The sequence below is a fragment of the Bos mutus genome, chromosome 6 (assembly GCF_027580195.1).
Source record: "Bos mutus isolate GX-2022 chromosome 6, NWIPB_WYAK_1.1, whole genome shotgun sequence".
NCBI classification, from domain to species: domain Eukaryota; kingdom Metazoa; phylum Chordata; class Mammalia; order Artiodactyla; family Bovidae; genus Bos; species Bos mutus.
In genome coordinates, this window is record NC_091622.1 from 24,947,001 (window position 1) to 25,068,896 (window position 121,896).

At 40.6% G+C, this 121,896-nt stretch overlaps 2 protein-coding genes across 3 annotated transcripts; one reads left to right on the forward strand and one right to left on the reverse strand.

Moving 5' to 3' along the window:
- The first annotated feature begins 29,420 nt into the window (after positions 1-29,420).
- On the forward strand, positions 29,421-50,432 carry C6H4orf54 (chromosome 6 C4orf54 homolog). 2 transcript variants are annotated; one of them, XM_070372105.1, is made up of 3 exons: positions 29,421-29,728; positions 32,440-37,883; positions 45,751-50,432. In XM_070372105.1, exon 2 carries the CDS (start codon positions 32,471-32,473, stop codon positions 37,844-37,846), a length of 5,376 nt encoding a protein of 1,791 aa, XP_070228206.1. In that variant the 5' UTR covers positions 29,421-29,728; positions 32,440-32,470; the 3' UTR covers positions 37,847-37,883; positions 45,751-50,432. The 2 variants fall into 2 exon arrangements, with proteins under 2 accessions (XP_070228206.1, XP_070228205.1); XM_070372104.1 differs by lacking the exon at positions 29,421-29,728 and adding an exon at positions 31,413-31,619.
- A 13,107-nt stretch (positions 50,433-63,539) lies between these two features.
- On the reverse strand, positions 63,540-120,166 carry MTTP (microsomal triglyceride transfer protein). The gene is made up of 18 exons (XM_005910303.3): positions 120,106-120,166; positions 113,340-113,527; positions 111,830-111,973; positions 104,926-105,033; positions 102,453-102,569; positions 102,023-102,162; positions 99,826-99,976; positions 96,910-97,067; positions 88,927-89,095; positions 87,840-87,947; positions 84,419-84,631; positions 82,534-82,745; positions 80,748-80,845; positions 80,525-80,646; positions 78,923-79,150; positions 69,817-69,941; positions 66,568-66,738; positions 63,540-65,002 (listed from the first exon to the last, which is right to left on the reverse strand). The coding sequence occupies exons 1-18, from the start codon at positions 120,164-120,166 to the stop codon at positions 64,831-64,833; spliced, it is 2,685 nt and encodes an 894-aa protein (XP_005910365.2). The 3' UTR covers positions 63,540-64,830.
- Between the last annotated feature and the right edge of the window lie 1,730 nt (positions 120,167-121,896).

Here is a 121,896-nt window from a genome sequence, read left to right on the forward strand (position 1 = left end):
AGAAGAATCAGTAAATCTTCCTAATATTGAACTCACCAAGCAGAGCCCTCTGGCACCACAAATGCACTAACCAGTTAGAGAGGCCCCCAGGCACACCACTCACTTCACACCCTCGACTATCTTTCTTCCTCTTGTCCAGCTATTTTTTTTTCCCATGATCAGACTTCAGTCTCTGCTGAAATTTAAGAAAGACTGAAAATCAGGGACACCTGTTGTAGCTGGAAACGGCCGTGTTGTCTGTGTTGTAGTGGCCACCGAGCCTGGCAGCTGCACAAATGCAAGGCCAGTCAGGGGCCACTTCAATACAAGTGTCTTCTCTGTTTGGAGGAAAAATGCCAACAGAACTTCAGATCTGGGGCTGTTGCTCTGGGTTTTTTTTTTTTTTTTTGCGTTTGTTTGTTTTTGCAGAGAGAATATTTTCTAGTCTATCTCTAGATACACACACACACACACACACACATGTACATAAGTGGTTGGGCTAGCAGCCAATTGAAAAAGTCAAAGGGATGAATGATAAAAATAATACGCATACATATAAATATGTTGTCTTAAAACATAGATGTCTATTTATTTTCCAGTGTCTAGTGGAAGGCCAGGTCCTGTTTTGAGTGTGGACACACTGTTTGAAGTTGTGTCGTTGCCTTTTATGGGTGAAACTCACTTTCCAATGCACCATGCACAATTCCCAGGCTGAATTTCTTTAGAGTTCCAATTTTTTGGAACTCCAAGTAACTTAAACCATCTGAGAGTAGATTCCATCTAGATGTTTACAAAGAAATAACTTGTCTACATGTAATTTCATAGCAATATTATTAGTGACTTTAAAAAGACTTTCCAAATCATTCTCCTTAGTATTCACAGAAATACTTATGAAACTCATTTTACTGTATTTCACTGGCTTGTATAATATGCAATTAAAAGAATATAAAGGTGTGAAAGCTATGGTTTTCCCACATATGTATGGATGTGAGAACTGGACCATAAAGAAAGGTGAGTGCCAAAGAATTGATGCTTTTGAACTGTGGTGTTGGAGAAGACTCTTGAGTGTCCCTTGGACTGCAGGGAGATCAAACCAGTCAATCCTAAAGGAAATCAGTCCTGAATATTTATTGGAAGGACTGATGCTGGCCAATACTTTGGCCAGCTGATGCGAACAACTGACTCATTGGAAAAGACCCTGATGCTGAGAAAGATTGAAGGCAGGAGGAGAAGGCGACAGCACAGGATGAGCTAGTTGGATGGCATCACTGACTCGGACAGGAGTTTGAGCAAGCTCCGGGAGTTGGTGATGGACAGGGAAGCCTGGCATGCTGCAGTCCATAGGGTTGCAAAGAGTTGGACACGACTGAGCAACAGAACTGAACTGAACTGAAAAAAATACAATCAAAATAACAAGTATAATTGGTGCTGACTGGTTTGGGGACAAAATCCAACTGATCCCTGAACCATAAGCAGCCCAGCTGAAGCTAGTAGAGGGGTAGGTGGCTTGGGGAGTAGTCACAAGTACTGCCTGGTTCCCACTGACCGCATCAGTCAACAAGTCCCCCTTGACCCTGGGAGAAGCTCAAGCATAGTTTGGTTAGTGGAATGACAGCTGTTCATTCACCTTTTTTGGGGCTTTCCAATGCATTTTAAGCAGCATAATCCTTCTTTCAGAGGCACTCTTACACAGAAGAAGAGAATGAAAGACAAGAGGGGGGATGCTCTGGGGGTTGCCTCCTCCTCTACATCCCTTCTCTTCCCCTGAGGTGGCTCTTGAAAAGCATCTGGAACCCCTAGGGCTCTACAAAGCACAATATGAAAACATCCCACAGAGTCCAGTCCTTTCACAATAAAATGATAAGCTGAGATCTAAAGATACTGTGACCAGAACTCAGTCTTTCTGGTTCCTATGCTTGAACTTTTTCTGCTGCATTTTCTGCCTTACTTCCCAGGCAACTTGAAGCTGCCACTTATGGGGCCTTTCCGCCATCTGGTTATCTTTGTATGGTGGCCCAGAGGCCAGGAAAGAACAGAGAGCAATAGATTCAGAATGGACTTGCTTTCCTCAGGGCTCTCTGCACTTCTTGCCACCAGGATCTAACCCCTGTGAACTAGCAGGTGCGGCCATGAATTTCTTCCTGACCTTTCTTCAAGCTTCCACACTTTCGGGGCTTAAGAGGTATTTTCATTATTAAATGCACAGTCCCTGCTTTTGTCTTCATCACTGAGCTGGGTTTGGTCAGGAGGAAGGGGCGGGGGATGGAAGGGCCTTCTTGGCAGGGCAGATGTTAGACAAAGGCCTGGACTTGACTTGGGCTAGTACAGTGTTTTAGAAGCAGAAAACCAGAGCAGGAGCTAGAATCGTGAAGGGTTCTGTATCCATGCCAAGGACTCTGGGCTTTATCATGAGGGCAATAGAAAGGTATTAAAGGATTGCAAACAGGGGCATGACAAAATGAGACTTGTGATTGAGATGGGTCACCCTGTCAACACTAACAAATGGATGGTGGTGGGAGGGGGGACAGAAAGCAGTGAGACCAAAGAAGAGGTGGCTCTAGGAATTCAGGCGAGAGATGACAGAAGACCTGCACTGAGGTGGTGACAATTTGAATGGAGTGGAGGAGATAGATTCCAAGACATTAAGCATGCCTGTACTTAGACAGGACATGACTGCTGACTAGAAAGCCAGATTGAAGTGGTCAGAACAATTTGGGGGGCATGAAAGAGTGTGGCCTTCACATGTGATCAAGATTCAGATTCAATTTCAGGGACTCTTCCCAAGCTTCTGATTTTCCTATCAAGGCTACCAGACGTGGCTGGTAGGCTGTGCACTGAGCAACTCCGGGAGATGCTGCTGATAGAGACCACAGTGCGTTTAAAGCCTCTTGGAGCTGTGCCTTCCTGCTATGGCTGTGCAAACAAACATTTCTAGAGATAGTCTACACAGCTGCTTGAGAATACTCTATGAGGTTTAAAAGTCCTACTAAATAGAAGAGGTGAAGGTAAGGCAAAATTCCGGATGGTTGCTCTTAGGATCTAATGCAAGACTGAAACAGTCCTTGCTTCACACAGGAGCTGAGAAGAGGAGGGCATACAGCAGTGGGCCCTCAGGTGGTTGAAGAAGGACAAAGGGAGGTGGCACAAGGCAATTGGCATGAGAATAGACTGAGGGAGCACTTCCATCAATATACCCTGGCTCTGGAACATAAGAACCAGCCCAAACAAGGACACCTTGCCATAGTGCCCAATTCCAGGGCCCCAGATATGAGCCACGGAGAAACTTAGAAGAGTCTTCAGAATGGCCAGCCCTTCAGTAACATCTGCACCCACATACCCTGAGGTATTTCCTTTCCATTCTGTTTGGGAAAAGCTGAGGGTCCCACACCTTCCCTTATTTCACATTAGCCAATCAAGATGATAAGTCTTCTAGAAGCAGGTCTTTGGTTCATAAATTCATGGTGCATATGAAATATACAAGGAAGTAAATGAATATGTGTAATTGCCTTTCACTTTACCCAGTTGATGTAATTCTGAGAAGTTGGGGTTTTACTACATACTAATCAAGTCAGAAGTCTGTAAGAGATGAAAATTGCGAATGAAAGTGCCACACACTGCTGATCACAATATCAGTGCCTAATGGTGCCTGGCACATGGTGCCTGCTCCCTAAATGTTCACTGAACTCACAGATAAATGAGTGATGTTAACCAAGTGCTTCTACACAAATTATCTCATCTGATCCTAACCAGTCTGTGAAGTAGGTGTTGTTATCTCCGTTTACAGAAGGGAAAACAGAAGCTCAAAAAGGTTAACTGGCTTAAGTGCTCAAGGTCACACAGCTAATAAATGGTGGAGCTGGGACTCTAACTGAGGTCTCGATTCTTTCCACTGCTAACAGCTGTGTGTAAAAGCTCTGGCAGTGTAATTCTGATTTAAAGGAACCCACTGAGGAATCCTTTTGTAGAGAAGAAAACCACGATTAATGTATATATTGTCAGTTATTTTTTTAGATGTTATTTTGGATTTTCCTAGAGTTGACCTCTCATTTTGCAAATGCATAAATCCCTACTTTGCACTCTTTTTGAAGATGGAGAAACTGAAGCACATAAAGTTTACACAAATAGTTGGTAGGCACAAAAAGGAAAAAAAAGATTAAAGCAGAGTGCAAGAAAAAGAAATTAAACTTCTTAACTTTTCCTGTTTGGTCCTGTCTATCAGAATCTACCTCTCTCATATATGGTAGCATTATCTAATATTTTATTTCCTTTACTATCTGGTTCAAAACTGAAAGATTTGTTTTCTAAAACTGGGATCCTAATTTGCTGGGTTGACTTGATAGATGAATAAGGTAGAAATTGGTGTATATGAAAAACCTCCCACCCCCTAATCACAAGTATTAAAAACAGTAGATGGGAAGAGTCATGAATCACTGAGGTTTTGAACTTTCTTTTATGTAAAAACTAAAGCGATTGAGCTCAGTGGTGAGGGAAGCTGATATCAGACAGTGTCCCCTCTCAGATTTCCGTGTCTCTCCCACCTGCATGCGGGCTTCATGGGCCAAAGTCAGTTTGAACCTTCACATCCTCTGGTGGTGATCCCCAGGGATCCCTTGGAGATCATGTTCATGGTGCCTGTCCTAAACCATTGTTGAGCTCTGCACACTTGGTATGCTTTCTCTACTGATCTTTTTTTAGGTGAGAGTGAACTGAAGCCCAAGGATCAGGTGCTGGCTCCAGAACAAAGATCTGTAATTTCCATCAGGCTCAAAGGTATACCCAAACCAAAAATAAGGACAGTACCTTCACCACTGGGGGCTTCAGACAATAAAACAGAACACACTTTTATAATTATATCAGAGTCACTGCTCAGGAGAATCTGTCTACAGCAATGCAATGTCTTAATCTGATTAAACCAGTCCTCTTTTGACTGGCGGAAGTCTCATATCCTGGACACAGTAACCTGGTCTATGGTGATACTTTCAAGAATCCCAGAGACCTCAGCTTTGTCTGTGGTTAAGCTTCATTTAGTCAACCTTCCCTCATTCAGAGCCCTTTCTCTTGAGTTAGTTGATCTAAAGCGCAGGGCAGAAACTGATCAAATGTCAATTTTTAAAATAAAAAGAGAATTTACTTAGCATTTTAATTGATAAAAAAGGGCCCAACAAGATCTAGATATGTACATGCATGCATAAAATTTTGATGGAGGTAGATATATTCTCCAGCAAGCACACTGCACATTCACAGTGCTGTTTACTGAAGTCTGCTATATTTAGAAAAGGCCTGTCTGATGGAGCTGGGCTTTGAGAAAACTGCTTGATCCTCCCTTTCATCACTACGTGGTGGAGTGGACCTTGGCAAGCCCTAGGTGGGGAGAAATCACCACGAGGGCTTTCACTGCACGAACCTCCACTCTTGTGACCAAACATAGCCCTGTTGCTTCAGGAAGGTTTGCATAAAAGGGATTGATTTTCATTTGATTCTGCAAATGGATTCACTGAGTGAGCCTGGCAGAAAGGAAGAGAATAAGAAGGAAAAAAAAAAAATCTTAGGCAGTTCTGGCCAGCTTCCAAATGCTTCAAGCTGACAGCACAACTGGTTTAATCTGCTTCTTTGTAGCTGAAGACATGCTTCACCTTTCAGACCAGAAACTTGGGACTTAATGAGCGATCACCTGAAAGTCTTATCTTTTTTTCCTGGCAAAATAACAAAACCAAAACACAAACTATTATGCTTAAACTATTATACATTAAATTTTTTAAAAATTGTAGTCCCTCTCATTCGATTAAAAAATTATTTTAAAAATTGTAAAACTGCATAACTTCTTTCAGAATTATTTTGCATCTATTGCTACTACATGATTACACTAATACCATTTAAGACAAAAAGATATTAATCTTTAAAGTGAAATTAATTCAGTTGGATTGAAAATAATTGTCATTTATTTCCTGACAATTTACAATGGTCAGGTATTAATCTCAGGTTAGTTACAAAGATAAAGACCAAAAAATAAAAAAGTAATCACTTTTTCTCTAGAGCTTCACAGTCTGGCAGGAAAAGCAAACAGTCACGGCTACGTAAAGGCATGTATTCTAATTTTCATATAGTGCAGCTGGTGTTATATAAAAGGGATGGGTATGATGCTGTGAAAACAAGCGAAGCAGTAATGAATTTGGCGTGGGATGGAACAGAAGTTGATTGTGGCTTCACATAGATATTAACATTTAAGCCAGGCTTTAAAGAGATACTATCCATCAAGATTTAAGAGTAAGGCCAGGACCAAATGAGGACACAGTGTTCAGCAATCACTCCCAGTGAGGCCAGCTCTGTTCAGACAGCACAGCTGGGCCAGAAACTGGATTACTCAACTGCTGTCACCTCTCACCTGAAATGCTAGGCTCCTACTTGGTCTTCTTCACCTCTCACTCTTCTTCAGACGTCTCCCCTCCACAGTGCATCAAAACTCATCCCTTTAATATGCAAAATCATGTATTTCCTTAACACATTTACAGAGCACCTACCTCACATCAGATGCTCTGCTAAATGCTTGGGAATATGGGTAAACTAAACAGCCAGACAGCCCTGCTCTCTCTCCATCTAGCTATGGAGAGAGTAGGACAATGAAAAACACAATAAATAAGTATAAATAAGCAAATTTCATAGTGTATTAGAAAGTAGTAAGTACTATTTAACACCGTGAACAGTGAAAGGTCATCAGGGGTGAAACAGTTCAGAGCAGGTTTACATTTTGACTAGGATGGCCAGGGCAGACCTCAAGTGTCAGACCTTGAGAAACTGACACTTCAGCGAAAACTTGAAGAAACAGAGGGAACTAACCATATTGGGGAAGAGGGTGACAGGCAGAGGGAACAGCCAATGTGATCCACAAAAGTGCAAAGTACCTCACATTTTTAAAAAACAGTAAAGAGGCCATTATGGCTGGAACAGAGAATAAGGGAGAGAGAAATAAAGATAAATCAGAAAAATAAGGGAGAGGTCAGCTCATAAGGGTCTATTTGGGTATTATAAGGAATCTGGCTTTTACTCTTTTGGAAAATGGGTTTTGAGCAGAAGAATGACCTGCTCTGACTTAAAAGAAAGCATCTGGTTGCTGTGTTGGGGATAGATTGCAGGCAAAGATGGGGAGCGGGGAGACTGAAACAGGATGAATGCTTAGGAGACTGCTTCAGTCATGCAGGGAGGAGATGATGGAGGCAAGAGGAAGGGAATAAGCAAGGAAAGTGGTAAGAGAGGTAGGGTTCTAGATATACTTTGAGGGAAGAGCCATAGGATTTGCTGATGGATTTGGCCATAAGGTGCGAGAATGAGAGGATTCCAAGATGACACTAAGGATTTTGACCTGAGCATCTGGAAGGATGGAGTTTCCATCAGCTGAAACAGGAAAGGTTTCACGTAAAACAGATTTGAGGATAAGGAGCTCCATTTGGGATGTATGAAGTTTGAGATGTCTATTAGACACCTCAGCAGAGACATGAATCTGAGTTCACAAGAGAAGTTAGGATGGAGATATTAATTGGGAAATCATTGGTATATAAATCATACTGAAAGTCCTGAATGGTACTGGGTGAAATCACAAGTGAATGTGTATATATGGAAAAGAAAGGACCAAGCACTGAGAAAAAAAAAAAAACATAACGAGCACTTAGAAGGACTGATCAACAAGGTAGGCAGTATGCCAAGTAACACAGTTTCCAGGAAGCCAAATGAAGAAAGTTATCAATATAATCGAGGGAGAAAACATAGTCAACTCTTTCCAACTTGGCTGAAAAAAAGTAAAGAGCTGATCTTTGTATTTAACCATGTGAGGCTTAATGTTAAAGCCAAGGACTCAATGCTGACCCTTAAAAGAGCAGTTTTGATGGAGTGGTGACCGTAAAGTTTGATGGGAGTAAATCATTCTCAGTCTCTGTTTCAGAACCAAGTTCCCCAAACTATTCCTGTTTCTGCCTTGCATCTTATTCTTCTGCTGGTCTACCTTGCTGTTCTCTCATTTCTGTCTTCATACAAAGTTTGGGCTTTGTGCTTGGTTCCATTTCCATGGTTACAATTTTGACTCCTTTAAACAATGACTATGTATCCCTGCCGCATTGCCTCTGTGCTCAGTCGCTCAGTAGTGTCCAACTTTTTGTGACTCCATGGACTGTAGCTTGCCAGACTCCTGTCCATGGAATTTTCTAGGCAAGAATACTGGAGTGGGTTGCCATTTCCTCCTCTAGGACATTGCCTCTAGAAGCCTCAAATACAAATCTCTCCCAGCTCTCTGACCCGGACCCTTTCCACTCTGACATTATCCTCATGATTTATTACTACTGCAATTGGCCTGGTTTTGTACAAGCATGAAAGAGCTTACCATAGACTGGACTGTTGGCAAAGCTTCCCTGGTACATGAATCATATCACATTTCTTTTTTTTCTTCAACTCAGTCTGTTCCATTTTTCCTGAGACTCACCAACCCAGATGGAATAGTTGGCCCGACCTTTCCATGAAGTTGGGACGCTTCATGACTTGAGCTGGCACAAGGCCTATTTTCTTTTCATAGTTATGTGACTATGTGGAGAGTTTTATACCCTTATTAACCTATCTACCTGTGAATATCTTTGAAGCTAATTTGGAACTTACTCTTTCAAAGATTATCCCAAATAAGAACATCCACAAAGTTCTTGTCACTTGTCACAAGAAGAGCTCTATCTTGTGTCTTATTTGCATCACTATGTGGTAGAATATACTGTAATGCCAGAGACACAGAAATGAAAACAATGTCAAGAGGAGTCCTAATAGATACTTGTCATCCAAAAAAGCATCAGTTCAGTCACTCAGTCGTGTCCGACTCTTTGTGACCACATGAATTGTAGCACGCCAGGCCTCCCTGTCCATCACCATCTCCCGGAGTTCACTCAAACTCATGTCCATCGAGTCGGTGATGCCATCCAGCCATCTCATCCTCTGTCATCCCCTTCTCCTCCTGCCCTCAATCCCTCCCAGCATCAGAGTCTTTTCCAATGAGTCAACTCTTCGCATGAGGTGGACAAAGTATTGAAGTTTCAGCTTTAGCATCAGTCCTTCCAAAGAACACCCAGGACTGATCTCCTTTAGGATGGACTGGTTGGATCTCCTTGCAGTCCAACGGACTCTCAAGAGTCTTCTCCAACACCACAGTTCAAAAGCATCAATTCTTCGGTGCTCAGCTTTCTTCACAGTCCAACTCTCACATCCATACATGACCACTGGAAAAACCATAGCCTTGACTAGACAGACCTTTGTTGGCAAAGTAATGTCTCTGCTTTTCAATATGCTATCTCGGTTGGTCATAACTTTCCTTCCAAGGAGTAAGCGTCTTTTAATTTCATGGCTGCAGTCACCATCTGAAGTGATTTTGGAGCTCAATCAAATCCCTTATGATTATACAGTGGAAGTGAGAAATAGATTTAAGGGACTAGATCTAATAGATAGACTGCCTGATGAACTATGGACGGAGGTCCATGACATTGTACAGGAGACAGGGATCGAGACAATCCCCATGGAAAAGAAATGCAAAAAAGCAAAACAGCTGTCTAGGGAGGCCTTACAAAATAGCTGTGAAAAGAAGAGAAGTGAAAAGGAAAGGAGAAAAAGAAAGATATAAGCATCTGAATGCAGAGTTCCAAAGAATAGCAAGAAGAGATAAGAAAGCCTTCTTCAGTGATCAATGCAAAGAAATAGAGGAAAACAACAGAATGGGAAAGACTAGAGATCTCTTCAAGAAAATTAGAGATACCAAGGGAAGATTTCATGCAAAGATGGGCTTGATAAAGGACATAAATGGTATGGACCTAACAGAAGCAGAAGATATTAAGAAGAGGTGGCAAGAATACATAGAAGAACTATACAAAAAAGATCTTCACAACCCAGATAATCACCATGGTGTGATCACTGACCTAGAGCCAGACATCCTGGAATGTGAAGTCAAGTGGGCCTTAGGAAGCATCACTATGAACAAAGCTAGTGGAGGTGATGGAATTCCAGTTGACCTATTTCAAATCCTGAAAGATGATGCTGTGAAAGTGCTGCACTCAATATGCCAGCAAATTTGGAAAACTCAGCAGTGGCCACAGGACTGGAAAAGGTCAGTTTTCACTCCAATCCCAAAGAAAGGCAATGCCAAAGAATGCTCAAACCACTGTACAATTGCACTCATCTCACATGATGCTAGTAAAGTAATGCTCAAAATTCTCCAAGCCAGGCTTCAGCAATACATGAACCGTGAACTTTCAGATGTTCAAGCTGGTTTTAGAAAAGGCAGAGGAACCAGAGATCAAATTGCCAACATCTGCTGGATCATGGAAAAAGCAAGAGAGTTCCAGAAAAACATCTATTTCTGCTTTATTGACTATGCCAAAGCCTTCGACTGTGTGGATCACAATAAACTGTGGAAAATTCTGAAAGAGATGGGAATAGCAGACCACCTGACCTGCCTCTTGAGAAACCTGCATGCAGGTCAGGAAGCAACAGTTAGAACTGGACATGGAACAACAGACTGATTCCAAATAGGAAAAGGAGTACGTCAGGCTGTATATTGTCACCCTGCTTATTTAACTTATATGCAGAGTACATCATGAGAAACGCTGGGCTGGAGGAAGCACAAGCTGGAATCAAGATTGTCAGGAGAAATATCAACAACCTCAGATATGCGGATGACACCACCCTTATGGCAGAAAGTGAAGAGGAGCTAAAAAGCCTCTTGATGAAAGTGAAAGAGGAGAGTGAAAAAGTTGGCTTAAAGCTCAACATTCAGAAAACTAAGATCATGGTATCTGGTCCCATCACTTCATGGGAAATAGATGGGAAACAGTGGAAACAGTGTCAAAAAAGCATGGTAAGGAGTAATTCCCAGTGTCTTATGTTGGCCTTTATGTTTATTACAGTTTCATTCAATATCAAGATAGGACCATAATGATAATGATGGCAGTAGATCCCAGGATCTAAACATCCCTGAAAAATAAAGGAATAATGCATTAAGAATGGAAGGTTATTGAATAATGACTGCTAAAGAGAAGACATTCAAATGAGTTCTCTTTGTTCATGATCTTTAGTCCAAATATTTTATGAAAGCTTCCTAAAAGTAAACACGATAATACCTGAGAATGGTCATGGTCTTAAGGTTAAACATCTTAATAGAAACTGTGTGTAAAATTCACTATTTACTTAAGTTGACAGTGATGGGGAATTTTGGAAGAAGTCTGTGGCTCCAGCCATCCCTCTCTCCTAGAATTCACACTCTTGAGAAGTCCTCTCCCACATTGTAATCAATAGAATGAGGCAGAAGTGACAGTATGTGATTTCCAAAGCCAGGTCATAAAAGGCATTCTGGCTTCTGCCTTGTTCTCTCACCCTTGGATCACTTGCTCTGGGGTAGCCGTGTGTCATGTTAGGAAGATGCTCGAGCAGCCCTAAGGAGAGGTCCACGTGGTCAGATACTAAGGCTTCCACCAACACCAGTGAGAAGCTAGATTTCTTTCCCAGTGGGTGAGTAGGCCATTTGGAAGTGGATTCTCCAGCTCCAGCTCAGCCTCGTGCATCTTCAGCTCTCTCCAGAATCTTCACTGCAACCTCATGAGTGAAGGAACACAGTGTCACCTAGAACTTGAAGGTACAATTCTCCCTCAAACCCTAGAACACTAATAAGTCATCAACTTTATTTGTCCGGTCTCATGTACAGTTGAATCCCCATTTGAAAATATTCTCTGAGTTCTGAACTTTGTACTCCTTTACCTTGAGATTTACCACAGTTTAGCAATAGAGCTTAGTGATTCCGAAATTAGGCTTTGGAATGAACAGAGTTCAGTTAAACCACTGATCTGATACCACTTACTAGCAATATGACCTTAGGAAAGATGTGCATCAGTTTTTCTGTCAGCGTCACGATTATAAAGAACTTAACTGATATAAGAATTAATTAGATAACACATATCAAACACTTAGCACATTGCTGGCTCCTAAAACCTGCTCAATAAATGGCGTTGATGCTGCTGCTAATGATGTTGATGATGACAGTGGTGGTGGTGACAATGTGAGGATGAGGACAATGTAGAAGGCAAAAATGTCCTTGTTTTCAACTTGCAGGTAAACTCCTTACAAGGTAAAAGATAAAATGTTTTCATTTCTATATTATAGTCATCTCAGTTATTATGCTATATTTCTTCTTGCCCACGTGTAGTTACACTGTAATAATCATTATTTAATTTTACAATTTGCCTATTTTTCTAATTTTTTCACAACGTTTTCTACAACCCACAATATAGCAAGCATTTTGCAGGTATTCTCATGATAGAAGCATCATATTACTAAGTCAATTAGGGCAAAATTTTAGCAATAAATCTAATTTTGGTGTTTATTTATATTCATATTGATTGCTCTTTTTACAGGTAGGTTGCCTATTATTATAGATAATGAAAATGCATATATTGTTCAGCTATTCAACTCTTTGGGCTTCTCTTGTAGCTCAGTCAGTAAAAAATCTGCCTGCAATGCAAGAGACCCAGGTTCAATTCCTGGGTCAGGAAGATCCCCTGGAGAAGGAAATGGCAACCCACTCCAGTATTCTTGTCCGGAGAATCCCATGGACAGAAGAGCCCAGTGGGCTACAGTCCATGGAGCTGCAAGAGTTGGACACGACTTAGTGACTAAACTACCATTCAACTCTTTATAGAGATGTTTAACTATGGCTTTGGTCATGTGTCTGATAACTTTGTGGGTTTAGCTAAATCTTCATAGTAGGACTAATTGAAAAAGATACATGGCGTTCACATTCTTTAAAGAAGATTGGGCTGTGTTTCAATCTCATGGTTAAGTGTGATTTTGGTTCTCCGTTCCCTTGGAATTGGACAAATGAAGAAAGAAGACCCACTTTTAGCATAGACAGTCATAGTCACAAGTGTCGATTACATTGGTGCTTCTCTTATTCTCAATTTTATCAGTTCTACACTAAGTAGGTTGAACTAAATAACCTATAGAGTCATTCTTTCTCCAGGTTTCTACTCACTCTCTGAGAAATCACAGCCTACTTCTGTTTCCCACTAAAGGTTTTACAGATGAAAGATGTGGCTGAGTCTTTGTTGCAAATGGATATCTAGCATTAAAAGTGAACTCTACCAGCCTTTTATATGTCTGGAGTATCTTGGATCAGTGAATGATAAAACCTTCACTGGATGGTCAATGCAAGGAAATAGAGGAAAACAACAGAATGGGAAATACTAGAGATATATTCAAGAAATTTAGAGATACCCAGGGAACATTTCATGCAAAGGTGGGCTCGATAAAGGACAGAAATGGTAGGGACCTAAGAGAAGCAGATGATTTCCCTGGTGGCTCAGATGGTAAAGTGTCTGCCTACAATGTGGGAGACCCAGGTTCAGTCCCTGGGTTGGGAAGATCCTCTGGAGAAGGAAATTGCAACCCACTCCAGTACTCTTGCCTGGAAAATCCTATGTTCAGAGGAGGGTGGTAGGCTACAGTCCATGGGGTCACAGAGAGTCGGACATGACTAAGCGACCTCACTTCACTTAACAGAAGCAGAAGATATTAAGAAGAGGTGGCAAGAATACACAGAACTGTATAAAAAAGATCTTCACGACCCAGATAATCACCATGGTGTGATCACTCACCTAGAGCCAGACATCCTGGAATGTGAAGTCAAGTGGGCCTTAGGAAGCATCACTACGAACAGAGCCAGTGGAGGTGATGACATTCCAGTTGACCTATTTCAAATCCTGAAAGATGACGCTGTGAGAGTGCTGCACTCAATATGCCAGCAAATTTGGAAAACTCAGCAGTGGCCACAGGACTGGAAAAGGTCAGTTTTCACTCCAATCCCAAAGAAAGGCAATGCCAAAGAATGCTCAAACCACTGCACAATTGTACTCATCTCACATGCTAGTAAAGTAATGCTCAAAATTCTCCAAGCCAGGCTTCAGCAATACATGAACTGTGAACTTCCTGATGTTCAAGCTGGTTTTAGAAAAGGCAGAGGAACCAGAGATCAAATTGCTAGCATCCACTGGATCATGGAAAAAGCAAGAGAGTTCCAGAAAAACATCTATTTCTGCTTTATTGACTATGCCAAAGCCTTTGACTGTATGGATCACAATAAATTGTGGAAAATTCTGAAAGAAATAATTTCACAATTTGTGTGGAAATACAAAAAACCTCGAATAGCCAAAGCAATCTTGAGAAAGAAGAATGGAACTGGAGGAATCAACCTGCCTGACTTCAGGCTCTACTACAAAGCTACAGTCATCAAGACAGTATGGTACTGGCACAAAGACAGAAATATAGATCAATGGAACAAAATAGAAAGCCCAGAGATAAATCCACTCACCTATGGACACCTTATCTTTGACAAAGGAAGCAATAATATACAATGGAGAAAAGACAATCTCTTTAACAAGTGGTGCTGGGAAAACTGGTCAACCACTTGTAAAAGAATGAAACTAGAATACTTTCTTTTTTTTTTTTTTTAGTTAAATTTTATTGCATTTTTATGGGGGAAAATATATGCTGTAGTAGAAGTCTTAATTTAAAGATTCATGAAGATTTTGAACTTATTGATTATCATATTGCCTCCATGCTAAGATATACAATTTAATGTTTTGTTTTTTTTTTTGTTATTATGCGCATTTCAAATAGACAAGCATGAAATTGTAATGACAAGAAGCCTATTTTATATTGAGGATATATGCATTTGTATTTCACACGCCAGAGATATTAAACACTGATTATTTTATGCTGCTGTTTATTAAAAATGTTTACCATAAACTATTTCCTGAATATTGCTATCATGGAGGTATTTGGGAATTTTAATATTATTTCTCCTAATGTTTGACATTTCATAGAAAGAGGAATCATAATTTCTATTTACTGCTATTTCATTGAAATGCTTTTTTTTTTTTTTCCAAAAGAATGAAACTAGAATACTTTCTAACACCATACACAAAAATAAACTCAAAATGGATTAAAGATCTAAACATAAGACCAGAAACTATAAAACTCCTAGAGGAGAACATAGGCAAAACACTCTCCAACATACATCACAGCAGGATCCTCTATGACCCACCTCCCAGAATATTGGAAATAAAAGCAAAAATAAACAAATGGGACCTAATTAAAATTAAAAGCTTCTGCACAACAAAAGAAACTATAAGCAAGGTGAAAAGACAGCCTTCAGAATGGGAGAAAATAATAGCAAATGAAGCAACTGACAAACAACTAATCTCAAAAATATACAAGCAACTCCTACAGCTAAATCCAGAAAAATAAATGACCCAATCAAAAAATGGGCCAAAGAACTAAATAGACATTTCTCCAAAGAAGACATACAGATGGCTAACAAACACATGAAAAGATGCTCAACATCACTCATTATCAGAGAAATGCAAATCAAAACCACTATGAGGTACCATTTCACGCCAGTCAGAATGGCTGCGATCCAAAAGTCTACAAGCAATCAATGCTGGAGAGGGTGTGGAGAAAAGGGAACCCTCTTACACTGTTGGTGGGAATGCAAACTAGTACAGCCACTATGGAGAACAGTGTGGAGATTCCTTAAAAAACTGGAAAAGAACTGCCTTATGACCCAGCAGTCCCACTGCTGGGCATACACACCAAGGAACCCAGAATTGAAAGAGACACATGTACCCCAATGTTCATCGCAGCACTGTTTATAATAGCCAGGACATGGAAGCAACCTAGATGTCCATCAGCAGATGAATGGATAAGAAAGCAATGGTACATATACACAACGGAGTATTACTCAGCCATTAAAAAGAATACATTTGAATCAGTTCTAGTGAGGTGGATGAAACTGAAGCCAATTATATAGAGTAAAGTAAGCCAGAAAGTAAAACACCAATACAGTATACTAATGCATATATATGGAATTTAGAAAGATGGTAACCATAACCCTGTATGTGAGACAGCAAAAGAGACACAGATGTATAGAACAGTCTTTTGGACTCTGTAGGAGAGGGAGAGGGTGGGATGATTTGGGAGAATGGCATTGAAACATGTATAATATCATATAAGAAATGAATCACCAGTCCAAGTTCAATGCAGGATACAGGATGCTTGGGGCTGGTGCACTGGGATGACCCAGAGGGATGGTATGGGGAGGAAGGTGGGAGGGGGGGTTCAGGATGAGGAACACATGTACACCTGTGGCAGATTCATGTTGATGTATGGCAAAACCAATACGATATCGTAAAGTAATTAGCCTCCAATTAAAATAAATACATTTAAATTTAAAAGATTAAAAAAAAAATTCTGAAAGAGATGGAAATGCCAAACCACCTGCCCTGCCTCTTAAGAAACCTATATGCAGGTCAGGAAGCAACAGTTAGAACTAGACATGGAACAACAGACTGGTTCCAAATAGGAAAAGGAGTACGTCAAGGCTGTATATTGTCACCCTGCTTATTTAACTTAAATGCAGAGTACATCATGAGAAATGCCAGGCTGGATGAAGCACAAGCTGAAATCAAGATTGTCAGGAGAAATATCAATAACCTCAGATATGCAGATGACACCACCTTTATGGCAGAAAGTGAAGAGGAACTAAAAAGCCTCTTGATGAAAGTGAAAGAGGAGAGTGAAAAGTTTGGCTTAAAGCTCAACATTCAGAAAACTAAAATCATGGCATCTGGTCATGGGAAATAGATGGGGAAACAGTGGAAACAGTGTCAGACTTTATTTTTTTGGGCTCCAAAATCACTGCAGATGGTGACTGCAGCCATGAAATTAAAAGACAGTTACTCCTTGGAAGAAAAGTTATGACCAACCTAGAGAGCATATTGAAAAGCAGAGACATTACTTTGCCAACAAAGGTCCATCTAGTCAAGGCTATGGGTTTTTCTAGTGGTCATGTATGGATGTGAGAGTTGGACTGTGAAGAAAGCTGAGCGCCGAAGAATTGATGCTTTTGAACTGTGGTGTTGGAGAACTCTTGAGAGTCCCTTGGACTGCAAGGAGATCCAACCAGTCCATCCTAAAGGAGATCATTCCTGGGTGTTCATTGGAAGGACTGATGCTGAGGCTGAAACTCCAATACTTTGTCCACCTCATGCGAAGAGTTGACTCATTGGAAAAGACTCTGATGCTGGGAGGGATTGAGGGCAGGAGGAGAAGGGGACGACAGAGGATGTGATGGCTGGATGGCATCACCGACTCGATGGACATGAGTTTGAGTGAACTCAGGCATTGGTGATGGACAGGGAGGCCTGGCGTGCTACGATTCGTAAGGTCGCAAGGAATTGGACATGACTGAGTGACTGAACTAAACTGAACTGAGATGGTCCCAAAAAATTCAAACCACTCCCAGGATGCCTGTTGTCATGAGATGAGCAATAGAAGCCATACTAACAACATGCAGAACTCCGTGTGTGCAGGCAATATTTTAAGTACTTCACACATTCGTGCTTTACCTCCTCTGATCCTCTTCCTCGGCATGTTAGCTATGGTTATCCCAGTTTTTCCAAGTTACCTGGTGTTTCATTATGAGGATTCTACATTCTCCACTCCTCAGACACTGGGTAGAGGACAGCATTCTTATTTTCTCTGTGGAGTCTTCATTCTGGTCTTTACACCAGTAGCAATGAGAGTTCAACTTTAGAAAGTGCAGCTCCGCAAAGTGAGAACTGAAGAAACACATCCATTCTCAGCAAAAGGGTAAATATATGGTCTAGAGGTGTATTTTGAGAGGTATAACTCTGCTTAGAGGTTGTGCAATCCGGTCCTCCCCACCCTCCACGTACCCACACACACAGATATACACAACCTCAAAGCACTCACTTCAGCCTTTCAAATAATTTAAATTTGATTACTTATTACAATATTAGAAATAGAACATGTTTTACATTTAACGGCTTTTTAAAAAATTCAAATACTACATCTAAAGTCCATCGAGTGAATGAATCATTTTATGGAAGAAAGGCAAGATAGGAATTTGGAAAGATCATCACTCTGGCTGAGAAAGAAAAATTGCCTGCCTTCCTAGATAATCAGATGGCCCAAGTACGAGTTTCTTGTGACTATGTTGTTTGTCTAAGTAAGGTCGTTGATATGCCTGAAAACTTCCCTTGGGAAAATGATCTCAGGTACATAGTTGGTTCCAAATAGGCTTATTTCAAGCACAGAACAGAAATCAAGGCTTCAGGTTAGTACTCAGAGGGCAAATAGTACCTCTGATTGCTGCAGTAGTGATCCACCTTCAATTCAAGTACATTTAATTTATGCAAATTCAACCACTCTGTTTGTGGGGTGGGAGGCTGGAAAATAAAAATGTTATCAAATGCTCTTCTGCATATGTGCTCTTATTACATACTGAATAAACACGTGCACTTATAAATTATCTATTGTACACAATCATGCAGATTCACGTATTATGTTACACAGGGTTGTATACTCAAAACCCGAAATCAGAATTTATGGGCAATTTAAGGGATTTCCTAGGTAATTTTTAACTTACGTGTCTTTTTACGTTGGGGCTTCCTAGATGGCTCAATAGTAAAGGATTTGCCTGCCAATGCAGGAGACGCAGGAGATGCAGGCTCAATCCCCGGGTAGAGAAAATCCCCTGGAGAAGGAGATGGCTACCTACTCCAGTATTCTTGCCTGGAGAATTCCATGGACAGAAGAGCCTGCTGGGCCACAGCCCCTGGGGTCACACAGAGTTAGGCACAACTGAGTGATTGAGCACCATGCACATCTTTTTTACCTTAAACACAATCTTAGTAGCCCAACCAGCCTGTGACTCTACTGTGAATTAAAATAGCCATTTAGTGAATGAGAAAGCCCATGGGATGGATGTCCCCTGGTCCCAAGTTCCAATCCAAATCTCTTTGTATGTTTGATCAGTCTGTTAGATCTTATCCAGAACTGCACAAAGGTTGCTTTAAGATAGCTGGGAGAAAACTCAGGTGAGAAGAACTTTCAAAACCAGGAGAACATGTGTCAAAATCAGTGAAAGAATGTTGTGTGAGCTGTTGTATTGAAATTGTGTTGTGTTGACAAATGAACTTTATATATGAAACAGAAACAGATTCACAGATACAGAGAACAGACTTGTGATTGCTGAGTTTGGGGAGTAGAAGGGATGGATCAGAAGTTTGGGATTAGCAGATGCAAACTATTATATACAGAATGGATAAACAAGGTCCAACCTTATAGTACAGGGAACCACATTCAATATCCTGTGATACACTATAATGGGGAAGAATGTGAAAAAATAATATATATATATATATATATATATATATATGTATCACAATAGAAATTAACACAACATTGTAAATCAACTATACTTAAATAATTTTTTTTGAAGTGTGTTGTGTTAGAAGTAATATTCTTTCCCATGAGTTTGCTTCCCCAGCTGCTAAGGGCTTGAGAGAGGACAGTTCACCAGAGTTATCCAGAAAAAGCCTCTGCACCTATTTCTATTCTTAGGGACTGTGAGCTTGGTAATTATAAAGAGACCAGTTTGAGTCTTATGGAAGGGGGTATATGTTTCCAGGACCTAAAATAGTAGCACATTAAAGTCAGGCAGGTGCTTGACTAGGGAATGTGAAACCATCTTCTCATAAGAGGCTCTGAAAGTTTTTATTAAATGTTTTCAGCAAAATAAACTGTTACTAGGAAAACATGTTGTTATAAATATAAGAAGGGTCTGCAGGCCTGAAATGTATCTGGCTGACTTCTCCTTCCTTTGTAATCCCACTAAGCCTAGATGCTCAGCAGTGAAAGACCTCCTTGCGCTCTTCATCACCCATGGCTGCTGGCAGAAGACGGTCAGCTTTCTGAGCTTAAAGTAAACAGTGCTTCTTGATGAAGGACCCCTGACCTTTTAAAGACGACCTTTTTCAGACATCTCTTTCGACCCAGGAGGCTCCTGCATGATATAAAGGGCCAGTCTACAGAGAGCACAGAATTTTGCTGGAGGCAGTGACTGATTTAATGAAGGGCTATGAAATACTCCAAAGAAGCCTCTTCTGGATTTACCTGATCAACTGTTGAGCTGAGTTATATACAAAAGTCATTATGTTAGGATCAATTCATTATGCATATTGATTCTAAATATGTATTATTTGATAACCTTCTATTTAGAAATCTATGTTGCTTTATTTAGAAACTTTTTTTACAATGCGAAGTTGTAAGGCAAACAAGATAAGGAGGGAATTATTTACTAGCTTTTGAGTACTGAGTGTTTCTAAGGACTTTGGATGCAACTGTTTATAAACAATGTATTAATAATACCCATAGGGCTCTGATAAATTTATTATAAATCATTTTTAGCTATTCATTTAAGGAGGATTTTTTTCCCTAAATAATGTTGCTAGCTTTTCTCCAATTACCCTGAAGTAATAATTAATCCATTGATTGATTGATTCAATAATGTAGACAAAACAACATTTACTGAGTCCCTACTCTTCATTCAGCAGTCAACAAAGATTTGTTGTGTGCTTTCTATGTGGGAGGACGGTTTTAGGCACCAGGGACAATATCAGAGAACAAAAAAGTAAAAGAGAAAAGAAAATCTATGACCTCGTGGAGCTTGTATTTTCCAAGATGTTGGGTTTCAAGCAACAAACAAGTCAGATATGATCCCTGCCTGCAGAGCATTTAAATTTTGATGGAAAAGATGAGCCATAAATACAGACATACATTTTATAAAGATAACTGGATCGGAGTAAAATGGAATATACAAAGTAATGGGATCCATGGTCATTCTGAGGCCTACTTTATGTTTTTAATTTTTATTTGATATTAGAGTATAGCTGATTAATGGGCTTCCCTGGTGGCTCAGTGGTAAAGAATCCACCTTCAATGCAGGAGACATGAATAGATGTCGATTCAATTCCCGGGTCAGGAAGATCCCCTAAGGGAGGAAATGGCAACCCACTCCAGTATTCTTGCCTGGAAAGCCCCATAGACAGAGGAGCCTGTCAGGCTACAGTCCTTGGCGTGGCAGAGTTGAACCCAACGGAGCAACTGAGTACAGCACAGCACATAGTCGATTAATAATGTTGTAAATAGTTTCAGATGCACAGCAGAGAGACTCAGCCATACATATTTGTGTATCCATTCTCCCCCAAACTTCCCTCCCATCCAGGCTGCAGATGCCCACTTGATATGTGATGGTCAGGGAAGATTCATAAGAAAATGAAGACTGAACTAAAATAAGGGATAAGGAGAAGCGAGGTAGTCAAACTCCAGGATGAAGGAAAGAGGGTTTGTCAGACAAAATGACACCCCAAGGCAGGAGTTAGTTTGTTTATAGAGGAGCACTGAGGGAGCTGCCCTGGAAACACAGGTTGTACGTTAGACTTTATTCTAAGAACATGGAAAGGTTTTAAGAGGGAGCAGCAGCACTGATTTGTATTTGCAAAAATTCATTCTGGCAGCTTGAGAATTAATTTCAAAGGGCCAAGAGGGAGCAAGGACAGCAGTTTTCCCAAGCTTGTAAGAATGGTGAAGGGTTGGGCCATGGTGGCGGCTCTAGAGACTGAGAGTAGGGAACGGCTTTGGCATGTATTTTGGAGATTAATTTAAGAAGACTACCCATTCTTAAGTCCTCTTAAATTAATCTCCAAAATATATGCCAAAGCCGTTCCCTACTCTCAGTCTCTAGAGCCGCCAACATGGAGGAATGGGTAGTGGAGAAGGCACTGGCACCGGACTCCAGTACTTTTGCCTGGAAAATCCCATGGACAGAGGAGCCTAATAGGCTGCAGTCCATGGGGTCACTAAGAGTCGAACAGGACTGAGCGACTTCACTTTCACTTTTCACTTTCATGCACTGGAGAAGGAAATGGCAACCCACTCCAGTGTTCTTGCCTGGAGAATCCCAGGAATTAGGGAGCCTGCCGTCTATGGGGTCGCACAGAGTCAGACACGACTGAAGTAGCAGCAGCAAGAATGGGTAGTGGAGAAGGCACTGGCAATCCACTCCAGTATTCTTGTCTGAAGAATTCCATGGACAGAGGAGCCTGATGGTTACAGTCCATGGGATCACAAAGAGTCGGACAACACTGAGTGACTAATACTGTAAGAATGGGTAGAGATGAACAGCGTAAAAGGGAGGGCCCAGCTCTCAACTGATGGAAGTACCACTACTGAGATGGAAAATCCTGGAATGGAAATATCTGGGGAAAGGGAAGGGTGGTGTGAACAACCACAAGTTCCCTTCTTGACATTTTACATCTGTGATGCCTATTGGACATTCAAGGAGCCTTCGGGGTATACGAATCTGGAATTTAGGGATGATGTCTAGGCTGAAGGCATAACACTGATGGGCCCCAACAAATGTAACCTATTTATTTATTTATATTTTTGGCTGCCTCAGGTCTTAGTTGCAGCATGTGGGCTGGATTCTCTAGTTAAGGTGCACGGGCCTAGTTGCCGCATGGCATGTGGGATCAAACCCGCATCCCTTGCACTGGAAGGCAGATTCTTAACCACTGGACCACAAGGGAAGTCCCAAATGTAAGGCATTTAAGGCCATGGGCCAGGATGAGATCACCTAAGAAGAGGATAATAGTAGCAGATGATAAGTGAACAGGCAATGCCAAAGAATGCTCAAACTACCGCACAATAGCACTCATCTCACACGCTAGTAAAGTAATGCTCAAAATTCTCCAAGCCAGGCTTCAGCAATACGTGAACTGTGAACTTCCAGTTGTTCAAGGTGGTTTTAGAAAAGGCAGAGGAACCAGAGATCAAATTGCCAACATCGGCTGGATCATCGAAAAAGCAAGAGAGTTCGAGAAAAACATCTATTTCTGCTTTATGGACTATGCCAAAGCCTTTGACTGTGTGCATCACAATAAACTGTGGAAAATTCTGAAAGAGATGGGAATACCAGACCACCTGACCTGCATCTTGAGAAATCTGTATGCAGGTCAGGAAGCAACAGTTAGAACTGGACATGGAACAACAGACTGATTCCAAATAGGAAAAGGAGTACATCAAGGCTGTATATTGTCACCCTGCTTATTTAACTTCTATGCAGAGTACATCATGAGAAATGCTGGGCTGGAAGAAGCACAAGCTGGAATCAAGACTGCTGGGAGAAATATCAATAACCTCAGATATGCAGATGACACCACCCTTATAGCAGAAAGTGAAGAGGAACTAAAAAGCCTCTTGATGAAAGTGAAAGTGGAGAGTGAAAAAGTTGGCTTAAAGCTTACCATTCAGAAAACGAAGATCATGGCATCCCGTCCCATCACTTCATGGGAAATAGATGGGGAAACAGTGGAAACAGTGTCAGACTTTATTTTTCTGGGCTCCAAAATCACTGCAGATGGTGACTGCAGCCATGAAATTAAAAGATGCTTACTCCCTTGGAAGAAAAGTTATGACCAACCTAGATAGCGTATTCAAAAGCAGAGACATTACTTTGCCAACAAAGGTCTGTCTAGTCAAGGCTATGGTTTTTCCAGTGGTCATGTATGGATGTGAGAGTTGGACTGTGAAGAAAGCTGAGCACCGAAGAATTGATGCTTTTGAAGTGTGGTGTTGGAGAAGACTCTTGAGAGTCCCTTGGACTGCAAGGAGATCCAACCAGTCCATTCTAAAAGAGATCAGCCCTGGGATTTCTTTGGAAGGAATGATGCTAAAGCTGAAACTCCAGTACTTTGGCCACCCCATTGAAAAAGACTCTGATGCTGGGAGGGATTGGGGGCAGGAGGAGAAGGGGACGACAGAGGATGAGATGGCTGGATGGCATCACTGTCTCGATGGACATGAGTCTGAATGAACTCTGGGAGTTGGTGATGGACAGGGAGGCCTGATGTGCTGTGATTCATGGGGTCACAAAGAGTCAGACACGACTGAATGACTGAACTGAACTGAACTGAACTGAGTCAACACGTTTTTACTGTGGACTCACTATATATAAGGCATATTGCCTAGTCATTGAGGGCAAAGAGATGTGTGAGACAAATCCTTTCTCCTCAAAATAATTACAATCTGAGTATGAGAAAAAACATGCAAGAAAGTGAAAATAAACATCAAAAGAAGGGACCATTTATTAGTTCAGACAGGGATTGCTATGGGTATTGAGAACAAGAGTCACTTTGTAATGGTGTTGGAGTCCAAGGACCACAGGTTGGGGGCTGGACCAGGGTTCAGGGGGATTATAAATGCCCAGAATCAGATAGTTTGTATGTATGCACATATTTTTTCCCTAAAAGAGAGAAATTGTCAAATTGCAGTTGTCAAATTCTCAAAGGGTTTTGTAAAACAGAAAAGATTAGAAACATTGCTATAGGAGATCAATTTAATCTGGGTCTTAAAAAACTGGTTAAATTATAGAAGGTACGGAGGAGCAGGAAGATTGTTTTGGGAAGTGGGGACAATGCAAATTTACATAAGCAATGAAACATTCTGGGATACAAAAGTGTAAGGCATAGCTGGGAATGGTTGTAGACTTGTATGATTGGGACAAGGGGTTAATATGGAAGAGTGAAGAAACTGAAGCTGGAAAATAGATGGGGATGAAATGAAGAACAATCTTAAATGAAAACTAGGATATTAGACTTTCTCCTATAGACCAAGGGGAAGCACTGGATTCAATTCAGGAATATTGAGCCTCTTATATGTATAAAGCAGTATGCAGTGTTCTTGCTGGAAGGTGGACATGGGAGATACCCATGTAGGTAGGGAAGGGTTAACATTCCCACACAGTTTAACAAGATTTGGCAATAATTAACATTTATCCCATGCCTTCAACAGGCCAGGCCCTGTGCTAAGTGCTTCAAGTGGATTATCCAGTTTGATTCTCACAGCTCTATTGACATGTACCCTACTGGGGTAAAGGGAAATTAAATTACTTGTCCTCAGTTGTACCGCTAGGAGAGGTAGAGCCATTATTCAAACTCAGGCAGTGTAACTCCAGTGCCCAAGCTTTGGAACACTCTGTTGCTTGGCCTAAAATATCCTGACTCCCTCCTGCAGCCAGAGATGGCCATGATGCCTCACTTCTCATCCATACCCGGGCGTCCACGCCTCTGGAGACACCCTGGAGTTTGACAAGGGGTATGTGAAGGGACAAATAGTGCGTGTTTGACAAACTATCACATTTTTTTCAATATTTGAAAATACATATACGAAATTATATATGAGTATACTATGATTGTAAACATCACATCCATTTTTTGATGAACATAGGACTTCCCTGGTGGTCCAGTGGTGAAGACTGCACATCCAGTAAAGGGGGGTGTGTTCAATCTCTGGTCAGCAAACTAAGATCCCACATGCCAAGGGTGTGGCCCAAAAATAAAAGTAAAATAATTAAAAAAACTTTAAAGTGAACAATCATAAGGATACAGCTCAATATAGTTTCACAAAGTAAACACATCCATGTGATCAGCATGTGGATTGGAAAATAGAAGTTACAGCACTCCAGACCCCATTGGCCTTTCTCTGACACTGTCCCCTAAGGGTCACCACCATCCAGACTGACTTCCAACACCAGTGATTCAGGTTGTCATGTTTCAGATTTTTAAATAAATAGAACCATCTAGTATGTTCTCTTTACATCTAGCTTCTTTTCTTAACATTACGTTTGTGAGGTACATCCATATTGTTGCATGTGGCTATGGTTTGTTTATCTAACCAACACTGATTTTGAAGGTAAAACATAACTCCACAATAAAATTCTTTTTTCTTCGGGAACATACTCCAATTGTTTGAGAATGTGATTTGGTTTCCTATTCCCTTTGGTTACTTTGAGGACAAAGTTTAAGCAACACAGGAACAAACCCTGAATTTGGAGTCAGGAGAAATGGATTCCACTCTTTCTCTGCTACTCATCGCTGTGTGACCTTGGGCAAGTCTCTTACAGTCTCTGAACTTCGTTTCCTACATTAATAAAATAAGGAAGTAAGGACTTCACTGGTGGTTCAGTGGATAACAGTCTGCCTGCCAATGCAGGGGACGTGCATTTGATCCCTGGTTTGGGACGATTCCACATGCTGTGGAGCAATTAAAGCCCATGTGCCACAACTACCGGAGCCCTCATGCCCGAGAGCCTGCACACTGCAACTTTGGGCCCTTGTGATGCAACTACCGAAATCCATGATTCTAGAGCCCAGGCTCCACGACAGGAGAAGCTGCCACAATGAGAAGCCTGTGCACTGCAACAAGGAGTAGCCCCCATTCACCGCAACTAGAGAAAGCCGACGCACAGCAATGAAGACCCAGCACAACCAAAATTTAAATCAATCAATTAATTAAATCAAATGAAGAAGTAAAACTGAAAAGTCTCTTTGGTCTACTGCAGCCTGAGTTGTCTTTGTTTCCACGCTAAGCTGCTTGGGCTCAAGGAATGTTTATAGAGAAGTGAAATTTTTCCAAAATAATTTTTTTTTTAAATTATACAAGAAAAACGTATTTGTTGTAACAGTTCAAACAATACTGAGCTGCATGAAGGAAGATTTAATCATACTTGTTCAATCTTATCTTCCTACATATACAAAAACAATGTTAGTTTGGTGTTATGCTTATCTATTTTCTGTTGATTCAACTATGAACTCTAGGAACTATGTTCACTAAGTGAGTTTTATTATTGTTGTATTTGAAACAGAGTCATACTAGTACATTTTTATTCTGTAATTGTCTTTTCATGGCAATTCTTCAAAGATTAGAACGTATGTTTCTATTTATTTAGTGTCTGCACAATGAGTCAGAGTATGTGTGCTCTGTAATCAATCAATCGTCCCCTACTGGTTGATATTTATGTGATTTCCAATTTGTTTTGCTATCAAAACACACTGAAATAAACATTCCTGTATATATATTATTGAACCCTAATGGTCATATTACATATGATAGACAGAAGCTGTCACATTATTTGCTCAAAAGTTGCTTAATTTGCATCTCAGTACTTGAGTTTTGAACAGATTTGGAGTAAAGAAAGAAATTAGATCTTAATTTTCATAATGATTTCAAATATTCATAGAAAATAGAAAGCTGAAAAATAAAATACTGAGCGTATCTATAGAGGCTCCTGTTTGAAATCACCAGTTTGAAATCAAAAATGTGGGGAGAAAAAATACTTACCAAAGTAATACAAAACAGGAACATGATTTTTAGCCCTCGCAATGCAATATCCAGAATTAAAAGGCAAAACAAGCTTCCTTTCTAAAGTCTTAGAAATAAGTTATTCATGTTATTCCATAGACAGGCAGCTGAGCTGACTGATGATGTGAATTCTGTTTCATCACCAACTGGAAAAATCTTACTTTAACTTGTGAAACCCTAAGGAGGCCTCTTCCTTGACCTGCTTTCTCAGACCAAGGAGGCAACCTTAGCAGCACCCTTCTCAGGCTTCTGCCTCCTACAGTCTAGGATAACAGACAGACTTGGGTGAGATGGACAAACATTGACAGGCTCTTCAAAGTGGTCTGTATTCCATAGAGGAAGACTTATTTGTCCTGTCAATGTTTCACTTTGAGGTTGATGTAGAAGGGACAATTTTTCTTTATCCCGTAATATCTGAAACACCAAAAACTCCACTACTCCCTCAAGAGACAACAAGATAGAAACTATTGTCGGGGGCCAAAAGGAAAAAGGGGCATGGGTCTGGGGCAAGGATGGGGGGTGCAAAATGTCTAGGAAACCCAGAGGAGTGGTGGGGTGGGGATGGACACAAGAGGAGCAACCTCAGATATACAGCCTGACTCAAGGGGATAAGTGAAGGACGTTTTGCACCACCTCTGCCCTTTGTGTGCAGGCTTGAGTGTCTATGAATATTTTATTTCTGGTCATGAACTGCCCCTTTCTGTCCTTCCAAGTTTTAAGGGCATAGCTAAGGGGTTGCATCTCCGATGTGCATGGCACTTCTATGATAACGTGCTCTTCTTTGCACAAGAAGAGAGTGCTACTTATTCATCCTCATGGGACACACTGTTTTCTATTCACAGAGATAGTTTTACACTAATCCTACCATTCCGTTTCCTTGGACTCCATGGTGACCAGCTGCTCCCGTGTGCAGGCAGCTGGTGGAGGCTGTGGAACGGCCTACTGGCCAGCACTGGGAAAGAGCCTGTGACCTCCACCTCATGAACTGAAAGCTCAGTCATCAACTGAGTGTGGGTTTGAGTCTCTCAGAGCCAGGTAGCCAGGGCTCCAGCACTTAGTAGTTGTAAAAAATCATCCAGGTTACCTGTCTTCGCTCTTTGGCACCACCAGCCAAAAAACCAACCAACCAAACAAACAAACAAAAATTATGCTTTTCTTTCAGATGTAATTCTTAGGCGTGTCGGCCTTGGCTAGGAGGAGAAACAGCTGGCCACACTCCTGGACATTAAGCAGTGGCCAACAGAAAAGCCTTTTCACATCAGTGTGTGCAAATACGTGTGCAGGTGTTTTGGGGAAGCCTTTGTTATTGTTCAGTCACTAAGTTGTGTCTGACTCTTTGCAGCCCCATGGGCTGCAGCACGGCAGGCTCCTCCATCCTCCACTGTCTCCCAGAGTTTGCTCAAATTCATATTCATCGAGTTGAATGAATGTGATGTATCCAATCATCTCATCCTCTGTCACCCCCTTCTCCTCCTGCCCTCAATCTTTCCCAGCATCAGGATCTTTTCCAATGAATCGACCCTTCACATCAGGTGGCCAAAAATTGGAGCTTCAGCTTCAGCATCAGTGCTTCCAATGAATATTCAGGGTTGATTCCATTTGGGATTGACTGGTTTGATCTCCTTGCAGTCCAAGGGACTCTCAAGAGTCTTCTCCAGCACCACAACTTAAACGCAATGGGAAGCCTTACTCCAAATTTAAAGTAATCAGAAACTGTCCCCCATTGCACCTCAGAGAATCCTGAAAATGCCTGTGTTTGAAAAATCCTTTGTCTAGTTTGAGTCAGAGTTTAAACCTATCTCTTCATTTCTGGTCTTGTAGTCTACATTGGATAACTGTTTTGCTTTGGAATGAGGTATTTGTCTATTTGAGGTATTTGAGGCCACTGTCAGAGGCCTGAAATATAACCATCCCCTTTCACTGGTTGGTGGATAGCCTGGCCATCATTCTTCTTTAATCATATTAAAGTTTTCTTCACTGTGATACATCGCATAAGACTTTCAGGGAATGCTAAGAAACTTTCTCTTCAGAGATAAATATAACGACATGAGTCATTTCCTTTGTTGCTCTTTGAATTCCCATATAAAGTTATCTACTGAGTATACCTTGCCTAGTCTAGCAAGTATGCTTGCTTAGCATGGGTTAATGCTGGTGATATTAGTCACTGTTAATTGCTCAAGAGCTGAGATCAGGTAGGCAATCACTGAGTTCATCTGTAAAAAAAAATGACTGTAGTCATGTTAGGAATAAATGGCTCCATGGCTAATGAATGACAAAAAGTTATCTCATCAAAACTGAAATTATTTCACAGTAGCATATACTAATCTAGAGCTCTGGAAATGCCAGGAAGCAGAAGTTTGGTGCTTTTGTCTTACTTTACTCTATGATTGGTCCTTGTTTTTCCATTTATGAGTTTCTTTTTTAAAAAAATATTTTAATAGAGTCTTTCTACTCCAAATTTTCTGCTTTTTTGATTTTTAAATAGAACTTGTGGTTTGAATTAAACTCTACTTTTTGGAAATTGACCTTACTTGAAAAAGGCCAATTTTTTTTTCCTACAATTTTTTTCCTATGCTGGCATTGACTTAGAATAGAGAAAAGGAGCCACACAGGTATTTTGGAGGTAAGTGCCTATTTTAGGTTAACCTTCTCTCTTTGCGGGGAGTTTGGGCAAGGGTTGTACTCTCTGGAAGAAGCAAAACTCTGGAAGTAAGCTTCTAGAATTCAGGACATTGAATAATTATGTTTAACCTACATCCAGGGCATCTGACCTTTCAACTGTGTGCTTTGCCAACTGTAAGGCAAAACTGCTAAAATCTGTTGAGTTGTCATGACAGACAGGGCCATATGGAAAGTGCTGGAAACATTTCTTCTTGAAGTATAATTGCCATGATGGGCAGAAACTCTGTTTTATAATCAGCTGAGGAGTGTGTATGGCCCACAGTGTTTGAGGCAGTATTCAGGGTTTCTCATCCCAGGCTTTGAAGCAAAATTAAAATGGGGCTTTGGAAGTATTCTGCTTGCCTGGAGGAGACAGATATATTTTATTTCATTTTATTTATAGGCTCATGTTCCTTAATCCCTGAATACATAATGTGAATACAGGCTGATGATATAAACAAAACAAAACCAAGAAATGGTTACATGGCTTATTTTGTGGTCATTCAGATGAAATAGCCTAGGATGCCCTGCTCCAGTCTAATCGGGCGTCTGGGTGCAGCAGAGAGTATTTGAGTACGGAAGTCAGCAAGGCAGTGTAGCAGCATGGTGAAGCGGTGAGCTCTAGAACCAGACAGCCTGGGTTTGAATTCTGCTCTATAATTTCTTGGGCTTCCCTGGTGGCTCAGAGGGTAAAGCATCTGCCTACAATGCAGGAGACCTGGGTTCGATCCCTGGGTCAGGATGATCCCCTGGAGAAGGAGAAGGCAGCCCACTCCAGTACTCTTTCCTGAAAAATCCCATGGACGGAGAAGCCTGGTAGGCTACAGTCCATGGGGTTGCAAAGAATCAGACATGACTGAGCAACTTCACTATAATTTCTTAACATCTCTGTACTTCAGCTTTTCCATCTGTAAATTCACTACAATTATTGTACCTAACTTACCAAGCTGTAATGAGAATTAAATTAATAAATACAGACACATCTAAAAGTGCCTCAGATAATGACTCACACACAGTAAACACTATGCAACTCTTAGTTGTAACTATTGCAATTCACAATTTTTTTCTTATCATTAAGAATCTAGGATTTTGTGCCATTCCACCTGGCTCTCCATAATCAAAAATTTGATCACAAATTTAGCAAGTCCCTTCTTTCTCTCTCACTTTTTTGTTCTTTCCTTCTCTCCCTCTCTGTTTCTGTTTCCTTTTCTCTTTTACTCTCTGTGTCTAGCACTCTGGCTCTCTATCCACATTGTGATACTTGATATTTCCAGCCTTCCCTATGTCGTGTTTTCAATGGCAGTGATGTGGGCAGGAGAGACTTGTTCCGGGAGAATGGTAGGGCTGCACTGTCCACATCCCAAGGATGAGAAGGTGGATGCCTCAGTTGCTAGGGGCTCCCACTCCATACCTCCCCCCACGCCCAGCCAGAGGAAGGAACATTTTTCAGTGCGGGGGTGGCCTTCATGTTGGAAGGGGATGGTTGATGGTGTTATTTTTGCTTCCCACAAATGTGAATGTTTAAAATAGTGCTTTATTCAATCGGCATAAGTGACGCATAGACTATGTATAGTGGTGGACCTGGGCCTGGCAGGCAATGGGAGCCAGATCTCACCAAACCAAGACTTGTGATTCTTCACTGATAGACCCAAGAGATCTGCTCTGAGGATGGCCAGCACAGAACCCCCATCTGGGGTTGCCTGGCAAATACACTTGCACAACTCCCGAATTGTTTGAAATGAAAGGATCTCAGAGCCAGTGACCTAGGATTCTGGCTTCGGTGCCATGGGGCATGCCAGTGGGTCACATTTCCTCTCTGAGCCTCCCTCCCAGCCTCACTGTACTCGTGAAGGGTAAGTGTGTTCGTTGTTCTCCCGTGCCTTCTCAGGCAGTGCCCTGCAGGTCTGGAGTCCAGCCAGTGTAATTGAATCGTGAGGCTGCGGCTCAGGCTCTATATATAATTGGAGGTTTATTGTCTTGCCACGGTTTTGGAAGTTTAGGGAACTTTTTGAGATTGTAGGGATTTAAAGTAGTGTCAGTTTGGAACCATGTGGTGCTTTTTAGTGAGTCTAATTAAAAGTTTATTTCAAGTGTTAAGTTTCAAGTCTCTGAAATTGCCCTTTTACACTTTAGTCAACAGTAAGGGCTGGAGGAGTTCTTCCTATTTTTAAACAAACAGATTATGTTTCATAAAGTGGAACTTTGGGGAAGGAGGAATAGAGTGTTTTATTCCTACAAAAGGTAGTATTACCAGAACTCAACCGATTTAAGATGAAAGAGAAAGAAAAGGCATAGATTTTCAGACAAACATAAAGCTGCCATATGTCCAAGGGAGATTTTGAAGTCTTTCTGGGCTGTCCTTAATTGATTTGAAATGCACTGCTGAATTCAGATTTATTTAAGAACAAGAGTGGGGGGCACATTTAATCAGACTTGGGAATGAAAGACGGCAGTGAGTAAAGAATAATTTCATACTTGCTAGACATCCTCGTAATAGATTACATAGGACATTTGGTTGATTTCAATTAGAACCCACACGTCTTCTCTACCTCCCACATTCTCTCTTCATCTCAGAGCCTCTTCTCTCTACCCTCAAGTGTGGTTTCAGTATGACTGGGGAATAGACACTAAAAATATTTCTGGAATGACGTGACCCACTCTTACCCCATCCAGGAAAGGGACAAGGCTCCACAAGAAACAGCACATGCTTTCCTTTCATTTCTGGAAGTCCCGGAGTCGACCTACAGATGCTGCTTCTTCCGTGGTCGATGGCATTCAGACTCCTAGCTGCCGACAGCGTCAGGCCAACAACTGGACAGAACAGCTTGGCTGCTGGAAGCTGGCCACAGTCTCGGCCACAGCAGCAGCCCCCTGGCCACAGACCACCTCTGCCACCCAACCCAGGAGCCTTCCTACCTCCCTCAGGTTGGCCTGGGCCCCGCCACAGGGGCTGAAGAACTGGGAGGTGGTGGCGGCAGTGGCAAGGGTGCCTGCAGCCTTGGGGCCAGTCCAGGCACGTGGGACCCTGCTTCAGGCTACTCTGCAGCCCCTCCAGGGCCAGGGAGGGACCCAGGACAGTCCCGTCGCTCACCACTGTCTCCTCCTGTCGCTGACACCTAGGCAAGGGCTCAGAATGGAAGGCACCCCTCCTGAACTGAATCTGCAGGCCAGATCCAAGGAGGTGGGGGACGGGGCGAGCGGAGCTCAAGATAGCCAGGAGCTAAAGCAGCAGCTGCAGCCGCTTCCCAAGCCATCAGCCTCCTCCCTGCGAGAAGCAAAATATGTGGAGATGTGCGCTTCAGCTGGAGTCCCCAGGGACAGTCCCCGGACCATGAGACTCACTCAGGAGCAGCGCCAGGGGGATCAGAGGGGCTTGAAGAGTCCCCAGGAGAAAGCCCAAGACGAAGTCAGCAGTCAAGAGCGCGAAGCTCTGGCCCCCCTGAAGAATTCTGTCCCCTCGGAACTCTCCAGATCCCAGCTCTCCGGTACCGATGAGGGCAGCAACCCCTTCTCTTCCTCCTCTTCCTCCTCCCCGGTGGACGGAGCAGAAGAAAGTGGCCTGTCCAAGATGGATGGCACCACCACATCCACAGGGGCTCTGGCCACCTCGTCCTCATCCTTAGGCTTCGAGAGTGACAGTGGTGAGAACGCGCTGAGCTGCCAGCCCAAGGGAGAAGAAGGGGAAAAAGCAGGAGGATGGGGAGGGGGAGGAAGAGGGAGATGTGGGGAAGCAGATGCCACAGAGTGCAGAGACATTATTGCCAAGTCTCAGGGCAGCCGGGACCCCCCCAGAAATCAGGAGGCCCATTACATCACCACCCACGAGATCCAGCTGAGCGAGGTGGAGCAGGACATGGACTTCGACGTGGGCCTGGCCTCCCGCTGGGATTTCGAGGACAACAACGTGATCTACTCATTTGTGGACTACGCTTCCTTCGGTGGCAGCGACGAGACCCCAGAGGACGTCACCACCCTGACCGAAGAGGACGACGACAACAGTTGCTACCTTAGCACCACTCCCAGCACCAACGCCACCCGGACACCCAGCCCCACCAGCAGCGACCCCGCCCGTCCCAGCGCGGGCAGTGGCGGCGGCGACACCAGCAGCACGGAAGTGGGCAGCGGCCCCTCGGACGCTGACCCCACTCCCCCACCCACGGGGCCTGGCACGGCCACCCCGCGGGAGCCCTTGCCCGAGCCCCCGGAGGCGGCTTCAGGGGCAGCAGCAGCCACCGCCGCCAGCAGCTGTGGGAACGCAGCAAGCCAGATCCTCCTATCAATCAAACCGACTTCCCGGGCTATAAATGAGCCTAGCAACGTGTGTGCAAAGCAAAACATTATTTATGCTGCCAAGCATGAAGGCGACATGAGCCTCCGCGTCTCTACAGCTGCTGAACACAATTCCAGTTCGCTGAAGCAAGACCCGGCTGCAGCCGTGGCTCAGGACCATGCAAAGAAATTCATCGCCGTCCCTGCTCGCCTGCAGACCCGGTGCGGGGCCATCCGGGCGAAGGAGCTGGTGGACTACTCCAGTGGAGCCTCCAGTGCCGTGAGCGAGCTGGACGATGCGGACAAAGAGGTGCGTAACCTGACCTCCCGGGCCTTCCGGAGCCTCGCTTACCCCTACTTTGAGGCTCTGAACATCAGCTCCCGGGAGTCCTCCGCGCTCTCCGAAGTCGGCTTTGGGCGCTGGTCAACCTTCTTGGACTTAAAATGTGGAGGTGTTGGAGCCAGGGTGGAACAGAGCCTCCTGAGGAGCAGCGCGGCCTCAGTGGCTGCAGGGCTGAGGAAGGGCGGTGGGGCCAGGACCACGGCAGACCAGCTCTACATCCAATCCAAGAAGTCCCAGACCAAGGCCTTGGAGTTCGTGGTCAGCAAAGTCGAGGGCGAGATCAAACACGTGGAGACACCTCTGTGTTTCCAGAAGCAGGTCCAGTCCGGTCCGCGCGTGGTCACCCTTCTCGAGCCTCTGAATTTACGCAGTGAGAGCAAAGCCAGCTTGGCCGCGGGGCCCTGCAAGGCCACCAAAGGCCCCAGCAAGGGCTCCGGGTCAGTGTACACGGATGATGGCTCAGAGACCTCCGAGAGTGGCAAGCCGGCCTCCCGCGCTGATGGCCCCCAGAAGTCCAAGTTTGCTTCCAGCCTGCTCAAAAATGTCATCTCCAAGAAGATGCAGCGGGAACACGAGTTCAAAATGGAGAGGGGAGAACTCAGCGACACATCCCACCATCACCTCTCCAGCACCTCCAAGGAGACAGAGGGCCCTCCCCCAGGGGCTGAGAAGCAGCGCGAGAGGGGCCTGCAGAGGCAGAGTTCTCGCCACTCGGAGGCTGGCTCTGAGTACACGGTGGTCAGCATGTCTGATGCCGGCGGGGAGGGGGCCGTAGCTGGGTCTAAATCCCCCATCTTCAAAGCCAGTGCCCCTCGGGAGAGCCACGCAGGCTCCGGCCATCATTTTGCCAATGGACTCCCAGAAGTGTGTGAAATTAAAAAGAGTGCCTCAGAGACTGTCAAGGGCATCTTCCTCCGCAGTCAGAACAGTGCATTCCGGTCCTGGAAGGAGAGAGAGGTTGAGAAGAGAGAAGAAAGAGCCCCCGTTGGGAAGCTGAAACTCCCCAAGGGGGGTGACTGGAGGGCCGACCTGGGGGAGATCTCTGCCAGCAAGTCCACCATCATGTCTCGTCTCTTTGTCCCCAACATCCAGCAGACACCCAAGGATAAGCAGCCAGGGAAGCAGGCCACCAAGTATCCTGCTGCTCAGGCCACCTCCACGGCAGTGATCCGACCGAAGGCTCCTGAAATCAAGATCCGCCTGGGGAGCGTGCAACAGCCGAGCTCGGACTTCAACATTGCCAAGTTGCTCACACCCAAACTGGCCAGCGGCAGTGCCTCCAACCTCTTCAAGACCAATGAGGACAACAGCAGGGCCCAGCAGAAGCTCTTCAGGGGGGACAGCCTGGAAAAAGTGCCCCAGTTCCAGGTGAGAGACGTCAGGGACAAGTCGAAGGCCCAAGGCCCCCTCCATCAGGTGAGAGATGTCCGGAAACTAATCAAGGGGTCAGGGGACAGCAGTGACAAGGGCAGCGTTACCCCAGAGCAGGGGCTGACTGGGCCCAAACCCAGGCAGCTGGCTCCTGCCACTGGGGGATCTGGATCCTTGTCCCCCATGGTGATCACGTGCCAGGCTGTGGTGAACCCCAGGGAGGACAGCACTGAGCGAGAGCCCAGGGAGAATGCGGGCAAGGGAGGCGGCAGGGTCTTGAACTCCTCCTCGCCAGAAGGGACAGTCTTGGTGCACAGGGCATCTGGCAGGCTGCCGGTAGCCACCATCGCCCCCAATAAGCCTGAACAGGGCTCCTACCTGCCTGTGCTCAAGATCGTCTCCAAGGCTCAGAAGACCCCAGAGAAGGTCAAGGAGGAGGAGGTCAGGGAGGAAGGGAAAGGCCCCAAGACATCCCGGAATGCCCTGGAGAAGCTGACAGCGGCCGTGAGGTCCATGGAAGAGCTGTACAGCTTCAACAGGAACGAGTGGAAGCGGAAAAGCGACCCCTTGCCTCTGCTGACTGACAGCCACGTCCTGTCGCTCATCGCCAGCGAGGAGAGGGAAGGGGCCGGGGGCGCTGACCCCGACAAGTTGTCCAGACGGCTGGGTGAGCCGGAGGAGCCGCGGGGCGTCGGGAACAAAGGCGGGGTGGTCCTGAGAGGGGGTCCAGAGCGTCTACAGCGGAGAAACTCCAACCCCAGCACCGAGAGCGTGTCTGCCCGCGCGGCGGCCTTTGAGAACCTGGCCAGGGAGCGGCCCCGGTCCCTCTATATTCCCCCGGTGCACAAGGATGTGGACAGAACCCAGCCCCTGCCCCCACTCCCCAGCCAACGGAATGTCTTCACAGTGAGTGCCAGCAGCACCCAGAAAACTGGGGGAGTCGCTGGCAAGTTCCCGCAAGGCCCTTCTCCGGAGAGTCCCTCGGCGGCCGCCAAGGGCATCAAATCGCAGGGACTGCGGTCCCTCAAGATCTCTCCGGCCACCCGGGCACCTCTGGAAGAGGTGACCAGCAGGAAAATCGGCAGCAATTTGGAAAAGAGCAATAGTGACTGTGAGAATTACCTGACCATCCCTCTTAAAGGAAGCTCTGCAGCTGGAGAGCTTCCAGGCAGGCCTGGGGCAGGGAGGGAGGGACCCCCAGCATCTTCAGCTGCGGCCACTCTATGCAGCTTGCCCCCCCTGAGTGCTCGCAGTCAGGTTCCCACTAGTCCCAAGGGCTCTCAGGTCAGTGGAACCAGCCGGCCAGCTTGGCGCACCAAACCTGACCACCCCAGGGAGACAGTAGCTGCCCCCGCGGGGCCCCAGAGCCCTGAGCATCCCCCCACTGCCATCTACCACCAGCAGCCACTGCCTTTCACCCTACAGAGCGCCCAGCCCCAGGTCCTCTGCTTCTCCCCGCCAGGCATGCCAGCCCCGGCACCTGCCGGCCCAGCTCCCATCCCCACAGACCCCTTCCAGCAGCCCCCACCTCAGCAGACCCAGCGCAAGATGCTCCTGGATGTGACCACTGGCCAGTACTATCTGGTGGACACACCAGTACAGCCCATGACCCGGAGACTGTTTGACCCCGAGACGGGGCAGTATGTGGACGTGCCAATGACCTCCCAGCAGCAGGCAGTGGCTCCCATGTCCCTCCCTGTGCCTCCCCTGGCCCTGAGTCCTGGGGCCTATGGACCCACTTACATGATCTACCCCGGGTTTCTGCCCACGGTGCTGCCCGCCAACGCCCTGCAGCCCACGCCAATTGCTCGCACTCCAGCGGGCGGTGAGCTCTCCCCACTGACAGCAGAGCCCCCCAGCAAAGAGGCAGCTGCAGCGTTCACCGAGGCCCCCTACTTCATGGCCTCTGGTCAGTCTCCCGCCTCCTCTTCCTCCTCTGCCCCGGCAGCCACCTCCCAGCTCGTAGGGGCCAAGGGCTTTGCCCAGCTGCACGGCAAGCCTGTCATCAGCATCACCTCACAGCCCCTGGGGCCGCGGATCATCGCACCCCCGTCCTTTGACGGCACCACCATGAGCTTCGTGGTAGAACACAGATGATGAGTGGTCACCAGAAAGCCAAAGGGAGCAGCTGCTGGTGAGTGACTATCACTTTGATAATCAGGTTTGAGGGATTAAGAAGAGTCCTAATGCTTTGTGTTTGAAGTGGTAGGTTTATAGCAGAGGAGGTATTTTCATAATAGAACCCCATTCAAATTATTAGGGAGCTAATTTTCCTGCCAAGCTTCCTTCTCTCCCCACTCCTCAGCCCCATGGCTGGCCTTTTCCCTTTGACCTTTTCAAATTGCCTGAGTGTTTTTCCCACAGAGAGTAGGAGGGATCTATCAGGGTTAGCCTTGGGTGAAGATTGGCAGGGGGAAGAAATGAAAACCTGGTCTGGATTTTGTGGAGTGAGCTTTATTCCTTGCAGCCCCAGTGACAGAAGCACAGGACATCTTTGGAAACACCATTACTCTGGTTGCTCCTCAGAGAAAGGAGAGTCAAAGACTGACATTTTCTTGTTAAGAGGTTTTCTAAAATCTGCAGAATGGCTTCTGTCCATCTTCCACATCTTTCTCTTGAAGTTTCTTATACAAAGAGCCTATTTTAAGGTCTTGTTTTTGCTTTCAGACAATCAGAATACTTTGTTTAGGCAAGTCCAAAGTCTTTACAAAGTCTTTAAGGTATTTTACACACACACACACACACACACACACGGCTTGACCCCATGGGATGGGAGATTCCCAAGCTGCAGTGGCTCCTGGGATGAAGCTGCGGTGTTTGATCCAGTCTGTTCAGAGTGAATCCACTATGCTCTGCTGGGAATGCCTACAAGGCACCCTTTCCTATCTGCATTCTCTCCCATCAGAAAAGAATCAACTCCCCCTTGTTCCCCTCTCTAAGTGAAGTAGATGTGGATTCTGACACCGAAGCCCATCGGTGAGAATTTGAAATTCATCAGTGGGAATCCTTGCTGTTACTACAGTCCATGGAACTTGATAAGAAGGGGAGCCAGGTTTTTCTGAACCAGGACACTTTAGGTCAACCACATAAGGCAGGGGCAACCCTCAGACAGGCTTCCCTGGTGGCTCAGTGATGAAAGGGAGATGCAGGTTCAATCCCTGGGTTGGAAAGATCCCCTGGAGAAGGAAATGGCAATCCACTGCAGTATTCTTGCCTGGAGAATTCCATGGACGGAGGAGCCTGGCGGGCTACAGTCCATGGGGTCGTAAGAGTTGGACATGACTGAGCAGCTAAACACACACACACACACCCTTCAGATACAGGAGGAAGCTGCCTGCACTGGGCGGACAGATTTGCCCTCTCCTTCTCCTGTTGTCTTCACATGAGGAAGGGTTGACAGCATAAATGCTTCTAAGGGGTTTCATACCTCCATAAGAGCATACTGAACTGAGAAAGGAGAGGAAGAGGGGAGGAACCCTTTCTATGCTTACATGAAAAAAATAAGCCATTCCTGTACTGAAAAGAAAGAGAGGAACATTGTTTCTTTCTGCAATGAAAAAAAGCCTTAAATTAAGATGTAGGATCAGAGAGCCAGCATCTTTTCACCAGTTGTATGTTCTGGGGCATGCAAACTCTCTAGGACCCATGACAACTGTGTGTCAATGATTTCTACTGCTCAACATTTGTGTGAATGTCAGATCATGTAACAGTTGTTGCAAAATATAAAAGCTTTCCAAATTAAGGGATTTTACTATGTATTATATTTACTAGGCTGCAAAATAAACAATAGACCACTGTTCAATAATCCTTGGATCTTCCTTAAAAAAATCAGGTAAAAGCACAACCCTCATTTCACTTCTAATCTAGAAATAAATGATTTGAATTCCTTTCCAAGAATTTGCAACGGGCCATATGTAATGAACACAAATAAAGAAGGGAGGCAAAGATTAATGATGAATAATGCAACTGTTGTTCAATGTAGAAAATAAAGAAATATGCATGTGGAAGAGGCCCCAATTTAGAGATAGCTTTGCAGAAGAAAAGGAGTAGCCTCTAGACAAAAGTGTTTTCATCTTCTGGACAGGTGGGATGTTTACCTAAGGCTGTTTGGGAGCAGCTAATCCTGGGAGGCCTTTGTGTGAGTTGTGGAGGCACAGGGCAAGGGGAAAGGAGGACAGGGCCCCGAGGAGGGAGGAAGTGGCACAGGCTAGCTTCGTGTCCTGTAGCAGCTGCCTCTGGCCCTTCTCCCGTCTGCTGAGTCTGGAGAGATTAGGCTGGAGTGGTTTCCATCAGACATAAATACAAACTCAGGTTTTTTGTACTAGATATTTGAACAGTGATTTATTTGAAAGCTTTTCATTTCTTTAACATTTATTTTACTCCACAACCCTAAAAATAGAAAGGCAAAGGCTGGCTTCAAGATTTAACGATAGGCAAGGAGATAACTGGGGCTTCCTTGGTGGCTCAGAAGGTAAAGAATCTGCCTGCAATGCAGAGACCTGGGTTCAATCTCTGAGTTGGGAAGATCCCCTAGAGAAGGGAATGGCAACTGACTCCGGGATTCTTGCCTGGAGAACTCCATCAACAGAGGAGCCGGGCGGACTACAGTCCATGCAGTTTTACAGAGTCAGACACAACTGAGCAATTAATACATATACACACACAAACACATACACACATAGAGGAGTTAATTATTAGCTTTCTGTGTATAGGTGAAAATCTAATTACCCAAATTCAGATGATAACTAAAATCCTTCAAGACTCAGCATCCTGAAAGTTCTATGCCACTTGCCAAAGAAAAGTCAGGTTAAAAAAAAGGAAATGTATAGTTCTTTTCCTTGTGTGAAAAAATTTAAACATGGTTCAGATATAGCAAAAATTACATGGTACACCCCCGTTCATCTGTTGGTGTTTGTACGGACAGTCAGTGTGAGAAGGCCTGGAAGCTAGTTTCACTTTAAGATTTCCTTTGAAAACTAGACTTATTCCAGAGTTTTTTCTTGAGGTAGAGTAGGGTTTTATGTGCCCCTCTCAACTAAGTCACATAAATGACTTGATCCAAACACAGCATTTCATGGAGAATAAAACTGGGGCTTTAGAAAGAAGTGGTTTTGCTGGAGTGGGCCCCAGAGAGGGAGAGAACCAGGACCCATGGGGCTGGCTCCTGGCTCCTGGACCACACACTGTGCTGTTTGTTTGTTGGTAGGAGTCATGAAACAAAAAAAGGATGGCAGAGGAGCCTAATGAGTCCAGGACTGGCAGCCAGGACACCTTGGACCTGCTCTGATTCTCTTGACTTTTGTAAAATGAATGTTTAATAAAACACACTAACTCCTTCATTCATTCCACGAGCATGAATTACATGTTTACACTCCATCAGCCATGGTGAACTCTGTGGTGAGGCTATGAATCCACATGTGACCATCCTATTAATACAAGCCAGGAGCCTGCACTCCAGCTGGAAGACATAAGCTGTACACACAGAACTGCAAAACCAGTGTTCAAATCCTGTCTTAACCTTTAAGATTCCTTCCAGCTCAAATAATAAGTATTTCATCATCTATTTTTAGCTGCACGTTGTAACCAGGAGCCTTACTTTCTCCCCCATATAGATTTGAGTATACCCAGCTGCTGCTCCTCTCGGATTATTCTGAATTTTCCTCTAGTTTCGCTTTTATAGGGGTGTCTTTGCTATTTCTCTTCTTCCTGTGAACAAAATTGCAGTGCTCCTCAATCTTTGCCTGGTCACAACCCATCTCAGAAGCTAAGTAGTAATATTATGTATTTTATTTGTATTTAGTAATGATATCACACAGTGTGATAAATGGACCAAACGGTTCCCAGCTGGTGGCCAGAGAGTTACAACAGAAACCCACTGGAAACACACCAGTGTGCTGGGCATACCAGTTCAACACTTGCTAGCTCTCTCCTTTCTTGTTAGGCCTTTGTCGTTTGTTATGTTTCATTTTGGAAGTCCCTTCTCCACAGTATCCCTGATGCCTTTTCTGATGAGATTATTTGTATTTTAGATTTCTGTCATTTGAGGCATGTGGCTATATTTTTCCTTCCCTAACATATTCAGTCTCCTGCTTTCTCCTGCCCACCCGCTTATATGCTGTATTTTTGCTTTAAAATTGTATCTGAGACTTGATACTAAGTACCATTTACAAGGGCATAAAGATATATGTAATAATAACAACAGAAAACTGTTATTGGCACCATGCCTGCCACCCAGTGGGGACTGCAATTATTTTGTTTCCTTTGAATGTCTTTTCTGTTTTTAATACTTGACCCATTTGCTTCTTCATTTCTGAGTGTGCCTTATACTGTTCTTGTGTCATTGTTCTTTCTTTTTCTCCTCACTTCTTCGGAGTTATTTCTATCTCCTGAATAGAGCCCCAGACATCAGCAACTAAAGAGGAAGGAGAAAGGGAGCGGATTCAGGGGAAATGATTTCCATAGGGTTCTCTAAAGGGGCCCCATGGGGTCCTTAGATCATCAAACCCTGTCCCCTTGTGTAAAAATTGCAGGAGAAAATTCAGGCTGACCCTTCTTAAGTCACAGTGTCCATCTAGGGCAGAACTGGGACTCAGAACTGAAGTATCCCAGACCAGAGTCTATTTCCATTTGCTTCTTTCTTAATGCTGCCCAGCCCCCTTCTCTTTTTCTCCAAGTCTTCTTTCTCCTCCTCCATCCCGGGGTCTGGCCCACATCTTACTTTTCCTCTTTGCTTCCCCTTCCATTTGTTTGAGAATTTGCTTTCTGTTTTTTGATAATTTCTTTTTTATTCCTTATTGTTGGTTCTTCTTTCCTGGTCCCTTGAAGTTGATTTAGTTTAAAGTGCCACCTTGCTTCTTCCCTTCTCCTCCCTTTTCTGCTTGGAGTCTGTGGTCATCATGGACTAGACCGCTGGAAGTGGCGGCTCCCTTACCTGTGTTCTCGGCAGCCTCGCGCACGAGGTCACAGGGCGGGCTGCAGGCAGCACGCTCAACGTTTCATTTTCAGCTCATCCCATGATCACATTTCTGAATCAATTCATTTATATCTGTTTTTTCCTACCGTGATTGTGGCTTCCTCTCCTGATAATTATATATAGCTGCTGTTGTATTATCTTCCTTTTGTCTTTTTTTTTTTGCCATTTCTTTTTTCTCCCTTTCTCTTTCCTTGGATTGTAGCTTTCCTCATTCTTATTATTTTGTGCTTTTCTCTACAGGGTTGTTTTTTTTTTTTTTTTGTCATTGTATTTTCCTCAAACCTCTATAAAATTAAGAAGAAAGGAAAATTAATAACTAATGTGTATTCATTTATTATATACCAAGATTTAACATCATGCTGCTTGATTCTTTAAGCCAGTGGGTACTTTCTTATCCCCATTTGACAAGTGAAAAAATAATTTGTCCCAGATCAAGAGACCAGCTGAAATCCAGGCCCTTGGAGCTCAGTGGCCATGTGTTGCCCACTTTCTTCCTCTCTGCCCTGCACATCTCAGTTCCTTGTGAATTGTCCCTCTTTCTTAACTGGGAAAAGGGGAGAAAATAAGGTAAGAAACTGAGTCTGGCAATGTCTAGCATATATTTAAGCCTCCATGTGTGTTTCTCTTTTGATTAAAAAATTAGCTCTCGTTAGTCATTAGAACACTGTGTGTCCCAAAGAGAAATAGTTTCAGCACTTCTAGGGGCTGTGGCTGCCAGTGTTTGTGTGGGTGGGGTGGGGTGGGGTAATCTGTGTTGGGGGGGAGGGACAGGTAACTCAGGGGGGTGGGGGGCAGGTGTGGGATGTCACCTGAAAGTAGGGTCTGCTAAATGCCGATGGGGACATGCATTTCAGTCCAAAGGAAGCTGTGTGGCTTTGACTAAAACCCAGGTATATGTGCCTTGAAGTCAGGCACCCTGGCTCAAAGTCTTCCCTCAGACAAATGACTCGCCCTCTCTGGACCTCAGTTTCCTCAAGGGTAGAGTGGGGATACCTTGCAGGAGCATTGTGAAGATTGAATCATAAAATCACTGCAAAGGACATGGCACACAGTCCATGCCCTGTCATAAGAGTTCAATCTTCTTTGGAGACTAGAAGCTCATCAATGCCTCAGAAGCCCCTCATCTCTCTGGGGCCTCCACCAAGACAGAAAGTCAACCCTTTTTCCTGCATACTCTCAGGGCAGCACCAGGGGCCGGTATGCAGGATTTCTTGGTATTTCTCCGAACCGGAGGTCGTGCTCACAGCTCTGCATGCTGCCTGACCCCCTGGGGGCAGGAGTTGGCTGTGGTCAGGGTCTTCTAGTATCCCCCACACTTTCCAGCATGTTATACAGCTCTGGGCATAGGGTGCCAGCTGTGTGTGGTGGTTTTCCCCTCTCTCTGAGCGCAGGCCCATGTGGAGCAAGGGAGAATCTGACCCAACATCCCTGCTGAACTCTGTCATGGGTTCCGTCCTAAAAATCATGGGAAGTCATCCAGGCCAGACTGCCTGGTGACAGTACAGTCACCCCCTCCCTTCCCTGACTTCGTCATGACCCTCTGCCAGGTTCAACTGGCAATCATTATTTTAGCCTTAATAGGAACTGGAGCAACCTTATTACTTTCAAGAGTTTAAACACAGTTCCTCTAAAGTTAATACATAGGGCTCCTCCGTCCATTGGATTTTCCAGGCAAGAATACTGGAGTGGGTTTCTCCAATTAGCAGAAGCAATATCCCACAAATGAGTGGAAAGATGTTATCTAGACAAGTCCCTGAAAATGATCCAAGCAATTGGTAGAAACAGATTTCTCCTCCATTCCTCAACTTGCTCTCCCTTTCCTGGGGTGTTCCCTCTCTCTCTTTCTCTCTCTCACTGTTTCTCTCTGTCTCTCTCCCCTCTCTGCTCAAGGAGTCCTTGCAAACTTTGCTTCATGACGGGACTCAGCCTGAGTTGTCCTTAGATCCACATTGACATTTTTCTTCTTGGTCTCCTATTTTCTTTTCCTCTCCTTGTAATTATGTTTTCTTTTCCTGTTCTGTGTGTCCTAAGGTAGAAAAACTTTAGCAAATGGGAAGTTTCCAGACCCACAACAGTCCCTTTTCTCTTGAAAGTAATTTCTTGATATAAAGTACAAAAGGGTAAAATCAACAAACTTGAAATATATACATATGAGCTCTAAACCTATAATTAATATTATAGTCTTCCTGTTCCTTAAGCATATATATAACACAGGTCAGTTTCTAGATGGCAGGATTAAAATATCCTTTGCCACTCTACTCTGATTGCATATAATTGATTAGATAGCTGTTATTTGATACTTCTTAAAGGTTGTTTTTCACATGATAGAGTCGTCTAATCCCTAAAAAAATATTACCTGTAGGCCACTCTATTTCTGTCTTCATAATATTATGTTCAAGTTCCAACTCCCAAAGGTTAATTTTAAAAAGTTCTTTAGGCAAAGTTCTATTAGATATACAATATATAGAGAGATTGACAGAAAGAAAGGGCTAATTTTCAGTAAGATTTTGAACACGTCAATGCTTGTTTTAGAATGGATTCAAGTAAGTTATAGACTCTAACCAGTGTATCTCATTTCAAACAAAATGCACAGTATGAAATTCCACATAATTGAGGTGGTGACCATTCACTTTAGAGTATAGAGTTTATTAATTTAACTAAATTAATAACTCATGATAAATTTCAAATGTTCCAATTTAGTTTAAATATCATTTTTTCATGTTTTAACAACATATCTGTTATACTATTTTCTGTCATGGATAATTTCAGTAAAACTAAATATTTAACTCTAAAATAATTTTTGAATGGATTGACTGTATTTAATTCAAGTTTCAAAAAGATGTCCCATTTGATGTCTAGTAGGTTCAGAAACACATTCTCCAATTTTAAAATGTGAACTTCAGCATTATTCACATAGAAATTAGCCAAATAGTTAAATAAAATGTATCTTGGCATTTTTCTTGCTTCTTTAAGACTGAGATTTACTTTTAGAACTAACAGTCTTTTCTTTGACTATGTTTGTTTATAGGAGCAAGACAGAAAGATGGACAAACCTTCTTAAATCTGAAGGCTTCATTGTAACAACACTAAGAATCACCTGAAAAACTTCCTCTAGATATGTTATTCTTAGTTTTTGCTTCTTATAAACAAGTGTGTAAGTTTCTATACTTTTCTGAATAACCCTGTTAAGACACTTTGTGTTATTGCTGATTGAATGGTTGTGTTTTTTCCTATGTAAAACTATTTCCTTTTGTACTTTAATATAAGCTTTCCCTTTATCTTTCCTTCCTGCATTTGTGACTAGGCAAACCATCTCTTACATGTTCTTGTAGTTCAGTCAAAACATACAACAGAATAAGATTGGTTTTGTTGTAAACCAAACTAGCAAATCAGTCATTTGGATCACAAATCTCCCTACAGATTCTTGCAATATATCAGGACTGGCTGGCAGAGTTGTAGCATTTGTCTGGGTTTAAATATGATGGGTCTGTAATATGAATCATAGACCAGCCAAGCCTAGTCATTCTATTGGTTATGTTTTACATGTCCTTTTATTGGGTTTAGCATGATTTCAAATGTGATTGTGAAAAGCAGTGATTTTAACTTTTGTGCCTTGTTTTAACTTTCCCATTGGTACAATGTCATGACACCATTTGTTGCCTTAAAATAGAGTGGTTTGAAAGACTGGAGAGCCAGTGGTTGCATTTAAGATTAAGGTCTTAGTTTCAGAAAGGTATAAAATATCTATTTCCCTCTAGAATCCAAGCTTTGCTATGAGTGTGGAGGATTATATTCTTCTTTAATGATTCCCTCCATAGTTGCATACTCCTCTCTCTCACAGATTGTTTGGAGTCTGAAGTGTGGCCTGTTTGGGGTAGTGGAGCAGAAAGTGAACTCTGATTTGGTGGCTCCGATTCTCTCCAGCTGTCACGATACCAATAGCAGTGATCTAGGTTTATATCACTTGCTCCTTATGGTTTTAAGAGATGTCGAGAATCCAAATCATAGAATCTTTCACTGATGTTCAATACTGCCTCAGTTGTAACCCACTTCTGAAGGTTATTTTAGTGAGTGTTCATGGGAAGTTTTGAAGAGCTGATTGAACTGATACTTAGCTCATCATAATTTATAAGTGAGTCAATATATATTCAGCAAATGCTACATTGGAATATTTCTTACTTTTAAAAAGAATAACTTGAAGGTTCTCCTGGGCTTTTCAAAAAGGAATCTCCTCTTATTTACTTATTTTTTCAAAGATAAAGCATTCTGGTGATTTTTAAAGCCTTATTTTTATTTTAATGATCATCAATATTGATTTTTGCTTAAAATTGCCACTTGAAACCACAGAAATTTATACTGTTCATGACTGAAGATATGTGTTATGTTTCCATCTCAGTTGTACTCTTTAAAAAAAAAAACTCAATTTCATATTCAGGGCTTTCCTTAAAGGGATCTTACTCTGAAAAGAATTCTTTTGGGTAAAAGGAAGGGTTTGAGACAGGAATAGTCAGCTCTGGTCACAATTCAATTAATCATTGGGCTGATGAGCTATGAAATGAGGAGACTGCCTCTATGAGATATGGAGCATGAAATATGAAATAGTCCCTGTATTTGGAAAAGATGCCCTTGTGCCACAATTGGGGGAAGTGTTATTCCTTTGTTATAGAAGTCATCTTACTCAACTCCATCAACAGATTCACCCCAGAACTTAATTTTTCATTACTAGGAAGTGTCTCTCCCAGCATTAGCCCTTCCTTATATTCAGTAGAGATGCTCTGGGTCTGGGTCACTTAATACTGAAACAAGAATGTAGAATCAGTTAAAGATCTCAAACATAATACTCAAATAACTTATAATGCTTTCAGAACACTGAAATCTCAAGTATTGAACACATCCTGTGAAACTCAGATAGAATTTCATAGATAGAACCAGAATTGACAAGACTATTTCAAAACTCCATGTGACTTTTAGGAAAACCCAGTGCTGGTGTTAAGTAGTCAACTACTTCCAGGTCTCCAAAAAGAGAGATATCTCCTTTCCTAGAGAATGTGGTGGAGTCTTACCTACCAAGGGTCTGGGGATCCCATACGCTTACTTATCACTATTTATCATTATTTTTCCCTAACAGATCTAAGCCTCAAATTTTCACATTGAGGTAAACTAGGAAAGAAAGAACTTTTCATTTGTTGGCCCTATCAGAGAGGCCATGTCCTCTGAGAAGCTGCTTTCGTTGTAGTAAATATCCAAGTGGTTAAAAAAAAAGTGATTTTTAAAGTAGTGTTCTATGAATACCATATCATCTGTGATAATTTCATGGTTCTCTATTTCATCAAGCCATAAAAAGCAAAGCTGCCAGGCCATTTACCACCTCAAATGATAGAGGGGAACATTTTTAAAAACATAAGGTAAATCTAAATCCTCACTTTTCATTGTTTTATTTCTTGAGGTTGTGTTGATATTTGAATGAAGTCCTTGTGTCCTTCCTTATTCAACCAAAGCTAAGTAGAAAAAGCCAAGAGTATATGAAACCTTCTGGCCCATAAAACCATCACCCTAACAGTGTCCTTTCAGCTACCAAGCTACCATTTTATGGTTTAAATATACAAAACCATTAATAAAGCATGTAACATTTCCTATAGGGTTCCTGGAGCTTGAATCTAATTAGAATTGCAGAATCTGGCTTTTGCCATCTTTTCTTGGGGTTACATGTCAAAATGTAGTTTTCCAGATGAACCACAGGGCATTTTGTGTAGAAATCTTGATGCATTTCCCCTATTTCCCTGTTGGTCAAATGGTCAGGTTGAAATATGCTCCTTTTGAATTGTTGTTGGAAACTGAACAAATTTGTAACCAGTACAACAGTTTAATTCACCAGAATGTATTTTCTTGAAAAACACTCTCTGAAATTGCCCTCAGGATGAAATGAAGCCCAAATATGCAGTTAATGACTTAACATATTGGCTCTCTGTATGTCTGCATCTACGTTATGTCTGTATGTGTATGGCTCTCTGGATATCATTGAGCAAATAAGCTAAAACAAATTACATTTTGACATCTTTATGATGAATCTTAAATGTTAACATGCTCTTCAAAACCATCCTATGTCACTCAGAAATACATAGCTATACAAATCTTTTTAATTTCAAATTTGGTTTCATCATTCTTGCCTCTTGAAGAGATTTAATGCATTTAAATTATTTTCATATTTCATAGAAATGGAAGTCTGTGTTTGTTACAAATTGAATGCTCATGCTACCTGAAATAATACTTTGGACTGCAGGACAGTGTTGATTCTTAAGTAGACTGACTATAATCTCATGATAAGTATATATTATATGTGCATGAGAAGACACATTCAGTAATAGTCTCTGTGTTTTAAAACCATCATGGTACACATTTTCCTATGTGGTGCTTGAGGAGTTTCATTCTACAGTTTACAAGGTGTAGGTTTGCACCCCAAATTCTCAGGGTATGCTATTTTACCCAAATACTTGAAAGGAAAAAGGTGCCCTGTATTTTATCAGTACTGTTGAGGGGAAAAATTATGTGTAGGTTTGTTTTAGAAAACTACTTATAAAGATCAAATTCACAGAATATGTTAGGCTTTTACATGATTCCTAAAGAGGTATATGTAGAGATATGATATATATTTTCAAGAGATTGTTTCTATATTCTTAATTAATTTCTGGGTCCTAAGTAGACCTCACAGGTGCATAAAATCATTAATAAAGCATGTAGCATTTGCTAAGTTGTACCTTGAGTTTGAATCTAATAAGAATTGCAGACTCCAGTCCTCTGGGGGGAAAATAGAAACACAGGTCCGTCTGTGGCATGTGTGATTACAAGGCCCAGGGGAGGATTCTGAAAAATGGAGTATTGATATACCCCATGTCTCAGAAGAGAACTGAACGTTCACAGCATTTGTAAGCTGTTACCATTCTTGTTTCATGTTGCAACTTAGAGCATATTATTAGTTGTATTTGTATTTGATTCATAATGGTGCAAAATAAAACACACACACAACACATCAAATTTGATTTCTTTTTTTAAGTTTCATACTTGCGTTTTACAAGCTAATGTTAATGGCAAAAAGTCCTTTCTAGGGCTTCCTGAAATTACCTATCATCCCTGTATCCTTTTTCTAGCAGGTGGTCCTTTCTTTTTCTCCCCCTTTGAAGATGTTGGTTTCTATATTTACACTGAACTCATCTTATTGTACAGTAAAGACAGTGGTGGTTGAAAAGAATGTGAAGACTGAGGAAGTTAGGTCCCAAACAAAGGAGAGTAAATTGTGTGGTAAATGGAGAAAGACATTGGATAACGCTGAACTATACCCCTGACTATGAAAAAAGCCAGTGGGAAATGGAAAGAAGGTGACTATTTAAACTGCTCTCATGATAGAAATCTTGGTGGAAGAGTTCCTACTTGAGATCTGATGTGATTCAGTTATGGAATGCAGTGAGCATGCCCAGTGGGACTGTGAATCCAGCCCAACAGCTCTGAGAATTACTTTGTCAGTGTATTGCATACGGAGAAAACTACTTAGACAAGGACTCTGTGAGACTAGCCTACTTACCTTTAATTGACAGCATTTGTAAGTGATTGTGCGATCTTGTGTAATGGTCTTTTGATTCTTTTGGAAAAAAAAAATGTTTTGTTGTTGTTTTTTCTTTTTTTTTTTCCAGTAAAAGTAAATGCAAAGAAAATGTGCATTGTTTTGTCTTTCTTTTAACTCAAGAAATAAGCTTTGGACATTTTCCTTTTTTTTTTTTTTGTCTTCTAAAAAAATCTTTCCTTTAACTTAAAACACTCTATTATAATGTTTCACATCCAGGTTGTATTAGTTTTTTCTTGTGGTAACCACAAACTTAGTGGCTTAAGCCACTGGAAATAGTGGCTTCAGACAACATGAATTTATTATTTTATGGTTCTTGTCATCAGAGTCTGATATGGTCTTTCCTTGGACCTAGAGTATTTCACTTAATCAAGGTATCTAAGGCATCTACCTGCTTGCATTATTAAGTAACATTGTGAGGGGCACCTACCAGGTATGGGATGCTCCACTGACACCAAAGAGAAACCCAGACGACGAATGTCCCCAAGTGTCCACACTGAGGCCAAGGAAAGAATTTGTGGTCTTCCTTCAAAACCAAAATAAATGAGGTGCACACTTGCAGTCAGGGCAGGAAGGATCAGCTCTACCACTGAAGTTACTGTAAACCTTAATAATTGCATTGTGTTATTCCACCAAGCTTCATTGCAGTATACCCATCCTGTCCTGAGTATTCCAGACTTGAGACTGTATACATGTGGCAGGGTTATGTTGAATGCTTACGGTAATGGCACAGAGATTAGCAGGTGCCCCATCCCTGCAGCCAGCTGTGTCAGCAAACATCTTTAACCTGAGCACTTGCACCCCTGTTCCTAATAGCCCCTCCCATCTCTAGCACTAGATCATTTTGCTGGCTGTTGAGTTCACTTATGCTTTACCCATCCTCTGTATGGCTGGAGCCCTCTCCCTCTCTTCATCCTCTGCTCCTTAGCTTGATGACTCAGAATCCTCTTATTTTCCTATTATTTCTTATACAGGGCAATTTAACCACCTAACAAAGCCCTCCTAAAGCAGATCCACTGCAGTATGTCCAGAACCATTGTTCTCATTGTGTATTGCTGAGTAACAATCCACCCTAAAACTTAGTGGCTTAAAAAATACAAAACTCATGTATTTAACTTGTGAGTCTGCAATTTGGGCAGAGCTCAGCATGGAAGGTTTGGCTCTGCTTTTCACAGCAGCTCAACTTCTAGGGAGAATTTACTTCCACAAGGGCCTATTCCTATAACTAGAAAGCTGATAATAGCTGTCAGCTGGAGTTCAGTTGGAGCCAGTCAAGAACCTCAGTTCCTCTTCAGCTGGGCCTCTCCATGGACAGCTTGAAAAGTGATCAGAAAGTGAAAGTCGCTCAGTTGTGTCTGACTCTTTGCAACCCATGGACTATACAGTCCATGGAATTCTCCAGGCCAGAACACTGGAGTGGGTAGCCTTTCTCTTCTCCAGGAGATCTTCCCAACCCAGGGATCGAACCCTGGACTGCTTGGACTTCCTCAAAACATGGTGGCTGGGTTCCAAAAATGAGTATCCAACAGACAGGAACCGCCCATTTCTCAAGGCCTAGTTCAGAGTGAGACAGCATCACTTTTAGTCTATCTGACAAGCATTCACAGAGCCCGGATTTCAGTGGGCAGAAACATAGTCCCATCTCTCAATGGAAAGAGTGTCCAATAATTTGGGGACTTATTTTAACCACCATCCTAATTAAGGAGTGCTTTAAACAGATACTTTTTAAAGAAGGAATTTTAAAGCCAGTTCTTAGCCATGATTGGAAGGGCCTGGTGGGCTGCAGTCCATGGGGTCGCTAGGAGTCAGACACGACTGAGCGACTTCACTTTATTTTTTCACTTTCATGCATTGGAGAAGGAAATGGCAACCCACTGCAGTGTTCTTGCCTGGAGAATCCCAGGGACGGGGGAGTCTGGTGGGCTGCCATCTATGGGGTCGCACAGAGTTGGACACGACTGAAGCGATGCAGCAGCAGCAGCAGCAGCAGACTAGTGTAGGTTAGGTCAAAGATTCTAGAAAAAACCTAGAATGATAATGGTCTATACAAGATTTGTTCATTGACATGTATACACTATACACCATCATGTGTAAAATAGATAGCTAGTGGGAAGCTGCTGTATAGCACCAGGAGCTCAGGTCAGTGCTCTGCGATGACCTAGAGGGGTAGGATGTGGAGGGGAGGGAGGTTCAAGAGGGATATATGTATATGTATAGCTGATCCACACTGTTGTACAGCAGAAACTAACACAACATTGGAAAGCAATTATACTCCAATAAAAAAAAAAGGTTTGTTGGGTGTGCTTTATGTGTGTGTTGAGCGTATACTGGAATCTCAGAGGGCAGAATCTCACTAGTGTATTTCTAGCGTGGAGGGAATTAATGTTCTTTAGGAATGAATGAATGTCTGCTATATGCCAGACATTCTGATTCACGAAGAGGTTAGGATTTCAGGAAGCCTTTAAACATGATGAGAATGCCTGATACGCTGATGAAGCTCTTTAGTCTAAGCCTTGTCGAAGGCATGGAGATTGAAAGAGGAAACTGGCCAACGGCTGCAAAGAGGAGATCCATGCCAGCGCCCCAGCATGGGGCAGGCGTGGCGCAAAGAGGGCTAGGTGTGAAGAGAAGCAGAAAACCAGCGCAATAGCAAGAGACTGAAAGTGAAGCAGCTGTTTAGTTGTGCAGAAGGCAGGGAGCTGTTGAAGGGCATTAAGGAGAGGAGCGTGTCGGGCAGTAGCATGGCCCAAGCCCTTTGACAGGAAGTTTATCCAACAGAAGTGATGTGAAAAGATAGTCATCAAAGACACAGCAAAAACTTACATGTATTTTTTCTGCCTCAATCAACAGATTGTCCCTTGAGTATAATCATCCCTGAAGGCTTATATACCTTCAGTACTATTGGATAGAGAGTGAAACAGGTTTTATTATACATGTATGTATATTCCACACAAACACACACTAGATAGAGCATTATAGGATAACATTATAATATACATATAATATGTGGCATATTATATATTATTATAAAGAGAGAATTGTGAGATAATGCAAATTACTCCTAGCCTGTAGTTGCATTCAATAAATATTAACTACTGACAAAAAAAAGAAATATAAACTGCTACAATATACCTCTCCATTATAGCACATTTGCTACTGAAAAATTCAAGTTCACTCCTATACAGTTTGCTTAAAAATGCTCAAACCACTTACTGGGATATCTTCTGTTTATAAAAATAGTACATGTTCTTTGAAGGAAATTTAGAAATGTAAAAATAATCTAAAAACTAAAAAGTAGGGAAAATTCTTAATCACTAAGCAAAATACCTCCAGAAACAAATATTATTGCTTGCAAGTGTACTTGATACTTTGCATGCTATTTTGTAGTCTATTTTTTCTATAAATTTATAAACCTACCTCTTTAACTTCCAATATTTTTAAAGGAATGTTTTTTAACATCTATATCTTATTTCTTATTTCATGTTTACTTAATCTCATATTTTAAGCACTTAGTTCTTATGGTTTTGGGCTGTGAAAATAATGCTGCCATGGACATCTTTGAACACAAATCTTTCCAAGCATCTCTGATGATTTCCTTGGGACAAAGTCCTCTAATAAAAGGTCATGAACAATCTTAAAACTTTTGACACAGATATCTCCCTATCATCCACCCCAAAACATGTAAACACCTTATTTAGAAACTTCATATTTTAGCACTTCACTTGTATAAAATTATCCTGAAGACTGAGGGATGAGAAGCGCCTTGTTATTTGCTGAAATACGTATTCACTGCTAAGATACAAACGCTTGCTTTCAACCCCTCCCCCACCCAATAACCCCACTTTCTAAACACACACACACACACACACACATACAGTTTGCACACTTTAGAAGAGACTGGGAGTCTTCTTATGACTTTAAGTATCTTCTTTTTCTCTAGGGCAAGGCTCTCCAAGTGTGGATCTAAGCTTGAGAAGCTCACCCTTTTTAATTCCCAGGTGGGTGGTAGACGTACTAAGTACCTGCAAGCAGGTGGTTCAGTCATTGGCAGCTTCTACGCACAGGAAATACGATGGAAACTGCTTAGGGAGATTCGTTTGGGCAGAACGAAGGGTGAGAGATGAGGAACTGGAATAGCTGGCTGTTGGTGTGTTTGGAGAGTATATGTGGCAGGAACATGAGGGGTGCTGTTTGTGAAGAGTCATGTGGTTGAAGCCGGAATGAAACGTTGAATTTAAGTGTGGAGAGGAAACTCACTTCCAGATTTAGGAGCTCAAACTGAATCCTGGGTAGGTAGCAGAGGACGATGATTATGTGCTTGAACGCTAGAGGGAGACTCTCGGATTAATCCTGTGTTCTCTACTGGTTATGAGATCTTACACAAGGCCCTGAGTCTCTCTCTCTGTGCTTCAGTTCTCCATACAGGAAAGGTGTATAATTACAGTTTCTACCTTATAGGATTATTTTGAGAATGAAATTATAGGCCACCTATGAAGTGCCTAAAGCAGTGCATGGTGCCTAGGAGGTTCTGTATAAAATGATGAATGGGTAACTCGGAGACTGTGGAAGACTTTGGTGAAGTACAAATAATTAAGTCTTGGGGACTGTCTGATCATCCCATAAGTGCTTTGGCTTCACCAAGGTCCTCTCAGATTTTATTGAAAAGCTTATGTCTTCTTCCATTATTGGGGAATATATTAGAACATCTTCACTCACAAACATCTCTTTGTATCTCAATAATTTAATTCATCTCACATGGAAATCTTACTTTTGACTGTGTTTACATGGTTGATCTTCAAGCAAATTGAGTGGGAGAAGTTTAAAAAGGTGGGGATAGGTAACCCAAAACAGAATGGAGGTGACTCACTTTCACCAACAAAGGAATCAGGTAATATAATCTAAATCCTATTCTGGAAAGAGAAGGTCCAAACTTTTACATGTAATCCTAGAAGATTATGGCAGGAATCTTTTTAGTAAAAATAGAAGGATGAAAATAGCATACAGGTTTATGTGATGTTCCAAGTCAACTGTGAACAAATTAAACTCTTATTAATAGGAGGGTAGCAAAGGATTACTAACTCATTCTAGATTAATGTTAATCCCACTATGGAAGGTAAATGATTAGTTATTGAAGGCAATGGCACCCCACTCCAGTACTCTTGCCTGGAAAATCCCATGGACGGAGGAGCCTGGTAGGCTGCAGACCATGGGGTTTCGAAGAGTCAGACACGACTGAGCGACTTCACTTTCACTTTTCCCTTTCATGCATTGGAGAAGGAAATGGCAACCTACTCCAGTGTTCTTGCCTGGAGAATCCCAGGGACGGGGGAGCCTGGTGGGCCGCCGTCTATGGGGTCACACAGAGTCGGACACGACTGAAGCGACTTAGCATTGTACCTCCAATGGTGGACTTTTTATTGATATCAACTTTTATGCTCTTCTCTAACCTCATCCGGAGAAGGCAATGGCACCCCACTCCAGTGTTCTTGCCTGGAGAATCCCAGGGACGGGGGAGCCTGGTGGGCTGCCGTCTATGGGGTCACACAGAGTTGGACACGACTGAAGCGACTTAGCAGCAGCAGCAGCAGCTAACCTCATCAAATAGAATATGCAGTCATGCAGTAGGCTCTGTGAGTGTGAACTGCTTGTCTGCACACTCAAGCTGCAAACAGACCTGGCTCCGTCTGGGGGTTTTAGAAGTCCTGGATAGTAAAGGAGTCTGATACACAAGAGAAGCCAATCCTAGTTAAGTAGTAGCTGAAGAAAGGTAAAGAAATCATGTGGTCTTATTCCAAACTGCCCTCCCTGCTTCCCACTCTCTGGATGCTGCATGTGAGAGGCTCAGATATCCTGGCCATAGAGTTAGAGGAGCATGACCACTGTGCTATATCTCACTAGTTGGAAGGTAGAAGTAGAAAGTAGAAACAAATACCATTTTGTTGAAACTGATCATTGATGACTAAGAACATTGCTCATGACATCTCTAATACTAAAAACAACATTAATTAAAGTGGAAAATAACATTTATCAGATGCTACTGTGTGCTTTGGTGGTGCGGTCGGTAAAGGATCCGCCTGCAATGTGGGAGACCTGGGTTTCATTCCTGGGTTGGGAAGATCCCCTGGAGAAGGAAATGGCAATCCACTCCAGTATTCCTGCTTGGGAAATCCCATGGACAGAGGAGCCTGGTGGGCTACAGTCCATGGGGTTGCAAAGAGTTGGACACGACTGAGTGACTAAGCACAGCACTGTGTGCTCAGCACTATATATATTCATTATCTCAAGGAATTTGTCAAACCACCCAGTGAAGTAGGATTATCATACCTATTCTAAAGAGGACAAATAGAGTCATATGCCCCAATTCATTCAACCAACAGATTGTAGACCTGGAATTTCAAGCCACAACCTGCTGGTTCCACCCATCTGCTGTCCCCACTGTCTCAGTTGACAACTAAATTAGTGCAGGAAGTGCAGTGAATATTTGATCAACCTGAGTCCAGAACAGACTCTTAATGTCAGAAGCCAGCTGAAACACGTGGGAAGCCCAGGGACAGGATAGACATCTTGAACTCTGTCTCTCCTCCCTGTACAGGAGCACATTTAGACTATTTTAAATATGTTTTAAGCTTTCAAATAAGTTTTTATGAATTTTAAAGTAAATTAATTAGTGAAAATGGAGCTGGAGCATTACCAAGTGATTTGAGCCCTCCTTGCACGTTCTGGGGTTATCATCCCTCATTGCTCTCACCCCCACCACCATCGTCACTAGCACCACCATCTTCGCTATGTCCACACTCACTACTTCCATTCACTGTTCAGCCTCCAAGTTCTAGCCAGGGCATTTAAGCAATAAGAAAATTAAAGCAATTTACATTGGAAAGGAAGAAGTAAAACAGTTTTTATTTACAGATGATATGATCTTGTATATAGAAAATCTTTAGGAATCTATCATAAGATATTAGAACTAATAAGTGAGTTCAGCAGGGTTGCAGGATACATGATCAAATACAAAAAACTGCATTTCTATACACTTGCAATGAAAAATTCAAAAATGAAAGTAAGAAAACAATTCCATTCACAATAGCATCAAAAATAATAGAACACTTGGAATAAATTTGACAAAAGAAGTACAAAACTTATATTATGAAAATTATAAAACATTGTTGAAAGAAATTTTAAAAGATTTCAGTAAGTGGAAAGGTGTCTCAGATTCATGGATCAGGAGATCTAATATTGTTAAGATGGTAATACTTCTCGAACTGATGCACAGATTCAATATAATCCTTATCAGAATCCCAGCTGTGTTTGTGGAAATTGACAAGCTAAATCCTAAAATTCATATGGAAACTCAAGGGACTCAGGATAGCCACAACAATCTTGAGAAAGAACAAAGTAGGTGTGTCAATTTTATTTATCCTTTCAAAGAACCAGCTTTTGGCTTTGTTGATTTTTACTATGGTCTCTTTTGTTTCTTTTGCATTTATTTCTGCCCTAATTTTAAAGATTTCTTTCCTTCTACTAACCCTGGGGTTCTTCATTTCTTCCTTTTCTAGTTTCCTTAGGTGTAGAGTTAGATTATTTATTTGACTTTTTTCTTGTTTCTTGAGGTATGCCTGTATTGCTATGAACTTTCCCCTTAGGACTGCTTTTACAGTGTCCCACAGGTTTTGGGTTGTTGTGTTTTCATTTGCATTCATTTCTATATAAATTTTGATTTCTTTTTTGATTTCTTCTGTGATTTGTTGGTTATTCAGCAGCGTGTTGTTCAGCCTCCATATGTTGCTATTTTTAATAGTTTTTCTCCTGTAATTGAGATCTAATCTTACTGCATTGTGGTCAGAAAAGATGCTTGGAATGATTTCAATTTTTCTGAATTTACCAAGGCTAGATTTATGGCCCAGAATATGATCTATCCTGGAGAAGGTTCCGTGTGTGCTTGAGAAAAAGGTGAAATTCATTGTTTTGGGATGAAATGTCCTATAGATATCAATTAGGTCTAACTGGTCTATTGTATCATTTAAAGTTTGTGTTTCTTTGTTAATTTTCTGTTTAGGTGATCTATCCATAGGTGTGAGTGGGGTATTAAAGTCTCCCACTATTATTGTGTTATTGTTAATTTCTCCTTTCATACAAGAAACAAAGGGAGAAAAATCAAATCAATAAAATTAGAAATGAAAATGGAGAGATCACAACAGACAACACAGAAATACAAAGGATCATAAGAGACTACTATCAGCAATTATATGGCAATAAAATGGACAACGTGGAAGAAATGGACAAATTCTTAGAAAAGTACAACTTTCCAAAAATGGACCAGGAAGAAATAGAAAATCTTAACAGACTCATCACAAGCACGGAAATTGAAACCGTAATCAGAAATCTTCCAACAAACAAAAGCCCAGGTCCAGACGGCTTCACAGCTGAATTCTACCAAAAATTTAGAGAAGAGCTAACACCTATCCTACTCAAACTCTTCCAGAAAAGTGCAGAGGAAGGTAAACTTCCAAACTCATTCTATGAGGCCACCATCACCCTAATACCAAAACCTGACAAAAATGCCACCAAAAAAGAAAACTACAGGCCAATATTACTGATGAACATAGATGCAAAAATCCTTAACAAAATTCTAGCAATCAGAATCCAACAACACATTAAAAAGATCATATACCATGACCAAGTGGGCTTTATCCCAGGGATGCAAGGATTCTTCAATATCTGCAAATCAATCAATGTAATACACCACATTAACAAATTGAAAAATAAAAGCCATATGATTATCTCAATAGATGCAGAGAAAGCCTTTGACAAAATTCAACATCGTTTTATGATAAAAACTCTCCAGAAAGCAGGAATAGAAGGAACATATCTCAACATAATAAAAGCTATATATGACAAACCCACAGCAAACATTATCCTCAATGGTGAAAAATTGAAAGCATTTCCTCTAAAGTCAGGAACAAGACAAGGGTGCCCACTTTCACCATTACTATTCAACATAGTTTTGGAAGTTTTGGCCACAGCAATCAGAGCAGAAAAAGAAATAAAAGGAATCCAAATTGGAAAAGAAGAAGTAAAACACTCACTGTTTGCAGATGACATGATCCTCTACATAGAAAACCCTAAAGACTCCACCAGAAAATTACTAGAACTAATCAATGAATATAGTAAAGTTGCAGGATATAAAATCAACATACAGAAATCCCTTGCTTTCCTATACACTAATAATGAGAAAATAGAAAGAGAAATTAAGGAAACAATTCCATTCACCATTGCAACAGAAAGAATAAAATACTTAGGAATATATCTACCTAAAGAAACTAAAGACCTATATATAGAAAACTATAAAACACTGGTGAAAGAAATCAAAGAGGACACTAATAGATGGAGAAATATACCATGTTCATGGATTGGAAGAATCAATATAGTGAAAATGAGTATACTACCCAAAGCAATTTATAGATTCAATGCAATCCCTATCAAGCTACCAACGGTATTCTTCACAGAGCTAGAACAAATAATTTCATAATTTGTATGGAAATACAAAAAACCTTGAATAGCCAAAGCTATCTTGAGAAAGAAGAATGGAACTAGAAGAATCAACCTGCCTGACTTCAGGCTCTACTACAAAGCCACAGTCATCAAGACAGTATGGTACTGGCACAAAGACAGAAATATAGATCAATGGAACAAAATAGAAAGCCCAGAGATAAATCCACGCACATATGGAGACCTTATCTGTGACAAAGGAGGCAAGAATATACAATGGACTAAAGACAATCTCGTTAACAAGTGGTGCTGGGAAAACTGGTCAACCACTTGTAAAAGAATGAAACTAGAGCACTTTCTAACACCATACACAAAAATAAACTCAAAATGGATTAAAGATCTAAACATAAGACCAGAAACTATAAAACTCCTAGAGGAGAACACAGGCAAAACACTCTCCGACATACATCACAGCAGGATCCTCTATGACCCACCTCCCAGAATATTGGAAATAAAAGCAAAAATAAACAAATGGGACCTAATTAAAATTAAAAGCTTCTGCACAACAAAGGAAACTATAATCAAGGTGAAAAGACAGCCTTCAGAATGAGAGAAAATAATAGCAAATGAAGCAACTAACAAACAACTAATCTCAAAAATATACAAGCAACTCCTACAGCTCAATTCCAGAAAAATAAATGACCCAATCAAAAAATGGGCCAAAGAACTAAATAGACATTTCTCCGAAGAAGACATACAGATGGCTAACAAACACATGAAAAGATGTTCAACATCACTCATTATCAGAGAAATGCAAATCAAAACCACTATGAGGTACCATTTCACGCCAGTCAGAATGGCTGTGATCCAAAAGTCTACAAGCAATAAATGCTGGAGTGGGTGTGGAGAAAAGGGAACCCTCTTACACTGTTGATGGGAATGCAAACTAGTACAGCCACTATGGAGAACAGTGTGGAGATTCCTTAAAAAACTGGAAATAGAACTGCCTTATGATCCAGCAATCCCACTGCTGGGCATACACACCGAGGAAACCAGAAGGGAAAGAGACATGTGTACCCCAATGTTCATTGCAGCACTGTTTATAATAGCCAGGATATGGAATCAACCTAGATGTCCATCAGCAGATGAATGGATAAGAAAGCAGTGGTACATCTACACAATGGAGTATTACTCAGCCGTTAAAAGAATACATTTGAATCAGTTCTAATAAGGTGGATGAAACTGGAGCCTATTATACAGAGTGAAGTAAGCCAGAAAGAAAAACAGCAATACAGTATACTAATGCATATATATGGAATTTAGAAAGATGGTAACAATAACCCTGTATACGAGACAGCAAAAGAGACACTGATGTATAGAACAGTCTTTTGGACTCTGTGGGAGAGGGAGAGGGTGGGATGATTTGGGAGAATGGCATTGAAATATGTATAATATCATATATGAAATGAGTCGCCAGCCCAGGTTCGATGCACGATACTGGATGCTTGGGGCTGGTGCACTGGGACGACCCAGAGGGATGGTATGGGGAGGGAGGAGGGAGGAGGGTTCAGGATGCGGAACACATGTATACCTGTGGCAGATTCATTTTGATATATGGCAAAACCAATACAATATTGTAAAGTTAAATAAAAAAAAAAGTAGGTGGACTCACAGGTTGCAAGTTCAAAACTTACTATAAAGCAACAATAATCAAAAGAGTATCCTACTGGACTAAAGATAACATGCAGATTAATGGAATAAAACAAACAATCCAGAAGTGAGCCTTTACACTTACAGTCAATTGCTTTTCAACAAAGATGTCAAGACAATTTAGTGGGGGAAAAAAAATACTTTCAACAAATGCTGTTGGGACAACCAGGTGTCCACATACAAAAGAATGAATTTGGACTCCCTACTGCACATCATATATAAAGACTAATTCAAACTAGATCAAATATTTAATTTAGAGCTAACTATGAAACTCTCAGAGAAGGAAATGGCAACCCACTCCAGTGTTCTTGCCTGGAGAATCCCAGGGATGGGGGAGCCTGGTGGGCTGTCGTCTCTGGGGTCACACAGAGTCGGACACGACTGAAGCGACTTAGCAGCAGCAGCAGCAGCAGCAGCATGAAACTCTTAGAAGAAAACATAGGGGTAAATCTTTGTGACCTTGGACTTCCAGTGGCCTCTTGGATGTGACCAAAAGTACAAGCAACAAAAGGAAAAATAGATTACTTGGGTTTCACTACAATTAAAAACTCTTGTGTTTCAAAGAACATTATCAAGAGAGTGAAAAGACATCACACAGAATGGAAAAAATTTTCAGAAGTTATTTATCTGACAAGGGACTTACACCCCAAATATATAAGGAATTCTTACCACTCAATAATAAAGACAAATAATCCAATTTTTTAAAAGGCAAAGGATCTGAATAAACATATCTCCAAAGAAGATGTAATAATATGCAGTGGCTAGTAAGTGCACTGAAGAATGCTCAACATCATTAGTCATTAGGGAAACACAAATCGAAACAATGGTGAGGTACCACTTCACATCCACTAGGATGGCTATAATTTAAAAAGGGCAGTAAGATTGTTGTTGAAGATAAGGAGATATCAGAAACCTTATACACTGCTGGTGGAAATGTAAAATGGTGTAGTCACGTGAAAAGCATTTGGCAATTATTAAAAGTCTAAACATACAATTGCTGTTTGACCCAGCAATTCTACTATGAGGCATATACCCAAGAGAAATAAAAGCATATGCTCACACAAAAATTTGTAGACAAAAGTTCATGACAGAATTACTCATGATAACTAAAGGTGAAAACTACCCAAATGAACATCAACTGTTAAATGGTATATTTATGTAATGGAATATTATTCAACCATAAAAAGAGTCAAATATTGCTCACTAGTGGTAAAGAACCCACCTGCCAATGTAGGAGATGTAAGAGTCGTGGGTTCAATCCCAGGATCGGGAAGATCCCCTGGAGGAGGGCATGGCAACCCACTCCAGTATTTTTGCTTGAAAAATCCAATGGACAGAGGAAACTGGCAGGCTACCATACATGGGATCACAAAGAGTTGGACACGACTGAGCCTGCACACACACACACACACACACACACACACACCACACAGGCTGTTATCACAGAAGTAGCTGGGATTTGCCAAGCATCACATAGCCGAGGTTTCTTAGCTCCCAACATCTTGAGCTCAGTGCTCTGCATCAACTTGCTTTTGCTGCAACAACAGAATCTCTATAGAATGTTTCCTCCAAGGCCAATGCCACCACCACTACCAGTACCCCCCAAAACCCTCTTGCTTTTTAGTCTTTTTTCTTTTCTCAATAACACAATAAGTGTGCTGGTCCAAAGTTTTAAAAAACTGGGCTTAGAGCTTGTTTTTAAGAGCTTCTGACTGCTGCTGTTTCCAGCAGTGTATTTTCCAAAGGGTTCTGACCACTCATTAGAGCACCTGGCCTATTCTGTAGAGCTGTAGAGGCTCTGTTGTAGGTGTGTCTGTGCTCAGAAAGTGACGGTAACAGATAAATATGGTGCTCAAATTAATGGATGGCTGGATGGCATCATTGACTCAATGGACACTAGTCTGAACAAACTCCTGGAGACAGTAAAGACAGGGAAGCCTGGCGTGCTGCTTGGGGTTGCAAAGAGTTGGACATGATTTAGCGACTGAACGACAACAACTAAGTAACAGAAGACAAAAGCAATTCAGTAGGAATTCCACATATTTATTTCATCACATATCATCTTAAATTTACAACTAATGGTGGGCTACTTAAACTTCCATAAATCCCATAGTGTGTGTGTGTGTGTGTGTGTGTGTTTTATGGACAAGTGAGCACCTGTTATGTGTTTGGATCCTGTCACTAACACATGTGTCTTTTTATTAGTAAATACTTGAAAATGGTTAACATATGAAAAGGTGAAAACTATCCAAATGTCTATCAACTGATAAATGGCATATTTATATAACGGGATATTATTCAACAGTAAAAAGAGTAAAGTACTGATCGCTAGTAGTAAAGAACTCACCTGCCAATACAGGAGATGTAAGAGATGTCTCTTTTAATGTTTCTTTTAATTTGTACAGATAGAGACATTCTTTTCTTGATTTCATATTTTAGAATCCAAATCCATCAGTTTCTTAAAGTATTATTAAGTTCTCCTAGCTTTTGTAGATTATAGTCCAACAGACTGGAACTTCCACCACAAAACAATTGATCGAAAGATAAAAAATGATGACTATTTGACGATCTTCCTTATAAAGGACAGTGGACCATACTGAAGTCTCAAAGAGACACAGCACAAAAAAAGTCAAATGGAGTTCCTGAAGTTAGTATTTCTAATTCTGATAAGCTCAGTCTGACGTTTTTGTAAGGCAGGAGGCAGAGGCCTGACAGGCTTTCTTCTAGCAATCGATGTGGCCAGCACAGAGATGAGATGGTACGTGTCAATTCTGTGTGCCTCCTACCTCAAGGCTCAATAAAACTAACAGTAGAAGAGATAAATATTAATTCTTGAACATAGTTGACAGAAGCCTTTAAAAGTCGTGTCCACTTTCCTGATTGGGCATGTTTGGTAGAGACAAGCCATGCAAGATTTTACCAAGGACTTCATACAGTGATTGAACATTTTTGAAACAAAACTGTGCTCCCCCCTAGTGTGTGTAGGTCTTTTTTTTTTTAAACAATGGTTTCTTCTTAGGGCAGAATTAGTTTCACAGTAGTAAATGTGATTTGAGAGAGATGCAGGAAAACAGAACGCTACTAAAGTATCACAGAGAGTGGCTCAGAATGACTCTGTAGGTGGTATCAAATGATTCAGGCCCAAACTTAATTATGTGAGGTTTTTCATCACGTTCTACAAAACTCTTAAATACAGGTAAATATGTAAACACTGTGCTCTCAGAGAGCAATACTTAGGCATGTCACATCCTATCCCTTCTGGCGAGATGAAGTCTAATGAAACAGCCCCCATCAGTTTCAAAACCAACCACTGGAACTGCTCTCTGGTTGAGGAGCAAACACCACCTTGCACATGTCAGAGTTCTCTTGGTGCAGCGGGAATTCACATCCTCCTATTAGGCTTTCTTTTCTCTTCCGAGAAACGTAACCTCTGCCTGTGGACAGCCTTTCATATTTTGTCTCAAATTGCCTGCATAACAACAACAATAACAAAATCACACACATATTAAAGTCACACCACACCCATCAGAGCCCAGTTATTGAATGAACACTTCAAGCTTCTGAGTCAAAGCCAATTGAGAAAGGACGTCAGTACCAAAGCTTTCGTTCCCACGAATGGGGTGATTTTTTTCTTCCCATTTCTCTTCCCGCTAACAGATACACTTCACAGGCCTGGGATATGAGAGTCCTGCCACTCATTTTTCTGGCATGAAAGACCAAATGCCTCTCAGATTTTTGGAGATGCTGCTAAGCTTTGTAGGCCTTGCTATGTCTCCCATCCCTCATTCCAGGGGCCCTGCCTTTGGGGTATACCCCTTTTAGTAAGGAGCAAATCCATCTGGGTTTAAGCCAACAATGCTGACAGGGAAACACCCCCAGAGCTCTGGGCCAAGTGAAATGTGGAACCAGATCAGTTAGCCTTGTGCCTGGGCTGCTGGTCACTGCATTTTGACCACTGGAAGGTTGATTTTCTTTTTAATGTGTTAATGGAGGTTTATTCTAGACATGTGCATGCGTGCGTGCGTGCGTGTGTGTGTGTGTGTGTTAGTCACTCATTCATGTCCAACTCTTCGTGATCCCATGGACTGTAGTCCGCCAGGCTCCTCTGACCATTGGATTTTCTAGGCAAGAATACTAGAGAGGGTAGCTTTTCCCTTCTCCAGGGGATCTTCCTGACCCAAGGATTGAACCCAGGTCTACTGCATTGGCAGGCGGATTCTTAATCTTCTGAGCCACCAGGGAAGTCCATTCTAGACATAAGTTAATATAAATTAACAACTGCTTAATAGCCTCAGGGAAGCTTCCCTGGTGGCTCAGATGGTAAAGAATCTGCTTGTAATGTAAAAGACCTGAGTTTGATCCTCAGGAGATCCTCAGGAGAAGGCAATGTCTACCCATTCCAGTGTTCTTGCCTGGAGAATTCCACAGACAGAGGAGCCTGGCAAGCTATAGTTCATGGGGTCGCAAAGAGTTGAACACAACTGAGAGACTGAGCATACACACACAAGTACTCTAATAAAAGCATGTTTTTTAAAATTCAAAATCCCCAACACTTAAGCTTGAGAGAAACTTAAACCAGGTCAAGTTGCTGTTATATGGATTACATAAAACTTGTGAATTCATTTGGGCTTTTAAGCCATGGTAAATGATTGTCAGATGTTCTGTTTTGAGCTTTCTATCCAAGAGAAAACTGTGAAAACAGCTGATAGTAAACACGTATCTAGTGTTTTTGCTGAAACTATGTGGAAACTTACACTAAATCAAATCTCTTTGTTGCCTTGATAAATTATTTCTGGGCTAGAATATGATATTATCTCCAGAATCAAATGAACTTGTCATTACAGTTTCTTGGCATGCTAGAAACTGACATTTTTTTTTTAGTCTTATCAATTATTCTTTATTCATTTAAAGAAAATTCATGTCTCACTGGGTTTTACCATTTTCCTTTAATTTCTGTGGAATGCTCAAAATTGGGTGCAAGTTCCTGGTGAACTCTTGATGTCCCTGGAACATTCTGTAAGTCCTGTTTCTTACCTGTATGGAACATCTTCCTTGTCCATCTGCAGACAAACTAAAAATGGGTACTGAGAAAACTGCACCGTGGAGATAAACTCCAAGCCTGCTTCTGTTTCTGCACCAATTTCCAAGCCAGCTTTCACAAAAGAGGAGTCCACCGTGATGCCACCAGTTATTAACACACTTACCCTAAAAATTGGGCAAAATAATCCATGAATCACATTTAACTGAGCTGAACTAACAGACCATGGGGTCTGAATTTCTGACATTGATAACTGGAAAGGTGACCTAAATTTGCTTAGAATTCTGTTGGTACCAGAGCCTGGATAGTTCTAGGAATTGGGCAGTGAAAATTTGCCTTACCTCTGAGTCCTCTCCCAGCCTTCAGTTCTAAATGTGGGAATGAAATGTCTATCTGGCATTAATGTTTGATAAGGGCATACCAAGAGCCAAGAGGAAAAGATGCCTGGGATCTGGTCCTTTCAGAAAGTCAGAAATACCTGATTATCTTAAAATCTAAGCTCACCCAGAGGACAGTGGATGTTTACAACAATTTTCTTGGTACTTATCTCTCTTTTGGCTTCTATGTAGTTATTTTAATTCATTTCATTACTTTCTCTAAAAGGTCTTTGGTGACAGAAGTCTATGGTTGCCAAGGTATTTTTTAAAAATATATAGTATCATGAAGAACAATTCCTACAGCATGTACATTGCATGGCTCAGAAAGGACAGATATCATAGGTTCTCCAGTGATCACCTAGACAGACTGGACTGAGTAGGATAAAGTCTTGGGGGAAAATGAAGAGGATATGCAATTCTAGAAGGCTTACTTCTGGGACCACTCTAATTTAATTGCAGACTTCAGATGAAATATGAGTTGTACTTTACACTCTTTTGATAGACCTACTAATGCTTGCCGTCCTACTCACAGCACACTTGCTGTTGTTGCCAGTGAAAAGTAGGTCAGAGGTGGGAGCATTTAAATCCCTGAATCCTTTACCATACCTTCTCACATCTTACACTCAACAAAGGCTTGCTGCTGCTGCTGCTGCTGCTGCTAAGTCGCGTCAGTCGTGTCCGACTCTGTGCGACCCCATAGACGGCAGTCCACCAGGTTCCCCTGTCCCTGGGATTCTCCAGGCAAGAACACTGGAGCGGGTTGCCATTTCCTCCTCCAATGCATGAAAGTGAAAAAATTAAGTGAAGTTGCTCAGTCGTGTCTGACTTCTAGAGACCCCATGGACTGCAGCCCACCAGGCCCCTCCGTCCATGGGATTTTCCAGGTAAGAGTACTGGAGTGGGGTGCCATTGCCTTCTCCGCAACAAAGGCTTAGATCATCTTTAAATGAGCAAATGGAAAACTAAAGATGAATTGGCTATAATGTGGACACTGGCAGACACTTAGGGATATTGTGTCCCTTTTAAAAAGCCAGCTATTTTTTTGGCATTGCTGTTGTTGACTTCCTTACGCAAATAATTCAACTCAGTTTAATTTGGGAAAACTTCTATCCAGAAAATACATGAAAAAGAGGAGAATGATGACTGATTTGGTGGGAAGCCCTAAATTATATTGCTTATCCCTCTGAAAGCTTCTCCCATTTCTCATTCTTTGGTTCCTTTCAGTAACCCTGAAGGTCATCTTTCATGTTAAGTGTGCTACCTTTTGATTTTTCTCAATTCTTTCACCCATTGTTCAAAATAAATTTTAAAAATCTAATTTTAGCACTCCTATCTCACTTCTGCCCCACTGTATTTTTAAATATCCAAAAATGTAAAAATCAATTTCATTTTTCATTTTCTTTTCTTCAATACTATAACAAACAGAAGAAAAATTCTTTTGATTATAATGCTAGTTCAAAGATGCTTTAAGGTCAAAATAAAATGCTTTCATTTGATCTGATGGGTCAATTAAAAAAGCTAAATGACCTGAGGAAATTCTGTTTAGAAAAATGAACACTGATAAATACACTTAAAGGACTCAGAATATTTAAGACTTAAATTCTGCACAAAAGTGATCATCTTTTTATTTTTCTCCACTGAAGACAGCAAAAGAAGAAAGATTTTAAATCTCAACAAGAGGGATAAGCTAAAATAATTTGCTTAAAAGTAAAGTTTTCTGACAGCATTGTCAACTACTAAAGTGGAATATTTTGTTACCCTGCTAATTTTATGACTGCAGCCATGAAATTAAAAGACACTTGCTCCTTGGAAGAAAAGCTATGACCAACCTAGACAGCGTATTAAAAAGCAAAACAAAGGTCTGTCTAGTTAAAGCTTTGGTTTTTCCAGTAGTCATGTATGGATGTGACAGTTGGACCATAAAGAAAGCCGAGCACTGAAGAATTGATGCTTTTGAACTGTGGTGTTGGAGAAGACTCTTGAGAGTCCCTTGGACTTCAAAGAGATCAAACCAGTCAATCCTAAAGGAAATCAGTCCTGAATATTCATTGGAAGGACTGATGCTGAAGCTCCAGTACTTTGTCCCCCTTATGCGAAGAACTGACTCCTTGGAAAAGACCCTGATTTTGGGAAAGACTGAAGGCAGGAGAAGGGGATAACAGAGAATGAGATGGTTGGATGGCATCACCAACTCGATGGTCATGAGTTTGAGCAAGCCCCAGGAGTTGGTGATGGACAGGGAAGCCTGGCATGCTGAAGTCCATAGGGTCGTAAAGAGCTGGACACGACTGAGCGACTGAACTGAACTGAAAGTGGAATACCAAGAGAAGATGGATGTCTCACCCACTGGGCAAGGTGTCCATGGATGTCTTTAAAAGCAAAAAGATCCTTCTCTAAGTTGTATTAGATACCTACCTGCTCATGAGGATCTATGGTAAGAATGACTTCCCATGGTTACTCCCTACTCTATGATTTAATGATTACAAATAGAAAGCATAGATTTTGAGGGGTTGGAAGGTTAAAGGATTCCAAAAACATATCTCTGCATATAGAGAACAGACTCGTGGTTGCCAAGGGGGAGTGGGATGGCAAAGGGAAGGACTGGGAGTTTGCTATTAGAAGTGGCAAATTATTATATATAGAATGGATAAATAACAAGGTCCTACTATATAGCACAGGGAACTATATTCAATATTCTATGATAAACCATAATGGAAAAGAATATGAAAAACAACATATATATGTATCAATAAAACTGAATCAGTTTGCTATATAGCAGAAATTAACATTGTAAATCAACTATACTTCAATAAAATTAAAAAAGAAATATCTGTGGTTCTTTTCATAGAGTACAATACAAATGCTTACCGATTTTTCACTCGGGTTTTAGATTCACGATACCATAGACTAAACTCCATGGCACCTGTAATATCAATAGCTAGACCACCTTGAACATCCATATTGGCCTTAAGTCCAGATTGCAGCTGAAGCTCCTAGAAACAAAAATATGTAATAATAGTTAGAAGGAGAAAGGGAAGGAGGAAGAGGGGAAAGGGGAAGGTGAAGGGAGAGGGGAGGAGAAGCAGCAGCACAATTTAGCCAGCCCCTAATAGCACATTCCTCCTGCAATACCACTGGAGTTGTGTTAATGTTGAAGTCTTTCTCTAGGCTGGGAAACACATTCTAATCTTGATCACTGGAAGTAGATTACTGATAATGCTACATTATTTAATCAATTAAAATAATAAACAAGTAAAGTGTCAGTTGAGAAAGGTGCTTTCTCTCAACCGTTGCCTCACTTTGGGAGGAATATGGTTTTCAAAGTGTGCTTCTCTGATGAGTAGCAGGAGCATCTGTGGAACGTGTTAGGAATGCAAGCTCCCTATCTACTGAATTAGAAACTCTGAGGGTGGTGCCCAGGGATCTGTGTTTTAACAAGACCTCATGTGATTCTGATGTACCCAAATTTGAGAGCCACCAGACTAGGAAAAATGAAGCCATCTCCCTCGGAAATCCAGCATTGGCTTTAGGGAGGGGATGAGGGCTGGGATAAATGATTTCCAGAAGTCTTTTAGCACGTCTGTAGTTATGTGCTGTGTCAAAGTAAACTGCATCTTGCTGGCAAATGTAAGGAAAGATAAAAACTGCTGGTGCAGTATACAAATTCTATGAATTGCCTAGGAAAGGAAAGCAGGGAAAGAAAGGCAGGGTAACTTAACTCAGACTTAATACCCTACTATTTGAAGTTTGGAATGACATCAATATAACATAAAAGATCACCATGAACCACACAGCATATTCCAGAGTGACAGCAATCACGTAGAAACATAGTCCATCCTCAGCAGCTTTGTAGTTGTCTGAAGCCCACTGTTTTATACCGATTGCCAGCATATACCTTTTAAGTCTTGCAATTTCTGTGTACACTAGATGGGGTGATGTTGGCTGAAAACTTCTTCAGCTGGGCTGGAATCAGATTGCCCGGGGACAATGTTGGAAATGACAACAGTTCTTCAAAAAAGGCTCAATACTCTTAATTTTTATATTCCTCGGAAGATCTTAGATTCGTGGCAACCGGCAGCATGACTAACTTCTTTATGTAACTACCCTACTTAGACCAAACAAACCATGCTTTCATCAACTGTTAATGCTGCAATTTTAATTTCTAGAGAGGATTGTGTTGGTCATTAATCTCCCTGGATTTTCTCCAACTTTCAAAAAGAGTGGCAAGAGTCTCAGTCATAGAAATAGGTTTACTAAAAAAGTCTGATTGTGGCATGAAACTACTTTTGGTCTGAAAGATATTCAGATGAAAACATGAGATTCTTGACACAGAGCTCAGGACACACACATTAGGAGACAGCCCTAAGGATACCTGTTGCTACATTAAGTCTAGAACAAAATGTGGTTGTGGAAGGATGCAGGGGTTGTCTCAGGCATCATAACTAGTATGAAGGAAAACAAATTATCCTGAAAAAAAAACAAATAATCATGTTCAAATTGTAACCCATCCTATGAACTGCAGAACTAAGATACAAATTCTGCATTTGTACCATGATGGTAATTGCTTCCAAATGGGCCCTACGGTGTGCCCTGCCTCAGAAGTATTTCTTTCTTTGGGTCATATTCTATATTTCCAATTGAAAGCTATAATCTTGTTAGTCCACCCAACTCAGCAGAGGTCTATGACATAGACTTTGGTTTTCCCACTGACCATACATTACGTGGATGTCAAAACACACCATGCACCATGGGAAAGAACATTTCACGGCTATTAGACAATGTTCCTTTTGTGGGGAGAGAGCATTTCCACTGCAGTGTGGGTTTTGAGGAGAGCCTTGGCTTTCTGGGAAGATTCCATCTCTCATGCAAAGGGATCAAAGAAGAGTTCTTACATATAATCACAGACGAATATGTTCAGGATAGACCACTGACCCCAGTAGAAGGACAAACCACACTTTCCTTCATGAAAGGGACTAAATCACACAGCCCAGTGGTTTTAATTTTTGAGGGATGTAAATAAGTAGAACTAATGGTTTTTGAGTATCTGTTGTGCCCCTTGAAGCTCTATATTTCGTATCTCATTTCATTTCCATACAAATTTTCCATGGTTGGCATTATACCTGAAGATTGAAAAGAAAAATGAGGCTTGAAGGCTACCTGTGGAGCTAGACTGATAATCCAGATGGTCTCTAGTGGGGAGACTTTTCTACTACCATACATGACTATCACAGAATCATAACTCTCACTTGTCTCCTACTGTGCAAGGAGGCCTGTTCTAAGAAATATGGCAAAAAAAGATAAAGTACAGGCCTTTGGGCTTCCCTGGTGGCTCAGCAGTAAAGCACCCGCCTTCCAAGGCAGGAGACTTGGGTTCAATCTTTGGGTCAGGAAGACCCCTTGGACTAGGCAATGACAAACCACTCCAGTAGTCTTGCCTGGGAAACCCCATGGACTGAGGAGCCTGGTGTTCTACAGACCATGGCATCACAAAAGAGTCGGACACGATTTAGTGACTAAAACAGCAATAGGTTTATGTCCTATTTGACTCAGAGTGCATATTTAATTCTTGTCCATGAACTAGAAGAACAAGATACTGGAGCTTTGTATTTGTAGCTAATAGGACCCCTTTGATCTTTTACTTTTGGTCCTAAAGGTGTTTCTTATAGCTCAGACACCTATGTTTTGATAACTCATCCCATTGCTTCCATTCAGGAAAGTATGTTCCTTGCTGGCTAAAGAGGATCCCCCTATTAATCTGACTTTATCAAACATCCTTCTCTGAAGAGTAATCCAATTAGCCAAAAGAGAGAGAGAGAGTACAGAGTAATTCCATCTGCCCTGGTGGCTGTGACAGTCCCTCAACTGCCAAAATTTCCTGCAATGTCAGCACTTGACCTAGAGTGGTATGTGCCTCTCAAGCTGGAATTGCATTACTGGAGCACTCTGCAGAGCCAGGGAGACTCAAACAGCTCATTTCTATAATAAATTGAGATCTGCAAAATACTTCAATTTAAAATACACTGCCACTGGGCTATGTTTAATAGCTAAGTGAAGATCTTTCTCTTAGAATATGCCTGTGGTGCCCTAGCTTAATTAATAAAAAAATACAATAACTTAATCACTTTGCTGTATGGTAGAAACTTACACAACATTTTAAACCAACTATACTTCAGTAAAATATTGTTTTTTAAAAAGAAAAACCATAAAGATAATCTAGATCAGGGGTTGGCAAACTATGGACTGCAGGCAGACCTGGCCCACTGACTACTTTTGTAAATAAAACTTTATTGGAACCCTGATGCACTCATATGTTAATATATCATTTATAGCTATTGTCACTCTACAATGGTTAAGACCATATGTCTCACAGAGCCTGAACTATTTACTTTTTTCCCTTTACATAAATTGTTTCCCAACCCTGGTCTAGATTACTATTTATGTTTGCATCAACTTTAATATCTGATTCAGACATTAAGCATTGCTGATGGGAAGGTGAGTACATATAGATGATATTGAACTGTGATTATTCCTGCATCTTAAATTGTGAACCACTTTCTCAGCACTCTTAGGACTTCTTCAGAGATTCTTTCATTATGAATGGATTTCCCCAGCACTTTCCTGGTGGTCCAGGGGTTAAGAATCAACCTTGCAATGCTGGGGACACCAGTTTGATCTCTGGTCTGGGAAAATCCCACACACTGTGGACCAACTAAGCCCATGAGCCACAACTACTGAGCCCACGTGCTGCAACTGTTGAAGTCTGTGTGCCTAGTCTTGCTGCACTCTGCAACAAGAGAAGCCACCATAGTCAGAAGCCTGCATACCTAGAGAAAGCCCATGTGCAGCAACAAAGCCCCACCACAGCCTCCCAACTAAAAAAAAAGATTATCTCCCACAGGTAATACTTTAATGGAAATGTGCAGTGTAATGATGTGCAGTTCTCTGATTAATTTGAGAACAATTTTTCATGTGTGATTTTGAGAATTAAGGGGTATTAGAGGCATTGCTTGTTTTCTTCTTTTCATTCATAGTAACAGAAACACAGTTTTGTTCAGAGTGTTGGTACAACCACCAAAAAAACTATATTTACCAGCTTCTCTTGCAGCTAGAGAGCCATATGACACAGTTTTGATCACAACAAAGGACTTCTATTTGCATATGGTTTTATTTTTTAGAAATAGATAGGGCTTGTAGGATAGTTCTTGAAAAGAGTCAGACTCTGCTGCCCCTTACCCTTCCCTCTTCCTTCCTGGAATGAGAAATTAGTGCTGGAAGTACAACAGCCATCTGAGAATCTTGAGGTGGCAAGATGAGGTTAAAAGCCACAAGTAAAGATGGAAAAAGAACCTGCATCCTAATAATACCTAAGGTTGCCATATCAACCCTGGACTATCTACTTCTAAATATTTTTTACATGATAAAAATCAAACTATTTGGTCAAACTACCCTAAATTAAGTTTTTGTTGTTGTTGTTGTTATCTATAGCTATCCTGAACTGTTATGAAGAATAATAAAGAAAGGGAATTAATTTCTAGTCGCAACCAATGATGTTTGGGTGGATTTTTAGGAAATCTGATACTTCAGGTCACTTACAGATCTTAAAATTTTTGATTTCAAAAACAAAACCCAACACATCAAAATCCTTGAGTTATCCAGCAAAGAACAAAGCTAATAAAAAAATTGGACCATCTGTTCCAAAAACCTTACTTTATGTGTAGGAATTCCTGGTATAAAGCTATGAAATAACTTCCCAAGAGTACACAGGAGGTAACTCAGTTCAATTCAGTTAAGTTCAGTCGCTAAGTAGTGTCTGATTCTTTGCAACCCCATGGAATGCAGCACACCAGGCTTCCCTCTCCATCTCCAGCTCCCAGAGTTTACTCAAACTCATGTCCATCAAGTCAGTGATGCCATCCAACCATCTCATCCTCTGTCATCCCCTCTCCTCCCACCTCCAATCTTTCAGAGCATCAGGGTCTTTTCAAATGAGTCAGTTCTTCACATCAGGTGGCCAAAGAATTGGAGTTTCAGCTTTAGCGTTAGTCCTTCCAATGAATATTCAGGACTGATTTCCTTTAGGATGGACTGGTTGGATCTCCTTGCAGTCCAAGGGACTCTCAAGAGTCTTCTCCAACACCACACTTTAAAAGCATCAATTCTCAGGTGCTCAGCTTTCTTTAAAGTCCAACTCTTACACCCATACATGTCTACTGGAAAAACCACAGCTTTGACTACACGGACCTTTGTTGGCAAAGTAATGTCTCTGCTTTTTAATATGCTGTCTAGGTTGGTCATAACTTTCCTTCCAAGGAGTAAGCGTCTTTTAATTTCATAGCTGTAGTCACCATCTGCAGTGATTTTGACTTTATTTTGCCCCCCAAAATAAAGTCTGTCACTGTTTCCACTGTTTCCCCAACTATTTCCCGTGAAGTGATGGGATCAGATGTCATGATCTTAGTTTTCTGAATGTTGAGTTTTAAGCCAACTTTTTCACTCTTCTCTTTCACTTTCATCAAGAGGCTCTTTAGTTCTTCTTCGCTGTCTGCCATAAGGGTGGTGTCATCTGCATATCTGAGATTATTGATATTTCACCCAGCAATCTTGATTCCAGTTTGTGCTTCATCTAGCCCAGCGTTTCTCATGATGTACTCTGCATATAAGTTAAATAAGCAGGGTGACAATATACAGCCTTGATGTACTCCTTTCCCTATTTAGAACGAGTCTGTTGTTCCATGTCCAGTTCTAACTTTTGCTTCTTGACCTGCATACAGATTTCTCAGGAGGCAGGTCAGGTGGTCTGGTATTCCCATCTCTTGAAGAATTTTCCAGTTTATTGTGATCCACACAGTCAAAGGCTTTGGCATAGTCAATAAAGCAGAAATAGATGTTTTTCTGGAACTCTCTAGATTTTTCAATAATCCAATGGATGTTGGCAATTTGATCTCTGATTCCTCTGTCTTTCTTAAAACCAGCTTGAATATGTGGAAATTCATGGTTCACATACTGTTGAAGCCTGGCTTGAAGAATTTTGAGCATTACTTGGCTAGCAATTGAGTGCAATTGTGTGGTAGTTTGAGCATTCTTTGGCATTGCCTTTCTTTGGGGTTGGAATGAAAACGGACCTTTTCCAGTCCTGTGGCCACTGCTGAGTTTTCCAAATTTGCTGGCATATTGAGTGCAGCACTTTCACAGCATCATCTTTTATAATTTGAAATAGCTCAACTGGAATTCCATCACCTCCACTAGCTTTGTTTGTAGTGATGCTTCCTAAGGCCCACTTGACTTCACATTCCAGGATGCCTGGTTGTAGATGAGTGATCACACCATCGTGATTATCTGGGTCATGAAGATCTTTTTTGTACAGTTCTTCTGTGTATTCTTGCCACCTCTTCTTAATATCTTCTGCTTCTGTTAGGTCCATACCATTTTTGTTCTTTATTGTGCCCATCTTTGCATGAAATGTTCCCTTGGTATTTCTAATTTTCTTGAAGAGATCTCCAGTCTTTCCCATTCTATTGTTTTCCTCTATTTCTTTGCATTTATCACTGAGGAAGTCTTGCTTATCTCTCCTTGCTGTTCTTTGGAACTCTGCATTCAAATGGGTATATTTTTCCTTTCCTCTTTGCTTTTTGCTTCTCTTCTTTTCACAGATATTTGTAAGGCCTCCTCAGATAGCCATTTTGCTTTTTTAGATATCTTTTTCTTATGGATGGTCTTGATCCCTGTCTCCTGTACAATGTCATGAACCTCCATCCATAGTTCATCAGACACTCTATCAGATCTATTCCCTTAAATCTATTTCTCATTTCCACTGTATAATTGTAATGGATTTGATTTAGGTCATACCTGAGTGGTCTAGTGGTTTTCCCTACTTTTTTCAATTTAAGTCTGAATTTGGCAATAAGAAGTTCATGATCTGAGCCACAGTCAGCTCCCAGTCTTGTTTTTGCTGACTGTATAGAGCTTCTCCATCTTTGGCTGCAAAGAATATAATAAATATGATTTTGGTATTGACCATCTGGTGATGTCCATGTGCAGTTTTCTCTTGTGTTGTTAGAAGAGGGTGTTTGCTATGACTAGTGCATTCTCTTGGCAAAACTCTCTTAGCCTTTGCCCTGCTTCATTCTGCATTCCAAGACCAAATTTGCCTGTTACTCCAGGTATATCTTGACTTCCTAGTTTTGCATTCCAGTCCCCTGTAATGAAAAGGACATCTTTTTTGGGTGTTAGTTCTAGAAGCTCTTGTAGGTCTTCATAGAACCATTCAACCTCAACTTCTTCAGTGCTACTGGTCAGGGCATAGACTTGGAGTACTGTGATATTGAATGGTTTGCCTTGGAAACAAACAGAGATCATTCTGTTGTTTTTGAGATTGCATCCAAGTACTGAATTTTGGACTCTTGTTGATTATGATGGCTACTCCATTTAAGGGATTCTTGCCCACAGTAGTAGATATAATGGTTATCTGAGTTAAATTTGCCCATTCCAGAAGGTAACTAGTGGAGGCAAAGTCAAACCTAGGCTATTACTTCTGAATAAACCACAAAACAAACTTCCCCAGAAAGTCCTATAGTCTGTACATTTTATTCCAATCTCCACATACTTCTTCAACTCAAAAATACAAGTTAGAGTGCAAGTGATCACTTTAAGGATTTTTCATAAGATCCTCTTTTTAGCAAATATTCCATTTTTATATTGCTATGCGCCAAAGAATTGATGCTTTTGAACTGTGGTGTTGGAGAAGACTCTTGAGAGTCCCTTGGACTGCAAGGAGATCCAACCAGTCCATTCTAAAGGAGATCAGCCCTGGCTGTTCTTTGGAAGGAATGATGCTAAAGCTGAAATTCCAGTACTTTGGCCACCTCATGCGAAGAGTTGACTTATTGGAAAAGACTCTGATGCTGGGAGGGATTGGGGGCAGGAGGAAAAGGGGACGACAGAGGATGAGATGGCTAGATGGCATCACTGACTCCATGGAAGTGAGTTTGAGTGAACTCCGGGAGACGGTGATAGACAGGGAGGCCTGGTGTGCTGTGATTCATGGGGTTGCAAAGAGTCGGACACGACTGAGCGACTGAACTGAACTGAACTGAACTGATGCTTAGTAAGACCGGAAATGTCAAGTTATTAAAGAAAAAAAAAATTAAGCATCAAACACACTCAAACTCAAAGGTTATTCAGATTAACCCTCTTCTGTTTCTGAGAAAATTCCATGAAACAGACCATTCCCACCCTACAGTAACCTGGTCACCTAAATCTTACCATACAGAATATACTATTGTCATATCTTAGTACAGTAATATAAGATTAGGAGTGAAGAAAACTGAAAACTATTCTGAATAATGCAGGTCAAGTGAATGAAAGTACTCTTATTCTTTAACAATGAATGGACCTTTGTAAGGTTCTGTGAACATGAGAATGTGGGGCAAAGAGTGTCCATTAAACATGTGGTTGGTGTCAGTGATTGCTTGTGCCTCTGCTGATATGGTAGGGATGATGCACTACTTGAATCTTTACCAATGTCATCATGTTAAATGTCATCAGTAACTTATGAAGCCTTGTAGTTCAGTGCTTGTGTTCAGAAAAAAATATCATATTTGTACCCAAGAAAGCCAAGTGAAAGAAATAAGGCCATCTCTCCTCTGTTGAATCCTAAGTTATTTTCTCCATAGTTTCTTTTTTCTGTTCCTACCAGTTTCCTTCCCCCACTTTTAGTTTTACTGAGATATAATGACATTGTATTACATTCATGTTGAGTAGTTCCTCTTTTGCCTCAACAGTGAGACGACGTCTTAATCAGATAATACAGGCAAAAGAAAACCCATTTTCCTGTAGGTAAGGGGAAAGGACAATAATGCCAAGAGGGTCGAATGCTTAGAATGTGAGCTCCAAGGTGAGTGGAACTTTATCTTGTATCCTCCATGTATATAAAATGTGACTAGTATATTCAATATTCATGTACAGACTGAATTACCTGGGAATGATCTATTAGCAGAAGAAGTCCTTTCACCACACTCATAGGGTCACTAGATGCTGACAGCATTTTGGACATCAAATCACTGTACCCGTTGAAAAAAGTGACAGGTCTGAGCTGAACATCAAAGAGGAGAGCTGACAAGCCAGCATAGGAGTCAAGGTTCTCTTCCCCCTCATCAGGAGTGGCTGCAATTAATGCCTCCAGTCCTTGGGCTTCAATGACCACCTAGGGAAAACGGATATAGCATTCATGGCATTAGTTCCCCGCCCGTTCTGTACAAGAGGATGAGCTACACCTACAACTTTCCTGGGGTTCCAAAAGTTGCCTGCAGCTGCAAAAAAATAGGCAAAAAATAAAACAAAAACAGCTCTGTGCCTGAATATGAGTTTGTTTTCTTCTTTCTTCTTTGTTTTCTTCATTTAATTCTCACAGCCACATTTGGAGGTACATGTGATTGTATCCATTTTGTAGATGAAGCCTGAAAAAACACTCAGATGGTAGAGATAGGTCTCAAACCTCTTCTGTCTGACTGCAAAGAACAGGAACTTTCCATTTAATGGCGTTATCCTAGAGACAGTTTCTGCAGAATTGTCATACACAGTGGATTGCCTGTCTCAGGGAGCCCCTGAAAACGAGGTGGAGAGATGTTGGCACAGTTGGCCCAAGTCTGTGCTATGAGAGGGTGTGCAACTCTCTAAGCCATGACTCACAACCTTCCACATAAAACCTTTTCCAGTAAAAGAAGAGACGTTGAACATCGAGAGCAGGTTCACACCCTGAGATCTACCAGACATAGGAATCCTACATATTCTCTGTCCTCCACACCCAGGGCCCTAGCCATGGGCGTTTGGCATTTCAGAGTGCATATCAGAAAACAGATGGTGATTCCTCAGGACAGAGGCATGGTTTCTGACTAGAGTCCTGTTAAACAGTGTAGTAATGCAATATTGATAAGAACTCAAGTTTATAGAACACTAAATCATTTCTAAAGATAAAGTGAGCTTATTTAGAAGATTATAGTTTTGATACGTATAAAAACTAAAAAGAGAGTATATTTTGAAATTAGGAAGCCTTTAAAGATTGTCACCAAATTTGGGGTAAAACTAAAGGGATGGAAGTCAGCCAGTTGTCAAATGTCTCCACTTTACTCTTTTCTGTCTTAGAAGTATTAGAAAAATTAGATCAACTCTTCGGAGAACCATATTCTATTATGAGAGCTTTCATTATGAAGAATCACTCTCTCCATAGAAACACCAAGAGAAGGAAATAGATTCTAGAATTAAATATCTGGAGCTCCAAGGAGTATACATATCTACGAGTAAAAATAAAATATTTTTGCAAAACATATGTGAGAAATACTGGCATGATTTCAATTTTGTGAACATTTGTACCTTTGAAAAAATATGGATGTTTGCATATTTGAAACTCTCTGGGACCATAAACCACACAGCCTTTTGCAGATGATGGAATCAGGATGACATGATAGATCCATGATTAATTTACACATTCTACAGTGTTATCATTAGTATATATTTTATCCTACTTCACACTAACTGCTTACATAGTCAAATAAGCAAAATTAATGAAAAAATGAGATACCTGGATACCATGAAGAGGAGTTTTCTCAATATACTGAAAGATGTTCAGATTACTTCTCCTTAGAATGCCAGAACCAGAGTAAAGAATGTCAAGGCTGTAAGTAGATGCCGAATGGGAAGTCCCTAATGACACCAACAAAAAAATCCGCAAATTTAACAACAGTCACAGCAACACTGAGCAGGGCATGGGGCAGGGAGGGAGAACCCCTTTCTGGGTTACGTACGTTCTACGTAGCCAGTATATGCAGAGGAGGACCCACTCTTGGAGAAACGATCGTAATTATGAGCGACCATTTCCTTCAGAACTTGACGGACCATTTTGCTATAACACAAAAAAGGAAAAAGCTGCATTGTGATGGCTGTTTCCCAAGTCAGATTTGGAAAGAACCCAAATCCTCAGTGGAAAAAAGAAGGGGCCAAATTTTCCTCGTGCCACTCCAAGACTAGGGAGGTGCCAGCTGGAGTGTCAGCATCAGGATGAGGGTTTTCCCCTTCATTCCTCAGATATCTGAAGTTTAGTTTGGTATCAAAATGACAGCAAGGTGAGGACACCCAGCTATGAGATGGTTGAAGCTGAGTGATGGACACAACTCAGAAGTGGAAAACAACACGTTCTTTGAATCATTGTGGTTCTATTGTCAAATAGTATATACCTTTAAGGAAAATTGTACCAAACTGGAGAGGCTGCCCAATCTTTCTTTAAATGTTTTCCTATACCCTCTAGTGTTGTCTAATGTTCAATTAAAGCGATACTTCACAAGGGACTTCTCTGGTGGTGCAACAGTTAGGACTTCATGAGCTTCCACCATAAGGGACACGGGTTCGATCCCTGGTCAGGAAACTGAGATCTCACAAACCACTCAGCATGGCCATAAAAAAGAAAAAAGAAAAGAAAAAGAAACATCCCAGTAAAACACAATGTGTGTGCTAAGTTACTTCAGTCGTGTCTGACTCTTTGCAACCCTATGGACTATAACACACCACGCTCCTCTGTCCGTGGAATTCTTCAGGTAAGAACACTGGAGTGGGTTGTCATGCCCTTCTCCAGGGGATTTTCCCAATCCAGGGATTGAAACCATATCTCTTTCATCTCCTGCATTGGCAGGCAGGTTCTTTACTACTAGCGCCCCCTGGGAAGCCTGAGCATCTCTTTCTAAGTAAGGCTTAACCTTCTAAGGGATAGGCTATGGACTTCAGTATCCTTGGGCTTCCCTGTAGCTCAGCTGGTAAAGAATCTGCCCGCAATATGGGAGACCTGGGATACCTGAGTTTGATCCCTGGGTTGGGAAGATACCCTGGAGAAGGGAAAGGCTACCCACTCTAGTATTCTGGCCTGGAGAATTCCATGGACTGTATAGTACATGGGGTCCCAAAGAGTTGGACACGACCAAGAGACTTTCACTCTTATTGCCATTCCTGACTACTTAACATTAATTGCATCAGTAATAATAAAATTTAAACAGCACAGCAAAAAAATAAAATAATCCACCAAAGAAATCTGTACCTAGATCTGATGTAGAACATTATTGAGAGGAAGAAGAAGAATGTTGCCTTACAGGGTTCACCCCAGAATCACTAGGTGATATGATTTTAGCATGGAGAAGAAAATGTAAAGAGCAGTCCTCAAATATTCACAGGGACTGCATGTGAGTGAGTGATTAGCTCTCTTCTGCTTTGCTCCAGGGATGAAGTAAGGCCGAGAGAAGATTTCAGTGCTACTGAAAATGTAGTTGGATTTTAAAACATTACTAACATTTGGCAATATGATATTACCAGACCGAACAGGAGACCTAGAGTGAAAAAAACCATATCCAGAGTTCCAAATCATAGTGCCAAGGCGAAGTTTAATCTGGCCTGCTAAATACTTCTCTTATGGGAAATTTGGCAAACTCTTTGGTTTTATGCAACATAACCCAGCATAAAGACCACACCGTTATTATTAGCCACATGTGTATCACATCATTATACAAACAAGCTTGGATAAGCAGAGAGAGGGGCGCTGTCCCCTACCTTGCAGGTGTTTCAAAACGTAGGATGTCTTGGACAATGGAGAGCATGTACTTATTCATTTCTTTGGGAAGTTCCCCAATAGAGAGCAGGATGTTTTTTACTTCCATGTAGGATGGATTGTTTTTTAAAATGATGGCAGCTGCAGTAGTACGCACAGTTTTTTCATGTATTTTACGATTCTGGTGGTATATCCTGTTCATAGTCTTCTTTACCTGTAGACAAGATGTTCAAGCTTGGTTAGCACACATCTCATCTCATGAATTTATACCGTGGCAGGAAGAGTTCATGCTCATAAAAATAGACATGTGCCTCTATATTTCCCACATTTCTTTGACTTAGGGTGGGGCCATAGTTCTGGCTAACAGACCATAAGCAGAATTTCTGTGGGTGACTTCTGGGCTGAGGCAGTTAAGTGCTGATATATCTTATCCCTCTCTTTCATCTACTACTATAGTGAGTTCATGGCCACATTTTCCCTTAGCATGGATTAGCCATAGCATGGATGAGAAGCCGAGATGTGAGAAACTGAGATTTTTGAGTCTTGATTGCTATGCAGCATATCATAGTATTACCTAACAGACATAGATTTTTCAAAGGTACTACTGCTACACGGCAAGGGACCTCTGGAGAGAGATGACTATATGAACCTATATTCCTTACAATGAAATGCCTCAGAATTTTCCATCTTTTTAAAATTAATAGACTATTTTTTAGAGAAATCTTAGGTTCACAGAAACACTGAGCTGCAGGTATAGCATTCCTATATACCTCCTGATCTCCATCCCTTCCCACTCCCCCTTCCACACAACCTCCCCTCTATCAACATCCTGCATCTCAGTGGTACGTGTATTACATTTGATGAATCTATACTGATAATCATTATCATCCAAAGGCCATAGGTTATAATAGAGGATTTTCTTCTTCTTTTTTTTTTTTACAAAATGTTAATACTGAAGAAAATTCATCAAAATAATTACATCCTGTGGCAACAACTAATTTCATTAGTCACTAGCATCACCTAACAATAGGGGTTCTACACTAGGTATTTCTTTCAATTCTACTCCCCTCTGCCTTGTTCTCTCTCTCAAATGTTAACCTTGTTTTCGGGTACATAGGAATTAAGAAACTCATCAAAACAAAGACAACTAAGAAGAGACTGAGCCAGAATCTATCTGTCTGTCTCAAACACTCATGACCCTAATTATCACACTTCATTAGCCTATCAACAAATGTAGCTGCAAACTTAGAGCATCATTCTGAGCAGGCAGTTTATCTTACACTTTGTAAACATTCTCTGTCCTAAAAAAATTTTTAATTTGGATGGCTTCCTGAATGGTCAGACTTAAGCCAGGTTATTCCCATGTCAAACAATTTAAGAGCATCTTAAAACTTGTGGTGTGTGTGTGTGTGTGTGTGTTAATCACTCAGTCATGTCTGATTCTGTGACCCCATGGACTGTAACCCATCAGGTTCCTCTGTCTGCGAGATTTCCCAGGCAACAGTACTGGAGTGGTTAGCCATTTCCTTCTCCAGGGGGATCTTCCCTACCCAGGGATCGAACATGGGTCTCCTGCATTGCAGGCAGATTCTTTACCGTCTGAGCCACCAGGGAAATAAAGATATTTCAGAGAAGAATTTGTTTCTTAAAGTAAGAGAAGGTGCTTCAATATTTATGCTTCATGATATAGGGCATTATCTACTCAAAATGTGAGGCTACTTCAGAACCGCCTTAAATCCAATTGAAGTTATTTCTAAACAGGAAAAAGAAATTCTTAGTTTGGGGGGGGAATAGGGCAACTTCAGAGAAGTTTGCATTTGACTCATGATTAGGCATGCTTTTTTTTTTCCCTTTTGTGAAGGTTGAAAATATTCTTGGAGAACTTACCTCATCAGTTATGAAAGGGACATCATATCTCTGGAGTGTGGTGGCGGCAAGGTGGCTGATGGGCCCTTCTCCTGTCTCTGTGTACTTCAGAAGGAGCGGGATGCCTTCTGGAAGCCGGGCGTTCTTCAGAGCCAGCAGGTACATCATGATGTCCTCTTTTTTCTCTGCTTTTTCAAATCCTCCCAAGATTAACTTTTTGGCTTCTATCACTCCCTAAAAGAACACATTCTACATCAGACATGTGTGTAACCACACATGAAACAAAGCTTAGGTAAGATTGGCCTCACTCTTGTGTCCAAGACAACAGCCTAAAGTTTTACAACATTTTGCACTGGTTGCTTGACCGAGGCATGCAATGAAAATGAAAAAGTAAAGCTTGATAAAGGTATTGTTATTTTTTAAATACACACATTAACATATCTGCAAGAAACAATGAGTATAATTAACAATGGGCATATTTACTTTTAAACACATTCTGAATGTATAAAATCATTTTAAAAATTCCCTTGTGATCAATTATTCCTAGAATTACCCATTCATTGAAATTCTGAATAATGGTTAGGAGGTGCCTAACTGGTGGCACTCACCTTTACTTTTGTATTAACTATGGTGATAGCACTTAGGACTCAACTGTAAGGTCTTGTTCTAACTGTTTAAAGAGTGCTCATTTCCACTCAATTCCAAATTTCATTAACGCTGACCTACTGTTCAAAAAACCTTTCTTGAATGCCTTCTGTGTAGCAGGTACTTTGCAAACATATTCTTTAATCAGGAAAGGCCTTATGTTTTCTGGCCTAGAAACTATTAACTTACTAGTTAATAGTTTAATGGAAAAGTAAATTAGAAATAGGCTCTATTTTACCTTTGTTACTAGGTATGTTTTAGGGGCTCAGTGTCATCTATAGGCTTCAGGTACACACACACACACACACACACAATGGGAGAGATGGGGGGTAGTGAAGACATAAAAGACTCTCAAATAGAATGAAGATGCTAAAGTTTAAATGTAATAAAGAAGTGCTATTTCTCAACTATCAGACTGAACTCTAAAAACCCAAAAGTTTGATAACATACATTGTTATTGAGCCTATTGGGAAATAGGCATCCTAGTGGGAACCTAAAATGTTACAAATCCCGTGGAAGATAATTTGGCAAAAGCTAACAGATCTGCATTTTGATCCAGTACCCTAGCCCTGAAGCTATAGCTCCAAAAATAAGAGAAAATGTGCCTAAGATTATCCATTTAAATATTATTTGTAAAGAGCAGAAGCAGTGGACATCACCTAGTGACCATACATGGGAGAATAAACTGCAGTGTCTCAGGCTAACACACATGGAGTGCTAGGCAGCTGTGAAAGGAAGGAGAAAGATCTCTGTGAACCAGTATGGGCTGATGTCCAGAATATGTTGTTAAGTGGAAAAAACAAGATACAAGAGAATGTATACAGAAGTTTATAGTTTGTGTAAGAAAAAAGGAATAAGAATGTGTGTGTACACCTGCTTACTGTTGCAAAAAGAGACAGGAAAGAGAACCCAAAACTAATGATACCACTTATGTAGAAAAAGTAGGTAAAAATGGGTGGAAGGGTAGGAAAGGGAATGAGACCTCTTTGAGGATATTTTTAAAATCAAGTTTTGACTTTCAAATCATGTTCCTATTTCATATATTCAAGAAATGAAGTTAACAAGGATGAAAGGATGCTAAAACTGAATTCAAACAAAATCTAATGAACATGAATAAATATCAGATTAATAACATAACTAAACAAAAGAGAATAAAAAAGAATTAACCCAAGTAATGTTTGAGCATAGTACTCTGATTATACACCTTTAGTGTAATATATTCTAAAGACAAAAAGATTATGAAGTCTTGAACTTTACTTAAGGTAGTTTGTTTTTTGTAGTGATATTCGTGTAACAATTTCAAAGCTATTTTGTGCATGCTTTAGGACTGAGCAAATGAATCACAGTATTGATGTTCTTGAGAACCAAGGTTCTCACTGTGAGAGAAGGAAGATATAATTATGGAATGATGGAAGGAGAGAAAGAACCCTGTAGAACTGGATTAGAATTAGAGGTAGCAGTATGAACTCACAATTTAATAAGTATAAATACATGTATTCTGTCCATTGTAAGAGCCTAGATGCAATGACCTTCAAGTAATGAGAAGTAAAAGTCTTCAGGGGTAAAATGTCAGATGCATGCAACTTACTCTCAAAGGGTTCAACCAAAATAATATAAAATGAAATAAGATAATTCAAATAGGACAATACATTAACAACTGTCAAATTTAGATGAATATTTGACTTTCAAATCATGTTCCTATTTCATATATTTATATGAATTATAATGTAGGTATATTTGTAGGTATACAAATATTCATGGAATTGCGCTATCCTCACAACTTTTTCATAGGTCTGAATTTTTTCCAAATATAAATTTGGGGGAGAAAAGAAATTAGGATGCAGTGAGATCAAAATGTAAGCAAAAACAAATATTAATGGGAAACAGAAATAGAAGTAAAATGCTGACTGAAAGCTGGCTATATAATAAACATGGACGGAAAAAAGGTTATATTTGTATGTATTTAACATCTTTAACCTATTTGCCTTACAGAAAGATGAGTTGAGTTGGATATTAACTCATTTAGATTTTCCATATTTAGTTGTGCTTAAAAGTGAGTGTTTTGTCATAATTTAATGAGGAAGATGTTAAAATTGATAGTCCACTCAGGCAAGTGGAGAAGCTTTGAGGAAATGAAATTAAAAATAAAATATAAAGTTCTAAAGTAGTTAGAAGTAATTAAATTTCTCCCATAAAAACTCAAAAACTGCAAACCATACTTACTATAGATAATAGTCTGCCCTAGGAGGTAGCCTTAGAATCTAATATTGAAGAATAAGAACTTTACCATATATACATATATACATCATTCAAAGTTGAGTACAGTACACAGTGGGTACTCAATAAATATTTCTTGATGCGGGATTCTTGGACTATTCACTTTCAGCAAGCACTTAGTGAACATTACCTATATACCAGGCACCATTTTAAGCAATTGGTGTGGAATAAACATAGATCCATTTCTGCAGTGAACTTATATTTCAGTGGGAGACAGAATAAATAATCCATGTAATAATTAACTGAATTATAAAGTATGTTCAACAGCAATAATTGCCATGCTGCTGCTGCTGCTAAGTCGCTTCAGTCGTGTCCAACTCTGTGCGACCCCAGAGATGGCAGCCCACCAGGCTCCCCTGTCTCTGGGATTCTCCAGGCAAGAAAACTGGAGTGGGTTGCAGGTGGTGAAAATAGAGTAGGGTGAGGGGAAATAGGAACACCAGTTGTGGACAGCATGTGAGTGTTAAATAGGATGGTTTGGAGCTATATATACAGTGACTTAGACTGGATTTGCACTTACTTTCAGTTTGCAGCCTTGGTTCTGACACAACTTCCTGACAAGGGCCCCGATGATGATCATAACAGATTCTCTGATGTCATTGCTTCCAAAAGAACCTTTGAACTTACTCTATTAGCCAAACAGGGATAAAACAGATAACCAAAACATTTAAACATTTTCATGGAATATTTTTCAGTAAGAAACAAAGTAGCCAAAGCCTAAAGAAACTGTTTCCATATTTCTAGATTTCAAACTCTGAATTTTGCTTTGGGGACACATAAATTCACTATCTAGCTTTGAACTGAAGAGTTGGTAAAGTCTTTCTAGGTATTTTTAACATAGATCTGTGAATTCCTGAGAGGTTTATGGATTATATTCACTGCATCAGTGAATCGAAAAAATGGTCTGTAAAATTGTACGTGTGGGTAACGAGGGACTTCACTAATGCTATCGGATTTTCAAACAAGCCTATTTTCCAAAAAGATTATGAATTATTCCCCTAAATCATAAGTGAATAAGTGGACTTTCTGTTTTTAAACCCTGGGTCCAAGAGAACTCTAGATTTTGCTTCCAATATAATTTTTCAGTAACAGAAGAATTAATATGTATTGGGTTGGTGAAACGGTTCATTGGGGTTTTTCAGTAATAATGTATTGAAAATCCCAAAGGAACTTTTTGGCCAACCCAATACATAACATATAATGATTATATGTTATACAATGTACTGTACATAAAATAGCACCAAGATTTTTGAAGTCAAAATAAATCTTTTAAAGTCAAATTGTGAAGTATAACCAAGACTGAAATTGAAATTTTGTCCTATGTCACATTACATAATAGGTGAATATAATCTTTAAATTTCCATTAAACATAGCTTAAGTTATCTAGAGGAATTGCAAAGATACACTATGTGAAATATTCTACTTTGTGAAATAATCTACTCTACAATTAGTGATTAATGAAAGAAAGCAGTCTAATAGAATTTAAATATGAATAATCAGAAGGTTCTAGTTTCAGCTTTTATTCTGATGCTGGCAACTTTTAATTACTGCTTAGATTCCGAAGATCAGCTGAGAGCTTTAATTTTGGCAGTGTCCATCTGACTTACAATGAGGGCTCTCAGGAGTTCTTCATCAGGATGTGAGGCAAATGCACAGGCATAGAGAAACCTTTCCTGGAGGATAACGCTCTCGGTGCTTTTGAAATCCAGAAAGTCCAAAATGGCATCTAATGAGTCTGGTGTCTGAGCAGAGGTGACAGCATCCACTAGCTGGGGTCTAAAACAGAAAACAGTCATAGATATCAATTTTAGGGTGCTTAATAAATTATTTGAATTGCTACCATTCATAGACCCATTGGAGAAGGAAATGGCAACCCACTCCAGTGTTCTTGCCTGGAGAATCCCAGGGACGGGGGACCCTGGTGGGCTGCCATCTATGGGGTCCCACAGAGCTGGACACGACTGAAGCAACTTAGCAGTAGCACCATAGACCCCATTGGTTTGAGTTTCCTAAAGAAGTGAAAATTTTTTATTTAAACAAAAGAAAAGTGATGGATTTCTCTGAAAGACACTACCCCATTTTATTTTAAGCCTCTCTCTTAACTCCCTTCTTTCTCACTTAATGTACCCTCAGAATATACAGATTAATCTTACTGTATTCAGATCAGATCAGATCAGTCGCTCAGTCATGTCCAACTCTTTGCGACCCCATGAATCACAGCACTCCAGGCCTCCCTGTCCATCACCAACTCCCGGAGTTCACTCAGATTCATGTCCATCAAGTCAGTGATGCCATCCAGCCATCTCATCCTCTGTCGTCCCCTTCTCCTCCTGCCCCCAATCTCTCCCAGCATTAGAGTCTTTTCCAATGAGTCAACTCTTCGCATGAGGTGGACAAAGTACTGGAGTTTCAGCTTTAGCATCAGTCCTTCCAAAGAAATCCCAGGGCTGATCTCCTTCAGAATGGACTGGTTGGATCTCCTTGCAGTCCAAGGGACTATCAAGAGTCTTCTCCACCACCACACTTCAAAAGCATCAATTCTTTGGCGCACAGCCTTCTTCACAGTCCAACTCTCACATCCATACATGACCACAGGAAAAACCATAGCCTTGACTAGATGAACCTTTGTTGGCAAAGTAATGTCTCTGCTTTTCAATATGCTATCTAGGTTGGTCATAACTTTCCTTCCAAGGAGTAAGCATCTTTTAATTTCATGGCTGCAGTCACCATCTGTAGTGATTTTGGAGCCCAGAAAAATAAAGTCTGACACTGTTTCCACTGTTTCCCCATCTATTTGCCATGAAGTGATGGGACCGGATGCCATGATCTTCATTTTCTGAATGTTGAGCTTTAAGCCAACTTTTTCACTCTCCACTTTCACTTTCATCAAGAGGCTTTTGAGTTCCTCTTCACTTTCTGCCATAAGGGTGGTGTCATCTGCATATCTGAGGTTATTGATATTTCTCCCGGCAATCTTGATTCCAGCTTGTGTTTCTTCCAGTCCAGCGTTTCTCATGATGTACTCTGCATATAAGTTAAATAAGCAGGGTGACAATATACAGCCTTGACGTACTCCTTTTCCTATTTGGAACCAGTCTGTTGTTCCATGTCCAGTTCTAACTGTTGCTTCCTGACCTGCATACAAATTTCTCAAGAGGCAGGTCAGGTGGTCTGGTATCCCATCTCTTGAAGAATTTTCCACAGTTTATTGTGATCCACACAGTCAAAGGTTTTGGCATAGTCAATAAAGCAGAAATGGATGTTTTTCTGGAACTCTCTTGCTTTTTCCACGATCCAGCAGATGTTGGCAATTTGATCTCTGGTTCCTCTGCCTTTTCTAAAACCAGCTTGCACATCTGGAAGATCACGGTTCACATATTGCTGAAGCCTGGCTTGGAGAATTAAGCATTACTTTACTAGCGTGTGAGATGAGTGCAATTGTGCGGTAGTTTGAGCATTCTTTGGCATTGCCTTTCTTTGGGACTGGAATGAAAACTGACCTTTTCCAGTCTTGTGGCCACTGCTGAGTTTTCCAAATTTGCTGGCATATTGAGTGCAGCACTTTCACAGCATCATCTTTCAGGATTTGGAATAGCTCAACTGGAATTCTATCACCTCCACTAGCTTTGTTCGTAGTGATGCTTTCTAAGGCCCACTTAACTTCACATTCCAGGATGTGTGGCTCTAGGTCAGTGATCACACCATCGTGATTATCTGGGTCGTGAAGATCTTTTTTGTACAGTTCTTCTGTGTATTCTTGCCACCTCTTCTTAATATCTTCTGCTTCTGTTAGGTCCATACCATTTCTGTCCTTTATCGAGCCCATCTTTGCATGGAATGTTCCTTTGGTATCTCTGATTTTCTTGAAGAGATCTCTAGTCTTTCCCATTCTGTTGTTTTCCTCTATTTTTTTGCACTGATCACTAAAGAAGGCTTTCTTATCTCTTCTTGCTGTTCTTTGGAACTCTGCATTCAGATGTTTATATCTTTCCTTTTCTCCTTTGCTTTTCGCTTCTCCTCTTTTCATAGCTATTTGTAAGACCTCCCCAGACAGCCATTTTGCTTTTTGCATTTCTTTTCCTTGGGGATGGTCTTGATCCCTGTCTTCTGTACAATGTCACGAACCTCATTCCATAGCTCATCAGGCACTCTATATATCAGATCTAGGCCCTTAAATCTATTTCTCACTTCCACTCTACCCTAAGCCAAATATAATTTGGAGGTTTGCAAATAAAATTATATAAATAATATTACAAATTAGGTTCAAATTCTTTTCTCCATAAGTAATATGTAAAAGCTATGGTCTCCCAAATCAATTCTTTTTCTAATTAGCTTTGCAACTATATACATTTCTTAAATGTATAACTAAGGTAGTATCATTCAGTGGAAAGATGGGACGTTCTTTTAACTTTCATTTATACCCAAGAAAGAAATTTCTGCTCATTTTTTTAAAAAATAAAAAGCAAAAAAAAAAAAAAGCCAAAATAAAAAAATAATAAAAAATAAAAAGCACCATGGTGCAGTTCAAGTTCGGACTTCCCAGGTGGTGCTAGTGGTAGAGACGCTGCCTGCCAGTGCAGGAGAGGTAAGAGAGGCGGGTTCGACCCTGGGGTCAGAAAGATCCCCTGGAGGAGGGCATGGCAACCCACCCTCCTGGGGAATCCTGCTTGGAGAATCCCATGGACAGAGGAGCCTGGTGGGCTACAGTCCACAGAATCACAAAGCGTCAGACACAACAAGCGATTTAGCATGCACACAAGCATGGTTCAAGTTCAATCACAACAATTAGTTGTTAGTAGAGTGAAACTCCTGAAGGAAAGTGCTAGTTACATCATCTACTCATCAAGAATCTCTGATTGGTTGAGTCTTGGGATGATAATATTTCTGAAACTAGTTGCTATACTAATGAACATAAGATGTCTGTATATATTTCATTTCACATCTGCATAACAAATACATACACGTATCTAATGCATTCATATACACATATTTTAAAAAAGATATTCTTGTACTATACCATTTTGGCCCTAACAAAACGTCATGGAATGGAGCAGACTGAGAGAGAGATAATACTTATTAAGTGTTATTATTGCAAACACTGACTAGCAGTTTTAGGTATGCAACCTCTTTTCCAAATTGGGAAAGGAGTACATTAAGGCTGTATATTAACACCCTGCTTATTTAACTTATATGCAGAGTACATCATGAGAAATGCTGGGCTGGAGGAAGCACAAGCTGGAATCAAGATTGCTGGGAGAAATATCAATAACCTCAGATATGCAGATGACACCACCCTTATGGCAGACAGAGAAGAACTAAAAAGCCTCTTGATGAAAGTGAAAGAGGAGAGTGAAAAAGTTGGCTTAAAACTCAACATTCAAAAAACTGAGATCATGGCATCTGGTTCCATCACTTCATGGCAAACAGATGGGGAAGCAGTGGAAACGGTGACAGACTTTATTTTCTTGGGCTCCAAAATCATTGCAGATGGTGACTGCAGTCATGAAATTAAAAGACGCTTGCTCCTTGGAAGAAAAGCTATGATCAACCTAGATAGCATATTAAAAAGTAGAGACATTACTTTGCCAACAAAGGTTCATCTAGTCAAAGCTATGGCTTTTCCAGTAGTCATGTATGGATGTGAGAGTTGGACCATAAGGAAAGCTGAGCACCAAAGAATTGATGCTTTTGAAGTGTGGTGTTGGAGAAGACTCTTGAGAGTCCCTTGGACTGCAAGGAGATCCAACCAGTCCATCCTAAAGAAATCACTCCTGAATATTTATTGGAAGGACTGATTCTGAAGCTGAAACTCTAATACTTTGGCCACCTGATGCAAAGAACTGACTCAATGGAAAAGACCCTGATGCTGGGAAAGATTGAAGGCAGGAAGAGAAGGGGATGACAAAGAATGAGATGGTTGGATGGCAGATGCATCACCAACTCAATGGACATGAGTTTGAGCAAGCTCTGGTAGTTGGCAAAGGACAGGGAAGGCTGGCATGCAGCAGTCCATGGGCTCGCAAAGAGTCGGACATGACTGACTGACTGAATTGAACTGAACCTCTTTTTGCTTTAACTTCTTTATCTGTAACATGGGGCTATAAAGAGCAGTTATTTTAGGGTTGTCAGGAGGATTAAATCACATGATCTGTGTAAAACACTTAGAATAGTGCTTGGCACATTGTATATGCTCAATAAATACATGCTGTTATTAATACCATCAGCTCACTGAACATCTCTGTCAGTTTAACACTAATATTCTCCCTATACATAAAGAAACAGACTCAGAGGTATCAAATCATTTGTTCAAGGTCCCATAGCTGGTAAAAATAGAGCTAGGATTGGAACTCAGTCTTTTCTGACTCTGGAATACTGGGGTCTTAATTACAGTGTTTTCTAAAGTGTTTTCATGTAATACTAATCCTACAAAATGCTTTAAGAAGAGGGATTTTCAAGGTCATGTAAGTTTGGAACATATTTAAGGAAACTTATTTGTAATATTATCAGATTAAAGATGCCAGATATTGCTGCAATAAAGAGAACTATTTGATGTGTTTTTTCCCAGTGTTTTTCAAACTCAATTGCTCACAGGAGCCTTTCCTCTTGGTGTACTTGTTAATAACTTGAAAGCCATAGGATACACATAATGAAACTGGGAAATGTTACATTCCACCACCCTGACTTTCACTATACTACAATAAACAGAAGGAATTCTCTGTATTTTATGAATGTTGAAAATGAGGCTCAGGGAGACTGAATGTATATGACTTACTTAAAGGTTATATGATTTTGGAAGTCAGAATTTAAAACTAGGTCTTATGATTTTAGTTCATCCTAATATGGTGATTGCAGCCATGAAATTAAAAGACACTTACTCCTTGGAAGGAAAGCTATGACCAACCTAGATAGCATATTGAAAAGCAGAGACATTACTTTGCCAACAAAAGTCCATCTAGTCAAGGCTATGGTTTTTTCCAGTGGTCATGTATGGATGTAAAAGTTGGACTGTGAAGAAAGCTGAGGGCCAAAGAATTGATGCTTTTGAACTGTGGTGTTGGAGAAGACTCTTGAGAGTGCCTTGGACTACAAGGAGATCCAACCAGTCCATTCTGAAGGAGATCAGCCCTGGGATTTCTTTGGAAGGAATGATGCTAAAGCTGAAACTCCAGTACTTTGGCCACCTCATGTGAAGAGTTGACTCATTGGAAAAGACTCTGATGCTGGGAGGGATTGGGGGCAGGAGAAGGGGACGACAGAGGATGAGATGGCTGGATGGAATCACTGACTCGATGGATGTGAGTCTCAGTGAACTCCGGGAGTTGGTGATGGAAAGGGAGGCCTGGCATGCTGCAATTCATGGGGTTGCAAAAAGTCGGACATGACTGAGCAACTGAACTGAACTGAACTGAAGAGCTTTTCGAGACTGCCGGGAGAAATATCAATAACCTCAGATATGCAGATGACACCACCCTTATGGCAGAAAGTGAAGAGGAACTAAAAAGCCTCTTGATGAAAGTGAAAGAGGAGAGTGAAAAAGTTGGCTTAAAGCTCAACATTCAGAAAATGAAGATCATGGCATCTGGTCCCATCACTTCATGGGAAATAGATGGGGAAACAGTGGAAACAGTGTCAGACTTTATTTTGGGGGGCTCTAAAATCACTGCAGATGGTGATTGCAGTCATGAAATTAAAAGACGCTTACTCCTTGGAAGGAAAGTTATGACCAACCTAGATAGCATATTGAAAAGCAGAGACATTACTTTGCCAACAAAGGTTCGTCTAGTCAAGGCTATGGTTTTTCCTGTGGTCATGTATGGATGTGAGAGTTGGACTGTGAAGAAAGCTGAGTGCCGAAGAATTGACGCTTTTGAACTGTGGTGTTGGAGAAGACTCTTGAGAGTCTCTTGGACTGCAAGGAGGTCCAACCAGTTCATCCTAAAGGAGATCAGCCCTGGGATTTCTTTGGAAGGAATGATGCTAAAGCTGAAACTCCAGTACTTTGGCCACCTCATGCAAAGAGTTGACTCACTGGAAAAGACCCTGATGCTGGGAGGGATTGGGGGCAGGGGGAGAAGGGGATGACAGAGGATGACATGGCTGGATGGATCACGGACTCGATGGACATGAGTTTGAGTGAACTCCGGGAGTTGGTGATGGACAGGGAGGCCTGGCGTGCTGCGATTCATGGGGTCACAAAGAGTCGGACACAACTGAGCAACTGAACTGAACTGAACTGAGTATCTTTTCTACTATACAATGTTACATGTTTATTTCCTATGATATGATACAGTATTGAAAATATTATCAGGTAAATAACCTGATTTAGAAAATGTATCATGAAATCATACAAATTATTGCCACCATAAGATTTTTAGGATACAAATAAGTCTAAGGTTTAGTGTAATCTCTGTTCTAAGTTAACAGCCAAATTTTGCACTGTTTTTGTCAGTAATTTTTTTTTGACAAAAAGATAAGTCACTCTAAAATATATCTTTAAGTTCTATGATTAAAACAGAGTCTGAGAATTTATAATTTTGCATATATTTAACTCAGTTTAAATGTTTATTTTTGAAGAGAGTATCCAACTAACTTGTAGTTAGTCATATGGAATTCATATCAATTTTTTAATGACCTAAGTCAAGTCAATAACAGTACAATCAAGAATAAACAATCTTCTCCAGAAAAAAGCTATATTCTCTTATTCTTGAGTAATCAAGTCCTTTGAACTCAGTGACCACTGTTGCTGTGTGTGTTGTATGTGTGGGGGAAGGGGTGTAACTTGGCCATTTTATACTTTTGACTATTTTAATGGCTAGTTTCCACTGTTTGTCAAACTAATTGAGCCATGTTCTATATCATCAATTAGGATAATTAGTGTAAAACAGTTGAATTTGTAGTTGCAGATAAATTTTGTTTTACAGACCAAAACACTTCTATTTAGAAAGTGTATTTGTATTGGTATTTACAAAGTAAGTTTGAGAATTGTCAACTCTCTTTATTGTGGATGTAAAATAAGGCACTCTTCCACTGAATACTCAAATGATGTACATATTTCTTTTCTCTGGATTCTTTTTGCTGTTTATCTCAGTTCTCAATTTTCTCTTCAAAACAAGGCTTCTATGACAATCATCACTGTATCTTTAATGAAAGCTCATTTTTAATAGAAAAAACATATTGTTTTTGTTTGTCTGTTTGTTTTTATAATCAATTCTAAACTCTTTCTGAGTGTCAATTAATAGCTCTGGGAACACAATTTCACCAGAGTGTGGCAGCGCCTGCACTGTGGTATCACATCACAGTCCTACCATCCCCCTATCTGTGTACCAATCTAGACCTGATTTACACTCATGAAGAACAAAATGTTCAAAATAAAATATTCACTCTGAGTCACTGCTGAAAACTTGCTTTTCTGGCCAATTAACCATTGAGTTACTGCACTGAGGTATAACTGTTCAATGCAAATGTGAAATAGCAAAACAACTGGTTTGAAGGTGAGGCAGCTGATTCAAAAGGGATCTTACCTGCTTAATAAACAGCAACCCAGAAGCACTTTATTATAGACAACCCCAGGAAATGTTCAGGGAACTTACAGTACTTCCTTGTTTTCTGCCTTTAGAATTTGGAGGATCTCTTCTTTCTTTGCCGTCCTGAGGTGCTTGATGAAGGCCAGGAAGCTTCTGACAGCCTCAGCCTTGGAGAGGTTGTCAGGCTGCAGGTGTTTTCTGATGGACTGCCAGTGCTCTGAGAGCTGCAAAACACGGCCACAGGCCCAGACCACACTCATAATTCTGAACATCTGTGTTTCTAAAGAATGTTCTCTCCAGAAATAAATGTTTCCTTGTATCTGACAAGCAAAAGAAGCTCTTTTTATCTTACCTCAATATATCTGATTGCCCCTGCCCCTATCACGTTCCTATGACTCTCAGAGGCAAATACAGAGGCCTGTTGATCAGTGCACAAGTCCTCCTCAAGAGGACTTGTCGATTAGTACTTAGCTCAAATGACCTCAAGATTCCGGGCATATAGGTCATTCCATGGTTACAAAACGGTGTTACATCTGAAGCCAGGCTTTGACTACCATAGTGAAATTATGTTGAATTTTCATTAACAACAGGATATTTTGTTGGGAAAAATCATCAGAACTGCTGAAGAATTGTGTCATGTTTCTTATGAACTGAAACCTTATTGAAAACCAGTTTTTATAATAATTTGATCTCCTTATTCTCTTTATTTTATGGTTTGTATGAAATACTAGTAATAGTAAAACATCATCTTGCTGAGATCTGAACTGTTCGTTTCATATATCCATGTTAAGTGGAGTGGCATTTAGATAAAGGAATTGATGCTTTTGAACTGTGGTGTTGGAGAAGACTCTTAGTTCTTTGCACTGCAAGGAGATCCAACCAGTCCATCCTAAAGGAGATCAGTCCTGGGTGTTCATTGGAAGGACTGATGCTAAAGCTGAAACTCCAATACTTTGGCCACCTGCTGTGAAAGAGTTGACTCACTGGAAAAGACCCTGATGCTGGGAGGGATTGGGGGCAGGAGGAGAAGGGGACGACAGAGGATGAGATGGCTGGATGGCATCACCGACTCGATGGACGTGAGTCTGAGTGAACTCTGGGGGTTGCTGATGGACAGGGAGGCCTGGCAGGCTGCGATTCACGGGGTCGCAAAGAGTCAGACACGACTGAGCGACTGAACTGGACTGAATCCTCATATACACTACTGTTATGCTGCTGTGATTTTAAAAACAGTAAATAGTTCTAATCAATAACATCTTTTGGCTTAGAAAAAAGTTCAAAACCTTATTTTTCATAGTTTACCACTTCTCCCCTAGTTGTAAAAAAATGTGTTAAATCCCATTAGTGACCTCTGTCTTAACTCTGCATAATCTGCATGCTACCAGTTTTTAAATTATTTATTCCTTCCAATAACAACAGATACACATTTTTGCTCTTCTTCAAATCCCTTTTGGTCATCTAATCTTAAGAGGATAGTCCAAAAAAATATTCCAGTTGTACTTAGCTAGATTTACTGGGTCGTTTCTGAGGGCAGAGATCACATCAGTGTTAAGTCAGAATTTTTTTCTTTAAAGAGTTGCAATGGTGACATTATACTGACATAATAATGAAGAATTATTTTCCTATCTTTCCTGTAATAATGAAGAATTATTTTCCTATCTTTCCTATAATAATGAAGAAATAGTTTTGAGAAATCTTAGATGGCTCATAATATTTGATAACTATGGGGAGAGAAATTAACAGAATAAGAAAAGATCATTGGTTTCATTAGTCACCTTTCTAAATAATTTCCATCTCATATGACATTAGAAAATGACACTGGAATATTAGATAATTTGTGGGGAAAAAAGAAGAAACAAGGTTTGAGAACAATTATTTTTGTCTCATTTTGTTTTCCCCTTCACTCAATTTTGATATATTTGAGAAACTAATAAGGAATTAGTGCCTTGCACTTTAAGCAAATTCTGGTATTAGCTCTTGATGATTCCACTTTTTTGAACACTAATAATGGCCAAGGGAAGAGCATCTTCTGGTAGCTACAAACAGAGCTTGAAGCCAAGGGTTAAGTATTAGGACATGCTGGAACCCAGAGTCATATCTGTGGCCATACATCACAACTGATTTATGCAACAAAAGAAATTATTCTTTATTAGATTAAAAATATTACACACACACTCACAAATACATACAGATACACTCATACCTGCACACACAGACACACACACTCACACACTTAGCCTTGGGGGTGCGCTCATTTCTGGCTGTAACAGTAGGAGAGGTTGGGGTGTGGTAAATAAGTGTTCCTGATTTAGGTGAAGAGCTTGGTATCCATTTCTAGTCCTCCTAGCAGCTCTCAGAACACTGAGCTCAGTAAAACATTTCACCTGTGGACATATTACTGTGTGTGTGCTCAGCTGTTTCAGTTGTGTCCTACTCTTTGCAACCCCATGGACTTTTGTCCACCAGGCTTCTCTGTCCGTGGGATTTCCCAGGCATGAATACTGGAGTAGGTTGCCATGTCTTCCTCCAGGGGATCTTCCCGACCTAGTGATCCAACTCATATGTCTTGCATCTTCTGTATTGCAGGTGGATTCTTTACCCACTGATCCACCTGAGAAGCCTGGACATATTACTCCCGAGAGGCAGAACTTTCAGGATTCAGGCCACTGTCTATGCTCTCATTGCTGTATGCTTCCCCTAACTTCATCAGGCTTATCCCCACTGCATTCTGAGGTCTTCTTTGAGGAAGCTGCCTTCAAGTCATAACATTTTTTATTTGAAATAAGTGGATGTGGTAGTCATTTGTTAATTATTATAGCATATTATTAGGCTACTGCTATTATAACTCAGTGGTGGCTGGAAGTTCTTTGTAAACTTTCCTTATAAATTAACTGAAGCTTCCATTGGAGACAAAAGGAAAACAGAATTGTAGGCCGTGATTATTCCATGATTTGGCCACATAGCGCTGTGGCTCACACTTACAGAAGGGCATCCTTTGCACTTGCTCTGGAAGACCTGGCCCACAATGGGAATGGCCGTGTACTTTGAATCGACTGCTTTAATGATGGCTGCAACCTGCTTTCCCGGCTTCAGTCTCATGCTTGCTTCCGTGGTTTTCAGCTCCAGTTTCTGCCTGCATAACCAGGGAAGAGAAATACCACATCAACGGCCTTCTTTTGAGTGAACAAGCTATTAATTGTCATTCTTTTGGCAAACGATACTAATGTATTCAAATTCTGTAAGGCCATGTCTTTCAAACTGAGAGATCTCCAGCAGTAACAGAAACCTCAAGATAATTATGAAACTTTTCTGGAGCAACAATTTTATTCAAAGGTTTGAAAGTTTAAGCCTGGGATTTCAAAATATTATGACAAGAGACTACACGAAAGAAAATTTGCCTGGATGCTGAGCAAGATATATGATGTCACTTCTTTGGGCTTTAGCCCAGTTCTCTGAAAAATGATATCTTCAGGACAACCACATGTCACTTACTAAGACAATTAGGAAATCTTGTTTTGTAAATATGGCCTCAATAATCTGATATGCTCTTTCAGTAGCTTGCCTCTCTCCCTTCAAAAGGTGGAGTCTACATCCCTCTCCTTAAACCTGGGCAGGACTCTGTGACTGCCAGGACTTGTAGAGAACACTAGAAGTTTCAATATATGGCTTGTAAGGCTAAGTCCTTTTATGTTGGAGAAGACTCTTCAGAGACTCTTGGATTGCAAGATCAAACCAGTCAATCTTAAGAGAAATCAACCCAGAATACTCATTGGAAAGATAGATGCTGAAGCTGAAACTCCAGTATTTTGGTCATCTGACGTGAACAGCTGACTCATCGCTAAAGTCCCTGATGCTGCAAAAGATTGAGGGCAGAAGAAGAGGGCATCAGAGGATGAGATGGCTGGATGGTATCACTGATGCAATGGACATGAACTTGGGCAAACTTCAGGAGATGGTGAGGGACAGAGAGGCTTGGCGTACTGCAGTCCATGGGGTTGCAAAGAGTCAGACACGACTGGGTGGCTGAACAACAATAAATCACAAAAGGGAATTCAGCTTTCATCTGGCATGCTAGCAGCACATACCTTCTTACCATGTAAGAAGTCTGGCTACTGAAGCTACCATGTTGAGAGGCCCCATGGAGATCAAGAGAGATGCATAAGGAGCCTAAGGAGTGTGAATCTCCAGCCCAGACACTAGATAAGTGAGGGAGCAGCCTCTGAACCAGCTCTGCAACCGCACAGCACACACCAAGCAAGGCAGGATCAAGGCAAGTGTCACGAGTATGAGAGAAAATAATAAAGTGATTGCTGCTTTTTATACTACTAAGTTTGGAGTGGTGTGTTATAGAACAATGGAATCCTGATAAACCTAAATTTAAAATATTAATTTTATATGAAAACAAGATGGATGTGGTACAAAGTAGAATGCAAGGTTCTAATCCAGAGGAGACTTCAATAAAATTTCAAGCATTTGTGGTTTGAGGCATTTCTACCAAGATTTTAACCATTTACCTCTGACATTAGGGTTACTTCAGAAGAAATATTTGAGAAATAACAGCAGAAGATATAACTTACATTTAATGCTAGGATGTGTTATTCTAAATTAAAATCTGAAAATAAGACATACTCTTAGATTTGAAATTTTAGTCCTTTAGCCTGTGGGAACTATGCTGACCAGAGAAATTTTCTCAAATTGAAATAACAGTCTTGAATATGTAAGTACTATAAATCACAGCAAAAATTCTGTCATATCACTTTACGATAGAACATTTTTGTGTTTATTAACAACAATGACAAAAAAATAATCTTGAGGAGAGAATACACAATGCCACTTTTTTAATCTAAACATTAAAAGCATTTGATAGAGAAATCAGAAAATAAATAAGAATGAATCAAAGTGTTTGCCTTTTAAAAATTTAAATTTTATTCAATAAACAATTTATTTTTAATGAAGTCCTATTTTAAAACATAAAGTATTTACTTCATGCCACATATTATTATAGACAATATGAAAAATAAAGATGAACAAGACATAATAATTGTTCTAAAGGAGCTCACAGTCAAAATGAGGAAGCGATAAATATATTAATTCATGTGCATGTATATATATGCATATATATTTTTAAATTTTAATAATACATTAAATAACAGTAAAGAAAATTTAAGCATTATCTTACCTCGATACTATTTTGCCTGCTATTGATTGTAGAAAATTGAGCCTTAAAGCACGTATCTCTTCTGAGAGCACAGCTACAACAAAGCTGTCTTCTATCTTATAGGTAGTGACAGATGTGGCTTTCGAAGTGACACCCAAGACCTAAATAAATAAATGTGGTTGTAACAAGCAATCAGCCTTTTATCTTTGAATCAAGCCAAATAGCAAATTATCTTTTCATCTTCACAAGAACGCCCCCTTCATATTCCTTCAACACACAAACCTACAATATATTAAAATAAATCCATTCATTTGATATTATATAATACTATACCCTAAACTAAAAATTACAAGTGTTCCCAAATTATATTGCTGCTTTATTCACCTATTATTTCTGAATCGTCTCTACAAAAAGAACTTGGTTGCCTCAAAGAAAGTGATAGGCAGCATACCTGATGTGGGGTCGTAAATCCAGCCCTCTCTATTTTGCATGAATCCAAAGCCTTAATTTTGGTCACTTTGTCTTGATGAGCCTGGTAGGTCACTTTACAATCTCCAGAGATGTCTACCTAAAAAGAAAAGCCAAAATACAATGTTTCAGATGGGATTCTCATATGAACCATTTGAATTCCAGTGGGAAGTAGCTTAAAAATTGGGGTTCTAATACATCATGCAGGATTCCTTTCTCTGACAAGATAGGAAGACAGAAGAATTCAGTGTTTCCTGCAGCATGTGGATTCCTTTCCATCCTCTTTGAGTCTTATGAGCACATTCTTATTGCCCCAGGAATAATAAATGATTTCCTACTTCTCTCTAATGTCTAATAGGAATTGGACAGATGGCCTCAGTTCAGTTCAGTTCAGTTGCTCAGTCACGTTCGACTCTTTGCAACCCCATGGACTGCAGCACACCAGGCTTCCCTGTCCATCACCAATTCCTGGAGCTTACTTAAACTATGTCCATTGAGTTGGTGATGCCATCCAACCATCTCATCCTCTGTCATCCCCTTCTCCTCCCGCCTTCAATCTTTCCCAGTATCAGAGTCTTTTCAAATGAGTCATTTCTTTGCATCAGGCCAAAGTATTGCAGTATCAGCATCAGCATCAGTCCTTCCAATGAATATTCAGGACTGATTTCCTCTAGGATGGACTTGTTGGATCTCCTTGCTGTCTAAGGGACTCTCAACAGTCTTCTCCAACACCACACTTCAAAAGCATCAATTCTTCGACGCTCAGCTTTCTTTGTAGCCCCTCTCACATCCATACGTGACTACTGGAAAAATCATAGCTTTGACTAGACAGACCTTGTGGGAAAAGTGATGTTTCTGCTTTTTAATATGCTGTCTAGATTGGTCATAACTTTTCTTCTAAGGAGCAAGCGTCTTTTAATTTCATGGCTGCAGTAACCATCTGCAGTGATTTTGGAACCCCCAAAAATGACCTAGTCATAGTCAAAATCACTCAAATGGGTAATTATGGGGTGAGGGGAGTTGACTTTTAATACTATGTGTAGGCTGTGTGTGTGTGTGTGTGTGTGTGTATACGTGCAAACACACCCATGCTTTGATGAGCTAAGTCCTTTAAAACCTGTGGCATTAATTCAGCTCACCATAAGGCACATCAATAATTTGAATGTAGGCAAAAACATCTCAATACTGACTCTGTATAGCTTCTCTGAGGCATCCCTTTGGCCTCTACAAGCCAGTCTTTCTACCCTCAGTCTTTTCAGCAAGCTAACCAGCATTCTCTTGGCCCAGACTTGCCATCAGATTTTCTTACCAGCTCATGAACTGGCTGAATTCAGACAAGAAAACTTGGACTCAGCTCTGCTTTAGATATAATACTTGGGGAGCCACTAAACTTCTGTCGTTTCACCTTTGTTTTCATCTATTAAATGGAAGGGTTCATACAGACTAGTAGTTTCTCAAACTGACTGCACCTACATTAGCTGAGAAAACTATTAAAATACAGATGCTAATCTACTGAACCAGAATCTCTGCAGTGAATCCAGGAAGTTATAATCCAGGTATTATAACTTCCCTATGACATAGGGATGCACAGTGAGGTCACTGGAATGTTCTCCAAAGTTTTTTGGGTCTCTATCATTCAGCCATGAAATTAAAAGACGCTTGCTCCTTGGAAGAAAAGTTATGACCAATATAGACAGCATATTAAAAAGCAGAGACATTACTTTGCCAACAAAGGTCTGTCTACTCAAAGCTAAGGCTTTTCCAATAGTCATGTATGGAAGCGAGAGTTGGACTATAAAGAAAGCTGAGTGTCGAAGAATTGATGCTTTTGAACTGTGGTGTTAGAGAAGACTCTTGAGAGTCCCTTGGACAGCAAGGAGATCCAACCAGTCAATCCTAAAGGAAATCAGTCCTGAATATTCATTGGAAGGACTGATGCTGATGCTGAAACTGCAATACTTTGGCCACCTGATGCGAAGAACTGACCATCTGAAAAGACCCTGATGCTGGGAAAGATTGAAGGCAGGGGGAGAAGGGGATGGCAGAGGATGAGATGGTTGGATGGCATCACCAACTTAATGGACATGAGTTTGAGTAAGCTCCAGGAGTTGGTTTGGACAGGGAAGCCTGGTGTGCTGCAGTCCATGGGGTCAGAAAGAGTCAGAAATGACTGAGCAACTGAACTGAACTGAACTGATCATTCAGTCAGTCTATTGGTCTCCTTAGTATAACTGTTTCTAACTTCCTTTCCCCTGTCTTCAAATACAAATTGGGGTAAAGGATGGTTTGTTTCATATGTAAATGAGACAACTACCCAACTCACCTTTTCTAATCATTACCATAGGAGTAATTTTTTTTTTTTTTACTAAATTTCTCCAAATAGAAAGCCATATAAACAATTTTAGTACCTATATTAACAAATAAGATTCTAGATGCTTAATAATATTACTAAGTACCTCATTGGTAGTTCCAGAGCTTAACTGCATCTGAAATAGGCTAGCCAGGCCTCTCTTGAGATTTTCTATGGCTGCTGGTTCATTTTGATATGAGTAGAACTCTTTGATCTAGGTGAAAAAAGAACAAACATAAATAGAGCAGAAATGGATCATTTACGAGACTTGGTTAAATAAATAGCAGGAAAGGTTAGATTCTCACTCCTATCAATTCTGGGAGAAAGAGATCTGTTAGTTCAACGCTGGGACTTCTTTTTTTGTGAAAAGAAGCCATTTACATTTCAAAAGGCTAGACCACCAAAATATGACATTTCAGGAGGTTGATAATGAAGGCTTTGGCTATGACGGGAATAACATAGAAAAGGAAAAAAAGCACTGATACAGGATGGGGTTTCTGTGAAAACAAGGATTGCCCAAGAAAGAGAAATCAGGAACATTCTCTTCAAGCATGTCAACATATTCCCTAGCTATAATTCTGCTTGGAACAAAAATTAACCAATGTTTGGACTTCCCTGGTGGTCCAGTGGTTAAGAACCTGCCTGCCAACGCAGGGGACATGGGTTTGATTCCTGGTCCAAGAAGATCCCACATGCCTCAGAATAACTAAGCTGGAGTGCCACAACTGCTGAGCTCACATGCGACAACTATTGAAACCCATGCACTTAAAGCCCATGCTCCGCAACAAGAGAAGCCACCACAATGAGGAACCTGCACCTCACAGAACAGCAGCCCCTGCAACTAGAGAATTCCCACTTACAGCAGCGAAGACAAAAATCAAGTCTTCATCACAGTCAAAAATATATAAACAGAATTAAAAAAACTAATCAAGTTTCAAAGTAACATCTCAGAAATAGGGGAGAAGGCAATGGCACCCCACTCCAGTACTCTTGCCTGGAAAATCCCATGGACGGAGGAGCCTGGTAGGCTGCAGTCCATAGGGTTTCTAAGAGTCGGACATGACTGAGAGACTTCCCTTTCACTTTTCGCTTTCATGCATTGGAGAGGGAAATGGCAACCCATTCCAGTGTTCTTGCCTGGAGAATCCCAGGGATGGGAGAGCCTGGTGGGCTGACGTCTTATGGGGTTGCACAGAGTCGGACACGACTGAAGCGACTTAGCAGCAGTAGCAGCACAGAAATAGATTCTTGTAGAGAATGGCAATCACCATGCTTGAGAATCCTGAGACAGCATGGCCTCTAAGGGCTATGATAAGGGCCCACACGTGGCCAAAATGCCCATGGACAAAATTCCACAAGACTGATGTTCATTGGCCCTGCAGAGCATTCCTGTTGGCCTTGGCTATGAGGAGACATAGAAGGTTGGAAGATTTGAGGTTTAGGGTGCTAACACTGCATAGCCTGCCACAGGTACTGCTTTGAGTTTCTCTTCAGAAAGCAGGAAAAAGGCTAGAATGAGGAAGGGGACTGTGATTTGGCTGCAATAATAAACGGCTTATCTTAGCTTTGTTTCATCCTTGACATTTACAGGCACAGAGACGATAACTATGTCTCATACCATTTTGACCATTTAGCTCATGTTTAAGAAACAAGGATAAAAATACAAAGAATTTTCTGGAAAGCAGGCTGTCATTTTTTACCCTGTATTGACTTCAAACACATCACATGATTTAGAAATGGAGAGGATGGATATAGCTTCCCTATAAAAATTCCCAAAGTTTATGGTAATTATAGATGCATGTCTACCAGAAATATCCTGAATGCCTTCCTATCTCTCTTTAAAACCAACCATGAAAAAAAAAAAAAAACCAACCATGACTTCTCAAGTAAAACTGAAAGCTCAGTCATTATGCAATAAATTCAATTAATACCAATCTGAACAATTTAGTGTACATAAAACTCCCTCATACCTTAGATGAAAATATTTTGCCTAATAATTCAAACTCAAATTTTCTATTTTTATTTTCTACATATATTCTGCCTAGGGACAGATTTACCGGGTACTTTATCCGGCAATCAATTTTAGTCATTACACTGGATGAACCTATAAATGTTGGGATTGTGTTTGTCCAGGTTAAAAGGGAACTGGAATAGTGACCTCAACGTCTGGAAATCCACAGTATCATATTCTCAAACAAATCACTGACAATTTCTCAGAACCAAGGTTGAGTTTCTGATGCTCTATTTTGTAAACTAGGTCTTCTTACCTTTGAGGAATTAGAGTGTAACTTTCCTTGCAAATATTTGGGAGTACTTAATCTCCAAATATCAGGACTATTAAAGGATCCTAACTGGATTTCTTGGGCCCATACACAGTCAGAAGGGCTCGGTAGCAATATGCACATGCCTACGGTCTGGGACATTTTTGGCCTGAGCCTTAAATACCTCAGAAAGTGAGAGGATCCGTTAAGTAGGAAAAGTACTACCATACTTGTACTTGATCGGTACCCTCAGTTTGCTTCCAAGCTATAAAATATGCCTGAATTGCTTATAAAGTTTTCCCTAAAATTTCAGGAACCCAGTTGACAGATTTAATCTTCACATATAAGATTAAATGCTCCCCTCCTACTCCTTCTTCTGATCTTGACTGCTATATCCCTAAGAAAACGGTGTGACAGACTTTTTTTCCTGGCAGGCTGAACAACACAAAGTGTGAGACAGAAAATTCTTTTTCATTCCTCCTATTAGTTTTTATTGTCTCCATAGCACTAGAAAAGACAACAAGTCTCTTTTTCCTTTCATGTGCCTGCTAACCTTTGGGGCCTACATTCCCTCCCTTTAGTTGCAGACCACTGAGACCCAGAGGGAAGACAGCACTTGTGTCCATAAATGTCAAAACTGTTAGAATAAAGTGGACTTTTGGTAATTAAGAAAATAATAAAGTCAGAACTTTGAAGTTTAATCCATGTGGCTGACACAATCTTAAATTCATTATTTCACAACAGGAACTGAGTAAGTTTTACTATATTCAGGCCATAAATCTGATTACTTCATTCAGTTCTGAAATGAGCTCTGAATATCCAAGAGCACAGGACTCTTATCTAAATTCACAGTCCCTGAAGCTTCCAAAGAGCAGCATAGTCATCACAAAGTAAGCCGTCAACCCAAGGAAACTAAACATAGAGGGATAAGGGTGGGTTGTGACGAAGGAGATGCAGTGCTTCTTTTGGCCAAACTTTGAGGGCCAATTTCCCCTAGAAATCAGTAGGGATTATTCATATTTTTTAAAGAAAAAAATGCTTCTATACATTCCTTCAATTTACACATTCATTATGAAAAAGAGAAAGCAAAACTTAATTAACCGGCCAAAGAGCAAAACTGAACAAAAAGGATCACAGCAAACAGAGATTAGTCACTTTCTTTGGTCTACTTTCTTAGCTGAAGCCATGTATGTCTCTTTCATATGTACCTAAGAAACAGCATAGCTAGGAAATGGTACCTTGTAAAACAGACAAGTAAAGAAGTACACAAAGAATTAGGAGGCTTTCAAGGTGTCACTTTTCTTTTGGAGGTTGGGTGTGGATACAGGAGCCACGCTGCCAGATTCAGAGAGCAAATCAATGCCTAAGGACAGCAAAAATGAAGGGCAGACTCAGCAGCCACATAATTCAATCAATACTGAGTAAAAACCAGAAATAGAAATCTGGTAATATTCCAGTTAATTGGATTAGCATTTCAGGCCAAAAAAGAATCCATGTGGTAACGAGCCATCTTTTGCACGTCAGTCTTAAGTAGAAAACTGTCATGTTTCCAACTTAATTTGTAAATAAATTAGAGTCATACCCAAACATTTAAGTAAGGGAAGATGGAAAAAAAATATGTGCAATAAACATGCATCTATGTATTTTCATGGGATATCTTTTATAATGTGAATTTGGACTCTGAGAAGACAAAAATACATGCTGGTGAGAAACCTTGAGATCAAAGAAATTTCAGGGAGTAAAACTTAAATTGAGTCTGGGATAGAAAATACTCTCTGAGAAAACTGCCAATCAGCAGTAGAGACTTTCCTTTCATAATTTCTCCCATAGTAAGATGATGTGATAGTTAAAATAATGATATTTCTGACAGTGAAGTGGCTAAAAATTCCACGTGGCTTCTTTATCTCCAGGGTCATGTTTTTTCCAACAAGTACTTTATCATATAAATGAAAGATACCACAATGTACTTTAACTTGTATCACAGGAAACAGCTCCTGCAGAAATGACACGTTGGGGTCACTGAAATAATGATGTGGCAGCTCCATCCCAGCCTTTGTACAGGGAGGCACTGAGTCCAACCAAAGACTTTGTACTCAACTGCCACCCGCAGGGCTATAAAATGATCGGTTGTGGTTTAGCCAAAGTATTGGAGCTTCAGCTTCAGCATCCTTTCAATCAAAGAAGGATTTCCTTTCAACGAAAGGAAAGGCTGATTTCCTTTAGCACCGACTGGTTTGGGCATCCCTGGTGGCTCAGATGGTAAAGAATCACCTGCAAAGTGGGAGACTTGGGTTTGATCCCTGGATTGAGAAGAACCCCTTGAGAAGGGAATGCCTACCAACTCCAGGATTCTTGCCTGGAGAATTCCATTGACAGAGGAGCCCGGTGGGCTACAATCCATGGGGTCACAAAGAATTGGACACAACTGAGTGACTAACATTTCACACTTAGATTATAAATGCAATTAATAAGTTATGGCTCAAGCATGTTGCCACAATGGAATGCCAAAGAAAAAAATACCAGTATTTCCTGTTGTTCACAAAGTTGGGCCATATGAAAATCAACTGAGTTAATACATACAGTGAACAGTGACAAGAAGACTACAAAGCAACCAGAGACGTGGTTTTTTCCCCCCAAATACTTTCCAGCTAGAAAAGACAGTAAAAACACAGACGTTTCCACACAGACCCTCTCTTTTAAATCCCAGCTCCACCACTTGCTAATTGTGTGACCCTAGGCAATGGCACCCCACTCCAGTACTCTTGCTTGGAAAATCCCGTGGATGGAGGAGCCTGATAGGCTGCAGTCCATGGGGTCGCTAAGAGTTGGATATGACTGAGCGACTTCACTTCCACTTTTCACTTTCCTGCATTGGAGAAGGGAATGGCAACCCACTCCAGTGTTCTTGTCTGGAGAATCCCGGGGAAGGGGGAGCCTGGTGGGCTGCCATCTGAGGGGTCACACAGAGTCGGATACGACTGAAGCGACTTAGCAGCAGCAGCAGCAGCAGGCAAGTTTCTTTCCTTCTCTTAACTTTGATTTCCTCATCTATTACCAGAGGATGAAAAAGCAGCACCTGCTTCCCAGGGCTGTTATGGAGATAAAAGAGAAAATTCATGTAATACCTTCGGTCAGTACAGATATTAAGGGTTAAGTATGTTTTAGCTAAATTGTATCTAACTCTTTTGTGACCCCATGGACTGTAGCCTGTCAGGCTCCTCTGTCCATGAAATTACCCAGGCAAGAATACTGGAGTGGGTTACCATGCCCTCCTCCAGGGGATCTTCCCGTCACAGGGATCGAACCCACATCTCTTATGTCTCCTGCATTGACAGGCAGGTTCTTTACCACTAGCAATACCTGGGTAGGCTCAGGGGAGCATAGGGTTTGGGAAAGGCTTCCAGAACACCGAATCAGTCAGTGTAAGACTTGGTTCTGACTGCTTTGCTCAGGAAGAGAGTAGAAGGGCTGGAATATAAAGAGGAAAAACAAGTTTCTTCACCAAAACCTATCATCTAGCAATGAACACAAATGGTCAAAAGGAAAGTGATAAGGGCTATGAGTGAGCTATAATGTGCTAAGAAGTTTCTAAAGAGGGATAGTTATTTCCAGCTGGTTAAAAGGGTGTGAATGTTACAAAAGAAAAGGCCTGTAAGCAAAGCTTGAAGCATAATAAGTATTAATATTTCACAAGTAGAGAAGGGAGAGAAGCATTCCTGAAATGGTGATTCATATTTGGTTGTAAGAGAGTGATGATACAATAATCCTTCTTGAGAATCCCTTTTTAGTACTTTACTAAAAATGAGCATCAGGAATAGCAACATATTACATGTCTTAAATTTGTATTTTAAAGTACTTGTTTTCATTTTTAGTTTGAATCTGGAAATTTTTGATCTAGAGAAATTTTAGAGATTTGAAGTTTTAATGGTCCCTTTCTGTTTTTCTACATTAATTCCTGAAAGTAAGCTTTCATCTTTACTAATATAGTATGTTTTAACATGTCAATATAATATCTATACTCTTCATAAACCCATATTTAATGCCTGAAAATTCACAGATCACAATTGTGTTTCAATTCCAAACATACTAAGACAATTTTAAGAGATGAGACTCAAATTGTAAGTAATCACATTTACAGAATTTTCAGAGCAAATTTCCAACATATAGTGCTCATTCATTACTTTAGTATATAAAATGCTCTTCAAAGTCATAACTTTAAAATAATCTCTAAATGTTTTTTTTTAATCAACTCTATCTTAGAAATGCCATGTCCCTTCAAAAGCTTCAGTTTTGTACTTGAGCCAGTTATTGATACTCTTATGACAAATGCATATCACTTATCTAATTTAGATCATTTCATTCTTATAATTTGCCTACTTTCCTGAATTTATCCATTCATCTATGATGACCTATTGTGTTACAGTAGCTTTTTAATCCTTTCTAATTTAATAAGGAATGTACCTTTTAATACTGTCTCTCATCAATAAACAAATACTTGATTCTACTATAAAGATTTCTCATAAAAATAGGGAATATAAATGGCTAGGTAATATAAGTGAATCCAAAGCCTTGACTTACTTCTGAAACATTTAATTTGTGACTTCCATTTATTAGTTATTTTTAAAAAACTCCATTTTCACAAAAGTAGTGACACCATGATCACCTAAAATAATATTAATATCTACCTAAGGAAGAAAAATATGAAGTTGGGGGAAAAAAAACATGTGGAACTCCAAAAATCTCGTTTACCTTTCCATGAATTAGATGAAGGAGCACAGGTCTTTGCATTGCTTCCAAGTTTTCCTTTCTTATGATTTGAGATGACTTTTTTCCTTTGAAAATGCTCTTCTCTCCTCTCTGTTGATTCACATTTTCAAGGTTTACATCTTTCATCTGGAATCACGGAAAGAAACCTATTAGAAAAACTTCCTATACCTGTTTCCATCAGAGTTTCCTAGAAAATAAAATGGTAAAGCAATAAACAGGGTTGGCCATAATTTCTTCTGTCATTCAACACATGATTCACAGTACCTAGCCATCATCTTTAAAAGAAAGGAGAAGGTTTCAAAACTTAGATTTTTGAATTAGGTAAAAATACTGACATTAAAGGAACCTGCGACTTCAGGTTTATAGTAACTGTGGCTGGAATATGGCTCTTTAATGTTGTTTTCACTCTCTTCATTTGTTTTGAACTGTTGCTATCTGCCTACTCTCTTCACTTTCTGTAACTTTTGTTTGAAAGGTATCCTGCCCCATTGTACCTCATCTATACATACAAAATTAAGCATTAACAATCTGATTACTGAACAAAGAGCTACAGAATGTTTTCTGCAGAATACTGTTCTACTGAGAAATGGGGAGGTGGATGATAAAGTTTTGATCCAACTTGGAAAACACACACAGCTATTAGAGACAACCAAAGAAGCAAAGATCACTTGATAAACGTATTGCAATGATACCTCATTATAAAGTATATTACCAACTACTTACCAGTTACAATGAGGAAAATCTTGGTCCTGGTACCTGTTTCACACTGACATGTAGAAGGAGAACTGACTTTACTAAAGAAATCTATTGCTTTTAGGTCCTTGAAAAGCAAATGTGGAATCATATATTAAATTTGGAAGAGGCCCCAAAGGCCATCTAATTTGACCTTCTTTGTCAACACATAAATCTAAAGCATCATAACTGACTAAACACTGCCATTCAGGGAAGCACCTGGTTCTGTCATCAGGAAGAAAGCAGAATAAGTTACTCCCTCATTGGTGATTCCACCTGTCAGATCAAGGAACACAGGAAAGCTAGAAGGTCACAATTTGTCTCCTCCTTCACTTAGAGTGGTCTCAATTGCTTTTCATATGACATTGATTCTACACTCCTTACATGCAGAACATTTCAAATGGATTCTAGTTTATTGTACCTATTAACATGACATATTAACAGCCTGGCATGCTGCAGTCCATGGGATCACAGTCAGACACAACTGAGCTACTGAACAACAACAAAATATGACATATAGAACTGAACATAATACTTCAGTTACCAGTAGACACCTTCATTTGCCTGCTTCAATAATTTGGAAAGATCAGATAATTTTTGATTAGCAAAAACTTCAAAACTGTATATCTACTTATTTTAGTGATGGATAATATTCAATGAACATATGACCAACAGCACAAACAAGTGCTATTGAATGGTACACGTCTCAAAAACTTTGCTAACATCTAATCTTTGCATCTCTCTGGTAGAAAATACCCACCGTAATTTGGATCAGTTGGTTATCATCACCATCAGGACTCCTCCACAGTAAAGCGACATCCACATTGGATGAAATTCGGTAGCCCACACTGTCTTGGAGGTTTCCTTTGCCCCGATCGAGAAAAACTTCAGTGGAGTATGTGAGTTTGTATAGTCGGTCATTATTTAATGAGAGACCAGTTGTGTGACCTGTAAAAAAGACAGTGATACAAGTCAAGTCTTAGTTGTAAGGCACCCAGCAGGCCAGGGACTATGCTATCTTATCATCAACACATTCCTTCTCCAGCACAGTGGTACCCAGTGGGAGCTTATATTTGTTAAGGGGAGTAAATCTTTGCTAAGTGAAACATGGTTCTACTTCTTCATCTGCTGAAATTATTGGTTGAACAACAACAAAAACAACAACTAACAAAGAAATAAGCTTCCATTTCAGAAAACTTAGTTTGTATCTTTAAATAATAATCTGATTATCTAAATATTGCCTTGGTTGAACTATAGAATATTTTTAAATAAATATCATTGTATTGCTTTAACTTATATGTATATTATTTCTTCCCCTCTCCCTGCCCAGCTTTCTTTAAATCAAATAATAAAATTTGATTTCAAGTAGAAGTTCAGCCAGAGATTGCTTGATAATTTGCAATTAACATATTTAAAATACAACAGGTCAAAGCCAAAGAAATTTTAGCAGTTAGATGGTAGTCCCGTACATTGGATATTTTGAACATTTAAAAAATATCCCTTCAAGGTAATTTATCCTATTAATTAAATTAGCAAACTTTCAGTATTAAAGTACATTTCAAGGCAACACATATGTAAATTTAAATTAGTTGTTGCTGAATAAAATGATGTTTTCCTACATAAAATCCAGCACAGGCTTTAATTTGGAAGGGACAACTTAACGTTTAATGTCAAATAGAATACAAGTCAGCATCATAACCAAAAAAAAAAAAAGATATATGGAGGAGTTCATACACTTTCCAAACAGTATATCTTAACCCAAAGAAAACATAAAAGAGTAGCATCCAGTCTTTCCCAAAGATGAACTGAGGTCATACAAAGTCTTTTGATAAATCTTCTATTCATAGCTCTCAGGAAAGAGTAAAAAAAGATTTCAGTAGGCATTTTTCGTCAGGGCTAACCGGGCAGAATTGACTAGTTAACTGTAACAAGCAACCATGTCTCTTTTTCCCCCACAGAAAATATGCATATGGGAGAGGGACAGAAAACGAGGCTGAGATGAGTAGGAGAGAAGTGAGGCAGCTGAGAAAGGAGGTAAAATTACTTGAAAAGTGAAAAACTAAGAAAATCTCCTTACTATCTGTTCTAAGTCTTTCCTACATATTAACTTATTTAATCCTCATAAAAATCTAATGGGGTAGGTACTGTTATTAGCCTGATTTTATAGATGAGGAAATCAAGAGATACAGAGATTATACAATTTACCCAAGATCACTCAGGAAATTAGTGGTGAAGCCTCTAACACCCTGTCTGGATCCAGAGACCATGTTCTTACCTACACTATACATATAAACCTTTAGGTTGACCTATTCCATTCCTGGGGAGTGAGCTAGGAATTCATTCATTCATTCAACAAGGATGTACTGAGCACCTACTGGGTAGTCAGCACTTTTCTAGGTTCTGGGGCTATACCAGTTAACAAGCAGACAACATGTCTATCTTTGCGGCATTTACATTTAAATGAGGGGGGAAGGGCAATAAAAAAGCAAGTACATAGTTCAGTTCAGTTCAGTTGCTCAGTCGTGTCCGACTCTTTGCGATCCCATGAATTGCAGCACTCCAGGCCTCCCTGTCCATCACCAATTCCCGGAGTTCACCCAAACCCATGTCCATCGAGTTGGTGATGCCATCCAGCCATCTCATCCTCTGTCGTCCCCTTTTCCTCCTGCCCCCAAACCCCCACCAACCTAGATAGCATATTAAAAAGCAGAGACATTACTTTGCCAACAAAGGTCCGTCTAGTCAAGGCTATAGTTTTCCAGTGGTCACATGTGGATGTGAGAGTTGGACTGTGAAGAAAGCTGAGTGCCGAAGAATTGATGCTTTTGAACTGTGGTGTTGGAGAAGACTCTTGAGAGTTCCTTGGACTGCAAGGAGATCCAACCAGTCCATTCTAAAGGAGATCAGTCCTGAATATTCATTGGAAGGACTGATGCTAAAGCTGAAACTCTAGTATTTTGGCCACCTCATGCGAAGGGTTGACTCATTGGAAAAGTACATAAGTAAATTATAAAGAATATTAGAAATGCTAATGAAGAAAAATGAAATAAGAAAGGAAATGGGGATGCTGAGGGGAAAATCTTTATTGAGAAGGTAATATTCTGGGCGAGGACATTAGGCTAGTCACTTGGATATCTGTGGAGAGGGCACTGCCCACCCCTTCTTCCTCCCATGTCTCACCCCCACACTCCACTCCATCCCCCCACAGAAGGGAGAACAAGTTCAAAGACCCTGAGGAGAGTTCCCAGAGGAGGAACAACAGAGAGGCCAAAGACTCTGGGATTGAGTAAAGGACAAAGCTGAAAAAGATGAGGTCAAATAGGCACCCATGAGTGGCTGGGAGATGGTGGGTGAGGGGGGAAGGTATTTGCATAGACTTAGAATTCGACTGAGATGAAAAACTATTGCAAAGTTTTGGGTGGTGAAGTTACATGATCTGACAAAACTTCAATGAAAGGGGATGAGGATTTTAACAGAAAAGCCAGAAGGAAGTAACAGAGTGGGTACCTAAATGCGTACATGAAAACAGGCTGTGTCCAAACACCAAGTCAGGCAGAACCTCAGGTATGAGATAAGGAAGGCAGACAAAGGCAGGAAAAACCTTGAAGGAAACAAAGTCTGTGAGTCTCTCCAGCCTCCCCAAACTGGGGATACTGCAGCAGATTCAAACACCAGCTTTCTGACCAGGAAGATATTTTGGTCAAAGAGGCCTTCTTTTTTATGACACCTATCAAACTCCACAAAGGGCAAAAAGGAAATACTTGTTGCCTTATCTACCCTTACAGCAATTCTGATAGGTAAGCACTATAGGGCAGTTAAGAAAAGCTGACTCCACGTTTAACTCAATGTAGCAGATACAATGCGGAATTTGATGTAGGAATATACTAAAATTCAAGTTTTGCGGACAACCTGAAGTGGCTTCTGATTAAAATAACTATGAAAAGTTTCTCTTTAATGCCAAAGCCTTCCAAACTATCATGTTGAGTTTTTTGTTTGTTTGTTTGTTTTTACTTGACTGGTCCAAAGAATGTGAAAAGGGACAATATATTTCAGTTCCTGACGATGACTTGGAAGTGATAAAGTAGAGGAAAGAATGGCTTTGTTCTACAACTTTTCCTACCTCTTTCAATAGGAGATACATCCTAAAAAGGATTTAAAGATACATCCTTTAAATAAGTGGATGGTGCTGAAGTGTTGTCCCGGCTGTCCTTTCCTCTTTGATAAGTATTTCTCTGTTTATGTTACTAAGAGATCCAGCAATACTGGCAAGTGGGGGCATGTTCCATTTATATATCTTGACTAAATTTCTGTCTTCGGGTGTTGCTCTGTAGAGTATGCAGAAGGGCAACAGGACTTGATGGTAGATTAAATGAGCAAATCAATTTTTAGCCCCCAAAGGAGTCTGTACCTTTTCAATGTGTTCCTTTGAGAGATATATTTTTACTACCACAAAAAGAAAAAAGCTTTTAATTTTAAACTTTTTAAAAAATATCTTAAAGTATTCTTTTATTAAACTCAGATCAATATAACAGCTAATTGACTTAAGCAAAAAGACAAAATAGAAATAAGCTAGTAAAGGTGAGGCTTGAAGAGACCTGCATTGATGATAAGGATGAAAGATAAGGGGACTTTGGAGAAGGCCATGGCACCCCACTCCAGTACTCTTGCCTGGAAAATCCCATGGACAGAGGAGCATAGTGGGCTGCAGTCATTGGGGTCACTAAGAGTCGGACACGACTGAGCGACTTCCCTTTCACTCTTCACTTTCATGCATTGGAGAAGGAAATGGCAACCCACTCCAGTGTTCTTGCGTGAAGAATCCCAGGGACGGGGGAGCCTGGTGGGCTGCCATCTATGGGGTCACACAGAGTCGGACATGACTGAAGCGACCTAGCAGCAGCAGCAGCAGGAATCCAACAGAAACCCAGAAGGCTGGAAAGAAAAGAGTAGGATGAAGGATAAGGGAGGGAAAAAATGGAAGATGGTTGTTGTGAATGGACTGAAAAGTATAGTCAGGCCAGGAAATAAAGACTCGTGTGAAGGAACAGTTCAGGTTTAGAGGTAACAAGATTAAGTAGAAAGTGTACATATGGGTGGATTATCGAAAGCAAAGCATTATGAAGAAAACCCAAAGAAGGTAGTGAGAATAGACCCACAATTACAAAATATTATTTAGAAAAAGAGGAAACAAGAGTCTCCCAAACATTGAGTCAGCATATCTCTTCTCTCTACTAACTCCTTCTTCATTCTCTTTACAGTCCAATCTGCTCTCAACATCCACCCAGATCTGGAGATTTGCTAAATAATTGCATCGATAATTAACTTTGAGATGAGTTTTGAAGTGATGCATAACATCCCAAATTTATAATGGCCTGATTTTAAAGTAAACTCTTCACAACTAGTTCGCTTATTAAATATCAATCATTTTAAAGGACAATGAATCTATGATTATTAAACCACGATGCTGTAATACACGGCTTCCCAAGTGGCACTAGTGGTAAAAAATCCACCTGCCAGTGCAGGAGACACAAGAGACTAGAGTTCAATTCCTAGGTTGGGAAGATCCCCTGGGAAAGGTAATGGCACCCCACTCCAGTATCCTTGCCTGGGAAATCCCATGGACAGAGGTGCCTGGTGGGCTACAGTCTATGGGGTTGCAAAGAATCGGACCCAACTGAGTGAAGAAAGCACCATAATATAAGAAGTTACCCATCTGGGTAAGAGAAAGTTGCCAAGTCCTATATTTTTTATTCACGATATTTGGCACAAGCAGCTTGTATCACAACACTAATAACACTTAAGCTTTGAAGCCCCCACTTGCCCAGGCCTTTTCCAAGATCTTAGAAGGGGACCCTAGTGTTATGCATACATGTCAATCTTTTTTTCAGTAATATTTGCAAAAGTAAAATATTTTTTGTGAAAATGTAGATTACTTTTTTCTCAAAAATGGAGCCTAAATTGTATAAGCTTCAGTTTCTAAAATTCTGGATTTGTCACTGAACTTACAACAAACTGTAGCTATCTATTATGTTCTCAGTCATATTTTCCTGTATGTCATTTCTGTATGTGTATATGTGTGTATTTAAATCTTTACAAATGCATGTATTTGAAAACATCAAGTTATCCAATATTCTATGTAGGTAAGGGAAAAGAGAGAAGCCCACAATAGCTCAATCATTTTTCTCAAAATAATCATGGTATTAGGTTTGATCTCATGGTGCATAAATTGGTCATATTATGAATATTTAGCAGTATTTGACAGATAAAATACAAGCTGTTTCACAATTCTCTGTCAGATATAATTTACAAACCTTTATTTTTTCTCATTAAAATTTTCTTTCATCCAAGTAAGGGCCGTATCTTTACCAAACATTTTAGAAAATAGTAAATATATATATATATATATATATATATATATATATATATAAATATATGTATAATCTTTAAAGAATCTGAAGTGTAATTTGCTTAGGTGAAATAATTTAGTCCCCCCCCAAATTTATTGTTCCAATAGCAAAAATTGTCTCTTTTCCTCATGTGGAAATTTTCCATGCAAAAAATTTTGAGACAAACTTTACCTTATTAAAAAAAGCCACAGTTATCTCAAGAGGATTTTAGAAGCTTACAAGTGAATTGCTTTATATCAGTTGCTTAGCGTACACAGTTATTAAAATTGGACACTACCATGCTGTTTTATAATAGGGCAACTGACTTTGATGGAGAGTCCTCTTAAGAGATTCTAAAAAGCGATCATTTTACAGGCCCAATATTTAGAAATTCAAGGCATGCATAAATTAGCTGATTTAAAACAAGATTACATATTAATATATTTCATACAGCTTTTTGAAATCGTTACTCAAAAGTTTGTTTGCTCTGAAAGTTAGCAATTTGTATGTTTTTAAGTAGATATTATCTTAAAATAGAAACTATAATGAGCAACACTATTTTTCCAAAGATAAATGTTATCTCTCAAATCTATGTCATGGAGTTTTATTTTCTATAATCCACCAACTATGATAATCTTATCTTTTTTGAATGATTATAGAATAAAATACAGGCTTTACCATTTCATTCATAATCCTTTGGTAAGTTAAATGCCTTTTTCATTGAGTCTAATTCTTTTTGATGTCACATTGCTAGGCAACTAGAAGGAAATTTAAGAACTGGTTTTTTTAAATCTACTTTTACAATTCAAATGAAGGAGCTGCATTCATTGAGTGACCAGCAGCAGCAGATAACAATAGTTGGCATCTTTTTTCTCCCCTTTAAAAATAAACCATGAATGAGAGAATGAAGCAAGAAGCATGCTAGTCTGAAGGACTGAAACTAAAAGGAACCTCTGTTTTCTTAATGTATGTAGGAATTCGAATTTAGTTTTCATTCCAACCCAGTCATGCCTTCACCAGCATTCTAAAGCTACATGGGTTTGAGGATCACTTAGTTAAGAATTCTTTCATTACACATACACACACTTTTCCCCCTGAACGATTAAAATTAAAGTTTAGCAGAAGGCAACACAAACTTACCTTTAACAGAAGCTGAATATGAGGAAATGAAGCAGAGAAAAAGCACAGCGAGAAGAATCATATTGATTCAGCTACCCTTTAATGCATTCAGTTCCCAGCTAGAAGTCACTGAGAAGTGGACTCTTTCAATGGCAGCAAGGGAGTGACCCTTCTCAGAACCTGCAACAATGTTTATCTTTGGAAGAAAGGTCAGATTCCAAACTCCAAAATCAGGACCTAAGTTCACAGAAGGGCTCACGATTAATGATTAAACTTAGGTGGGCTATAGTTTTCAGTCTCTCCCTCTTTTACTTTTTTACTCAATAAGAAAAATCAAGAAAATTTTCACTTTTGAGAGCTAAACTAAACCAGTTGCCATCCTGTAAATTCAGAAGCACAGAGGGGCAATCTAGGAAAACTGGGGATGATACTTTTCTGCTCAGCACATAATCATCAACATGCCTATATCATTAAATGCCTGTCTTCACATTTACCATTTGATGTGGGAGGGTGGTGAGGATTTGTGAACTCAGGAAAATTTGATGGAATTTTATTCTCTTGTATGGTCATCTGAAATTTTTTATACCATGGGTATGCTATTATTAAAAAATCACTCTAAATTTTAGAATTTGAATTTAAAAATTTTAACTTGTACCACCACCAATCACTTCAAAATAATGTTAGAATAGATTCAACATTCATTTCTTAAAACTAGATGATTCTTCTTACGTGTGAATCAGCATTGTCGACCATTAACACACTAGCGGGCAACTGAGTTTATGATAGTAGACCTCTAGCTATAGCTGTGACAATAAACAATTGTCTGGATCCTCAGACTGGCTGGCTGGAGTTCCCTGTGCTTTCTGGATTCCAGTTCTAGGCAGAAATTCAGAAAGGGGATTCCAGTCCTTACTACTTCTGCAACAGAAAATTAATTAGGACACTTCTCTAGAATTAAAGTGAATACCCTAGAATGGCTAAGACCACACTAACTAAACCAGCTCTGCTCTTGTAAACTTTGGCAAGAGAAACTTGCTATGAATAAAACCTACTAAGATGAGGTGATTTGGAAACCATGTGGGGATGCTTTGGCAAAGGAAGGAATAATATGTTGGTAAAGGGATTTTTCAAATAAAATTGAAAATTCTTACGGCCATGTTTGGGGCTTCCCTGCTGGCTCAATGGTAAAGAATTCACCTCTTGGCCAAGCCAGAGACCTGGGTCAGAAAGATCCCCTGGAGAAAGAAATGGCAACCCATTCCAGTATTCTTGCCTGGGAAATTTCATGGACAGAGGAGCCTGATGGGCTACAGTCCCTGGGGTCACAGAATCAGACATGACCTAGCATAAACAGCAGCAGTATGGCCAGGTTTAAGCATAACGGGTTCTTAAATCTAACCTCATCTCTCTCCAAACCCTTTTCTAGAACCCTAACCTTAAGCTTAAATCTTCTAGACAACACAGGTAAAGATAGTCAACTTGATAGGGCCACAAGATGAAATCTAAAATATAAAATCTCAAAGTTAAGCATACTTCCTTTTGAAATATGTATATTTTTTATAAAGAACTGAAATGTGAAAATTGTTTGTCTTTATCCTCTATTGAGATTAAAACTTCATTTGCTATCATGTTTTACATATAAATCATGGCTAAAGTACCTATACAAAAATAAAATATTTGGTTATTACTTTCACTTTAAAGTTATAAATAATAAGTTGTCCTGGGGTAAATAGAAAATAATAAGTTGTCCTCTTAGAAAAATAACTGTTGAAGAAATATAAGTTTTTATGAATGGTAGGTATTATAAATACG

Coding starts and splice junctions, on each gene's coding strand:
- MTTP (XM_005910303.3), bottom strand. CDS start 120,166: ATGATTCTTCTCGCTGTGCTTTTTCTCTGCTTCATTTCCTCATATTCA. Junction 97,068..99,825: donor AGTGCAAAGGATGCCCTTCT/GTAAGTGTGAGC, acceptor CGTGTTTTGCAG/CTCTCAGAGCACTGGCAGTC. Junction 66,739..69,816: donor AAAACCCGAGTGAAAAATCG/GTAAGCATTTGT, acceptor CCCAATTTTTAG/GGTAAGTGTGTTAATAACTG.
- C6H4orf54 (XM_070372104.1), top strand. CDS start 31,552: ATGGGGCATGCCAGTGGGTCACATTTCCTCTCTGAGCCTCCCTCCCAG. Junction 31,620..32,439: donor CCTCACTGTACTCGTGAAGG/GTAAGTGTGTTC, acceptor TACCCCATCCAG/GAAAGGGACAAGGCTCCACA.